General features: G+C 42.6%; 1 long non-coding RNA gene across 1 annotated transcript; it reads left to right on the top strand.

The window, feature by feature from the left end:
• Positions 1–61056: 61056 nt before the first annotated feature.
• LOC126274863 (uncharacterized) lies at positions 61057–127412 on the top strand. Its single transcript, XR_007550464.1, has 3 exons — positions 61057–61188; positions 62373–62494; positions 126868–127412. It is a non-coding gene; the product is annotated as an uncharacterized LOC126274863 (long non-coding RNA).
• The last annotated feature ends 16767 nt before the right edge of the window (positions 127413–144179 follow it).

Genomic DNA, 144179 nt, shown 5'->3' with positions numbered 1-144179 from the left:
TGTTCTTTTATTTTAAATTTTACAGAAGAAATTCCACACTATTTCATCAATTATCGTTAAAGCAAGTAGGTAAAAAGATTGAAACACAATTAAATATATTGCTTATGTGAGTATTATGAGTATTTTTATTTTTACAGACAAATAAGATAAGTGCGAAGATAATTTTTGATTCGATTTAAAGAACACATGCCAACACTATAAAAAAAGTCATACATCAGCAATAGCCACCCACCTGCATGAAACAAAACACAGATTTAACAACACATCAAACCCAAAGGCTAAAAAATAATAGACATCCTTGAAACACTCCACATATACAGACACCAAACCGAATGAGTTGAGTCCATTTAAATGACAAAAATGACCATCTTTACAATAGTATCATCTCTGTTTTCAGCAGTTGTCTACATTACTAAATCTGCAATGCACACACACACACACACACACACACACACACACACACACACACACACTTTAATACTTACCATAAATATTTACTTATGTTACCATAAATACCCTAAATGTACAAGTGTTTCATTTACAAATGTACCATCGCACCATGAGCTTGTACCCCTTGAAACTATATGTACGTCAACTAAGGGCACAAATTATATCTATTTGCATGTTTTAAACCATTAACCAATGTATTACCCAGCCTTTAGGCAGTTGTTGTTACATGCAGTAGACATAATCTTTAGAACCTCCGCTTTGGAAAGTTTGCTTTCATACAATCACTCTCTCCACCCTCTCTCTTCCTTTCTCTCTTTCTCTTCCTATCCCTCTGCCTCCAATCTTTCGTTGATATCTGTGAACCCTGCCCGAAATTTATATTTATTTGTAATTCTCCCACTGTAGGAAGTATAATTAGTATACTTAAAATTTGCAACATGTCATCTGATTACGTAAACGCTTATGAAGTTTAATCTACATAACCGTGATGAAATCGGATTTGTACACCACCTGACAAATCTATTCCAGCGCACATATTTAACACCTCAAAACAAAGATCTTCAAAATTGTTCAAAACGTATTCCGTAACAATGTTGTTATGATGTACGAGTACATTCCTTGTATTCTGTGATAGTGTTTCTCTTCTGCTATATGCACCTGATAGTGTCCGATGCCATATTTGTTCACAAAATATGACAGTGCACGTGTTATGCGTTACGACAGTGAAAGGAACCTGTGACCACAGGAGGAACTCTATTTTACTTATTTTATTTTTACCGTTACGTATACGTTTAGTTTTTTGTCAAAAACCCAAAACGGTGATCTGAAATAGTGTTTTGTTTCTGCTCCAGACAGTGCCATAAGTTCCTCCAAAAAATCTTAGCACAACACACTCACACACACATCTCAAACTAATAAATGTAAATCCATCTGATGATGGAGGTTTAAATCTTTGAAACCCGTCGTGGATGTAAATAAACAGTGACCGATCACAGTAAATTTGTTATACCAAGTGCATGCGAAAGATTCTAAAACGAAGCGGCTGATAATGAATGAACTAAAACATAGGAACAAAAAGCTTCAGCCTATAATTATAAATATTTAGAAATATTTGATAACAAAAATTGACAGCGTGGCCTAAGCTTGGATGGGCACACAGTTCACACACTTCACAAGAATTATTGCTTGGCAGCTTTTGCACACATACTCATTGCACTTGAAGCATACGTTTCATGTTTTATTTCCGTCTGTTGTTTCCAGGAAACCTGAATCTGTCAACGCCGTCTATTTCCATATCAGCCAGAGCCGGTATCGAGTGCCTGCAAGGGGAGATTGACTCCTCCCTGAAGTTTGTAGGGGCAGCAATCTCATCAGCTACCCTTCAGTCTCGATGTGAAAACTCTTTAGAGGTAAGTAACTTAAAAATTGTGTGAGTCTTGATCATGGTTAGGTCAAGAATATTGTAAAAAGACATGCACAGGCCATAGTTGGGAGCCAGCTCGGACGCTACAGTCTCAAGCCATTTGGTCAAATGTATCGACTCTGCCTTCACCTCCGTTACAAAAATTCACAGTTTTTGGTAGTTTCTTCTCAGTATTCTCATTTATCAGACATCCAGCATGCTTGTTCCTTCCAACAGCGATTTTTTGTTCTCTTAGTATGCTGTGAGAAGACTATAGCCTGAATTGTAAGAGTTTTCAAACAATGTGTAGTCTTTACTTCGCGCCGCAGGACAGACCACTTCGTGTGATCCCCGAAGAGTGCCAACTAAACTTGTTCCTTTTGGTTTCAGCACATGTGCCACTTTCATTGCGGTGAAAAAGTTGTCAGTGTTGCCACAACTTTCCCCAAGTGAAACACCTTGACATTACCCTGATTTCCAGACAAGTTTTACAACTTTTACCTGACAAATTTTGAGATTTAAGTGGTGAGTAAAGGCTTAAATTGAGAAAGAAATGTAGGGACTTCCATATTTCTATACGTGTGAGTATAAATATTAAGTACTAACATCAACATCTTTTGTAATATCCTGTATTTAGGTTGAGAAAGCAAGCCTAATTGTATACATGTTTCATTAAGACATCTGATGTTATTTTATTTCAATAAAAAGAAACACAGTTGGTTATCAAAATACCCATTTTCTTGGAGTCGAAAGACACTCTTAAAATGCCTTCATTAAATTCAGAAATAACCTAAAAGTAGGCTTCTTTAAAGAACTGTATAAGGCAGGGAAGAGTCCTATAAACCAGCACTATAGGTGACCGCCAATAAAATGCGGTTTCTAGTATGTTCGGTATTGTCACTTATTACCCACTGAGTTATGGCTATTATTTTAGTGTTATTGTGTGTCCGCCTGCTTAGCTGAGTGTTAATGCGTCTGCCTGCCATGCAGTGGGCTCGTTGTGGAAGTATTCTTCGCCCATGGTCAGTGACATGCAAGTTAGCTAGTGTGGCGTAACATGAACGAAGAATTGCAACTTGGCGGCTGAACTCCCCTGGATAGGGCCTCCGGGCCATAAATACCACACGATCATTTCATTTTCCAGATTGTGTGTGATTCCTCTTTCGAGAAGTATACGTACACAGCGTACAAACCACAGACGACTACTACAACTTTCTTCTCCCTATCTTCCATACATCCTAATATAGGAACTACTTTGAAAGTGCTAAAATTACTACAATAAGTGAAATGTCTATAAAATGCTGAACTGTACAATACACTTGCGGTTTGCGGTAAGACAGTCGCTATTTCTGAAATGCGTCGTCCGTGGCCTGCCTAGGAGCACTGCAGACCTGGGTCCATGACGAAAATCCGTCGCATTACGCCACACGGGGTTAGGGCCCTCAGAAAACACTCGTGGGTCAAAAATGACACACGTGGTACTTCTAGTGTAAAACCGGCCCCGATACAGATACTTATTTGACGGATTATCAATACACCAGTCGTTGATTAAGGATACATTTCAAGATGGAAGAACAGACATTCACTGACTTGCCAATATAGCTATACCAAATGAACTGTGGTATTCTTGGTTCTCTATAGAGCTGTTGTGTTGACGTGGGTTACGGACATCCTGTAAACCGCTGTTAAAATGTGCTTGTAGTAAAACATGATGAGATCCGGACAATGATGGATGACAGCGGGTTGCTATTGCCAAGCTCAAATTTAATTGTGATTCTCTTTAAATTTTACAAATGTTTTTCTGTTCATTAATGACGAACAGTCATAGGTTCCATGTTAGTTCATGTTGCCGACTGAATGGCATCGTTACAGGTTGCTAATCATTAAAAAAAACTAGAGGATCTTGAGGTATAAAAACCGTGATTCTACAACACCCTCCACAGATAAAAAACAAGAACTCGAGAATTGTTGCAATAATAACAATTTTCATAGGTTCTACGACGGAGAACCTGTTTTTCCCTAATTTTTATGATGTTATGTTGCCTAATAATCAACTTTATTCAGAGAGTTGGTGCTGACAGGCGTGACCGACCCGTGCACGTGAGTTTCGCTGAGATATTCACAACTCATCCAACAGTGAAAAAAAAAACCATCTGTTGTGAATATGGGCTCAACTGTGTTTAGTAAGTAAATAAGCCCAAAAATAGTGTTCCGCGCATTGCTGTAGGAATAAATCGGTGGGTTCCTGTAAGTATCGAAACTCTATTGCTTATAATTACTTTACTCGTCGTTGCTTATGCATATATATGTTCGAAGCTGTATTCAGATCTTGTGCAACCCACAAGATTTTCAGGAACATATTTTTAAATAACGCCAGCACGATCAAATTATCTGACGAACACTGCATCGGCCGTGAGATTAAGTTTAAAAAAGAAAAACCAGGTGAATTGCCCCCTCTGGATGTTGATTGTATAGCCATAAATTGCTATTTATTTATTTAATGGGATAATAATAATTATTAAAAGGGGGCAATTTTATTTAAGCATTGATTTTACTCTTTCGATTGTTGCGAGTCAGCGACAGTGCAATGCTGCTCGCTTTGGAGAACACACATTTTATAAGAATTATTTGGTCCAGGAAACACTTTTGCGATCACGGTTGCGATTTAGACGGTATTCGCGTAATTGTACTTATTAAAAGTTATCGTTTCCGAAAGATGCAGGTTCGATTAAAGCTGTGTGCACTTTTGCGCATAAAATGAAAATATTCATAACACGTCGTGTAACAAAAAGAAACATGCGAATCACAACCGTGATCAAACGAAGAAAATATATGATAACATAAATGTTCTTCACTGTTATTCAGGGCAGGCTCAGATTAGACCTTGCAATTTTTAGTTATAGGAAATCACAAAGCGTTACACCTTCGAGATATTTGTTTTGAATAAATTGTATTTACCTTCTCTCTCTCTACTTTTTCAGCCTTTCTACCTTCACATTGATTAAGGAACCTTTCCTTCTCTACCGACCAGTACAAGAACAAAATTGAGACTCAACAAAATGTCTTACATCAAATTATTACATGCCTAACCCTTAACAATCATATATAGTTTCGTAGTACAAACAATGATAATTTATTCCGTGCACTAGAATGACTTTGACATTCTGAGCACAAAAATGAAAATAATGAAATTATAATTACATTTTTAATATTATGAATACTTCTTTAAATCACGAAAATAAGGTTTGACATAGTCGTAATATTTAATTTTCATCGTTGTAGCACTACACAGGCTTTTCGCAGGCACCTGTGTGAGGAAGCTAATTTTCTGAGATATGGTTCTCATCGTCGTTGGTATGTTTCATCGTAACGTTGATGGGCATCCCTGCCATTGCATGACGTCGCCCTGTAGATGAATTGCATCTCAGAGAAATGCATGTGTAAACACGAGCGTATACTATCACTTATTTCGCACAATAAGTGCTGTCAAAAACAATTGGAGGCAGGGCTCAACAATTCACCACTACATTTGAGGGCGAAACCGCAAGAAGATATTTGATGGTGTGGTCCATTTGTCAGTATTACACCAACTAGTACATATGTGCTCAGCTACACAATCAGCAAGACAATCGGGTAACAACGTAAGCAGATTACTTCATAATCAAGAGAACTGAATCCTCGTATCACAACATATAACGATCGTCCCTGATCAGTCTCAATAAGTTCATTTGATATACAACCCATAAAACAATAAACCATCTATAACAAGCAAATAAATAACGGAAGGAAGTACAAAATCCTTGGTTTATGCTTCTCGTCAAGACCCCGACTTAAGCCGTTTACAGAATTTTAAATACAACTTTTTTTCTAGAAAACCCAGATTCGTAAACAAGTACAAGGAGTTACATGAAAACAGTGGTGTCAAGTGGTGATCATCGAGAACTACCAGCAAATTAAATGAGACGAGTGAAAGTCGGCACCAAATTCCTTCCCACTAAACAATTATTAATCTAACTAGACGAAAACACAGGGAGGGAATATATATATATATATATATATATATATATATATATATATATATATATATATATATATATACCTGGAAATGGAAAAAAGAACACTTTGACACCAGTGTGTCAGACCAACCACACTTGCTCCAGACACTGCGAGAGGGCTGTACAAGCAATGATCACACGCACGGCACAGCGGACACACCAGGAACCGCGGTGTTGGCCGTCGAATGGCGCTAGCTGCGCAGCATTTGTGCACCGCCGCCGTCAGTGTCAGCCAGTTTGCCGTGGCATACGGAGCTCCATCGCAGTCTTTAACACTGGTAGCATGCCGCGACAGCATGGACGTGAGCCGTATGTGCAGTTGACGGACTTTGAGCGAGGGCGTATAGTGGGCATGTGGGAGGCCGGGTGGACGTACCGCCGAATTGCTCAACACGTGGGGCGTGAGGTCTCCACAGTACATCGATGTTGTCGCCAGTGGTCGGCGGAAGGTGCACGTGCCCGTCGACCTGGGACCGGACCGCAGCGACGCACAGATGCACGCCAAGACCGTAGGATTCTACGCAGTGCCGTAGGGGACCGCACCGCCACTTCCCAGCAAATTAGGGACACTTTTGCTCCTGGGGTATCGGCGAGGACCATTCGCAACCGTCTTCATGAAGCTGGGCTACGGTCCCGCACACCGTTAGGCCGTCTTCCGCTCACGCCCCAACATCGTGCAGCCCGCCTCCAGTGGTGTCGCGACAGGCGTGAATGGAGGGACGAATGGAGACGTGTCGTCTTCAGCGATGAGAGTCGCTTCTGCCTTGGTGCCAATGATGGTCGTATGCGTGTTTGGCGCCGTGCAGGTGAGCGCCACAATCAGGACTGCATACGACCGAGGCACACAGGGTCAACACCCGGCATCATGGTGTGGGGAGCGATCTCCTACACTGGCCGTACACCTCTGGTGATCGTCGAGGGGACACCGAATAGTGCACGGTACATCCAAACCGTCATCGAACCCATCGTTCTACCATTCCTAGACCGGCAAGGGAACTTGCTGTTCCAACAGGACAATGCACGTCCGCATGTATCCCGTGCCACCCAACGTGCTCTAGAAGGTGTAAGTCAACTACCCTGGCCAGCAAGATCTCCGGATCTGTCCCCCATTGAGCATGTTTGGGACTGGATGAAGCGTCGTCTCATGCGGTCTGCACGTCCAGCACGAACGCTGGTCCAACTTAGGCGCCAGGTGGAAATGGCATGGCAAGCCGTTCCACAGGACTACATCCAGCATCTCTACGATCGTCTCCATGGGAGAATAGCAGCCTGCATTGCTGCGAAAGGTGGATATACACTATACTAGTGCCGACATTGTGCTTGCTCTGTTGCCTGTGTATATGTGCCTGTGGTTCTGTCAGTGTGATCATGTGATGTATCTTACCCCAGGAATGTGTCAATAAAGTTTCCCCTTCCTGTGACAATGAATTCACGATGTTCTTATTTCAATTTCCAGGAGTATATATATATATATATATATATGTGTGTGTGTGTGTGAGTGAACATGAAGGGGACAGATACACAGAGATCTGTTGCTTCAATTAAACCATTACCTAAGAAAGAATAATTGTGATGCCAGTAATTCTAATCGCCAGTTAAAAGATCTGAGCCGCAGCCTTTTAGGCGGTTTAATACAGTGTAAGTAGTGGTTTTATTTCAACAAGGGGATTGGAATTCGTACCTTACGAACTAGAAAGATATGTATTTGACTTGCATTAAATTAGCCTATCGTCTATGAAAGTCTCGAAAGTGTGCTTCAACCACTGGCCTTTCCAGTCGGCCTTTCGTTCGTAGCGCTGTGAATACATGAATTTTTCAGCGGTTCCTCGACATTTTCGACGAATGCCTAACTGTGACGTTGTGAGTAAACTGTTGAGGATTCATTTTTGATTTAAAAAGAGAACCCTTTCTTGAGAGAATTTTTTAATCATTCATAGCGCTTAAGCCAACCTGGCAAAGCAGCGATGTTTTTGGTATAAGGTCGTGTTATTACTCTTTTTAAGGAACTCACATGATGTCATTCCTGTAAAATAGTAGCCAGCAGTAATGTAAAGGTAGCTCCAGTTGATTTACTTTTCAAGAAGGGAGAACTGAATTACTTTCTTTTTTTACATATTAAAGAGAATATTGTCAAAGAAATTTAATGTTTGCAATTTACGAATTGTCACTACTCGAAGTGACAAGAATCACATTAAATACCAGCAACACTTCCTACATTAAAGGAATAGAAAGTGTAAGTAAATGTCATTGCAGTAATTCAGTTCACTTCATATATTTAGTCAAATATCAGGATATTACTTACTAGAAGACTCACACTTTCATTCGTTCAGTGGTACCTGCGTTAGTCGTGATGGGAAATTAATTTACGTGACAGTGAATCTGATATACTTCTCTGTTTCTGAAGCTAATTTTGCATGAATGAAATTCACCAAGTGTGACAGCTGCAGTCGAGAAAACTAAAACAATTTAATGCTGTAGCAAATGGAATGTTGTTGAAGTATGTGATAATGGATACTATGACTATCATATATCAGTTTTGATGGAAGTTTTCATTTAAAATGTTATGATTATAAGAATGTATTTGGCCAGAAACAATTAACGTCACCTCAACGCACAAATAAAAATATCGAAATAATATTATTCTATCATTATAACTTTAGGGTTTTCGTATGTTAGTTGTTACCTTGCATTGCAACTGTTCTAAAGTATGAGTAAACCCTCGTACTGTGAAGACGTCGCCCTGATCGGGTCCGTATGTTTCATTCGGCAGCTTAAATTAGTTTTAACAACTTTTAGTGTACTCACACACTGATTCCGAACAATTAAATATAGCACACTTTCCAAATCCCAAAGCACGCTCCCTCTATAAGCATTCCAGCAGAATTCTTACTTTGCCCGTATCTCTCGGAAAATCAATCAGTTTCACGTTGCCTTGAGTGGCACATCTTCTGAGGTCTATTCGATCTCAGAAGTGTTCCTTATTGTTTCTGATTTGTAATCCATACAATTGATAACTTTGTATTTTCTCACATTTTCTATAAGACTTCTGTTCGTCAGCCTTCGTCGTCATTGTCCTGGGGGCCTCTGTATTTCCTGTGTCTTTTGCTCTTCTCGTAAGATTACAAGCTGTATCGTCAAGCCGGTTGCGGTGGCCAAGCGGTTCTAGCCCCTTCAGTCCGGAATCGCGCGACTACTACGGTCGAAGGATCGAATCCTGCCTCGGACATGGATGTGTGTGATGTCCTTAGGTTAGTTAGGTTTCAGTAGTTCTAAGTTCGAAGGGAATGATGAAATGGCTCTGAGCACTATGGGACTTAACATCTGTGGTCATCAGTCCCCTAGAACTTAGACCTACTTCAACCTAAGTAACCTAAGGACATCACACACATCCATGCCCGAGGCAGGATTCGAACCTGCGATTGTAGCCGGTGCGCGATTCCGGGCTGTGCGTCTAGAACCGCTAGACCACCGCGGCCGGCGGGGAATGATGACCTCAGATTTTAAGTTCCATAGTGCTCAGAGCCATGTGAACCATTTTTGTATCGTCAAATGGATTTCATTGATACATTCATTACTCATCTTAAAGCTAACACTTATTTTCCGACCTATTAAATAATGTTCATCCTAAAATCAGAGAGTGTAATGAATCACATTTCAGTAACACCAAAAAACACATACTACCTACACTGAAAAGCATCATTAACTATGGAAATTATTTAGTAGAGCTGAGAAATTATGTACCTATAAATATGCAGTTCTTCACCAACTCGTTCTGTGGCCTCTTGTCTCGTTTCGCACGGCTGCCCCGTAGGAGGTTCGAGTCCTTCCTCGGGCATTGGTGTGTGTGTTGTCCTTAGCGTAAGTTACTTTAAGTTAGAATTAGTAGTGCGTAAGTCTAGGGACCGATGACTTCAGCAGTTTGGTCACACAGTCCTTACCACAAATTTCCAAATTTTTCTTCACCAACGTGTTGCCTATTCAGTTTTCTCCTTGTTCAGTGCTAGAAGAATACGTTGGTATTATCTTCGTATATACGTGTTGGAATGACTGCAGGGAATCTTCAGTTTGCCGAAAAGTTCTGCAGGTTTAAAACCACAAAACCCGTCATTCATTTAACTCAGCAATAGTTTTTCCTTTCTGTTTTTCGTGAGATGATGTTTCACATTTCAATCGCCAGCAGCTCATTGTAACAAGAAGTTAATGAGGTAGTGGTCAATGCGACAGTGCGTTTGAAAGCACGTATTGATATGTCAGAAAGTAAGAATCAGAATCTGAACCATGTTGTAAAAAAATGTATTAGAACATTCCAAATCCTCTGCTTCCACATCGATGACCACACATCTAAAGAGATGTATATGGGCTATGTAGAAGGAACGGCCTTGCTATTGTCGAGCCGTAGCAAATCAGCTGGTGCATATAATCGCATCTGATTGTTGTAGAGGAGGACGAGAGGCGGCTAAGTTGTAGAACGTACTTTAGGACAAGCGGCGAGCATGAGCGTTGCTGTCTGCAAGTTTATGTGTTCACCAACAGAGCGCGTACGAAGCCGAGCAGTGCGGTACGGCTGGGCACTGACACACGCAGCAGGGGGAGCAGTGGACTATGTAGTTTGTGGCGAGGCGGACACCGCGGGGACGGAAGTTGTATCCGTTAGTTGCTGCTCGACTACCGTATATCACGGTGAGTGGATCAGCAGGGACAGAGGAACGTGCAGCTGATGTTCGACTTCGTGTTACCAAGGACGACACACGAATTTCGGAAATCGATACATTTAACAAGTTAAGCGACGTTATTGCCATGTCACCTACGCTCATGAACATAATTAAAGTGTATTTCAGTTCTATTTAATAGAGGTACACCATCAAGGGAGCAGGGCTTTTGCCTGACTCTAGCTGGTGATTGGTAATGTCTTATTCATGTAAAGTCAGAAACCACTAGAAACATTTGAAACAGACCAGTCAAAGGAGTCGATACTGCTGGAGAAGTAAATCGCCTTTAATCATAAGATTTTAGTTAGGCGCCTAGCGTATATTTTATATATTTATAAATGGATATGTACACTTGTCAATGATAAGAAAATCGTTATAATTTTTCCCCTGTACTGCGAAACTAGTGTTCTTAGAACGTAGTTGTTCAGACTCAGTACCGTTTATAAATGACTAATAAGATAGTTAACAATGTATGAAGTTTTCATTTTATAAAATTGAAAATTTTATTAGCTGCTGTTCTACCTAAAATCAGAAAGACAATTCGCTAGTGTAGACAGTATTTCAAGATCTTTTTCTGCTAAGAAATGAGTGTTACGATAGAACACGAAGAACTGTGCAGCGGACCTGATTCGAAAGTGGTTCTTCGGTTTACTGCTCAGATACTACGTCCACTAAACTTGCTTTTTTTTATAGAGCCTTCCTGTCGCCCAAAGGAAGGTGTTGGAACAACATTGGAAGGGGTCACAATCTCAGGCCTGGCCACAGTGTCCCATTCCCTCCATGAGGAAAATGGAAAGCATAGGGAACGTGGAGTAGAGGTACAAAACATACGAGTTAGACAAGGTTTGTTTATTTATATATTTATAATGCCATGCGGATAAAGTGGTCATCGTAACTGCAAGGACTACCCTAGCAAACCTACCGTCAGACCCAAATTCTCAACTTATCCACACGCAACTAATTTTGTGCCCGATGCCAGTTATCTTCATTAGTCGCAGTATTTCGCTGAGGCGCATCCACACTGAAGAAATCACAGGGTGTTTTGGCCTTAATTTTTTATATGTGGTGTGTGTCCTTCCTGACATGACTGAAAGAACGGACACCACATATATACAGATGATTTTATTACCCCCTTGACGTATGAAACAGAAATAGGACTCCTTCGCGTTTCGAGTCTTAAAAGTACGTTCTCTGAAGAATCGGACGTGTCGGCGTACGTAAGGCGGTGCTGGTTATCTGGTGAGGCTGTCTGTACCCTTTGGTAGAAGAAACAGCACCCGGCCGGGTGCAGCGTAAAACTGAATATTGGATCGACGGCCGCACGGGTTATTTGTCAATGCGGCGAGCTGAATGGGTCCTGCGAGACGTCGCCTAACAGGTCGTACAATGGGCGCGACACACTCCGACAAATTTCCCTGAGGAGGAGACGCGAGCGTTGAAACACGCCCGCCGTCCTGTGCGCCCGCGTCGCCTTACCGTCGCGACGAGAGGCGCCCGCGACTCCATCTGGCTGCGACGGTAGAACAAGCCGATGCTTTCTTAATATGAAAGAGTGTGCCCCAGCTGCATTCGTTCTTGCTGTGCGGGCGAGCTTCAAATGACTCCCTGTAAGAACGTATCACAGATCCACGTTATGCAGAAAATACCGATAATTTAGATTCCAGTGGCTATCCAACTGTGAATGGCTTTGTTAAGATGCATAAACACCTGAGATCTCTACTACCAACGAACATTTTCACTGCTCAGAGAAATAGAGCCGATTGTCATTCCTTGGGCTCCAAACTACCAACGTGAATGTTGGGAGTGCGGTAAATATTGTCAACAGAATATACACTCCTGGAAATTGAAATAAGAACACCGTGAATTCATTGTCCCAGGAAGGGGAAACTTAATTGACACATTCCTGGGGTCAGATACATCACATGATCACACTGACAGAACCACAGGCACATAGACACAGGCAACAGAGCATGCACAATGTCGGCACTAGTACAGTGTATATCCACCTTTCGCAGAAATGCAGGCTGCTGTTCTCCCATGGAGACGATCGTAGAGATGCTGGATGTAGTCCTGTGGAACAGCTTGCCATGCCATTTCCACCTGGCGCCTCAGTTGGACCAGCGTTCGTACTGGACGTGCAGACCGTGTGAGACGACGCTTCATCCAGTCCCAAACATGCTCAATGGGGGACAGATCCGGAGATCTTGCTGGCCAGGGTAGTTGACTTACACCTTCTAGAGCACGTTGGGTGGCACGGGATACATGCGGACGTGCATTGTCCTGTTGGAACAGCAAGTTCCCTTGCCGGTCTAGGAATGGTAGAACGATGGGTTCGATGACGGTTTGGATGTACCGTGCACTATTCAGTGTCCCTTCGACGATCACCAGAGGTGTACGGCCAGTGTAGGAGATCGCTCCCCACACCATGATTCTGGGTGTTGGCCCTGTGTGCCTCGGTCGTATGCAGTCCTGATTGTGGCGGTCACCTGCACGGTGACAAACACGCATACGACCATCATTGGCACCAAGGCAGAAGCGACTCTCATCGCTGAAGACGACACGTCTCCATTCGTCCCTCCATTCACTCCTGTCGCGACAGCACTGAAGGCGGGCTGCACGATGTTGGGGCGTGAGCGGAAGACGGCTTAACGGTGTGCGGGACCGTAGCCCAGCTTCATGGAGACGGTTGCGAATGGTCCTCGCCGATACCCCAGGAGCAACAGTGTATCTAATTTGCTGGGAAGTAGCGGTGCGGTCCCCTACGGCACTGCGTAGGATCCTACGGTCTTGGCGTGCATCCGTGCGTCGCTGCGGTCCGGTCCCAGGTCGACGGGTACGTGCACCTTCCACCGACCACTGGCGACAACATCGATGTACTGTGGAGACCTCACGCCCCACGTGTTGAGCAATTCGGCGGTACGTCCACCCGGCCTCCCGCATGCCCACTATACGCCCTCGCTCAAAGTCCGTCAACTGCACATACGGTTCACGTCCACGCTGTCGTGGCATGCTACCAGTGTTAAAGACTGCGATGGAGCTCCGTTTGCCACGGCAAACTGGCTGACCTTGACGGCGGCGGTGTACAAATGCTGCGCAGCTAGCGCCATTCGACGGCCAACACCGCGGTTCCTGGTGTGTCCGCTGTGCCGTGCGTGTGATCATTGCTTGTACAGCCCTCTCGCAGTGTCCGGAGCAAGTATGGTGGGTCTGACACACCGGTGTCAATGTGTTCTTTTTTCCATTTCCAGGAGTGTATTTTTAAATACTAATTATTTCTTATTTTAGGCGTCAGTCTTTGGTAACGAACTACCATATATCTATTTTGCTAGTCCATCTCTGAGTAACATCTGGTCCTAACTTCCCCGAAAAATATGGCTCTGAGCACTGTGGAGCTTAATTTCTGAGGTCATCAGTCCCCTAGAACTTAGAACTACTTAAACCAAACTAACCTAAAGACATCACACACATCCATGCCCGAGGCAGCATTTGAACCTGCGACCGGAGTGGTCGCGCGGTTCCAGACTGTAGGCCTAGAACCGCTCGGCCACCTCGGCCGGCTAACTTACTCTATATTCTGATTTCTGCATTGTAATATGTGCCGTTGGTCCGTTATTACACGTAGTAAAAAGTAAGATGTTTTTGGATGTCATAACATACGTCACACTATTTGATCACTTCTTTCTCATCCGTTCCATTTACTACCTATTTCTTAGACTTCACCTATCCACTGAAACGATGATGTTGTATGGGTGACTCATATATCAACTGCTTATAGGTATATTTCGTGTATTACCTGTTGTTAGTGTCGAGACAATTCTATTCTCCAAACATTTTGCTTCAGAAACTCCTTACGTAATTGTACATCATTGTTTAACAAAGCTTTATTTCACCATGCAAGTCCATATCTAATATCGTCCTTTGCTTGGACATGTTTTATTAATTTTCCATTCAGACAGAATTCTTTCCTTTCTGCTTCTATGATCTTACGCAGATCAGTGCTGTCCTTTCTACTACTTGTCATCATCATAGTCTTCCTTATGTTTATTCTTCACGAACATTGTCTTTGCAAAGTATACAGTTCAATATATTAAACATATTTCCTCGCATCTGGCTATGTCAACGACGAAACACATCTATAGTATTTGTTTGTTTATATTTTTGTTTCTTTTCAGAAATTTTTTACATCTTTTTTCGTTAGATTAACGATAGCAGTTCCCGAAAAACGCTCCACCAAAAAACGTAAGGGGGCTTATGGAGTATGAATGGAGATGTAGACACATAATTTTCTTAGACATCTTTGTTACAGCAAACATGTCATTGCTAACCTTCTACCTATATTCTATGTTTACATCTTTTTTCCTCTTTTGCTACTGCCTTTGTCTCGCATTGTGTGCGAGATCGGCAGAATTAAGTACGGATTTGGCATGGTTAATTGTAAGAGGTAGACATGTGCCCTTCCTGCCGCTACCCCGTACCCCCGGAACAGAACGAGGGTACCCAGCTCTCTATGTCTAGTGTAAACCATGAAACAGTGTGAATGTTTTACAAATGTCTGTGAGGCGTGTAACTTACGCAGGACGTGGGGACCAGCGTGGTATTCACATGGTGGAATGTGGAAAACCGCCTAAAAACCACATCCAGTCTGGCCAGCACACTGGCCCTCATCCTTAATCTACTGGGTGGATTCGACACTGGGGCCGGCGCGCCTATCCGAGTCCAGGAACCAGGAAGCAGCGCATTAGCGCTCTCGGCACACCCGGCACGTCTTATATATATTATTCATCTATTCCTCTACTCCCACTCCATTTTATGTTAAGATCTTATTCCACTTGATACTGAAGCTGGATTTCACTACGTGTCAAATGCTAAAGAAGTATTCCATACTTCCTTGTTTCATTGGGGTGCACAAAGACAGATTTGCTTCTTGTTAACTTATTGCTTCCTAAAATTGATCTACTCGCGTGTTATTTTAATTACAGGATGACACCATTATTCTGTACATCTCATCGTAGGTGTTAAAAGGGATTTTGATAACGTCATATCTAATTGCCCGGCCGGTTCTGGGGCTCAGAGACCAGGTCGGTGAGATCTCATACAGAAGACGTACAAGCAGTTGTATGCATACCGATATCTACAACGTAATAATATATGTTTACTTAATAGAAGAAACATTAGTTCACTTACATCTACGCAAAATGGCGTCAGTCTCAAATACAAATTCTTTATGAAGTCCGTATCGCTTTTGATCTAGCTAACGTAGGAACCTGTTGATATTTAAAACCCAGTTATAACCATATTTATGTGATTAGAAAAGGATGTGGCATTAGTCGTACCACGCAGTACACACGTCACCGTAAATTTATTTTATAGCTATCGAATCTCAAAAGGTGACATTTCTTGATGACAGTGGACAGTAGTGTCACAGAAGGGTAACACAGAATTAATTGATAGACCACAGAGTGTACATTACTGGTGTCTTGCTATCCCTAAAGCTATATACATATGTGACATATCTATATTGAGTACTACGCACAGACAATTAGTATACAAGGACCAAATAAGATATAAGTAGTAGAAGACCAAGGACAGGTCATATGTATCAACAACGTAAAACGTTTGAGAGTACTCCCAACATGGAATGTTGGAACACGACAAGACACTATAGAAAATGACTTTAGCGATACAGATGAGGTTTTTTTTCGGTGAAGCTACTTTGAGGCGACAGAAGATGCCAAATAATAAATCAGGAAGCGAAAGAACAAATCACCCCCCTTCCTCTTCCCTCGTGCGGCCATGTCGTGAACTTAAGGGTTGAACGACGACCGAGAAAGCACTTTTTTTGGCAGCCCTCCGTACAAGAGGAAATGGGGAATTCCCTGTACTAAACGAAAAAAATAAGTGGTGGGGCATATGCAGCGAAGATATATGAAAGAAATTTTATAGGAGGATCGGGAGGTTTGGGTACGAGGTTGCGAGAAACAACCTCAGGAATCGCCGACACACACGAGTGTAGACTACATACAAAGAGGAGAAAAACTGATGTTTACTGGAAGGAAGAACATGTTGCGTTATATGGGCATAATGCAAACTCTGTGTTTTGCATATAATGAGGTTGTCACCCGGACCTGACTCCAATGGTGAACGAACATATCATGTCAAATTATTCGATGTTATGTTTGGGAAAGTGAAGGAACTACAATCTGAACCTGTTCAGTAAAAACGCTGCTAAAAGTTCTATACAAATACCTTTTTTCGTAGTTTTGTCCCTTCGTTAAGGATATTGTCAGTATGTTTGGTCATATGAATGTACATCTCAAATATATATTTCATGGAGGTACCATGATTTTTTATATCTTTATATATATACGAGTATATGCTATTCATACATACTAATTGTGTAAGCACGGTACGCAATACATATGTGTTCATAGATGTATCTAGACATGATGTCAGCGATAACAAGGTAATTATAATAGACACTCTTTGGTCTGTACATCGGTTCCCTGTTTACATCCCAAGAAATTTGTGCCCATTGTCACGCTTTGACAATTCACAGCTGTTACATGTAAGCACGACGACCCGCGTATTGCAGCGTATGAATAATGTTATACATAAGCTGTCGTAATCAAACAGACTTAATTAGATTGTAAGTATCAGCGGTATCTTTTTTTTTTCTAACGAACATCGATTTTGACTTCGTAGGAAATTTGCTATTTTATAAATAGCACATTACCCCGGATGATGATTACACGAATATTTGGTCAGAATTTGTAAGCTGGGGGTCCTTGAGGTACGGCAGTACGAGAACACGAGAAGTAAGTTTAAACGGGTTTATTAACAAAGACGGATTGCGAAACACGCACGTTATGAGGACCCACCATCACTGTGCCTGATTTTCTAACACCGTCTAATTACGGTCGTATCGAAAGGCTCCATGGTGAGCTAAGAAAAGAGACATATTCGTTCCTGAGGCCGCGCTAGTTAATACTGTGGACGGCAGCCATTCGTGTACTGTCCGTCGCAGTGCGGGCGGACGCGCGTCTACTGACCAAGCAAATTGTCAGCATTCCAGACAGGTCGGCTGGCGAGCGCGTGTTAACGCACCGTACGGCTGCGCGCAATCCGTAGACCCTTACAACATGTTATGTAAGGAAACTAGTGTTTCTTGTGTTAGGTGTACAAATGATGTGCAGTAGATATCAATATGCGTAAAGCTGTTCGTTTGGCTTGCGTATCAAATTTTACTGACGATGGGCCCTAAGCGTGAATACGGATCTCACAAATATTTTTATAATCAACTGTTGGTGTACGGCAAGACCTTTTAACAAATACTTACAAGCCTCTAAGAACCATGATCTTATGACATTTTCCTTACATCAGCTAAAAACAAATCTAGTTTTTACATCGTACATGAATAGCAGTATCTCTGCTGATGTATAATGAATTCTTGCTGACTTGTTTCAAAAAACGTCATTCATTACTCTGTCAGACTCTGGCCACAATAGTCACCTATGTGTTCCATATTTTCTTCAATGTACACTATTTATATGTGATCCCGCCATCAGCATATCATGTCATATACACTTTACAGCGATTTCCAATACCCCTTATATGTTACCATAAACATAATAACTTACTTGTGTTAATAGCGTAAACATGTCGCCAAGACAGATAACGTACTGTCGTCTTATGCTACAAGTACAAAGGTTGGTGGTACTAACGATTTTATTTGAGTGATTAACATGTGTTACAAAATTATCATATATGTTCTTCTAATAATTTCCGTGTATACAGCCGAATCCCGCCGACATTCTGCCACGGAAATTCAGCCCAGAGACGTTCGACCATCATCAGGTGAGTACACAGCTACTGAAGAGCCCAGGTGCAGTCGCGGTATTTATGCTGAATCTCGCGCATGCGAAATGTACTGGCATCCTACAGCGCATAGGCGAGTTGTACGTGCTGCCCTCGGTGGTGAAAATAAAAGATCATCCAGTCATTGAGTATCGAATGACGCTGTCGATTCCGCTGAGACTGTATACTTTTAATAACAAGATTCCAATTTCTATCCAGCTGAAAGCCGTTGTCACGATTTATAAGATTATTTGCAAGACGTATTTCCACTGATTCTATGATTACGAAATCCCCAAATTGGGAAACCAGAGCTAAAATTTTTGTTCCATTGTATTCCATTGAATGTCCCAATGAAATACAGTGCTCTGCTACTGCCGATTTTGACGATTGCCGCAGACGGGTGTATCTTTCATGTTCTATACATTGTTCATGGACAGTTCTTGTCGTTTGGCCAATATATGCAGAGCCTCATTCACAGGGAATTTTGTAGACGCCCGCTTTCTTCAGTTGTATATCGTCTTTAACGTATCCAACCAGGGCCCGGATCATTGCTGGTGGATGGAAGATAACCTTGATATTATTTTTCTTCAGTAATCGGCCTATTTTCGACGACACATTCCCGGCGGCTGGAAGAAACGCTGTAGATTTAAAGTTGTCATCAGCGTCCTCAGTGCACTGCTTCTTGTTATGACAGTTGCACATGGCCTTTCTTATTTGGCATGAAGTGTAGCCATTCTCTTTAAAAACCTTCTCCAAGTGTGCTAATTCTGCGTGGAGAATTTCACCATCCGATATTACATACGCTCGATGTATTAAGGTACTGAGAACACCGGCTGTTTGTGCTGGGTGACGGCAGCTTGACGCCTGGAGGTACAGATCTGTGTGAGTCGGTTTCCTGTACACAGAATGTCCTAATGACCCATCATTTTTACGGCGTACTAGCACGTCTAGAAATGGTAAAATGACATCTTTTTCAATCTCCATCGTAAATTTGATGTTCTCATGTAATGAGTTTACGTGATGAAGCAATTTCTCCAGTTACTGTCCGCCATGAGGCCACACAAGAAAAGTATCATCTATGTACCGCCAGAAGACCGTAGGCTTTAAAACAGCAGACTCAAGTGCTTCCTCCTCAAAGTCGTCCATAAAGAGATTAGCTACCACAGGTGACAAAGGACTCCCCATGGCGACGCCGTCTGTTTCTTCAAAGAATTTGTCATTTAATAAAAAGTATGTTGAGGAGAGTATATGTTCAAACAAGGCCAGCGTTTCTGCACTGAATAAGTTACCAATAAGATGTAACGATTCCATTAAAGGCACTTTGGTAAAAATTGAGACTACATCGAAGCTGACTAATAAATCCGAGCTGCTAAGCTTAATTTCCTTCAAGCGACTGACAAAATCCTCGGAATTACTTATATGTTGGCAACACTTAGCCACATACTGCTTTAGCAGTGAGGCCAGATAATTTGCTGTATAATAGGTCGCAGCACCAATATTACTCACTATTAATCGTAGTGGGGCACCATCCTTGTGTATCTTGGGAAGACCATAGAGTCTTGGTGGTACTGCATTGTGTGGTCTCAATCTCTTGATAACTTGTTCAGGTAGAGAACAGTCGTTCAAAAGGGTAGCAGTTTTTCTTGATATTCGGCTTGTTGGGTCCTTTCCAATTCTGCGGTACGTAGAATCATTTAGCTGACAATATATCTTCTCGTTGTAGGCTTCTCTTGTCAGAAGAACTGTGGCTTTACCCTTATCCACAGGCAGTACGACCGTGATAATATCTACTCTGAGGCTGCGGAGAGCAGCTCTTTCAGCTAGCGAGATGTTACTCCGTTATGGCGCACATTTTAAACAACGTTCGGCAAGATTCACGTCGAATTTCGTCTGCAGAATCCACAGGGAGACGTCTAATGGCCTCCTCAATGGAACTGATGAAATCCGTTAAAGGCAGTGAAGCTGGTGAAGGAGCGAAGTTTATACCTTTCGCAAGCACTGACATTGTTGCATCGTCAAAAGATATCTCCGTGAGGTTCCCACGGATCGTCCAGAGATAGCTTCTTGCGGCTTTCGTGTTACGAGTTGGCTAAACTTTGCACTTTGCCTGTTCGTACTGTTCCTGTGAGCCCAGTCTGCCTTGGCCCAGGATACACCGACAATCCAGTCCTAGCTAAGGGAACAACATCTTGCTGCAATCTTCAGATTTAAATAATATAAATTCCTGGGAACAGCGTCTAAGTCACGACGCGACGATCTGCATCACTCTGGGCCCACTGGGTGGGAGATCGCTCCCCGAAACTCAACGCGTAATAAAAGCTATGCAACGGGCCTGTCTATCGTAAACAAACCTCAATGGGTCGTGCTGTATTATTTTGTAGGACACCTGGCTTATTTAAACTACCATTGCTAACGGTCAGCATCTCGGATTAGTGGCGCGAGATGTTCCTTGCACCATTACTCCCTTTGTCGCCTGTCCTTCCCTGCCCGTTTTTTGAGGCTACTTTTCTGCCCATAATCCAGTTAATCAGTACGAGCCTTAATTGTACAGAACAGAAAATGTGGTCGCTCCAGTTCTGTTTGTTGTAGGTTGCATTCACTCTTCATTACCCTATTTATTGTGTAATATAAGTACAAGAAACTTTTTTATTATTTCTCGTGTTAGTGTGCAGAACTGTACACATTCAGAAAGTTTTTATGAGTTGAAGCCTGAATACCTTTCTAGACTTTGCAAGACTTAGAAGGAGAAGTTGGAAAAGAACCAGAGCTCCAAGTGCTAATACAAAACCCTAAATCTCAACTCTTTGTGGCTAAAGCAGTTAATAACATCAGCCGAAATTTTTACGGAGGACCTAACCGTGTTCAGAGAAGGTAAATTCAATACATCAGGTGGTGGGGTGTTTATTGCCGTCAAAAGTAGTTTACTTTGTACTGAAATTGAAGTAGATAGTTTCTGTGAGTTATTATGGACAGAGCTTATACTTGCCAGCTGGAATAAATTAAAATTGGGTCCTTAACCCCGTACCCACCCTAACCCGCCTTCTTCCCTCCCCCCACGACTCATTGATACCGTTGCTGAACTGTTCGAAAACAACTTGTGCTTCTATTCAAATAGGTGCCCTACCCACACAATTACATCTGGTGATGAATTCAGTCTACCCTCGATATGTTGGCGAAAATACATAACCGAAACCGTACTGAATGCCTCCTCAGAAAATTATTGTGGATCTAATTCAGGACCCTACTCGAAGTGAAATGATTGCGAAAACATACTTGACCTCTTAGCAACAGCCGCGCGGGATTAGCCGAACGGTCTCAGCCGCAGCAGTCATCGACTCTGCGGCTGATCCCGGCGGAGGTTCGAGTCCTCCCTCGGGCATGGGTGTGTGTGTTGGTCCTTAGGATAATTTAGATTAAGTAGTGTGTAAGCTTAGGGACTGACGACCTTAGCATTTAAGTCCCATAAGATTTCACACACATTTGAACATTTCTTTTTCTTATCAACAAATGATCCTGACCAAATAACGAGCATCATCACATTTTCAGAGATTAGTGATCTCACGGTTGTTGTAGCTACACTGAATACCGTAACATTCAAACCCATCAAAGATAAATGAAAAATACAGTTATTTAAGAAAACCATATAGAAATTTTCTTGACTTTTCCTAAGAGATAGTGTCCACTCATTCCATGCTAACTATATAAGAATAGAGAAGATGCGGTTTGAATTCAGAGACATAAATTAATGACCGTACCACCATAGAAGAGTTACTAAATACGACTCTACGAAATTCCTTCTGAAAGAAGACGAAGTCAATATAGTAGATATCCTTGGTGTAGCTAACAAGCTTAAAACACCTAATAAAGACACGGCTTTCCGTCCATAGCGTATACTACTCATGTTCCTTGCTGTATGTGCTAATGCTGTAGCTCATTACTTATCGATCAAATACAACCGCTCGATCGTAGAGACTGAAAGCTTACAGAAATCACAACAGTCCCCAAGAAGGGAAATGGAAGTAATCAGCTGAATTACAGGCACATGTCACTAAAGTCGATTTGCAGTGTAGGATTTTCGTATATATTATGTGCTCGAATATTATGAAAGACGTCGAGGATAACGATTTACTGACAAGTAAGCAACAGGGATTCAGAAAATATCGTTCTTGTGAAACACGATTAGCTCTTTATTCAGACGGAATAAATTTACCAGAAGGTTATTCAACTGCCTAACTTCATCTACTTCGTGACCATCAAACCTGATATTAATTTTCTCATTGTTCTCACTTCTGCTACATCTCATTACCTTCGTCTTTCTGCGATTTACTCTCAATCCACGTCCTGTAAACATTAGATTGTTCATTCCGTTCAGCATATCCTAACTTTTACTCACAGCAATGCCATCAGCGAATCGTATCATTGATATCCTTTCACTTTCAACTTTATTTCCAATCCTGAACCTTTCTTTTATTTCCATAATTGCCTATTCGATATATAGATTGAACAGTAGCGAGGAAAGACTACATCCCTGTTTCACAGCCTTTTTAATCTAAGGAATTCGTTGCTGGTCATCCACACTTATCATTCCCTCTTCGCTCATGTATATATTGTATATTACTCGTCTCTCCCTATCGCTTGCACCTACTTTTCTCAGAATTTCGCCGGCCGTTGTGGTCGAGCGATTCTAGGCGCTTCAGCCTGGAACTGCGCGGCCGCTACGGTCGCAGGTTCGAATCCTGCCTCGGGCATGGATGTGTGTGATGCCCTTGGGTTACTTAGGTTCAAGTAGTTCTAGGTTCTAGGGGACTGATGACCTCATATGTTAAGTCCCTTGGTGCTCAGTGCCATTTGAACCATTTGTATCAGAATTTCGAACGTCTTGCACCATTTTTCGTTTCCAATGCTTTTTCCAGGTCGACAAATTCTGTGAACGTTTCTTGATATTCCTTTAGTCTCGTTGCCATTATCAACCGTAACGTCAGACTTGCCTCTCTCATACATTTAACTTTTCTAAAGCCAAACTGATCGGCAACTAACACATCCACAATATTCCTTTCCATTCTTCTGTATATTATTCTTGACAGCAACTTTAATGCATGAGCTGTTAAGCTGATTGTGCGCTAATTCTCTCAATTGTCAGCTCTTGCAGTCTTCGGAATTGTGTGGATGATTTTATTCCGAAAGTCTGATGGTATGTCGCGAAACTCATATGTTCTACACACAAACGTGAATAGACGAGTTCTTGCCACGGTCCCGAATGATTTTAGAATTTCTGATGGAATTTTATCCGCCCCTTCTGTCTTAATTGAGCTTAAGTCATCCAAAGCACTTTGAAATTCTGATTCTAATACTGGATCCCCTATCTCCTCTAGAACGACTTCTGTTTCCGTCTCTATCACAGCATACAAATCATCCCCTTCATAGAGGTTTTCAATGTATTCTTTCCACTTGCCGCTCTCTCTTCTGCAGTTAGGAGTGGAATTCCCGTTGTGCTCTTAATGTTACAACCCTTGCTTTTATTGTCACTGATGATTGTTTTGACTTTCCTCTATGTTGAGCCTGTCCTTCAGACAATACTTTCTTTTTCGAACTGTCCACGTTTTTCATGCAGCCATTTCGTCTTACCTACCCTGCACCTACTATTTATCTCATTACTCAGTGACTTTTATATCTGTATTCCTGAGTTCCCTGTATATTTTGGTGCGTCCTCCTTTCATGGATCAAATGAAGTATTTCTTCTGTTACCCATGCTTTCTTCACCATTACCTATTTTTTGTTTCCAATTTCTGCTATGGTCCTTTCTAGAGATGTCCATTCCTCTTCAAGTCTGCTGATTATTGAGCTATTCCTTAGTGCTGTATCTGTAGCCTTAGAGAACTTCAACAGTACCTTGGCATTTTTCAGCACTTCTGTATCAGACTTCTTTGGGTATTGATTCTTTCTGACCAATGTCTTAAAATTTAACCAACCCTTCATCACTACTACACACATCAGAAAAAGTTTTGCATCATCCCGATTCCCAGAACTTCTGAAGGTAGACGTTGACTGTGGTTATTGCATGGCAGACACTGCCCATTTGACTGTTCAGAGGTGTCACTAAACCCGCCCACAGATGTAAACAACCATGCATGAGGAGCGACTATTAGACTAAGGAGTCTGGCAGCCGATCAGTTCCACTCATTCCACCTGAAAGGACGCACACGGCTTGTGTTGTTTGTAGTTCAACCACAGCCTAGACGATGAATATTGTGCATCAGTCGCGTCCGCAGTGTTACTTTGTTCCAGGAAGGGCTGTCAACCAGAGAAATGTCCAAGTGTCTCGGAGTGAACAAAAGCTTTGTTGTTCGGACATGGGGAGGCAGGAACTGTCCATGATATTCCTGGCTCAGGCCGCCCAAGGGCTCCTACTGCAGTGGATGGCTATTACCTGCAGATTTAGGCTCGGAGGAACCTTGACAGCAACGCCACCAAGTTCAATAATCTTTTTCGTGCAGCCACAGGACATCTGTTACGACTCAGACTGTGCGCAATATGCTGCATGATGCACAACAACACTCCGGACGTCCATAGTGAGGTCCACCTTTGCAACGATGGCACCATGCAAAGCGGTAGAGATGGACCCAACAACATGCCGAATGTACCGCTCAGGATTGGCATCATGTTCTCTTCACCGATGAGTGGTGCATGTGCTTCAACCACACAATCGTCAGAGAAGTGTTTGGAGGCAGCCGGGTCAGGTTGAACGCCTTAGACACACTGTCCGGCGAGTTCAGCAAGGTGGAGGTTTCCTGCTGTTTTGGGGTGGCATTATGTGTAGCCGACGTACGCCACTGGTGGCCATGGAAGGCGTCCTAACGGCTGTACGATAAGTGAATGCCATCCTCCGACCGATAGTACAACAATATTGGCAGCATATTGGTTAGGCATTCGTCTTCATGGATGACTATTCGCGCCCGTCGTACATATCTTATGAATGACTTTCTTCAGGATAACGACATCGCTCGTCTAGAGTGGCCAGCATATTCCCCAGAATATAAATGCTTGGTTCAGATTGAAAAGGGCTGTTTATGGACGACGTGACCCACCAACCACTCTGAGGGATCTACGCGAAATCGCCATTGAGAAGTGGAATAATCTGAATCAACAGTGCCTTCATGAACTTGTAGATAGTATGCGATGACGAATACAGGCATACATCAATGGAAAAGGACGTGCTCCTGGGTATTAGAGGTACCGACGTGTACAGCAATCTGGACTACCACCTTTGAAGGTCTCGCTGTATAGTAGTATAATATGCAAAATTTATTATCATGATCAATAAAAATGCGAAAATGATGTTTCTGTTGATATATATTCCAGTTTTCTGTACAGGCTTCAGAACTCTCGAAAGCAGATTGATGCAAAACTTTTTTTGATGTGTGTATATTGTGATCTGAGTCTGTATCTGCTCCTACGTAAGCCTTACAATCCAGAATATGATTTCGGGAACTATGTATGACCATGATGTAATCCAACTGAAGTTGAACTTATCACCACCCCTTTCGATGTATACCACCTCCTCTTGTGATTCTTGGACAGAGTATTCGCTATTACAAGCTGAAACTTTTTACAGAATTCAATTATTCTTTCTCCTCTCTCTTTCCTTGTCCCAATCTCATATTATCGTGCAACCTTTTCTTCTACTCCTTCCCCTACAACTGCATTACATTCTCCCATGAATATTAGATTTTTGTTTCCCTTTACGCACTGTATTTTACTTTCAATATCCTCATATACCCTCTTTACGTCTTAATATTCAGCTTGCGACGTAGGCATGTATACGTGAACTACCGTTGTCGGTGTTGGTTTACTGTCTATTCTGATATGAATAACCATATCACTGAAGTGTTCACAGTAATACACTCGGTGACCTACCTTGCTGTTGCTAACGAATCCTACTCCTGTTATACCACTTTCTGCTGCTGTTGATATTACTGCATTCACATGACCAGAATTTCTTGTCTTCTCTCCGTTACACTTCACAGACCCCTACTATATCTAAATTGATCATTTGCATTTCCCATTTGAGATTTTCTAGTTTCCGTATACGTTCAAGCTTCATTCCACGCCAAGATTCGTATAACGTTATCCTTTTGTTGATTATTCAAACTTTTTCTCATTGTCACCTCCCACTTGGCAGTCCCCTCCCGGAAACGTGAATGAGGGACTATTCCGGAATCTTTTGCCAATGGAGAAATCATCAACTCACTTTTCAATTACAGGCCACGTCCCCTATGATATACGTTCTTTTTTTTCTTTTTTGATGCGGCCCGCCACGAATTCCTTTCCTGTCCTAACCTCTTCATCTCAGAGTAGGACTTGCAACCTACGTCCTCAATTATTTGCTTGACGTATTCCAATCTATGTCTTCCTCTACTGTTTTTGCCCTTTACGGCTCCCTCTAGTACCATGGAAGTCATTCCCTCATGTCTTAGCAGATGTCCTACCATCCTGTCCCTTCTCCTTATCAGTGTTTTTCACATATTCTCTTCCTCTCCGATTCTGCGTAGGACCTCCTCATTCCTTACCTTATCAATACACCTAATTTTCATCATTCGTCTATAGCACCACATCTCAAATGCTTCGATTCTCTTCTGTTCCGGTATTCCCATAGTCCATGTTTCACTACCATACAATGCTGTACTCCAGACGTACATCCTCAGATATTTCTTCCTCAAATTAAGGCTAGTATTTGATATTAGTAGCCTTCTCTTGCCCATAAATGCCTTTTTTGCCATAGCGAGTCTGCTTTTGATGTCCCCCTTGCTCAGTCCGTCATTGGTTACTTTACTGCCTAGGTAGCAGAATTCGTTAACTTCATTGACTTCGTGACCATCAATCCTGATGTTAAGTTTCTCGCTGTTCTCATTTCTACTACTTCTCATTACCTTCGTCTTTCTCCCATTTACTCTCAAACCACACTGTGTACTCATTAGACTGTTCATTCCGTTCAGCAGATCATTTAATTCTTCTTCACTTTCACTCAGGATGGCAATGTCATCAGCGAATCGTATCACCTTGTGTTTTAATTCCACTCCTGGACCTTTCTTTTATATCCATCATTGCTTCCTTGATGTGCAGATTGAAGAGTAGGGGCGAAAGGCTGCAGCCTTGTCTTACACCCTTCTTAATACAAGCACTTCGTTCTTGATCGTCCACTCTTATTATTCCCTCCTGGTTGTTGTACATTATGTATATGACCCGTCTCTCTACATCTACATCTACATCTACATCTACATCCATACTCCGCAAGCCACCTGACGGTGTGTGGCGGAGGGTACCCTGAGTACCTCTATTGGTTCTCCCTTCTATTCCAGTCTCGTATTGTACGTGGAAAGAAGGATTGTCGGTATGCTTCTGTGTGGACTCTAATCTCTCTGATTTTATCCTCATGGTCTCTTCGCGAGATATACGTAGGAGGGAGCAATATACTGCTTGACTCTTCGGTGAAGGTATGTTCTCGAAACTTTAACAAAAGCCCGTACCGAGCTACTGAGCGTCTCTCCTGCAGAGTCTTCCACTGGAGTTTATCTATCATCTCCGTAACGCTTTCGCAATTACTAAATGATCCTGTAACGAAGCGCGCTGCTCTCCGTTGGATCTTCTCTATCTCTTCTATCAACCCTACCTGGTGCGGATCCCACACTGCTGAGCAGTATTCAAGCATTGGGCGAGCAAGCGTACTGTAACCTACTTCCTTTGTTGTCGGATTGCATTTCCTTAAGATTCTTCCAATGAATCTCAGTCTGGCATCTGCTTTACCGACGATCAACTTTATATGATCATTCCATTTTAAATCACTCCTAATGAGTACTCCCAGATAATTTATGGAATTAATTACTTCCAGTTGCCGACCTGCTATTTTGTAGCTAAATGATAAGGGACCTATCTTTCTATGTATTCGCATCACATTACACTTGTCTACATTGAGATTCAATTGCCATTCCGTGCACCATGCGTCAATTCGCTGCAGATCCTCCTGCATTTCAGTACAATTTTCCATTGTTGCAACCTCTCGATACACCACAGCATCATCTGCAAAAAGCCTCAGTGAACTTCCGATGTCATCCACCAGGTCATTTATGTATATTGTGAATAGCAACGGTCCTATGACACTCCCCTGCGGCACACCTGAAATCACTCTTACTTCGGAAGACTTCTCTCCATTGAGAATGACATGCTGCGTTCTGTTATCTAGGAACTCCTCAATCCAATCACACAATGGATCTGATAGTCCGTATGCTCTTACTTTGTTCATTAAACGACTGTGGGGAACTGTGTCAAACGCCTTGCGGAAGTCAAGAAACACGGCATCTACTTGTGAACCCGTGTCTAAGGCCCTCTGAGTCTCGTGGACGAATAGCGAGAGCTGGGTTTCACACGACCGTCTTTTTCGAAACCCATGCTGATTCCTACAGAGTAGATTTCTAGTCTCCAGAAAAGACATTATACTCGAACATAATACGTGTTCCAAAATTCTACAACTGATCTACGTTAGAGATATAGGTCTATAGTTCTGCACATCTGTTTGACGTCCCTTCTTGAAAACGGGGATGACCTGTGCCCTTTTCCAATCCTTTGGAACGCTTCGCTCTTCTAGAGACCTACGGTACACCGCTGCAAGAAGGGGGGCAAGTTCCTTCACGTACTCTGTGTAAAATCGAACTGGTATTCCATCAGGACCAGCGGCCTTTCCTCTTTTGAGCGATTTTAATTGTTTCTCTATCCCTCTGTTGTCTATTTCGATATCTACCATTTTGTCAACTGTGCGACAATCTAGAGAAGGAACTACAGTGCAGTCTTCCTCTGTGAAACAGCTTTGGAAGAAGACATTTAGTAATTCGGCCTTTAGTCTGTCATCCTCTGTTTCAGTACCATTTTGGTCACAGAGTGTCTGGACATTTTGTTTTGATCCACCTACCGCTTTGACATAGGACCAAAATTTCTTAGGATTTTCTGCCAAGTCAGTACATAGAACTTTACTTTCGAATTCATTGAAAGCCTCTCGCATAGCCCTCCTCACACTGCATTTCGCTTCGCGTAATTTTTGTTTGTCTGCAAGGCTTTGGCTATGTTTATGTTTGCTGTGAAGTTCCCTTTGCTTCCGCAGCAGTTTTCTAACTCGGTTGTTGTACCACGGTGGCTCTTTCCCATCTCTTACGATCCTGCTTGGCACATACTTATCTAACGCATATTGTACCATGGTTTTGAACTTTGTCCACTGATCCTCAACACTGTCTGTACTTGAGACAAAACTTTTGTGTTGAGCCACCAAGTACTCTGAAATCTGCTTTTTGTCACTTTTGCTAAACAGAAAAATCTTCCTACCTTTTTTAATATTTCTATTTACGGCTGAAATCATCGATGCAGTAACCGCTTTATGATCGCTGATTCCCTGTTCTGCATTAACTGATTCAAATAGTTCGGGTCTGTTTGTCACCAGAAGGTCTAATATGTTATCGCCACGAGTCGGTTTTCTGTTTAACTGCTCAAGGTAGTTTTCAGATAAAGCACCTATAGCTTCTCCCTCCTTTTTTAGTATATCGAACATCTTGAACCATTTTATATTGTCGAACGCTTTTTCTAGGTCGACAAATCCTATGAACGTGTCTTGATTTTTCTTTAGCCTTGCCTCCATTATTAGCCATAACGTCAGAATAGCCTCTCTCGTGCCTTTACTTTTCCTAAAGCCAAACTGATCGTCACCTGGCGCATTCTCAATTTTTTTTTCCACTCTTCTGTACATTATTCTCGTAAGCAGCTTCGATGAATGAGCTGTTAAGCTGATTGTGCGATAATTCTCGCACTTGTCAGCTCTTGCCGTCTTCGGAATTGTGTGGATGATACTTTTCCGAAAGTCAGATGGTATGTCGCCAGACTCATATATTCTACACACCAACGTGAATAGTCGTTTTCTTTCCACTTCCCCTAATGATTTTAGAAATTCTGATGGAATGTTATCTATCCCTTGTACCTTATTTGACCGTAAGTCCTCCAAAGCTCTTTTAAATTCCGTTTCTAATACTGGATCCACAATCTCTTCTAAATCGACTCCTGTTTCTTCTTCTATCACATCAGACAAATCTTCACCCTCATAGAGGCTTTCATTGTATTCTTTCCACCTATCTCCTCTCTCCTCTGCATTTAACAGTGGAATTCCCGTTTCTCTCTTAATGTTACCACCGTTGCTTTTAATGTCACCAAAGGTTGTTTTGACTTCCCTGTATGCCGTGTCTGTCCTTCCGACAATCATATCTTTTTCGATGTCTTCACATTTTTCCTGCAGCCATTTCGTCTGAGCTTCCCTGCACTTCCTGGCGGCCGCGGTTGTCTGGCGGTTCTAGGTTCGCAGTCCGGAACCGTGCGACTGCTACGGTCACAGGTTCGAATCCTGCCTCGGGCATGGATGTGTGTGATGTCCTTAGGTTAGTTAGGTTTAAGTAGTTCTAGGTTCTAGGGGACTAATGACCACAGCACTTGAGTCCCATAGTGAACAGAGCCATTTGAACCTGCACTTCCTATTTATTTCATTCCTCAGCGACTTGTATTTCTGTATTCCGGATTTTCCAGGGACATATTTGTACTTCTTCCTTTCATCAATCAACTGAAGTATTTCTTCTGTTATCCATGGTTTCTTCGCAGCTACCTTCTTTGTACCTATGTTTTCCTTCCCAAATTCTGTGATGGCCCTTTTTAGATATGTTCATTCCTCTTCAACTGTGCTGCCTACTGCGCTATTCCTTATTGCTGTATCTATAGCGTTAGAGAACTTCTAACGTATCTCGTCATTCCTTAGAAGTTCCGTATCCGACTTCTTTGCCTATTGATTATTCCTGACTAATGTCTTGAACTTCATCCTACTCTTCATCACTACTATATTGCGATCTGATTCTATATCTTCTCCTGGGTACGCCTTACAATACAGTATCTGATTTCGGAATCTCTGTCTGACCATGATGTAATCTAATTGAAATCTTCCCGTTATGTGTCCTTAATGCAGTGGTTTCCATTGCCTTGTGTACCCTCATGCCTTTGATCACTACTGATTCTTCCATCTTTAGGGGCCGTTCCACACCCCTAGGACACGAGAGTGTCCTAAACCTCTGTTCTCTCCTCCACTCTCTCTGACATGGCGCGAGGGTGACTTCTTATGCTGGAAGTTTTCGACCGGCGTTGCTGATTATTAATCAAAATTTAAGCAGTGGCTGGATTCGAACCAGGATCTGATGACGTTTTGATTACTGATCAACCCCGAGACCACGGGTGTTTGCTATAATAAGTGTTTTAAATGGCAGAGAGGTGATGACCAAGTAAGTCCAACAGCGCCTTCTTTTATGTAACCGGTGAGGCCAGCGTTGTGCAATGCTCAACCAGTGCAGACCCGTCATTCGTGGTTGTAACATTTCACAAATTATTTTTCTGCCTCGCCGTCATCACAGGGTGGAATATCGAGACGTGAGTGCGTTCGAACGGTATGATTGGTCTCCGAGAGACCGTTCGTTCCTTGACACCGCGCCTTGCACAGGGTACGCCTTTTTAACAGTGAGACCAATGTGGAACCAGTGGAAAGAAGAGGCCCGTACACAGCGCCAAGAGCACAGTCCGTGACACAAAGTGATCACAGCGCAAGGTGAACGCGATCTTGTCCGTTTGTTCGCAACAGAATGAACAGCTTTGTCCACAGTGTTGAAGCGACGTTTAACCTCTGAAACAGTTGTGGACACGTCTGCATCGACGGTTCGACACTTCCTTCTGCGGGCTGGAGTGGCTGGACTAATTCCATTGTGTTGGGTTCCAGTGACCAGAACGCACCATCGTCGCAGGCAGCAATGGGCATGTGAACGCCGAACCCGGCGCGCTGCATGGTAAAATTGAGTGTTTTCGTAGAAGACCCATTTCAGCTCGTACTACATTGATTACCGCATACGCGTTCGCAACCGTCGTGGTGAACGCAGTAGGACAGATTGTATTATTGAGCCGGCCGGTGTGACCGTGCGGTTCTAGGCGCTTCAATCTGGAACCACGTGACCGCTACGGTCGCAGGCTCGAATCTTCGGTCATGGTTGTGTGTGATGTCCTTAGGTTAGTTAGGTTTAAGTAGTTCTAATAAGTTCCAGGGGGCCGATGACCGCAGATGTTAAGTCCCATAGTGCTCAGAGCTAATTGAACAATTTTTTTGTGTTTTTGATCTGTACAAAAACTGTGATCGTTTGGGTGCCATTGCCAATAATGGGCCATCTCGTCTCATCCGTCTTGAGGGCAACCTGGACAGCTACCGCTGCATCAGGGAGGCTCAACAGACAGAAGCATTGGCCCCCCCCCCCATCCCCGGCAAACCACTCCACACTATATTTCAGAAGGATACTATCCGGCCGCAAGGAATGCTAGCTTTCTTCGAAGAACGATGAGCACCACTGTTTCCCTGGCCTGCCCGTTCATCAGTCATGCCGCCCATCGAACTGAATTCCCACAGCCGCAGTGCATGTACAGATGTGCAATTATTTGTGTAACTCGTGTTCCCAATCAACGGAATAAATTTCGTTGTGATCACTTCTGTCCTCTTTGGTCTTTCACTTTTTCCAAATAGTAGTGTAGAAAAAGGTACTTTGTGCTTTACATTAGATCGTAGGACACTTAAACTTTCATTACAGATTGAGTTCCTGTGATCTGGCAGCACTGAATACTGATTGAGAAGCGTATTACAGAGGATACATCTCCAGAATGTGGGGCGAGGACGAAGCGCTCCAGCGCCAAGCTCACGGAGGCGGCTTAAATATGGATCAAAGTTGGCGCGGCAGGAATTCATCGCCGGCGCGAGTGTCGCCCCAGCTCGGCTCAGGCCCAGCCAGGCTCATGCCCAATTCATGGGCGGCTGCCGCCAGCTAACGGCACGGCACAGCGCTGCGCTCCTGTTTGCCCGCCGTCTGCGCCAGCGCACAGTGTTTACTGCGCCGCCAACAGCGAAACCATTTTCCCTGTACTGAATAAAATACGGCAGCTATTGAAAATTACAGTACTTGAGGAACATTAGTTTCTTTGTATTCCATTCCGTAGCCCATTAACGTAAAACAGTCATCTGTCCGAAGGTTTTTATGAACACCACAGTGCTTTGCCTAGTCCCACTTTGTAGCTGACAAATTTCCAGAAACTTCACTCAGTGGAACGCAAGTCAAAATAAGCGTACAGGTATCCCAGCTTGTGTGTAGATACTCGAGCGTTTCCCAGATATCAACGTAACTTCTGAGTAATTAACGTAGCTTAAATTCCTTTTAGTGAAGTGGTGGTGCAATGGCTAGCGTTGCCATCTCTTACTTTTGCGCCCCATGTTCGAAATCCGATATATATATATATATATATATATATATATATATATATATATATATATATATATATATATATGTTTCTTGTCAAGTTAGTGGAAACAAGGGCGTTATATTAGTTGTAAAATTACAACTGGGTTTCATGATAAATGTCTGTCTTATGTAAAATACGTGTGTATCGTACTTTCAAGGGTTACGAATTTTTTCTCAGTTTTCTGATTTATATATTTAATTTTATATCAGTTCTTAACTTAATTCTTGCATGTTATTCTTGTATTTCTTCTTCAGGAAAATACCCTTGGGTTATGCCGATCGTACCAACATTCGAAACGTAGAAGTTCCAAACACCACGAGCATCATGAGAAGGCAGGTTTACCACAGTGACATTCTCTCTTATGAATCTAAACCGGTAAGAAACATCGTTAACAGTGCTGAAGTTTTCACGCGTTGGAAATAAATCTGTGGGAAGCCACTCATAACGGATCACTTTAGCCAAAGACTGGTGGTTGTAAATAATCATGAAGCAAGATGCCAAACAGGAATATTTATCGAAAACATTTCCAAATAATTTTCTTTCTCTTTTATTGCTCTCTCGTTTTTATTTTATGCACCAGACTTGCAATTAGCAGTCGAATGTGAACAACGTTATTTCAGTTTACACTGCAAAAGATAGATATAGTTATCTTCTACTGATGCGTGGATGAATGAAAAACTAAATGAAAACTGATATTCGGGTTCGGAACACCAGGGAATAATGTAATGTTAGCCAGTGTGCCAACAGTCAGTTTGAAGTTGTTACCCGCATAAAGGCACATAGAGTACCACGAAAATTTTGACTAAGCCTTCATGCTCTTGACGATTAGATCGAGTGTTTTACTAGACATGGTCCTGTTGGTGGTGGTCTGCCGTTCCCTTCTTCCACCCTTGGTCGCGCTGGGTAGCCGTGCGGTCTCAGGAGCCTTATCACGTTTCGCGCGGCTGCTCCAGTCGGAGGTTCGAGTCCTCCCTCGGGCATGGGTGTGTGTGTTGTCTTCAGCCTAAGTTAGTTTTAGATTAAGTAGTATGTAAGCTTAGGGACCGATGAACTCAGAAGTTTGGTCCCATAGGACTTACCACAAATTTCCATTTTCCACAACCCTTTGAAATGTTTTACCCAGCCAGACGCAGGGGGACCTTCAGTTTAGAAACGATTCAGAACCATGATTAAACCAGCATTTTTTATCTGAACTATTATTTTCAGAGGTGAAAGAAGTGAAAAGTGAGAGATCAATAGCCAAAGATTGGCCAGAAATCAAACCCAAGACTGTCGGCTTTGTAGTCTCGCACGTTACCACTTATCGTTTCCTTCTTCTTATTCATTTTGTTTATTATTGTTCTCTACATTTTTTTTTCACGGTGGACGTCACATGATACCACTGAAGTTCATAGTTGAATACTTCACTGAGTTTTCTTTTTTTTCCAGAGGGCAGTCAGAATTCTGATCGAAAACGCTGAGTTACCGTGCCGGCAAGGGCGGAATATTGATTCATTGAGTATCGTTAACGACATCTCAAATGCGACGTTTATAGCTTCATCTTCTCTACACATAAAAGGAAATTTGCCGATCAACTAACTCACTCTCTATCATAGCGCAGCCGAAACCACTACAGATAGAAACTTCAAATTTGCAGTGGGTGTTGGTTCTTCACTGTAGAAGTGGTTTACGACGGGGTTTTTCGGTATCCCACGCCTTCGTTGGTGAAATGGTCGATGAAGGTTTTTTTTTTAATGTGTCGCAATTAAGGCAGTTTTGAACGTAGACCTATGAAAATTGGTATTTGGTTTCTCGGTCAGGAATAAAGAAAGGCGGGTTTTAGAATTTTGGGAAATTTAGCACCTATGGGGTGAAACAGAGGGTGGAATGTTTTTTTTTTGTTCCGAGAACGTATCGTTGATGAGGAACTACTTACTTGTATTTGAAACCACATCTATGAAAAAAATGCATTTGACATATCGGTTACAAGTAAAGTAATATGTGTGTCAGTGGTGTTTGTAATTCTAGTTCTAATGGAGGAAATGAGGGACGAGGTGTTTTATAAAAGTATTTCATTATGAAAGCCTTTCTGAAGCCAAATCTACTAAAATTATAATTTCGATTCTCAGTTAGAAATTTAAAAAAATCGTTTTTCACTGTTTTTAGAAATTCGACACCTATTATGCTGAAATTTGGGATAAAATCTTTTATGGAAATATATCATTATGCTAGCGTTTATGGAGCTAAACCTATGAACATTTGTATGTAGCTTCTCTGTTAAAAATAATAAATGCACATGTCTCTGTTTTTGGAAATTCTACCCCCGAGGCAGTAAAATAGGGGATGAAACGTTTTATGAAAGTATTTCATTGCGGAAGAATTTTTATAGCTAACTCTTTGAGAATTGGTGTTTGGCTCTTTGGCCAGGTATGAAGAAAATAAGTGATTCATTGTTTTTGAAAATTCAACCGCCAAAGAGACTGAAATGGGGACAGACTGATTCACTGACGCATCATCGACCAGCCCAGACTGCTAACCATAGAAACTTCAAATTTGGTATGGATCTTATACTGTGGGAACCATTTCACAAGTGACTGGGTGCAATAGTGGATAAAACGGTTTCAGTTAGCATTTAGCTGTGAAGGCAATTTTGAAGTTTGAATTACGAAAACTGATATTTGGTTTCTCCGTTACAAACAAAGAAGTATGTGTTCGGCATTTTTAGAAATCCAGCCTCTAAGGGGGTGGATGAAAGTATTCTGAAAATAAATACTAAATCATTTTGAAAGCTACATCTACGAAAACTGGTATTTGGATTATCTGTTAGAAACAGAAAAATATGTGTTTCAGTGTCCTTCGAAATTCGACACCGAAAGGGATGAAATACGGAGTGAAAATTTTAGGAAATTATTTCGTTATATTAAAAAAATTAAAGTGAAAGCTATGAAAACTTGTACTCGTATTTTAATTCTCGGTTAGAATTAAAGAAATTGGTATTAGAAGATGAATGTTTCTACGGAAATATCTGCGCAAGGACAAGAAAAGCACGAGTAAAGGAAATTTAGGACCTCAGCTACCAGAATCGCTTTTTGGTCAGTAGTACATTGGGAAAAGTCCATGCTACTATGGTGTAAATTGGCATGAAAAGTAAAGAAAGTGTTGCAATTTGTGAACAACAAAAAATTCTATTTAAGGAAAACGAAAGAAAAAAAATCCATACAGGCCATAAAATCTACACGAGTGAAGCAACGTCCGCTAAGCTAGTAATACAAAAGGGAAAGAAATTACTGTTCCAAAAGTTGTCTACAACTAGTATAGAAATCAGAGTGTAGCTATAAGAGCGTATTTCCATTGTTATTTAGTCTTTACAGTGACAAAGCTACAAAGGAATCCAATGAGAAATTACGAAAAAAATTTGAAGTTCGTCGAGCAGAAATAAAATCTTCGAGATGTGACGTAAGCAGTACAATTCTTTCAGCGAGAGCGAAGGATATGGGAGAGTTGTTGAATGGACTGGATATTGTCTAAAAGACGTTATAAGGTGGACATCAAGAAGAGCAAAACGAAGGTGATTTAATGTAGCCGAATTAAACCAGGTGAGGCTTAAGAAATTGTTTTAGAACTAGTGACTGTAAAAGCAGCAAATGAAGTTTCCTATTTTTGCAGTAAAATAGCCCATGACTACCAAAGCAGATATAATGTAGTGCACAAACAGCAACAGCAAGAAGAAACGTTTCTGAAAAAAAGAGAAATTTGTTAACAGTGAACATAAATGTAAATGTTAGGAGATATTTTAATAAAGTATTTGGAGTGTAGCTTTGTAACAAAGTAAAGCTTGTACGATAAACATTTAAGACGAGTGAATCGAAATTTTGAGACGTAATGCTACAGAAGAATCTGAAGATTAGGTGTTTAAATGGAATAACAAATGAGAAGGTATGAAATCGAATCTGGTCGAAAAGAAATTTCTGGAACTATTTGTATGAAAGGTAATTCGAAACACCGTTAGGCATGAAGGAATCTAAAGTTTCGTGTCGAATGGAAATGTGGAACATAATAACTGTAGAGCGAAAAACTGTGGCTTCAGTACAGCAATCTTATAATGGATGTAAGGTGTAGTAGTTCCGTAGAGATGAAAACGCTTGCACAGGGTAGACTGGTGCGGAAAACTCCAGAAAATTAGTCTTTAGACTGAGGAAAAAGACAAAAGCATTAACTATTGTGTACAACTAATGTAATTTCAGTATCATAATCTAAATATGCTAGTGATGGCGGGTTAGATTTAATGTTGGAAGATCATGTACATTTATAAATACACTAGTATCCAAAATTAAAGCAACGAACCGCTATTTCCCCACCCTGCGTCAAATTCACGATATAATAATTTTTTTGGGCCATCTCTCTTCTGACCTGTTTGATGTGGCCCGTCTCGAATTCCTCTCCTGTGCGAATCCCTTAATTTCAGAGTAGCACCAGCAACCGACGTCGTCAATTGTTTGGTGGAAGTATTCCGATGTCTGTCTTTCTCTGCAGTATAATTCCTCTACAGTTTCCTCTAGTACCATGCCCAAGCATCCTGCCCTTTCCCTTATCAGTGTTATCTACATATTCCTTTCCTTTCCGATTCTGCACACAACCTCTCTATTCCTTACCCTATCAGTCCAACTAATTTTCTACATTCGTCTGTAGCACCACATCTCAAATGGCGTGATTCTACTTTGTTCTCGTTTTCCCACAGTCCATGTTTCACTACCACACTATGCTGTACTCCAGACGAACATTCTCAGAAAATTCTTCCTCAAATTAAGGCCGACATTTCCTATTAGCATACTTCTCTTGGCCAGGAATGCCGTTTTACCATTGCTAGTCTGCTTTTGATGTTCTCCTTACTCAGCCCATCACTCGTTATTTTTCTGCCTATATAGCAGAATTCCATCGATCCTGATATTACGTTTCTCGCTGCTCTCATTTCTAGTACTTCTCATTACCTCGTCTTTCTTCGATATACCGTCAATCCATAGTCTATATTCATTAGACTGTACGTTCCATTCAGCAGATCAAGTAATTCTTCTTCACTTTGTCTCAGGATAGCAATGTCATCAGTGACTCGTATCACTGATATCGTTTCATCTTGAATTTTAGTTCTACACCTGAAACTGACTTTTATTTGCTTCGTTGCTTCCTCGATGTACAGATTGAACAGATACTGACTACATTTTTGTTTTACACCCTCTTTAATAAGAGCACTTCGTTCTTAGTCGCCCTCTCTTATTATTCCCTCTTGGCTGTTATACATATTGTGTATGATCTGTCTCTCCCTATAGCTTACCCCTACTTTTCTCAGAATTGATAACATCTAGCACCATTTTACATTGTGGAACGCTTTTTCCAGGTCGACAAATCCTATGAAGGTGTCTTGATTTTTCTTTACTCTTGCCTCCATTATTAACCACAACATCAGAATTGCTTCTCTTGAGCCTTTACTTTTTCTAAAGCCACACTGATCGTCATCTAGCACATCCTAAATTCTCTTTCCCATTCTTCTGCATATTATTCTTGTTAGAAACTCGGATGCATGAACTGTTAAGCTGATTGTGTGATATTTCTCGCACTTGTCGGTTCTTGCCGTCTTCGGATTCTGTGGATGTTGTTTACCTGAAAGTCAGACGGTCTGTCGCCAGACTCTTACATTCTACACACCAACGTGAATAGCGGTATTGTTGCCACTTACCCCAACGATTTTAGAAATTCTGATGAATGTTATCTGTCCTTTCTGCCTTATTTGATCTAAATTCCACCAAAGTTCTTTTAAATTCTGTTTCTAATACCGGGTTTCCTATCTCTTCAAAATCGACTCCTTTTTCTTGTTCTATCACATCAGACAAATCTTCCCTTTCATAGAGGCTTTCAGTGTATTCTTGCCACCTATCCGCTCTCTCGTGTGCATTCACCAGCGGAATTTCCGTTGGACACTTAATGTTATAACCCTTGCTTATTGAACCGTGACGAAATGTCACTGTTGGTTCTCTGCGTTTCCTCCTTTTCAATTACAGGCCACATGTCCTGTGGATTCACGTTATGTGTCTTTAATGCAGTTCTTTCCATTGCCCTCTGCATCCTCATACCGCTGATCATTGCTGATTTTTCGGCGTTTGGGGACAGTTTCCCACCCCTAGGACAAGAGAGTGACCCGAACCTCTGTCTGCTCCTCTGCCCTCTTTGACGAGGCCGTTGGCAGAATGACGGTGACTCCTTATGCCGGAAGTCTTCGGTCGCCAATGCTGATTATTAATCAAAATTTAAGCAGCAGCGAGATTCGAACAAGGCACCTAAGGAGTTTTGATTATAGATCAAAGACTTCAGACGAAGTCCATGGGTCAGTTCATACAAATCGTTAACAAATGTCCGTATGATCGTTGTCTGCGCGGAAAATGCCATCCCAGTGAACTAACAATCACACCAACGATGTGGTCAGGGCACCTATCAGAAGGGGTAGTACTTGCTGGGTAGTTACACACCCGCAGTCGTTGTGTAAACAGCCACTGACTGTGCATGCAGTATGACATAGAGAAGACGACTACCAGACTGTCTGGGGTGAAGTGCAGTAGGAGGGCTGGGAACAGGACAGTCGCAAGCTGATGTGACCCGATGGCATAATTCGAATCATTCTGTTGTTTCTCTGTGGTGGCAACAGTTTATACAGACCGAAACTGTACTAAGACGAATGCAGGGCCGACTACGTGTGAGATCAAGTGAAAAGACCGTTATTTGTCTGTAAGGGTGTTACGCTGCAAAGTCAAGAGGTGGCACAGCAGTGGGGAACGAGAGGACAGAGATGACTATGAAGAAGACATCAGCCAATTGCACGCTGACAGACCCTTCGCCTGGACGACAAGGTGACAGAAGCGGCCTCTATGCGAAGAGAACACTACCGCCTTGCTCGACAGGCAGCGGCTCAGTTCCACGGAAGCTTCACCACTAGCGGCCTCAATAGAAGCGTCAACTGTATTACTCCATTTACATTAGGTATTGTGTATACTGAAGAGACTTCTTATGTCCATGTCGCTATTTGCTTGCGACACCTCTGTGTCATTGCCAAAGTTAAGTATTGTCATTGTTCATTTCGTAAGAAAACTTATTAATACGACTTGTTTGAATGATGTCTAGTGATCTAAGAAGACAGGCTTCCTAAACCTCATATATTTCCCGCATATTTGACGTCACGGCAGGATTCAACAATTGGCGACAAGTCTTAAGAAGGCGCCAGTGCCTGGCGGCCATGGAGTTTCTCTTTTTATTTTGCTGGCGCCTTAATTCTACCTTGTCTTTCCTTTGCAGGGGTGTGTTTACTTGTTTTAACAGTATCTCTTATGGTGGTTTTTCTATTCACTGTTTCCCGGTGAGCGTTGCAGGAATTTTCTTTGCTTGTGTGTATCTTTTATTGCTTGCCTTGTCTGTTGGCAACCCACCACACCATCCCCTTGCTCAGACAACTCAGCTGCAAGCGGTGGATGCAATGTAGGTAACACAGATGTTTCAGTTTCAGAAGCCACAAATCTCCACGCTGCTAAATATGGTACATCAGCTCCTGGCGAACCAATCTACCAGCCCAGTGCCACAGACAACGATTGTAGCTCCGAAAGAAAAAGACGAGGATCGGCTTGAGTGGTGGCAACAGTATAAAGCCCACGTAATTGCTCACATTGTACCAGGTATTGTGAAACTACATTACTTTTTGTCTATGGTAGGAAGTGCAGTGCTTCGCCTCATTAAGAAATTATTCCCTAACGCTACTCTGAGTGAACTTTCCTATGATCAGGTTGTAGATACGTAATACGTAACTAGCTATTACGACCAACAAGTGAATATAGTGGCAGTAGCTACCAGTTCTTTCGTTTGAAGAAACGGTCACAACAAACTTATCGCGAGTGGGTAATAGATTTGCAGGGTATGACGATAAAATGCAAATTCAAATGTGCATTTGGTGCTTTCCACTCAGTGTTATCTTGCGTGATGTGATCGTGTACAATGTCACTGATGTCAGAGCTAGAGAACAGATCTTGAGACAGTCCTATCCATCATTTCAACATGTAGTGCAAATACTAGACCAGTACGATTCAGGTGACGTTTCAGCCGATACATTTGAGCAGCCACCAATTAAGTCGTTCCTCGCTTACGAGCGGCCCAGTAGGCTGTGACAACATGCATGGACCAGGATGCATAAACAGTTCTACAAGCTGCGTAAGCAGCTCTCTAAACAGGCGAACAGAATTAAGTCACGCCCTCGGTGTTTTTCATGGGCAAACGCCAAGACCTCCCGTCCCGACAAGCACAGTGCTACGCTTGTGGCAAGAAAGGTCAAGCACAATCCCCATGGTTGCAATGGAAGAAACGTAAGAATTCTGCGCACTCACAAAAATCTAGTGACAAGGCCCATGTGATCAATGCACCGTATTGAAGCCCTGCTGCATGCATTAGCAGAACGAGCAAGCGAACCCTTTCTTCAGTGCAACGACAGTCCAACAAACATTTCGTCGATCAGTTTCTTTGCAGAAAATTTCAGTCGGCCAAACATGTCTCTGTTACACTCTTGAATCGTAACACATATGACCTGTTAGGATCCCCATGCCTGTCTAAAACTAGCACGCACCTGATGGTGTATAATGGGCAAGACAATCCTGTTGTCAGAAATCGTCCTATCCCTTCCACGTATCTCTCACATATGCGAACTGTGAGTTTGACTGTGCTACAATTACGCGTTTATAACATATTTGGCTTTCAGTCGTTTGTTTTTGTTTTGCTTTCAGATTCAGGACAATGAATTGTCAGTGACTTCATTCAATGCTAAAGACAGTGTAGCATTCCCTGAATCCTATTTCTGAATCTTTAGGCAATGTCAATGCTAACAATTTTCTGCATCTACATCCATACTCCGCAAGCCACCTGACGGTGTGTGGCGAGGGTATCTTGAGTACCTCTATGGGTTCCCTATTCTATTCCAGTCTCGTATTGTGTGGGCTCTAATCTCTCTCATTTTATCCTCGTGGTCTCTTCGTGAGATGTACGTACGAGGGAGTAATTTACTGCTTGACTCCTCAGTGAAGGTATGTTCTCGGAACTTCAAGAAAAGCCCGTACCGAGCTATTGAGCGTCTCTCCTGCAGAGTCGTCCACTGGAGTTTATCTATCATCTCCGTAACGCTTTCGCCATTAGTAATTGATTCTGTAACGAAGCGCGCTGCTCTCCGTTGCACCTTCTCTATCTCTTCTATCAACCCTATCTGGTACGGATCCCGCACCGGCGAGCAGTATTCAGGCATATATTACGACGAAGGATACTTCGTGTATCACTGTTCCAGTCCTGTATCGTACGTGGGAAGAACGATTACTGGTAAGCCTTTGAGTGAACCGAAAAATAGTGGCAAATGCGGTAACCTCAAAATGGCTCTCAGCACTATGGGACTTAACTTCTGAAGTCATCAGACCCAGAGAACTTAGAACTACTTAAACCTAAATAATCTAAGGACATCACACACATCCATGCCCGAGGCAGGATTCGAATCTGAGACCGAAGCGGTCGCGTGGTTCCAGACTGTAGCGCCTAGAACCGCTCGGCGACTCCAGCCGGCTTGAGTGAACCGAAACATTTATATCTTCATGTTGTTTGAGATACACATAGGACGAAATAATATATTCGTTGACTCTTCTACGATTGTACATTCTCGGTATTTTAAAGGTGAATCATATCGCATATGCAGAATGCCTCTCTTGAAGTGTTGCCACAGGAGCTCATTGAGCAGCTCCGTTATGCTTTCACGCTAACTAAATGAACCCACACTTATCCCAACTCATTCATTACGCTCGTCTGTACGTATAAAGTTTTATTTAATACAAGCATTTGCAACTGCATAATATATTGGACCGACCTGAACGGCAACGTTAGTGAAAGGCGTATTATGCGGTCTCAGATAATCTATGGTCTGGTGTGAATCGCAAAGAAATTGTGGTGCCACAATTGACAGCCTATACAACAATTTTATAAAAAATGGAACAATTAGCATCGTTTTTGATACAGGTCGTGGGAGCTGAGACGTCTTATTTTATGAAGTATTAATGCTTTTCGTACTCTGCATAAACATGAAGTGGTACATTATTTTCACTTAGTTTCTATCGGTATTTCTGTCATTCAGATCCGCTCTGTTGCTGTAATCGACCACTTCCGCTGCTCGTGCCAAATTGAGAATACGCCAATTTGTTCGCTATGTTGTTTCGTAAATTAGCTTCGGATTTGCCAAAACTCCGTTTAATTGGAATACTATAACAAGGTCATCTGTCAGGTCTAATTTGTATTGACACGACTGAATGTTCCCCAATTTGGCTACGTCAGTTTAATTTACTTCGTTAGTCGATAAAAATATGTTTTTACCCTTTATTGTGACCCACCACGTTATCGTTATGGGCACGTTCTACACTACAGTCCGTATTCCTGTATATAACAAATCCTTATTGTTTTTTATCTTATAGCTGTGTTCCACACCGATGCAGGTATGGCAATGTTAATTGAAGGCGTGGACGGAAGCTCTTCCACGAAATGGCAGCATGAAAAATGTGATGAAATCGAAAAGAAATGACTGTTGGGAGGACTGACTCAGCACATAGGAAAGTTAAAGAAACCTTCGATGAAATTAAAATCGAGGGTGGTAATATTAAGAATGCAACGGGAATTCCACGTGCAAGTGCAGAGTAAGTGAGGTTTTGAAATTTACCGACAAGGATGTTGAGCCATACCGATTCCAAGTCCGTGGCCAGCTACACTAGGTCTGCGGTTCGGTAGATAAAGTAATGCTGGTGGTCTTAGAGTCACGCACGTACACTGTGAGCTACGTGACACGTCGCATTGTCCTACTGATAGATGTCAACGTGTTGTGGAAAAAAAATAATAAACTGCATGTAGGGATGGACATGGAACCCAAGAATAGATACATGGTTATGATGATTCAGTGTGCCTTCCAGAACAGCAGGATCACCCAGGGAACACGAAGAATACATTCCGCAGACCCTATCACCCCCTCCTACGGCCCCAGCCCATCCGACAATTGTTGAGGTGCACACACGCCAATGGTCATCCGTCCAATGGAGCATAAACGTGATTGAACTGAGAAGGTCACCTGTCACCACTCAGTGGACAATCAGTTGAGGAGCTGTCGTGCAAATCCGACCTTCGTCAATGAAGAACCGCAGTTTGCATGGGTACATGAACCACGTGCCTGATGCGATGACCTGCATGGAGCAACGTTTGCTGGTCGGTCTTTGAGGAGACGCTGTTGGTAGACCCTTGGATTATCCGGCCGGACAGTTGCTCGACAGCTGAATGTCTATTTGCCCGTATCTCCAAAAGTCATCTTTCACGTCTGTCATCGATGGCCGTGGTGCACCACAGCTGCCTCGACGACGTTTGGATTGCGCCACTTTGTCATGCATCGTATACTTTAACCACAATGGAGGGCGGACAGTTTAAAAACTTAGCCATTTCGAAAAAGCTTCCACCCTTGGAGCGAAAGCTAATAATCATGACGTCAGATATGTCGCTCAGTTTCCGCATTACGACAACGATTGTACTGTTTTCCGCGTCCCCCCTAGAAGATGTTCTCCAGTGCCATCTGTGTGGGTGGCTACTGCACGTTGATGGCGAAGATAGGCGGTGGTGTCATTCATGTGATTGGCCCCTTACATGTCAGGAAGTTAGTTTAACAGATCGTGTAACAAATGAGGGAGTCGTGAATCGAATGGGGATAAAACAGAGAACTGTGGAACAACTTGACCAAACGAAGGGCTTGGTTGATAGGACAGTATTTGGACATGAAAGAATTGTCAGTTTGAGAATGAAAGGGCAAATAGTGAAAAGAAATCGTAGCCGGAGGCCTAGGATCGAGTTCAGCAACAGGTTCGAATGAACGTGCCATGTAGTAGTTAAACGGAGATATTGACACTGGCTAGACTCCGCCGAGATGTCATCAAACCTGGCTTTAAACAGAAAAGCACAGCAAAACAACAATTTTCATTTCAAAGTAGTGAGAGTTTGACTGTATTTTTTGGTATTCAGAAATGAAAAGCAGCGATCTATTTTACTTGGCAAGAAACATTTTAATGCCAAGATCACATAAATAAGTTTTTTTCCACAACCAGTTTCGATGGACACTGCTGTTATGTTCTTCAAATGTTAGTATTTGCAAAAGGAGTTCGATGTGAGCTGGAGCCTCATTCCAAGTTGTCATATTAGTGGATAAAATGTAGCACATTCTACAGAGGTTTGTTAGATATAAAAAATACGTTGTGCACATAGCTCTTTCCGTGTATATAACGCTAACGAAAGATTACAGTAAAATGCACATTAGCATATCTGTTTACAGCAGCTTGCCAAGTTTCATTCAATGATGATCCACCTTAGACTGCATAGACTGGTACTCACCGTATACGACATACAAGGCGGATCATCAACGAATGAAACCTGTCCAGATAACGTAAACAGGTATGCTAATGTACATTGTACCACAAATTGTATTTTTAAACTAAGGAATTATTTGCGAGAGCTACATATAAGGAAATGGCCATGTGCAGAAGGTGCTTTTTGATTTTAAATGTTTCATAGCTGACAAATCTTTGTGTAATCTGGTGTATTTTATTCACTAATATGACAACTTGTCATGAGCTTCCAATTCGCAATGAACAAATTAGGTAACGAAAATTTTTGAAGATCAGAAGATAACATGAATGTTTGTCGACAACGGTTGCCGGAAATAAAGAAGTATTTGTACAACCCTGGTCATAGAAAGTTGTTTACCTAGTGAGACTTAGCTCTTAAATGAATGGCATGACATATACACTAGCTAAATTTCTCGTCGCCAAGGACTTGATAGCGTCTCTAGAAGGCTAGTATGGGAAGCACAAGAAAAGAAGGGAGTGGAAACTGAGAGAACAAGCAGAGTGGAGGAGAAATGCTGTTAAAATCTTAGTTGTGTGGAAGTTGGGAATTAAAAAATGGATTCGTTGAAGCAAAGAAGTTGTGTGAAACAGGGTACTGCCCCATTAATCAAGAAAGGGAGCTGCAAGGATTGTAGAAACTACAAATGAGCCACACTGATAGCACACTGCGCCAATGTATACGAGAAGATCATGGAGAGCAGAAGGATCGGGAACAAAGTGAGAGAGGAACAGCATGGCTTGAGACCTGGGAGATCAACCGCTGACCTGACATTTGCAGTGAGGCAGCTCCAGAAGCACCACTATGAATCTGGTGATAGCCTTTCTCAGTACAGGAAAAGGACTTGATAGCGTCTCTAGAAGGCAAGAATGGGAAGCACAAGAAAAGAAGGGAGTGGAAACTGAGAGAACAAGCAGATTGGAGGAGAAATGCTGTTTAAATCTGAGTTGTGTGGAAGTTGGGAATTAAAAAATGGATTGGTTCAAACAATGAAGTTGTGTGAAACAGGGTACTGCATTGTCATCTCTCTTCTTGATTTCGATGTCGGATGAAATAGCGACAAATATGCCAGAAACAACTGGAGAAGTCAATTTGACAGTAATGGTGTTCGCTGATGACTTGATGATCTGCAGAAGCCGGGAGGATGAGAGTAATGTACAGCTGGATGCTTGGGAAGGAACTGTGAGAGCGTATGGAATGAAACTTCATTTAATGCGATATTCTGGCTACACACAAAACTAAACAAGTTTCAAGAATTTAATGAGTATGGTAGAGGAAACTGGAAGAAATAAGAAAGAGTTCAGTGAACGTCATAGACAGGTAGAAGTATTTCTGCGAAATGTTAGGAGCTGGGTTTGGGAGAAAGATGTCCCAAAAAAAAGGAAAGAATTTGCTACATACTGACTAATGCATCTGAAACATGGGTAATGAAGGAAACAGATGTATGTAGATTACAGGAATGTGAAATGAAGTTGCTCAGGGATTGGACACGAGTAACAAAAAGAGACAGGATGAAGAATGAAACGGTAGGAAAATACTTGAAGGTGGGACCTTGCAGAGCAGGATAGAAATATCAAGAGTAAGTTGGTCTTGCTACTTGAAGACAATGGAAAAGAAAATGGTTTCAAGAAAATATATAAAACGGAGATGTGAATAGAACAGCCAAGGGATAGATGGCTGAAAGGTGTGGACGAGTGTGTTGAAAAACGAGTTGACAATAGGACCAGATGAAACGATGGTGAGAATAGAGCGCTAGATGGCGAGGATTATGTACCAAACGGACTGAGACTGGGGCTGGAAACATTTCAGGACGATGATGACGGTGATTGGAGTGTAACTGATATTATTACAGTTATTATTATATTAAAAAATTTTACATGGCTCGTAATTAGTACTGTGATATTCTTCACTACAGTGTACTGTGATATTTGTCTTCACAATGATTACTAGTTTCTTCAGGTCCACTGTAGCTGTAGAGCAACCTGACAGTTTCATGCGCTGTGTGCAGCATTCGTAAATCATTAATTAATATCAGTTGCTAGGGCGCTTGCCCACGAAAGGCAAAGATCCCTAGTTCGAGTCTCGATCCTGCACACAGTTTTAATCTGCCAGGAAGTTTCATATCAGCGCACACTCCGCTGCAGAGTGAATATCTCAATTTGGGAACAACCCCCAGGCTGCGGCTATGCCATGTCTCCGCAATATCCTTTCTTTCAGGAGTGCTAGTTCTGCAAGGTTTGCAGGAAATCTTCTGTAAAGTTTGGAAGGTAGGAAACGAGATACTGGCGGAAGTAAAGCTTTGAGGACGGGGCGTGAGTCGTGACTGGGTAACTCACTTGGTAGATCGCTTGCTCGGGAAAGGCAAAGTTCCCGAGTTCGAGTCTCGGTCCGGCACACAGTTTTAATCTGCCAGGAAGTTTCATATCAGCGCACACTCCGCTGCAGAGTGGAAATCTCATTCTGAATATCATTATTACTGTTACAGGCTTGTGCGTCTCGTTAGAAGTGAACTTTGTTAAATCCCTGTGCCTCCCCTCCCCGAGTGTAAGAGAATTGAGCTCTGGATTTGAGGTCGGATTCTGTTTGTAAGTATGCAATCTTACTTGTTGAAGGGTGCGTGCATAGACTGTCCAAATCGTCATTTCATTTAAAATAAGTCATTTTTCAAAGTGATTTCCTTAATCACTTATCATTTAACTGATGTATCCCTGGTGGGCAGTGTACTTCAGGATGCACGTAGAACCCATTAAACAATAACCGAATCCATTACCCGGTAGAACCCGAATGTTCTAACCTGCTGCTCGTAATGAGGAGCAGTTTAATCCTCTCTTAATTCTAAAGGCGTTTTAGCTGGACGCTAGCTGCATTCTTCTTAATGCCCGGTGACCGTAGCGAACGGCAACAGGCGATCGACACCGGCTGCGAGGTTCGCGCGACCATTTCCCTCGGAAGTGGTCGGGTGCGACCCCGCCCCCCGGCTCGCAGGCGGCGGAAGGGCTGAGTAATTAAGGTGGGGTGGGCCGGCTCCTAATGAAACGAATATTATCTTGCAGCGGGGCCCTAATGATGCCCGCGGCGGGTCCCGAGTCCACACGCGGGGCGCGTAATGCCCATTAGCCGCTGCGAGGTAAACACAACGACAGCGCGGCTCGCCGCGTCAGCCATCCACCCCAGGGCTGCCAACCCCATCCAGTTCCCGGCCAGAGCAGGCGTCCCTAATTGCGGCTGGCGGTCGTCATCCCGCCCCGCCGCCCTCATCTCGCCCTCTGTCCCCAGCCGGCGCAATACGGCCCAGCGGACTTTCTCCCGCCCCACTTTCCGCCCGTCGTGATCGAACTAGTCATCACCGAGGCCCACCACTGCTGCCAGCGCTGCCAGTACAGCACCCATTAGTGGGAATAATTTTATCAGCGATCACACAGACTCAGAATTTGCTATCCCTAACCGAGGCCCACGAGAAAGACAGGCCACGGCGCGTACGTCACGAAGGTACGTCTGAACTCGCTCTCTCGCCCAAGCTCAGCAGACAAAATGTGTTTCTAAGCCTGTTAACTCGCAGCTGGGCGTGTAAGTAATAACCATAATTGCACTTCCACTGGAATCTGCTATTATGAAGTCTTACTGATGAACAGTACTACAGCAAAATTTAATTTAAGATGAATACTCGATATAAATGGTATGGCGGCTTGTTCATAGCATTTAGTCTCTTCTGCTTAACAGTACTCATTACATGCTTGAAGTGGTGCCTTATACGACTGATAATCATTTTAGCATGATTTTATTTTATTGTACGCCAGTACAGCCCTAACAATGTACTTCCCACAATTATAGGACTAATAACAGTATGATTCCATAATAGTGGATGCAGCTAGAAGATTCAGCTTCAGTTTTTAAGGACACGCCTAGTTACGAGTTGCCAGGTGTAGAACCGTATTTTGTTTGCTGATTTGAGCGAGCGAGCGAGCGCAAGACTACCTGCGTGACGTACGAACCGCAGCCTGTCTTTCTCCTAGGCCTCGTTCCTAACTGTATGGCGTCTTTTGCTTCTCCTGTTACCTTCAACAACATTCATCTTCGCTCTTTTCCTCTTGTGCATGACACGATGAATATGCAATATGTAATCAAAATTATCCGGACACCCCAAAAACATGTGGTTTTCTTATTAGATACATTGTGCTGCCACCTACTGCCTGGTACTCCATATGAGCGACCTCAGTACTCATGAGACAGTAAGAGAACAGAATGAGGCACTCCTTGGAATTCACGGACTTCGAACGAGGTCAGGTGGTTGGGTGTCACTTGTGTCATACGTCTGTAGGCGAGATTTCCACACTCTAAAACGTAAGTAGGTCTACTGTTTTCGATGTGATAGTGAAACGGAAACGTGAAGGGACATGTACAGCACAAAAGCGTACAGGCCAACCACTTCTGTTGACTTACAAACCGCCGACAATTGAACAGGGTCGTAGTGTGTAATAGGCAGACATCTATCCAGGCCATAACACAGGAAAAACACAAACTGCATCAGGATCCACTGCAAGTACTATGATAGTTAGGCAGGAAGTGAGAAAAATTGGATTTCATGGTCGAGCAGTTGCTCGTAAGCTACACGTCACGCCGGTAAATGCCAAACGGCGCTACGCTTGGTCTAAGAAGCGTAAACATTGGACGATTTAACCGGGGAAAAACGTTGTGTGGAGTGACGAATCACGTACACAATGCGGCGATCCAAAAAATTGTTCAAATGGCTCTGAGCACTATGGGACTGAACATCGAAGGTCATCAGTCCCCTAGAACTTAGAACTACTTAAACCTAACAAACCTAAGGGCATCACACAACACCCAGTCATCGCGAGGCAGAGAAAATCACTGACCCCGCCGGGAATCGAACCCGGGAATCCGGGCGTGAGGAAAGAGAACGCTACCGAACGACCACGAGCTTCGTACCGGACCTATGAGGTTTTGATTACTGATCAACCCCGAGAACACGGGTGTTTGCTATAATAAGTGATTTAAATGGCAGAGAGGTGATGTCCAAGTAAGTCCAACAGCTCCCCCTTTATGTAACCGGACAGGCCTGCGTTACGCAATGCGCAGCCAGTGCGGAGCCGTCATTCGTGGTGGTAATATTTCACAAATTAGCACTCCGCCTCGGCGAAATCACAGGGTCGAATATCGGGACGTGAGTGCGTTCGAACGGTGTGATTGGTCTCCGAGAGACCGGTCGTTCCTTGACACCGCGTCTTACACAGGGCAGGCTGTTTTAACATTGAGACCAATATGGAACCAGTGGAGAGAAGAGGGCAGAACACAGCGTCAACAGCACAGTCCATGACACAAAGTGATCACAGCGCGAGGTGAACGTGATCTTGTCCGCTTGGTCGCAACGCAATGAGCTGCTTTGTCCATGTTGAACCTCTGCAACAGTTGTGGACACGTCTGCATCATCTGTGGCGATCCGATGGCAGGGTGTGGGTATGGCGTATTCCCGGTGAACGTCATGTGCCAGCGTGTGTAGTGCCAACAGAAACATTCCGAGGCGGAGGTGTTAGGGTATGGTCGTGTTTTTAATCGATGGGGCTTCCACCCTTTGTTGTTTTGCGTGGAACTATCACAACATAAGCCTACATTGACGTTTTAAGCACCAATTCGGGGATGGCGAATACATCTTTCAATACAATGGAGCACCTGTTCAAAATGCACAGCATGTGGCGGAGTGGTTGCACAACAATAACTTCCCTGTTACTTACAATCCATCTTTATTGCAAAATGCTTATTCATATGACAGGTTTAGGTTCATCTAGAACCAACTTCAGATCTGATATTTACAGCAACTTTCACATGCTGCTTGTGAAAGTTGCTTTATTTGGACGGGTTACGCCTGTAACCGAAATATCAGATCTGAAGATGGTTCTAGGTGAACCGAAACCGGTCATATGAATAAAAATTTTGCAATCAAGACGGATTGCAAGTAACATTGTAAAATCACTGACTGCGGCTATCCTATCACACATTATGTCTGTTTTTGCAAAGGAACATCCCTGTGGTGGACTGGCCTGCGCAGAGTCCTGACCAGAATCCTATAGAACACCTTCGGGTTATTTTGGAACACCGACTTCCTGCCAGGCTTCACCGATCGACATCGATACCACTCCTCAGGGCAGCACTCCTTGAAGAATGGGCTGCCATTCCTCAATAAACCTTCCAGCATCTGACTAAAAGTATGCGTGCGAGATAGAAACTGATATCAAGGCCAAATGTGGGCCAACACCATATTGAATTCCAACATTACCGATCGAGGGCTCCACGAACTTGTAAGTCATTTTCGGCTATGTGCCCCGATACTTTTGATCACATAGTGTAACTCTGGCTGTCAGTGGAATTTGGTGACCGAGTTCCCACGCAGTGTATCAAAATCCTAATATCCGATTCCTGAACTGACATAAAGCCATTGGATTCAAAACGTTTCCATGTCGTCATAAGTTTGAAATTGAGTAGTACGTTTTGCTACATTTTGTGCTTCACATCTTTAGGCTCTCCAATTCGTACCAACATTTGTAACCGAATGCATTAATTAATTTTTTGTTAGTAGTTTCAAGGTTTCCAGGAGCGCGTCGGATTGATGCGCCGGCTGGCGGAGACAACCAGTCGCATCGTTGCCCCGTCGAAATTGGACCTGACAAGTGAGTAACACCATCTCCAGCATTCATTGGGCCGTAGTGTAACTGATACCTTTAGCGTCTTTTTTCGAAACCACCGAGCCGCCAGGCTAACAAAATATTAGAGTCGTCGCCCGAGTGGTGTATTACGCAAAGATATTTTTAAATTTGTGTAGCTGGCCGCTGTGGCCTAGCGGTTTGAAGAACTCCAGTGCAGGGCCACGCTGCTGCTACGGTCAAGGTTCGAATCATGCCTCGGGCATGGATGTGTGTGTTGTCCTTAGGTTAGTTAGGTTAAAGTAGTTCTACGTCTAGGGGACTTAGTGCCTAGAGCCAATTTTTTTATTTGTGTAGCATCAGTAAGGGGGATTAGAACAGTAAACAGCTACAGGAGCAAGACGATAAAATCCTAGAGAGAATGGTTACGTTGAACAATTGCACCGCTGAATCCGTGGTGCAGGACGCTGTTTTGTCTGCAGAACAGGTGTGTCACGAGCGAACTTGCCAAGAAATGTGTGTGGGTTAAGCTGGACTTTTCTTTTAATAATGCCTGAGGTTTGGTTTCTTATAAGTTCTGTCTTTTTTTCCCTTTCGATGGCCTTGATAGGTGGCTCGGTGAGGAGACCTGACTAGGGTAGTGTGATCGGCCAGAATCGGACACTGGTTAACGTCTGTCCGTCAAGCTGGGAAGGGTGCATAAAGCTCCTTGGGAAGTAGTGGAACCAGCTGTTCCATGAGCACACTTGTGGTTTCCATTGAGTGGCGGCATTGTCTGCGATCGTTCCACCACCGCTGCTGGTAAACTGGCTGCGGGGAGGAAGAGGAGTTTGTGGGCGCCACAGCAGCCGGCCGCGTGGCCGATCGGTTCTAGGCGCTTCAGTCTGGAACCGCGCGACCACTACGGTCGCAGGTCGCATCCTGTCTCGGATATGGATGTATGTTATGTCTTTAGGTTAGTTAGGTTTAAGTGGTTCTAAGTTCTAGGGAACTGATGACCTCAGATGTCAAGTCCCATAGTGCTCAGAGGCATTTGAACCATTTTTTGGTACCACAGTCATGACCTCGATCGCAGGTATTTGTGGATTGCGGGCCCAGATGGAAACCTTTACTGAGTGTCCTTTGTGAAAGCTCCGTCTCTATGTTGTAGCCAGAGTTGATAGAGGATTGTAGGATGTTTAACGTCCGAACATTTCGCTAGGTTCTTGTCTGTGACGGACGAGTCCATTTTGTAATCAAAACCAAATAAATGGTGAATTTGTCTCCTCTAGAAGGAATGCATTGCCTTCTTCAACCTTTATTTAAAATTTCGACACGTCTTGTCTGCTTGTAACAATGACATAAGTAATGCTGTCACTTTTGTGGCAAAAACTGCAAAGAGAGTGGAGGCGAAATGTGAGCTGTTTTCAGGCATTTTGATCCGTGGCACACCTTCTATCGCAAACAAACATGAGAGTACTTTATTCGTCACTTACATCATCATGGAATACATCCTGTTTCATACGGAAACTTTAAGAAAAAGATCAACTATTAGTGACATCGAGCTGATAAAGGGAGTCAGGGTGAAAAGACTATTGGATGCGATGCCCACTGGGGATGCTGCCAGCGAATGAGCAGGCGAGCGCCTCAATATCTTAATGAAGCCAGCTCGTAAAGCCTAGTTTACACGACGACATTGGGATGCGCCAATCGTTTCGTGGAATGAGTTGCATGAAATTGGTTCCATATTTGACTGTAGACACGGCGAAAGGAGTATAAACTTCAGTTTCGTCTTTTTGCTGGTTCCTGAGTCCTGTCTGAAGTGAAAGTTTATGCAGCTGCACGTCGCACGAATTGTGATGGAGCTAAAACTTGTTGCTTGTAATCGCTGCATAAGAAAAAAAATAAGAAACGTGTTTCGTTTCGTGATAGGATGAAGAAAAGACGTCGGCTCGGTTGCTCAACATCCTTGCTCAAATAATATATAAAAGGAGACTAAAAAAGGTCTTTTAATTATCTTAGAATGTTAACAGAAATTTTCACGTTTCTTCTAAATAGAGTTAATTATGCGATAAGCAATAAAGATACTGTAATGGAGGAAGCACCGTCACCAGAACTGAAATTGCATATCACATTGTGTGCATTACAATCGAGAACACTCGGCATGCTATAAGATGCGGTTTCAGTTGGTGATGACGCTTTTTCATTATCACCAATACTTATTAATATTAACAGTAATAATTATTAACATTAACAGCAGTAATTATTCGAATCAGGCTGCATTAAGAAGAGAAAATAGATCTGTACAGTAGCAATATTTCAAAATTCAAATATATGTGAATGAGAACCACTACTACGACGTTTTAAACTGATGAATATTGAATAAAGAATGTAGCTTCTTGATTTGCATAACCTTCCCTCCCGTCAACAATATTCCTTAAAAAGAAAGAATCAGCCAACTCGAATGATGGGATTAGTCTTGTAGATGAGAGCATTTCCACAACTAGAAGAACATTTGATTATATTTTTCAGATTCGATCATTTCTTAATTCAATTGAACATGCGCTCCTAATTGAAAAAAAAAAAATTGCCCTGCAGTTCAGATATTGTCAGACTATCTATGTTCTGATCGCACGTCTCAGGAGCATCAATATGTTGCTTATTTTTGTAATCAGCATCACTGAAATCCCACAGACACCTATGCAAAGAATAGATATCCAAAAAACGAACATTATTCTCCATTCCCCACTTCATGTTTCAGTTTGTCCACACTCAACGAACACATGTAACCTCAAAGCTCATGCATCTCGTTAAAGTGTTTAGTTCCACCGACGAGTTGCGAAAACGCGCGGCGCGCGTGGGCTGTGGCCGGTAGCGCAGTTGACTGCAGTCAAGTGTCGTCAAGTAAACTGGACTCTAGAAAGGCGTCAGCGTGACGTCTCGGTGATTCACATCTGACAGGTTGGGAGGAAGCGTCACCGCGCTGTGTATAGCAGGTAGGACGACTGTGTCCTGAGCTGACGAGCGCTGTTTCAAAGCGAAATACAGGGTTGGACAAAGATTTGGAAATACCAAAAGCACGATACATTATCATGCCTAATACTGTTTAGGAAAACCGCTGGCAGGCGAAACAGCTTCCTGTCATCCAGATATGGAAGTAAACAGGGCTTTTATGGTTTCCAATGGAATCTTACACTACTTTTCCTACGAAATAGTGGAAAGTTTAGGTAACGATGATAGAGGGGGTAGGGAAACGGTATCATCCTTGGGGACCGAACCTTGTACCTAGTAATGGGCCTACTCAGCAATCCTTGGAAGTAATGTGACCTGGCACAGAAACTATGGGACCCATGGAATACGACGATGTAGCTGCCCAACTCAGCACCGAACCCCCGCCAAATTTAACTCTCGGATCATAAACTTTTCCGGAAGTTGCAAACAATATGAAGGAAGACTCATCCGGACAAATGAGTCTCTTCCATTGCTGCACAGTCCAGATTGTATGGCTTTGGCCGCCAGTTTTCGTTATATGTGAGATTAGATTTCCGTAAAGTGGAAAGAGTGAATGTAACTTTTCGAGATGCTTATGGATGTTAGAACCCATTAAAATTATGTTATCTAGACGATTAAAACGCAACGGTATTACCATGATCAGTTCATTCAAGGGTCTTTCAGAAATAATAGGGGTGCTAGAAAGGCCGAAAGGTAGGCATTGGTATTGATAGAGACCAAAGTTTTTTTGTTCTTTTTTTTTAATGCAAAACTAGTTTGGGTTCCAGGTGCAACTGTAGCTAATAGTACGTTTTCGACATATGTTTTCGGTTCATGTTCCCTGCGTGTAATTCTAAACAGGGGGCCTTCAAGCTCGGATTCCAATAGATATTAATCATTACCTACTAATCATTTGCTTTCAATTATCCACACAGCCTAAGAGAGCCATTCGGACACTAATGAAAATTATTGTTGTTGGATAGAGCTGAACTCGATCTGAACGTCATAACGCAGAAATGTCGATGGGTAAAGGATGCGAAAATTCACAGTATAGAACTGCATAGGGTTGGAAGTTTACCTTGGCCTGCAAGTCTGTTGCACGGAATAGAAACAGGCTTAGTTGCGAAATTATTTATCATTAATGATGCGTTTCTTCACCTCGGGGCGTCATATTGATGACCCTAAAAGGTGAATCGCTTAACTAATATTAAATAATTTCATAATCAAGACTGTCTTTATTCTGAAATATTTCGAAACTGGTTTCTGTTGCAACCTGCCACAATGGAATGGATGATGAAAACTTTATAGCTGGATAAAGATTCGAAACGACACACGCGCCTTTCTTAGAGACCTAAGGAGTTTAGAATCTCAGGGGAACAATAAAACGATTTATCTTCTCAAAGGGGTCGAATCCTGTAAAATGGGATATGCGTGCTCGAATCCCAATTCAGTACGAATACATTCATCACTCATGTGCAAATACAAAAAGGAATAAGTACCCTGCGACCTTACATAACGATTCGCTCGTTAATAACATATTCCTGGTTTGATATTGCATGCTGGTGATAAAGTTTCAGCTTGCGATGACCTCAGCCTCTGTCACGGCTCATCCTACACCCACTCTCCCGCGTTGGTAGAAGAGGGATGTTCTGTTTAATATGGATTTGGAACCACGGTGCTCCCTACGCTGTCCAGCTGATGTTAACAGAGAAGAATAGGGCTCATTTCTGCTTCTTAAAATAGTTGTCTGAGGAGTGAATAGAAGTCATACGTTAAGCGTGCAACGCTGGAATCAATCTAACTCAGCGCCGAACCATACAGCTGGGCCGTGATCCTGTCATAATGAGTGATGCTGCACGCTGGATGAGAATTCCCTTACAGTTATCTCATTTAAACTTGTGCGCCATATTTCTGACTACTGTCTCATAGCCAATAGTACAGCACTACCACAAGCACAGAGTTACGTTTGCTGATAGTGTCGTCGAAATATGTGTTTTGGGAAAATAGGAGGCAGAAACACAGTTACAAAATTACCAAATTCTTTCAGTTAAGGGTAGCACTACCTTTCCTGATTTGATGTTTAGCTTGTTATGATGTTCCTGCTTGATGTTACTCATAGTGTTAATTGGCATGTGTGTGTGGTGTGTGTGTGTGTGTGTGTGTGTGTGTGTGTGTGTGTGTGTGTGTGTGTGCAATGCGAAGTGTTCCAGTTTTCGTAACAGTCATTGTATCCAGTTCTGTATGGATACCATTTTATGCTCTTGCTTTCTGGGCTTAATCTATGCGGTATAATATAAATATTAGCTCTGAAGGTAAGCCTAGGTCATTATTTCAATGTGCCCACCATTTGATTCTTCTTTAATTGAGGATTTCTAGAATGTCGGGAAAGAACTTCATATTTTATGTGAAACGTCCCCTTAGAAAAATTATACAAGGCTGTGCTTAAACTGACACACAATATTTTTAGCGCAACACAGTCTGACTTTCAATAATCCCTACAAAAGAATGGCCTGACTAACATTAACCTATACGTTTCACAAATCACTTACCTCACAAAAATCTTCGTTACTCGAACTACTGCAATACAGCGATCGCCACTACTGCCAGCCAAATAAAAGATTCGAACTACTGAAGGCACTAACTACTGATAGGCATAGTTAGCAAATGAAAGATTTTGATAGAGAACAAACAATGTATTTACCTTAATAGTCATAATATATATATATAGCAGTTCATGCAATCCAGTTTTACAAATTCCAAAACTCCGCCATCTCTCTCGCAACATCCACCACCTCCAACTGCGCAACGCTACGCACTGTTAACATCCAGCTGCACAACACTACAATGGCAGACAACAATGCAAACTAGCCACAGACTGCACACAGCACAGCCAGTGATTTTCGTACAGAGTGCTACGTGGTGTTACCATTAAAAAAACCTAAACAGCCTACTTACATAGCCCGCAAGCTCCCCAAAAAAATTTTACAAATTGTTTTGGGCAGTGGCCAATACAGATTTGAAAATTTTTTTCATAATTACAATAACAAAAAAATCTAATCACACGCTTATCGATACAATGTTGATCAAAAGCTAAAATTTTCTCACAGTCTATAAAGACAGTCCTGATGGTTCATCACAGTAAAATTGCAGTGTTTTTCTCAAAGTCTGACCAGTAAAAGAAAATGCAAACAGAAGTAGTGTATTTCCATACAGTCTTGAAGAAGTAGTGTGTCCTCCCAACGGAAAGACAGTGATGACTCTTGACATGCAGACAGGTAATGGCCCACAACAGAGCAAACCCACAGCAGAGTCATTCGAAGTTTTGAAGAATATTGGTAGGTAGGTCATCATAGAGCACACCCACTGTAGTCCTGGTAGAGAGTATGGTATTGGTGGGCCACTAGAGGTGTAGACCCACTGCAGTCCTTGTAGAGATACACATTGGAAATGTGATTTAACTGCACTTCTATTTTAACTATAGGTAATGTCATTTCATTAACAATTTTTTTGTGGTACTGTTTGCGAATGTACGGTGGTAATTTCAATCTTTCTACAATTGCTTTGTAGTGTAGGTTTAATAACTCTTAGTTTTAAGTTGTTTATTAATAAAAGGAGTTTATTAATTAATTGCATCGCTACGGATCCCTATCCTTAAATGCTGCGAAACTGTGACAAAGCCGTCATATGTTTACATCTCATTCGTTAGTGCCATGGTCTAAAAATGGGGAGGCCCGTTAGCTGTTGTACCTAGGTCGTGAGTTGCTGCTGCACGACGACCTGTTGTTGGTGTCGTTTCTCCTGTAACTGTAGCTTTTGTTGGTGCTGTTTCACGTTGTATTTTGCCATTATCAGGAACCCTTGTCAAACACAGAAGTTTGGGTCCACTGATTAAAAGAGGTTGCCTTTCCCTTTAATTGTTCACATAGAGGGAAGTCGTGTACAGTTATGAGTTCACCGCACATCGAAGTTTCTGGCTGGCTGTGATTACACAAGCATTGAACACTGTGCATTGCTGCAGTCGTTTATAATCTGTGCACGTCATAAAGGTATGAGAAGTCCAGCTAGCCACGAATACCAAACACCGAGTTCAAGGCGTAGCTCATCAGCTGAACGGTAGCTGGCCCGTATATGGTAAGCGAGCAGGGACGAATGCGAGACTGAGTTACTGTCGCTACGCAGTGCCTTCTGGAGACCACAGGATCACGCCACGTGACGTCACAACGATGACGTTGCGAAGGGGGAGCGTCTCTGGTTTGTTGTTGTTTACTTGTGGTCTACTGCGAGTATGTGGCGCCGCTGGTTATGGGAGAGGTGGTTCAAATGGCTCTGAGCACTATGGGACTTAACATCTGAGGTCATCAGTCCCCTAGAACTTAGAAATAATTTAACCTAGCTAACCTAAGGACATCACACACATCCATGCCCGAGGCAGGATTCGATCCTGCGACCGTAGCGGTCGCGCGGTTCCAGACTGAAGCGCCTAGAAACTCTCGGCCACACCGGCCGGCTTATGGGAGAGAGCACATAGTCTATTTCGATGAGTCGCTGGCTATTGCGACACCCATATGTCCAATTTGCAACTTGCGATGTGACGCCTTGTAAAGAAACTAGACTCGTGTTCAAGAGAAATATCATCGTTGGCCTAAGTCTCTTAAAGAAGCTCGGATTCAGAAGGTTCCTTTCTTATCGTTCCCTAGTATTTGAAGAACTGCGTCGGGTCTTATGACAGCTTCGTCGATAGGATCTAGAGAAGTGGGGTTTGAGTTCAGGATCTGGGCGGCAAAACAGTTTCAGCTAGTGACAAATGACAAGAAAAGCGTGTTCGCAGTGAGCGGAGGTTTCCACAGGAAAAGAAAAATCCCCGCTTCCAGACTCTTTGCGAAGTTTACGACGCACGTGCGGAGTTCCTCTGTGTGGAGAGAGGACCGTGAGGCGAGGAGCAGCGGCTGGCTTATGTTGACGCCAGCGGCCACGTACGGCACGGCAGCTGGTGTATATGGCTTTTGCAGCACGCGCCGCACGAGCCGTGACGTGACCTCACTCTGCTCCACTCCACGTCTCATTAGGCGGCACTGCAGCAGCTGCGGCGTACTTACAGGCGAGCAATGCGCACGAGAGCAGCACTTGGCTACAGCAAGACATGATACACCGTAAACTGCGGCACGGCTCACGTTAAAAGCCTGCGCAGCCGACGTTCCTCTCCGACATCAACGGCAGATGGACCTACGACTTTCACCATGGTACTTTGCGAGCGGCAAGACCTGTGTCGAAGGGCAGTATACTGCCTTTTATCTTGTGCCCGATGCCAAGTGTTGCCACTACACTGAAGAGTCAATAAACCTTGTACACCTGCCTAATATCGTAGAGGTGTTACAACCCGACGTTGCATGGACTCGACTTATGTCTGAAGTAGTGCTGGAGGGAACGGACATTATGAATCCTGCAGGGCTGTCCATAATTTCCGTAAGAGTAAAAGGGGGTGAAGATTTCTTTTGAACAGAATGTTGCAAGGCATCCCAGATGCGCTCATCACTGTTTATGCCTGGAGAGATTGGTGACCAGCGGAAGTGTTTGAACTAAGAACAGTGATCCTGGGGCCACGCTCTAACAGTTCTGGACGTGTGGTTTGTCGCCATGTGCTGCTGGAATAGCCCAAGTCCGTCGGAAAGCAAAATGGATTCGTGAGGTTGTCTCCACAGCCGTACATATCCATCCGCTCGATAGAATCGGAAACGAGACTGGTCCATCCAGGCAACATGTTTCCAGTTACCAACAGTCCAATATCGGTGTTGACGGGCCCAGGCGAGGCATGAAGCTTTGTGTCGTGCAGTAATCAAGGGTACACGAGTGTGCCTCGCCTCCGAAAGCCCATATCGATGATGTTTCGTTGAACAGTTCGCACGCTGACACTTGTTGATGACCCAACAGTCATATCTGCAGCAGTTTGCGAAAGGATTGCACTTCTGTCACGTTCGAAGATCCTGTTCAGTTGTCGTAGGTTCTCGCAGGATCTTTCTCCGGCCACAGCGATGTCGGATTCCTGATATTCACGGTGCACTCGTCAAATGGTCGCACGGGAAAACCCCCACTTCATCGCTTCCTCGGAGGTGCTGAGTTCCATCGCTCGTGCGCCAACAACCTCACGTTCAAAGTCTTTTAAATCTTGAGAACCTGGCCATGTAGCAGTAGTAACCGATCTAACAACTGCGCAAAACATATCTTGTCTTGTATAGGCGTTGTCCAGCGCAGCGCCAGGTTCTGCCTGTTTACATCTCTGTATTTGAATACGCGTGTCTGTACCGCTTTCTTTGGCGCTTCAGTGTATACGAGACTTGGTACAGAGCCTACATACCTCTGTAGAACTGAATTCCAGAGCACTATCGAATGTGGTCTTCATTCACCTCCTGTTGTTTTCGGTCCACAGGCCGCTATTGTATCAACTCGTCATCAGCCGAGGGAGTGAGAACGCAGAGAGAGTGCGTTTGAAATAACAACTAACGTACAACGCAGAATCAGCCTATTGAGTTATATTCCGGACATGAGCACGTATGTATCCAACAGGAGTTTCAAATTAATTTTCACACTGATGCAGGCATGTTTCATTATTCGTATATGACAGATTGTTGATGCAATGTCCAGCAGATACCACACAATTTCGCTAATGTGATTCAGAGCAAGTTATTACCAGAGGCACTGCCGACAGCCTTTTGTGATAGTACGGGATCTAATAATGTTCTTAATACGTCAAACACGTTTCATAGTTATCCAATGCAACACACATTGGCGAACGTCAGGTCGTTTGCTTACTTTATGGTATTACTTCGTTAATATTTCATTACCAGAATGCTGGAAACAAATGTTTAATCTATATCCTCGATGGATCCGCGTCAACACCAGTGATTGACGGTGTACGACAGGCATACCTTGACCAACAGAGTCTCACAAATTCACTTCTAAAGACGCTTCTCACTAGGATAGAAACGTCTAGATAACACCAGCAGTAATTCCTGCTAGTAACACTGAACGAAGCGCACAGAAGAACTAGACAGGTGGCAGCATCGTCGTGCTTTCGCCAGAGAAACAGGGATGGGAGGTAACACCGGTGTATACTTATCAGTGGAGTGCTAACGTACTAGAATTCGGTACGCCGATGTCCTGCACACCACGTCAAGTAAAAATACAACCGACAACATTTCTTGCATTCCTCCATTGTGACGTTTATTCGCAGTGTAAGATATATACACCCCGAAAAACATACGTCTGATTAAACCACAGGCATATACAGTCCTAGTGCTTCACTCTCTTATGAGAAATTAATGTACTGTGGATTTTTTTTTACTAAAACTTTTCGTTCGCACGTGATAACTTGTTTACTCTTGATTATTTAAATGCCGGCCATTGTGGCCGAGCGGTTATAGGCGTTTCAGTCCGGAACCGCGCTGCTGCTACGGTCACAGGTTCGAATCCGGCCTTGGGCATGGATTTGTGTAATGTCGTTAGTAAGGTTTAAGTAGTTCTAAGTCTAGGGGACTGATAACCTCAGATGTTAAGTCTCATAGTGCTCAGAGTCACTTTGTTTATTTAAATCTAAATGCCAAAGACAGAACCGATTGCCCTAGAGTTAACTCGCTGTCCTCCGAGTCAAGGTGGGTATCATGAATGTATTTCTGCTTCCTAAAAGTTGATAGTGCTTTGTATTCGCCATACGACAAGCGTTTAATAAGCAATGCAACACATTTTCTTCTTGAAAGCAGATTGGTTCCACTCAAGATTCCTATGTAGCATATTATGTCCAACTTCTTTGGATACAAAACCGTCTGTCTGAAGATAATCTCCGTTCCACGGATGGCCTTACTCCAACTTACTGAGACGGCCTGGTAACCGGCAGCGGTGGTCTCGCAGTTCTAGGCGCGCAGTCCGGAACCGTGCGACTGCTACGGTCGCAGGTTCGAATCCTGCCTCGGGCATGGATGTGTGTGATGTCCTTAGGTTAGTTAGGTTTAAGTAGTTCTAAGTTCTAGGGGACTGATAACCACAGCAGTTGAATCCCATAGTGCTCAGAGCCATTTGAACCAACGGCCTGGTACCAGTTTACTGGTCCGCTGATGGATGTCGGGGCCAACGGCTTTCCGCAGCGGAGTACTGCTGGTCGCGGAGTGCATCTTCCATTGGGCCAGAGCGATGGAAATAGGAAGATGCAAGATCCGGGCTTTGGTGTAGATGAGGAAGAGCAGTCGAGTGAAGTTTTGTAGTCTCCTATGGGGCACGCAGACTGGTGTGATGCCTTGGCTTGTCATGAAGGAGATGTTTATTTGCACTCTTGTGCAACGAACACGTTGAAGTCGTTTCTACAATTTCTTTTAGGTTGTTGTTGTTGTGGTATTCAGTCCTGAGACTAGTTTGATGCAGCTCTCCATGCTACCCTATCCTCTGCATGCTTCTTCATTCCCCAGTACTTACTGCAACCTACATCCTTCTGAATCTGCTTAGTGTATTCATCTCTTGGTCTGCCTCTACGATTTTTACGCTCCACGCTGCGCTCCAATGCTAAATTTGTGATCCCTTGATGCGTCAGAACATGCCCTACCAACCGTTCCCTCCCCTAGTCAAGTTGTGCTACAAACTCCTCTTCTCCCGAATTCTATTCAATACCTCCTCATTAGTTATGTGATCTACCCATCTAATCTTCAGCATTCTTATGTAGCACCACATTTCGAAATCTTCTATTCTCTTCTTGTCCAAACTATTTAGTGTCCATGTTTCATTTCCATACATGGTTACACTCCATACAAATACTTTCAGAAACAACTTTCTGACACTTAAATATAATAGATGTTAACAAATTTCTCTTTTTCAGAAACGCTTTCCTTGACATTGCCAGTCTATATTTTATATCTTCTCTACTTCTGTAGGTACTACTAGGTAGCCTAATACAATTCGGAGTTGATCATTACGCTATGAGGGAGTATATCAAACAGAGTAATCACTTCAGATTCCCAGAAGATCGCCACCTGCCAGGTTAGCCGAGAGCGTAAATGCACTGCTTCCTGGACACGCGTAGGCGCGCCGGCCCCAGATCGAATCCGCCTTGAGGCATAACGACGGAGGCTGGTGTGCTGCCCAGCATGGATGCGGTTTTCAGGTGGTTTTCCACATCCATCCTAGTGCATACCGGGCTGGTCCCCACGTCCCGCCTCAGTTACACGGCTCGCAGACATCTTCTAACATTCATGGTGGTGTCTGTTCTATATCGTGTCTCCCTACCACTTTCTTGCAATGACACTCTCTCTCTTTTATTTCCTCTTCTCTACTTCTTCCTTCATTTACGCTTTCTTCAACATCCTCTACTTTTTCCTCATCCTCATCTATCTTCTCCTTCTTCATCGCTACTTCCACATAATCGCATCTAAATGCTCTAATTATCGCTTCATAACTTCCTTCATTATATAGGTTGGGTTGTGTGCCCACTCATAACTTATTTTCAACTTCTGTCGACTGTGCATTATCGTCATTGAATCCGCTTTCCCTGGTTTCCATCTCAAATAGCTCTGCAATACTCACTACTTCGTCCTTTCCTCCTACATTCGTTGTGCATACCTCTGGTTAATCACCTTCCTCGTCAGTATTCTCCCAATTAATTTCGTCCCAACACGATATTCTTATTTTCTTGTCTTCGTTTTCATCTGGTCCCAGCGGATTTGTTTCTTCCTTCTTCTCTTCTCGTGATAAGATTTTTACTTCTCTGTTCAAGGTGCTGCAATTGTCATGGGTCAATGTGTCATTCTCTTTGGCATGGACACTTAGCTGTCAATTCGCACGTTTATCGGGGTTTGGTGGTCTTACCTCCACCTCTTCTATCTGTATTCGCTTTTCTTGTTCAGCTTGTTGATAGTGGTTTCTTTGTTGAAAATTTGTCAGTCTTTTCGTTCTCCAGTACCCGTTCCCGTTGTCGTTATTCCCTCTGTAATAGTTTTGCCGTTCCTGGGTGAATTACAGTTATTGCTATATTCTCTTCTAAATCCATAACCGGTTCTTTGTTGAAATCTATTGTCGTTTCTTGGTGCGAAGTTATCAAGTGGTTCGTAATTATTGTTTCTTCGCACTGTGTCTTGTGCATTCCACTGCTATTTGCTTTCGTTTTCAAGTGCGCTTCGTCTTTTTCTTGCGTCATCTTCCGAAAATATGAAATCTAGTTCCTTTAGAATACGTTTAAATGCTTCGACGTCATAGCCTCCGCGATCTACTAATGATTGCTGGTATTCCAATGGTAGCTTCATCGCACATAATTTAATCAACTCTCCGTCACTGTATGGTACACCTAAGCATTGATTCTTCTTTGCATTATTTCGAAAATTTTCACGGGACTCTTCTCTCCTGAACTTTCAAAATATGGGTTCTGCAATAATTCGTACTTATCTCTGTTCTGTGCTTCGCTGGACCAATACCGTGAGAGTAACTTCTCTGAAATCTTCGTACGATCGGCATCTCGCTGCAACATTCTGCATGGTTTCTGCGACTGTTCCTGACATGTGTGCACATATAAAGTCTAATTCGTGTGCTAGCGTCCTGTGTTCTGGTAATCCTACTCGGAATTGATCGATAAAAGTTCGTAGATGTAATGAGTTTCCTTCTCGAAAGTGTTGAAATTTTCTGACTGTGAGGAAATGTTCATTGTCGTACTTCGTCACAGTTCCATATGAAATTCGCGATTCTTCGCCACATTTGTTTCTGATCATTTCTCCCGACGTTCTTCCCGGTTGTGGTAGATCCATTGGATATTGTCAGCTGTAACTTTCGCCTACCCTTGCGTAGTATCGTTGGAGTGGTACGAAATAATTTTCTTCCATCGGTTGTGAACGCGTAGTTGAATGCATTGCGCTGTACTCATCGCGACCTAGCTTTCCATTGTCACGTATTGGTTGGGTATCTTGTCTGGCTAACCTTGCTGCTTCATTGCACGATCCAAACTGTCTTGAAACATACATTTGTGGTTCCGCATGTGTTTGTGATGACGTTTGTTCATCAAGCATTTCGAAACGTTTTTGTTGCTGTGCAGGCTGTCTGATTTTACGTATGTTATTTTCTTCCTGTGATGGGAATCGCAAATGCGTAATATCTTCGTTAATTGCTTGTTTTTCCTGTGCTGTTACAGATACGGATGTGATTGCAGACTCTGTGCTTGTTCGATCCTGTTCACTACGCTCTTCAATGGTTTGCAACAACTCTGTTCGCAATTTCTGAAATTGTCGCCTCATTTGCGCTTCTATTTTGACTATGCGGTTATCATATCTTTTCAGCGCTACTTTTGTGATACGTTTGTGTAGCACACTGTTTTCAACAATTGCACGCGCTGTACCTGCTTCTTATCTAGTAATTACCTTTATCTGTTTCTCTTGTTTCTTGACTTCTTCGTGGGTGTTGTTACGTAATGTTTTGATCTCGTTCTGAATGTCATTATGCAATGTCTGTACGTCCGCTTGTACATTGTTAATGTCTGTTCTCAATTGATTGTGACCTGTTATTAAGTTTCCTATCACTTCTCGAGATTCTTTTGCCTCATCTTCAATATGACTTAGGTGTAACTGAAGTTTTTTGTTTTGTTCTTTAATCTCACGCATTTCTCTCGTGGTTTCTGCATTCTGAATTTGATTTGGGTTCGCTAAGTTTTTATTTTGCCTTGTCATGGTTTCTGTTATTTTTGAAATAATTCTGCCACATTGGTGGGTCCTATTGCGTTTTGTTCCGACGTCCTACGCTGTGTGTTGTCGCCCAGGTGTTGGTTCGCAATCGATTGCATTGAACTGTGCTGTGACACGTTTCTGCTCGCATTCCTTGTGGCGAGGGAGCTCTGATTACTTGTACTATGGGTTCTACGTTTTGAAGTCGCAAGTTAAAATCCTCATCGACTGTCTCAGTACTTTCCTGCTCCTCTGTTGTAGTCTGACCTAGGTTTTCTGTGCGTTGGCGTACATTATCCTCGACTAGGGTGTCCAGTCCGTCCCTTATCGTAGGGCCTTCTAGCTTAACACGGTGCTGATCTCGGCTTCTGTTCTCGTTTCTCCCCTCGGAACTGCGTCTGTCTCACGGTGGGAAGGTATGACATGCATTTAGGCATTCTTGTGTTAGTCTGTGGTATTCCATTTGCTCAATCGTTACTCATATTACTTTGATTAATTTAATGTCATGATTTGTTTGGAGCTATGTGGCATACTACTGGATTTGCTTATCATGTCAGGGTTTTCATGGAAGGTGTTGGATTTGCCTGGCACCTTACAATCTGAACACATTCGCACTATTCCATGGATTACGCAAGCTACAGACAGTTCTGGTACACTCATTGTGTCCCGGGGAGTATAGGGTGGCGGCAGGAAGTGCATCCGGCCACCCCTTAAATTAACCTTGCCGCATCCGATTAACCATGCCGACCATGCGTCATTGCGGGAACACGGCACAAGCAAAAGAAAGAAAGAAAGTCCCAGAAGATCGTCTTCATGACATTACCACCTGATGGTGCGGCTTTCAACTTCTTCTTTGGAGGAGACATGCTGTTGCACTACTATATAGTTTGCCCTTTTGCTTCCGTTTCCAAGTGATGACCTTTTGTTTCATCGCCTGTGACGATTTTCGACAAAAATTTTCTGCGCTCAACCTCGTAAAGCGGGAACAATTCCAGCAGATGGTCCTTCATTGGTCTTTATGGTTTTCTATTAGGCGGCAAGGAACCCAGTAGGCACACACTTTCGTCTACCCCAACTAAGCGAGGTGTTTCACTGTGATCCGTTGATCACTCCGAATGAGAGTGTCGGCACGTTCGAAAATTGCAGGAGTCACAGCTATGTAATTTGTTGTTCACCGCCAGGTCTCCATAGACGTTCTGCAAGTGCCTTTGAGTACACGCAATGCTCTGCCTTTTTGCCAAAAGAAACTCAATGACTGTTCTCTGCTTCTAACACACTTCCGTCCTATACACCTCTTTGAAGACTATGTATAGTGCCACCACCAATCCGAACCTCATGAGACTACAGGTGTTGAAGAGGAAATATTCAACGATGTCCCACAACAAACCCCGCTTATTTCTACCAGGAATCGCCTTAGAAAAAGGTGTTGTTTTATTACTTACTGGACGCCTCTTGGAGTACTGCTAATTTTTCGCCTTGTAACTCACTTATCCGTATCATCTGCGGGATATTTATTACGTGTACTCTGTTCCTTGAGTCAAATACTAACATACTTCCAAGACTAAGTTAGAAGCAATTGACTTACAGATATTTAACGTTTGTTTTCATGTTATGTCAACTTCTCCTGAGGACTGTCGCTCTTTCTCCCTGTCATCGACAACACATTTAACAACATTAACAGCAAGCCGTCGCAGCTGCCCCTGCCATCGTTTAACGAGAACGCTTTCTGTGCTTACACTTCAAGGTAATGACAGGCGCTACCTTGAACTGAGACGTGGCTGAACACAGTCTCATGGTAAAATTAGTTCCCTCTACGGCTGGGACTACACTTCGCTTCGTCTAGTGATGTTGCAGTGGTGTTCGTGAACATTTACCAAGACGAACGAACGAAAAATTGACTTTTCACATTTGTCAGAGAGTTATGCGAAAGTTTAAAAGAATTCGCCATTCAAGAAGTAATATCCCGCTTCCTTGGTCCATCTCCCTTTTGCAGAAATAAGATGCTTATATTTCTTTGCAACTCTCATTACACCTTATTACAAACGTGAATGAAAGCATACAGACCACTTATGTTTCGAAACATGAGTAAAGCATACTATCACCAGAACTAGGTATGTAGGTGTGAAGAGGTTAGTTAAAGTTGAACATCGTGACTTTTGTAGTTGCTTATGAATATATTCATTAAGTTTCGTAAGATATAAATGCCTGGAGCAAGTCAAAGCATACCGACAATCACCTCTATACATCCACCCTGTCTCTGATACCTCTGATACTTCTGGTGGCCCATTACCACGGGTTGCATAAGACCTACTCCTGTGGACAAAATCCACCTCCTCGCTGGCACGGCTCCTCCTGAAATCAGCCGTGAGGTAGCTGCGAGATATGAGAAAAGATGGGCCACAACAAACTATATGGTCGTCAGCCCGCACATCCTAGGCTGAAATCAAGAAAGAGCTTCTTGACATCTACTGATGCTCTCATCGAGAATCCACATACGGCAAGGATCACGCGATAGCGGGAGAAAGTCGGTATTTGGGAGGATGGATGGCTCCAAAGGAAGAATTTCCTCCTGGATATTCGGAGAAGTGGTCAATATGGAGGTCTCTCAGTAGATTACGATCAAACACAACGAGATGCAAGACTAATTTGCGGACTTGGGGTTTCTCTGTGGACTCAGTTCTTTGCCAGTGTGGCGTTGAGCAGACTAACAGCCATTTCCATCAGTGCTCCTCATCACCAACCACTTGCAACATGCCAAACCTTATGAGAGCTACACCAAATGATGTGTCCAATTTTTAGTCTTCTGTTGAGTAAAATTATGTCAAAACTTCTAAAACATTAAATAAAAAATCCACTGTCACTCTATGTTGGTTAGTAAGGCACCATTGTCGTTAAATACATGTGTTGATCACCATAAACATAGTCGATAGTGGAGGTTTCACTTTTTTTTCTAGAGAAAAGTATCTGATAATGATATAAATGAATAATACGTATCCGGCAACAGTATTACCATAAAAATACTAACAAAATGACGAAATGATAACAATGGAATATATTTTTGAGAAACACGGAGAAAATTACAGAAAAGCTTTTATTTAATTCTGTATAAACTAATTGAGCGCGAACATCTTTGCATTGGCATGCCTTATATATCGATATAGTACCAATTACTTACATATGCGAATATTCTTGGTTTGTCGTTGCCACTGTAGAGTCTGGTACCATGGGAAGCTCGAAGAAGATGTTGCTTGGAGGGCGGTTTGGGTCTTTCTGCAACACAATTGCACACATTTATTAACAGAGTTCTTATCTTTAAGCAAGCTGTTGTGGTACAAGATCTTCCATAATAATCTATGTCAGCCTCACGGCTAGTTAAGTCCACGTCCTGCCGTAAACACTTCACTACTCGATAATATGAACTGAGAGACGCGAACTAGGATATTTACTGAGACTGAAGCTACTACTGACTGACTCTGAGTGGCTGAAACTGCAAATGGGCCCTCCGGTCTGCGATGGCGATCTAAATAATGGCTGTCGAGAGGGTGTAGGTGGTGGGGTGTTGCTTGCGAATCTGTCTTTGGCCTCTCTCCTGATAGGCGGCCTGGGAAGGCTTCGAACGACAACGGAGAGTGAGGCAGACGCTGGACGTAGAGGTGGACAGGACTTGTGACTGTGGAGGAAGGCGTACTCCCAACCGTTCCCCGTCATATGGCTTGCAAGGCAACAGGAACATCCTCCAAAAAAACTGCTGCCAGGGTATATGTCCAGGCCTGAGGGCGTGTCCTGGGGCGATGATGGCGAAGGCGACGACGAGTACAGGTCCATCGGGTCGGCGAGCGGAGACGCGGGGGCGAGTCGCATCATCCATCCGCTCCTTCTAGGTTGCCCTGGTGGCACCAACGGGCGGTTGATAAAGCCACGCGGTCCCGTGAGGCCTTGAATCAGGGGAAAGAAAACAAGCACAGTCTCGGGGCGTATAACACGTAAGAATTTGGTTCTCGTGGCGGCGCTGCAAATCAACGGCAACTGCAATCAAGTACATATAAGAGCCAATGGGTTCCTGGATCACACCCGCGCCCACGGTTGTGTTAAACCCTGAAAAGAGCAGGATCATGCGGCGCAATAGGATATTTGCTAACTACTGGCGGCACCAGATTCTATGGTGGGGTGTAGCAAGTGTAGCAGCGTCACATGGTGGAGGCCATACAGAAGTTCCGTGGGAGATAGTGTGTCTCATGGGAGGGAGCAGTAGGAAGCGACAAAGACTTGAAGCGCCTTTTCCTGTGAGTGGGTGGTGCGAAGCTTGCCTATCTGTTACTGAGGCACCTGATTCAACTGAAAGTTGTTGTAGGTTTGGGAAACAAAACGTTTGCTGCAAGTGCACAGGTCTATTTTGTCTGGGAGCGGTCAGAATTGGCGTTTTTGTGGTGTTGCAAGCAAACTGATTAGACATTGCCATTTTTTTACACGTGTAATACGTTGTGTTACGTGATGGGCAATTCCGTATTTTATGTCGATCAAAACATCTAGGGCAAGGCTTAACTAAATTCACAGGTCTGTGTACCTGTCTCCGTGGCTATCCATGTTGCTGTGTAGGCGCTAGTTGTTAATTACGGCCACTGTTTGATAATAGTAGACTTCACTCGGTTAGAAACGCCATTTTTGCCACTGATTGCTTTCTACGTCCTCCTTGCTCCATCCTTCGTTTGTTATTTTACTGTCTAGGTAGCTGAATTCCTTAATTTCATCTACTTCGTGACCATCATTCTTGATGTTAAATTTCTCGCTGTTCTCATGTCTGCTACTTCTCTTTACTTCCGTCTTCCTTCGATTTACTCTCAGTCCATATTCTGTACTCATTCAGCAGATCACGTAATTCTTCTTTTCTTTCACTCAGGATAGCAATGTCACCAACGACTCGTATCACTGATTTCCTTTCACCTTGAATTTTGTATCTACTTAGGAATCTTTCATTTATTTCCATCATTGCTTCTTGGATGTACAGATTTAAAAGTTGGGCCGAAAAACTACATCCCGGTCTTATACCCATTTTATTCGGAGCACTTCGTTCTTGGTCGTCCACACTTATTATTCCCTCTTGGCTCGTGACACATTGTATATTACCCGTCTCTCCCTACAGGTTACACCTATTTTCCCAGAATTTCTTTTTCCTGCACCAGTACATTGTCAGACGATTTTTCTATGCCGACAAATAATGTGAACGTATCTCCATTTATCTTTAGTCTTTCTCCCATTATCAACCGCAATGTCAGAATTTCCTCTCTCGTGCCATTACCTATCGTAATGCCGAACTGATCGTCATTTAGCACATCCTCAATTTTCTTTCCCATTGTTCTGTGTCATATCACAGTTTGGATGCATGAGGTGTTAAGCTGATTGTGCGATAATTCTCACACTTGCATCTTTTGCAGTCTTAGGACTTTTGTGCATGACGTATTTTCGAACGTCAGACATTAAGTCACCAGACTCATATATTCTACACAACAAAATAGACAGCCGTTTTGTTGCCACTTCCCCCAATGATTTTACAAATTCTGATGGAATGTTATCTATCGCTTCTGCCTTATTTGAAGTTAAGTGCTCCAAAGCTCTTTTAGATTCTGATTCTAATACTGGATGCAATATCTCTTCTAAATCGTCTCTTTTTTCTTCTTCTATCACATCAGATGAATCTTCCCCCTCATACATGCTTTCAACCTACTGTTTCCACATATCCTTTCTCTCCTCTGCATTTAACAACGGAATTCCCATTGCACTCTTATTATTACGACCTTTGCTTTTAATGCCACCGAATGTTGATTTGACTTTCCTCTACGCTGAGTCTGTCACACAATCATTGCTTTTCCAATTTCTTCACATTCTTCCTGCAGCCATTTCGTCTTAGCCTCTCAGCGCTTCCTATTTAATTTACTTCACAGAGACTTGTACTTCCGCATTTCTACGTTTCCCTGAACATTTTTGTACCTCCTTCTCTCATCGATCAACTGAAGCATTTCCTGTGTTAGCAAAGGTTACTTCGCAGTTACCTTCTGTGTACCTATGTGTTTCCTCCCAACGTTTTAGAGATGTCCATTCCTCCTCATCTATACTGCCTGCTGAGCTATTCCTTATTGCTCTATTTAGTCTTAGAGAACTTGAAGCATATCTCTACATTCCTTAGTACTTCTGTATCCCATTTCTTTGCCTATTGATTTTTCCTGAGTAATCCCTTAAACTTCAGCCTACTTTTCATCAGTACTGTATTGTGTGCCTAGTCTACAATTGCTCCTGGATACGCATAACAATCCAGTATCTTATTTCGGAATCTCTCTCAGACCATGATGTAACCCATCTGAAATGTTCCTGTATTTCCCGGTCTTTCTCGGGTGTTCCTCGTCCTCTTGTGAATCTTGACCAGAGTATTCGCTATTACTATGAAATTTATTACTGAAATCCATTAGTCTTTCTCCTCTTCCATTCCTTGTCGCAAGCCCTTATTCTCCTGTAATCTTTCCGTCTACTTCTTCCCCTACAACTGCATTCCGGTCCCATATGACTATTGAATTTTCATCGTCCTTTACGTATTGGGTTACCCTTACAATATCTTCATGTACTTGCTCTTCATCTTAAGCTTGCGACGTCGACATGTACACATGTATACCTGAACAATCGTTGTCGGCGTCTTTGCTGTCGATTCTGATAAGAACAACCCTGTCACTGAAATGTCCAGAATTACACACTCTCTGCCCTACCATCCTATTCATAACGAATCCTACTATCGTTATGCCATTTTCTGCTCTCATTTATATTACCTTACACTCATCTGTCCACAAATCCTTTCCATTTTGCTTCACTGATCCCTATTATGTCTAGCTTGAGCCTCTGCATTTCCCTTTTCAGATTTTCTAGTTTCCCTATCACATTCAGGCTTCTGACATTCCACGCCCCAAATCGTAGAACAATATCGTTGCGTTGATTATTCAGTCTTATCCTCATGGTTACCTCCCCCTTTGCAATACCCTCCCAGAGATTCCGAAATCTTTTGCCAATGGAGAGACCGCCATGACACTTTTTCAATTGCAATCCACGTGTCCTATGGATACACGTTACGTGTCTTATGAAGAGGTTTCCATTGCCTACTGCATCATAATCACTGCTGTGCTTTCCGCCTTCAGTGGCAGTTTCCTGCCCCTAGAACAAGAGAGTGCCTTGAGCCTTGTCCGCTCCTCCAACCTCTTTGACAAGGCCGTTGGCAGAATGAGAGTGACTTCTCATGCCGGAAGTCTTCGGCTGCCAGTGCCAATTACTAACCGAAATCTGAGCAGTTACGGGATTCAAACTCGGGATTGAAAACGGTTTGATTACTAATGAAAGACGCTACGCCTGGACCACAGATTACGCCGGCAAAAATCTGATTTGGATTTCCCGCTTATCACCTTTAACACTACGGCTATCCTTCACTCCTCCCAGACCTACCCAAACTTCCGTTTGTCACACGGTTTACATCTTTGTACCATAGTCCGCTACATTCATGACTTGATGCTCGCAGCATTACTCTGATGCTCGGCAGGAGGGAGATTGGAATTACGAGCAGCTGAGCCCAATTGATGTTACCGCGCATTTACCCTGCTTTCACGGCTATATTATGTATAGATATACCCCCTGTTAGTGAAACATGAAAATCAAAGGTATACCTACATCTAATACAACCGTTGCCAAGGTACTCTGTGAAATTACGCTAACGGAAGAAGTATCGCAACAGCGAAAAAGCAGTTAATACAGAACTATGACATTTCGGGAATACATTTGGCTGGGTAACATATTTAAGTGATTAAGAATGAAGATCACACTTTAATGTAAGCTCGAGATGAGTCATAGCAAATGGGAATGATCAATGCAAACGTCCATGTATTGTGTAATAGAGATGCCTTGTATCAGCTTGTCGGATGGATTTCCATGTCTGTAGCTCTTGGTCGGTAAGTATAAGAACAGTTTAATATGTTTATGGTTAGAGAATGAGATTTTCACTCTGCAGCGGAGTGTGCGCTGATATGAAACTTCCTGGCAGATTAAAACTGTGTGCCCGACTGAGACTCGAACTCAGGACCTTTGCCTTTCGCGGGCAAGTGTTCCACCATCTGAGCCACCGATGAACGACTCACGCCCGGTACTCACAGTTTTATTTCTGCCAGTATCCGTCTCCTACCTTCCAAACTTTACAGAAGCTCTCCTGCGAACCTTGCAGAACTAGCACTCCTGAAAGAATGGATATTGCGGAGACATGGCTTCCCCACAGCCTGGGGGATGTTTCCAGAATGAGATTTTCACATTTAGTACTAAGCGCCAAAGCCATACACCAAATACGACAGTCTTCCCTCTTGGTCGTGCCCCTTGGCCCTTCGGAGCCAGGTCTTCTTGCAGACGTTCATTTTCGTGATCACCGTTGTCAGCAATCATGTAGAGTGGCCACATTCCTTCCATGTCTTTCTGAAATATAACAGAAAGATTTTTCAGCTTCTGGTGGCACTATTGCACGTCCTCGCACAAAATGAAGTGTCGTTGATGGGGTCTGTGTGTTCTTCAGGACGTTCATGACTAACATCAACTTACCACGCTCAATCTCAAAGGTGACTAAGGCTCACGACCTTTACAGAGGTATTTAAAACAAACCTGATTTCCATCGCCGCAGTGGCGCTAGACTCTTGTGCGACTGGCTTGAAATTTAAATAGCATCATCTTTCAGATGGAGGAACATTGTACCAAATTTTGCTTGTCGCCAAACTTCTTCTTGGCGTTGTGAATTTTTTTGCCGTCAGTCTGTTTCGATCTAATTTCGTCCGGCTATCGATAGCCAGTAATGTCTTTTTTATGACATATAAATACGTAAACATTAATTTAAATTACAGACGACAAATAGGCTTTTATTATATTGATTCGCCCGAGGTCTATGGGTAGCGTCTTTGATTAGAAATCAAAACGTCCTCGGTCCCGACTTCGAATTCCACCCGTGCTGAAATTTTGATTAATTATCAGCATTGGCCGCCGAAGACTTCCGGCATAAGAAGAAGCTCACGCTTTGCCAACTGCCTTGTTAAAGAGAGCGGAGAAGCGGACAGAGGTTCAGGGTACGCTCTTGTCCTAGAGGTGGGAAAATGCCACTGAAGGCGGAAGAATCATCAGTGATAAACTGGCATGAGGATGTAGAAGTCATTTGAAAATAATGCCTTAAAGACACGTAGCGTTTATCCACAGGACATGTGGCATGTAACAGAAAAGTGTCATAATGGCATCTCCATTGGCAAAAGATTCCGGAATAGACGCCCATTCGGATCTCAGGGAGGAGACTGCCATGGGAGAGGTCAGCATGAGAAAAAAATTGAATAATCAGAGGAAGGATAACTTTCCACGAATAGGGGCGTGGCATGTCAGAAGCTTGAACGTGGTAGGGAAACTATAAAATTTGAAAACGGAAATACAGAGGCTCAATCTAGATATAGTATGGGTCGGTGAAGTGAAATGGAAAGGAGACAAAGATTTCTGGTCAGATGAGTACAGGGTAATTTCAACAGCATCAGAAAATGGTCTAACGGGAGTAGGAGTCGTTATGAATAGGGAGGTAAAGAGGACAGTTTTACTGTGAACAATTCAGTGATAGGGTTGTGCTTATCAGAATCGACAGCAAGCCAACACCGACAACGATAGTTCAGTATATATGCCGACATCGCCAGCTGAAGATGAAGAAATAGAGAAAGTATATGAGGATACTGAAAGCGTAATACAGTACGTAGTCATGAGAGACTGAAATGCAGCTGTAGAGGAAGGAGAAGAATGAAAGGTTACAGGAGAATATGGGCTCGGGAAAAGGAATGAAAGACTGAGTTATGTGAAGTTTCAGTTAATGTAAGCAAGAACCACAAGAGGAGGAGATACTGTGTATTGCGAATTGAAACCTGGGACCTAGAAACGACGGAGAGGCTTCGTCTTGCGTAGCCCTCAGTAGTTCACAACCCCACAACAGGCCACAGCAGCCCCCCCACCACACCGCCGCCCACCACCCAACCCAGTGTCATTGTGCGGTTTGGCCCTCCCTGGACCCCAAACCCCGCGAACGTCTCATACCAGACGAATGTAACCCCAATGTTTGCATGTCAGAGTAATTATGTTCCACGTGTACGTGAAGACTGCTTGCGCAGCAATCGTCGACATAGTGTAAATGAGACGGAATAAGGAGAACCAGGCCGCATCCGCCTTGGCATGTGGGTAACCGCCTTAAAAACCATCCACAGCCTTGCCGGCACACGGGACCTCGACACTAATCCGCCTGGCGGATTCGTGACGGGGACAGGCGAGCCTTCCCGCTCGGAAAGCAGCGCGTTAGACCGCGTTGTTAGCCAGAGGTGCATAGAATAGGTATACTTGCAGAAGGCCGGCTGATACGGGAAGATTTCACTTAGATTACGCCATGGTCAGACAAAGATCCCGAAATCAGGTACTAGATTGCAAGACGTAACGAGGATCAGATCACAATGTCGTACTGATGAAGATTAGGCTAAGTTTAAGACATTACTCACAAAGAATCAATACGCAAAGAAGTGGGATACAGAAGTACTGAGGAAAGACGAAATACGCTTGAACATCTGTAAGGGTATAGATACACAGTACATGGTAAGCTCCTATAAGACCAAACGGCTGAGGTCATCGGCAATCCAGCAATAAGGAATAACTCAGTAGGCAATACAGTTGAAAAGGAATGGACACCTCTAAAAGGGGTCTTCACAGAAGCTGGAGAGAAAAACATAGGTACCAAGAAGGTAACTGCGAAGAAACCATGGGTAACAGAAAAGAGGCTTTATATAATCGATGAAAGGAGGAAGTAAAAAATTTTCCGGGAAATCAGGAATACAGAAATTCAAGTCACTGATGAATGAAATAAATTGGATGTGTAGGAAAGTTAAGGCGAAATGGGTGCATGAAAAATGTTAAGCAAACGAAAAAGAAATAATTGTCAGAAGGACAGACTCAGCATTCAGTGAAGTCCAAAAAACCTCTGGTAACATTAAAAGCAAGGGTGGTAACATTACGAGGGCAACAGGAATTCCACTGCTAAATGCAGAGGAGAAAGCGGATAGATGGAAAGAATATATTGAAAGCCTATATGAAGGGGATGATTCGCATGACGTGATAGAAGAGGAAACAGGAGTCGATTTAGAAAAGATAAGGGATCCAGTATTCGATTCAGAATTTAAAAAAACTTTGGAGTACTTACTATTAAATAAGGCAGAAGGGATAGCTAACATTCCCTCAGAATTTCTAAAATCAGTGGGGCAGTGAAAACAAAACGACTATTCATGTTGGTTTGTAGAATGTATGATTATGCCGACATGCCATCTCACTTTCGGAAAAGCATCATCCATACAATTTCGAAGACTGCAAGAGGTGACAAGTGCCAAAATTATCGCACAATCAGTTTAACAGCTCATGCACACAACTTGTGGACAAGAATAATATACAGAAGAATGGAAAAAAATTGAAAATGTGCTACATGACGATCTGTTTGCCTTTAGAAAAGGTGAAGGCACGAGAGAGGAAATTATGGTGTTGCGATTGATAATGGAAGCAAGTCTAAAGAATAATCAAGACACGTCCAAAGGGTTTGTCAATCTGGAAAAAGCCTTTGACAATTTAAAATTGGGCTAGATGTTCGAATATTTAAGAAAAATGCAGGGGTAAGTTATAGGGAGAGACGGGTAATATACAACATGTACAGAGAAAACAGGGAATAATAAGAGTGGACTACCAAGAACGAAGTGCTCGGATTAAAAAGGGTGTAAGGCAAGGATGTAGTATTTCGCCACTGCCGTTGAATATGTACTTCGAAAACACAATGTTGGAGATTAAAGTAAGGTACAGGGGTGGAATTAAAAAGGTGAAAGGGTATCTATGAGATAACTTGCTGATGACATTGCTACTCTGAGTGAGGGTGAAGAAGTATCATATGATTTGCTGAGCGGTTTGAACAATCTAATGAGTACAGAATATGTATTGAGAGTAAATCGTTCAATGACGAGTGTAAAGGGAAGTAGCAGAAATAAGAAACGCGAGGAACATAAGATCAGGATTGATAGTCACGAAGTAGATGAAGTTCTGCTACCTAGTCAGTAAAGTAACCAATGATGGACGTGGAAAGAGGACATCAAATGCAGACTAACAATTTCAGAAAGGGCATTCATGGCTAAGAGAAGCCTACTAGTATCAACCATAGGTCTTTATTTTGTGGAGACATTTCTGAGAATGTACGTCTGGACTACAGCATTGTATGGTAGTGAAACATGGACAGTTGTAAAACGGGAACAGCGCATAATCGAAGCATTTGAGATGTGGTGCTACACATGAATTTTGAAAATTAGGTGGACTGATAAGGTAAGGAATGAGGAGCTTGTGCGCGGAATCGGAGAGGAAAGGAATACGTGAAAAAAAATTTGATAAGGGAAAGAGACAGGATGGTAGAGCATCTGTTAAGACATGAATGACTTTCATCGTACTAGAGGAAACGGTAGAGGGTAAGAACAGTATAGCAAGACTAAGGTTTAAATACATCCAGCAAATAATTTAATCGTAGGTTGAAAGTGCTACTTTGAAACGAGGAGGTTGACAGAGGAGAGGAATTCGTGGCGGGCCGCGTCAAATCAGTCATGACACTGAAAGTGAAAAGCTTTAAATATGGAGTACACAGCACAGCACTGTATTCTGGTATGCGACCAGCTTGGTGTTCGCTCGGCCGCTGTTTACGAGAGAGAAGGCGAATAAACATCGCAAAACTCAGAGCAAGATACCGAATACAAACGACACAACCTAGCCTAAAGACAGTACTGCTTGCGCGCCTTGCATTGCGCCTTCAATACCTTCATACACTTTCACTATCTCTTCATCTTCAGCTTACGACGTCGGCTTGTATGCCTGAACTGTCGTTGTCGTTGTTGGTGTGCTGTTGATTCTGATAAGAAGGACCCTGTCACTGAACAGTTCACAGAAATACACTCTCTGTCCTACCTTTCTATTGATAATGAATACTACTCCAGTTTGACCATTTTCTGCTAGTGTTGAAATTACCCTATACTCATCTGACCAGAAATCCTGGTCTTCTTTGCACTTCACCTCACTGACCTATATATAAATTTGGAATTAGAATAAATTGGGGCTTAGAATTTCCCTTTCCAGATGTTCTAGTTTCCCTACCATGTTCAAGCTTCTGACATTCCACTCCCCAACTCGTCGAACGTTATCCTTCCATTGATTATTCAATCTTTTTCTCACGGTAACCTCTCCCATGGCAGTGCCTTGACGGAGATACGAATGGGTGTCTATTCCGGAATCTTATGCCAGTGGGGAGATTATCATGACAGTATTCAATTACAGGCCACAACTCCTGTGGATGCACCTTATGTGTTTCTAAGCAGCGGTTTTATTGCCTTCTGCAGCCTCAAGCCGTTCTTCTTTGCTGATTTTTCCGCATTGGCTGCCTTCAGAATAATGGTGACTTCTTATGCCGGAAGTCTTGGGCCGCCAATGCTGATAATTAATCAAAATTTAAGCAGCGGCGGGAGTCGAATCCGGGACCGAATACGTTTTGATTATGAATCAAAGATGCTACCTCTTTTTTCTATCTCACTTTGTTCGACATTGTTCGTTGCATTACATCGGTGCGGATGTCCCACGACAACTGTGTAAGCTCAGTGTTGAGCCGTTGACTCAGTCTTCTATTTCAGAGGGTAGCCAACCCTCTGACCGAACACGCTGAGCTACCGGGCCGGCTCCCTAGACCACGGATGCCACCGATAAGGAGAATCTCCTGCCAACTAACGTTGGTAAGAATTACTATGAGCCAGGGAACATTCGTATACAGAATGAGACTTTTAGTCTGCAGCGAGTGCATGCTGATATTAACCTTCCTGACAGAATCTGAGTGGGGACGGAGACTCGAACTGGAGACCTTTGTCTTCCGCTAGTAAGTGCTGTAACGACTGAGCTACCCAACACGACTCTCAACCTGTCCGCACAGCGTTTCAACTAGCACTTGATTTGTAAAATAGATGTTCCGGTTTTGTGACCATCAGGGTGCGACTTTTAAAAATTTACCTGTGTTAAAACGTTATTTTAACGCTCTTATTTTTTCTATTGTTACCGTCACAAATTAAGCACTGATTTCGCCAGTACCTCATCTCCAATTTTCCAGACCTCACTGAAGTTCTCATGTGAAACCTGCAAGACTATCACCCCTGGAAGAATGGGTAGTGTGGAGGCATGCACGTCTTAACCAGGCTCAGAACGTGATTTTCACTCTGCAGTGGAACCGTTCTGGCAGATTGAAATTTTTAAGGCGCGAAGTGAAGCGCTGACACTCCAGTCGGGGACGAAAGATAAGAGACGGCTGTGAGAAGAGATCAGCCAATCATACGCTGACCGAACCTCCCTCCAGGACTACAACATGACAGCAGCGGCCCCTATGTGAAGACGACATAAGCGCCACGACCGACTGGCGACGCCCCAGCTGAATAGCAGCCTCAAGATTAGCGACTCGGATAGTAGCATCATGTCTAGTCACTTTTCTTCCACTCTCTACGTACCACAGACTTGGGATTGTCTGTACTGAAGAAGAGTGATTATTATGTATGTCGCGCTTTGCTTGCGACACATCTATGTAATTGCAAAAGTTCAGTATCGTAATTTTCAGTTTGCAAAAAACTCACTAATACGACTTGGTTGATTATTTGTCTAGCGAACTGAGTATGCAGGCTTACTAGACACTACAAAAGCTGTGTGATGGACCGAGACTTGCCTTTTGGGGGCAAGAAAGTTTCTCTTACCAGTATCTTCTAAATATTTACAATGAAATAATTTTACGAGAATATGAAAAGAAAGATATATTGTAAAAGAAAAGTGGACAATGTCCAACTCACCAACTCACTTCGATGCACAAGTGGATGCAGCTTTGATCCTTGAGAAAGCCTGAGCGATGTATCGACATGTCACAGAGGCTAATAAACACACTCGTAATCGGGAGGACTGTGGGTTTCAGACACCTGCACGGATATCTAGATTTAGATTTTCGAAAATTTCATTAAGGAAAGTGCCTGGATGATTCTTCAGAGAGAGTATACGGTCATTTTTCTGTTCGCCAATGGGCTGCAAATACAGCGACTAAGTTGTCGATGCGATGTTAAACTGCAAATCCCAATTCTTGATATAATATGACAATTAAATCGGTCATCAGCTACATATTTACAGCTCGAAAATGTACGTGAAGAATACTTGAATATTCCCTCCAAAAAAGGAAAAGTAAGTTCATTTACAGCACCAAAGCTAATAAGATAGTAGACTGCAATTAACGATGAGGCACGAAAACTTAAAGCTACAGTCAAGTCGGATGTAAAGTCACATAGCGAAATAGTGTCAATAGTAGTAGCGGTAGTTGACCCGTGCGTGATGAGTGGGGTCGATAATGTGCGTGTAGGGCATCTTTGTTAGATTGCCAAATACCTGCTTGCCTTCCTTGCCCTGACGCCTTGGAGGGGCAGCGTTCGTTCTGCTCGCCGGGGCGGTCATGTGCTGCAGAAAGCGCAAAACATGTCTCCGTTCATGAGTTAGACGTGCTACCTGTTCATATCGCTCCCTGTTGTGCGGCCGAGTCGGTGGCTACTCCTTAAGGTCTTTGTTTCTGACGCGTTTTCTGTAGTCCAGACCTGCCTGCTACCTCCGAGAAGCACCTTAAGAAGGAGGTAAGTCCAAGGGCACTAACATTGGCGCATGAATCCAACGGCTACGAAATCGTTATTGCAGGACTGTCACAGTGGAAATTTGATTCGGAGACAATCTTATATCAAACGTTGTCCTTTCTGATCCCAACGCAGACTCGCATTGAATCTTCACTTGCTGTTTGCCTTGGTGGGCATTTTGCGTTTGTACTGACGAGTGCTGTGCATTCTGAGTGACAACACTTACTGGTACTGTCATGAGTCACATGACGATTACATATTGTGATCCTCCCTGTTATTACCTCAGCTCTAGTATTCTATGTTAATATGATTCCAGTTTCTAGTTTTTAAGCGATGTTGTTTTCTGGAAGCTAGAGCAGACGGCAGTTTACAGCCGTTAACTATAATTATCTTTTTTCATATTCTGCTGTAATTTTAAATGTTTCGAATTCTTAGCCAGCTATGTTTGTGCCTCTCCCATGCTTTTAGTGGCCAGATCTCAAATCGTGTTTAAGTAACGCTTTAATGGTCTAAATCGTGTTTTTAATTATGTAGATTTCGGTCTGTTGCCGTAATCTGTTATTTGTTGTCCTGTACATTAACGTTACCCTTCCAAAACGTCTGTCGGCTGGTTATTCCGACGTCCTTGAATCAGAAGTTCACATTACTGTTTTTGGATGAATGATTAATTAACACACCTATTTAAAGTATTTCTATTGTTTTAATTGTTTAATAATCTCTCTGATATTTGAGGTATAGGTTATTAATTCAGCTAACTACAACATCTACAAGTTATTAATTCCTAGATACTTCGTTTCACTGAGTGTTCTTTATGATAAACGTAAAAATTTGATTAAAATTATATTGTAAGTCAACAATAACTTCGTGCTAGTACCTTGGCTAACATTATCCTCGGCACATCACCTCTTCTCAATCCCTCCTCCCCACCTCTGACATCAGCACTACTAGATGCAGTACTAGTATTTTTATTCATCCGTGAATCAGTTTTACATAGGCATTGGACAAGTAGTGACATTTGAGTTGAAGAACAACATAGGTTACATAATTCATGGATACAACAATTTGTACACTTAAAACTCTAATTTAGCATGGATAAGACACGTCGTCGTTTGCGGCCCCACAATAGGAAGCATCAAGCCATTTCCTTATATAATTTAGGAAAACGACGGAAAATCTAAATTAGCGTGGCAGAATGAAGACTGGAACCTTTTTACATAGCCGAACGTTTTTCTTGCTCGACGAATCCTATGAACGTGTCTTGATTTTTGTTTAGTCTGCTTCCATAATCAACCGCAATGTCAGAATTACCTCTCTGGTACCTTTACATTTCTAAAGCCAAACTGATCATGATCTAACAAACCCTCAGTTTTCTCTTCCATCCTTCTGTGTATTATTCTTGTCAGAAATTTGTATACACGAGCTGCTAAGTTAAATTGTGCGATAATTCTATTACGGTCTTCGGAATTGTGTGGAAGATATTTTTCCGATGCCGCCAGACTCATACATTCTAAATACCAATGTGAATAGCGTTATGTTGCAGCTTCCCCAAAGATTTTGGGAATTCTGATGGAATTATTTGATCTTAAGTCCTCCAACGCTCTCTTAAAGTCTCACTGTGACACGGGATCCCCTGTCTCCTCTAAATGGACTCCTGTTTCTTCTGCAATCACATCAGACAAATCTTCCCCTCGAAGAGATCTTCAGTGTACTGTTTCCATATATCTCCTCTCAACTCTGCCCTTAACAATGGAATTCATGTTGCACACCTCATGTTACACCCTTGCTTTTAATGTCACCGAAGGTTGTTTTGACTTTGCTGCATTGTGAGTCAGTCGTTCCGACAGTCATTTCTTTGTCGATGTATTCATTTTTGCACTCAGCAACTTCGTTTTAGCTTCCTGGCACCTCCTATTTATTTCATTTCTCAGCGACTTGTGGTTCTGTGTTCCTGAATTTCCGGCCACATTTCTGTACTTTGTCCCTCATCGATCAAGAAATTTATCGCTTCTGTTTCCCATGATTTCTTCCCAGTTACCTTCTTAATGCCTACGATTTTGTTACCAACTTCTGTGATTGCCCTTTTTTGAGATGTCCATTCCTCTTCAAATGCACGGCCTTCTGAGCTATTCCTTACTGCTGTATCTATAACCTTACAGAACTTCTAGCGTGTATCGCTAGTACTTCTGTATCGCACTTCTTTTAGTATTGATGCCTCCTGACTAATATCTTGAACTTCTGCCTCCTCTTCATCACAACGAATTTGTGATCAGAGTTTATACCTGCTCATGCATGCGCTTGTATTGATTTCGGAATCTTCATATGACCACGATGTAAACTAACTGAAATCTTCGTGTATGTCCTAGTCGTCTCCAAGTACTTGTCACAAGACCATACTCCATGGGAAATTTTCTTTTCAACTGTTTTCCCGTCCCACATGACTATTAGATTTTCATCTTCTTTTAGGTACTGCGTTAACCTTTTAGTATTCTCAAATACTTTCTCTTCATCTCTCCATCCTCCGTTTGGGACCTCGTGATGTATACCCAAACTATCGTTGTTGCTGTTGGTTTCCTGTCGAGTCTGACAAGAACAACACTATCACTGACTTATTCATTGTAACACACTCTTTGCCCTACTGTACCATTCATAACGAATGTAAGTAGGCTGTTTAGGTTTTTATATCGGTAACGCCACGTAGCGCTCTGTATGAAAATCACTGACTGTGCTGTGTACAGTCTGAGGCTGGTCGGCATTGTTGCAATATTCGCCATTGTAGTGTTGGGCAGGTGGCTGTTAACAGCGCGTAGCGTTGCGCAGTTGGAGGTAAGCCGCCAGCAGTGGTGGATGTGGGGAGTAAGATTGCGGAGTTTTGAGAGCGGATGATCTGGACAGAGACAATAAATTTGTAACATTGGATATCATGGACTGATATAGATATTGTGACTCTTTAACACTATTAAGGTAAATACATTGTTTGTTCTGTATCAAAATCTTTCATTTGCTAACTATGCCTATCAGTAATTAGTGCCTTCAATAGTTTGAATCTTTTACTTAGCTGGTAGTATTGGCGCTAGCTGTATTGCAGTAATTCGAGTAACGAAGATTTTTGTGAGGTAAGTGATTTGTGAAACGTATAGGTTAATTTAGTCAGGGCCATTCTCTTGTGGGGATTATTGAAAGTCAGATCGCGTTGCGCAAAAAAATATTGTGTGTCAGATTAAGCACAGTCATGTATAATTTTTTTAAGGGGACGTTTCATGAATAGTACTCCTCTTGTGCCATTTTCTGCTGCTGTTGGTATTACTCTATACTCGTCTGACCAGAAATTCTTGTCTTCTTTCCATTTCACTTCACTGACCCCTTCTGTATCTAAATTGCACCTTTGCGTTTTTCTTTTCTGATTTTTAGCTCTCATGCCACTTGCAAGCTCTTGACATTTCACGCCCTGTCTCATAGAACGTTATCCTTTCTTTGGGTATTTAGTCATTTTCTCACGGGTGTCTCCCCCTTGGTAGTCCGCTACCGGAAAACCGAATTGGGGATTGTTCCGGAATCTTTTGTTAGTGGAGAGGCTGACTTCTTATACCGAATGTGTGGGATGTTCCAGCCAAAAATATGATGAACAAAGTAAAACATTGTGAAAGTCTCATGTAAAATAATTAATATTTTACTATTTATAATAATAATAATAATTTTATTTACTCTGGAACTCTTTTTACTAATCCCCTATTCCGCTGTTAAGGTTTTTTACGCTATAATGTATGTTGCTTAGTAGGTACGTTTTGCCTGCGCATTTAAATAAGTTTCTTCCAGTGAAACACACACATCAAAAAAAGTTTGGCATCGGTTCCCAGAACTCCTGAAGATAGACGTTGACTCTGGATGTTGTATAACAGGCACAGTCCCTTTGACTGCCCAGAGATGTCACTAAACCCGCCCAAAGATGTAAGCAACCATTCATGAGCAGCGCCTATTAGACGAAGGTGGTCCGACAGATGATCAGTGCCAGTCATTCCACCAGGAAGCAGGTACAGGGCTCATGTTATCTGTAGTTCAACCATGCCTAGACTGTCAATACTGCAGTTCGAAGTGTCCAGGCGTCTCAGAGTGAACCAAAGTGATGTTCGTAGGGCATGGAGGAGATACAGAGAGACAGGATGTGTCGGTAATTTGTCTCGCTCAGGCTACCCAAGGGCTACTACTGCACTGGATGACTGCTACCTATGGACAGGACTCGAAGGAACCCTGATAGCCACGCCAGCATGTTGAATAATGCATTTCGTGCAATCACAGGACGTCGTGTGACGACTCAAACTGTGCGCAACAGGCTGCATGATGCGCAATGTCACTCCCCACGTCCATGGCGAGGTCTAACTTTGCAACCTCGACATCTTGTAGCGCGGTACACATGGGCCCCACAACATGCCGAATGAACAGCTCAGTTCTCTTCGCCGCATCACGTTTTCACCGATGAGTGTCGCACAACCCTTCAACCAGACTTGTTTGCAGGCAACCCGGTCAGGCTGATCGCCTAAGACACACTGTCCACTGACTGCAGCAATATGGAGGCACCTTGATGTTTTGGGGTGGCGCTACGTGGGGCCGACATACGCGGCTAGTGGTCACGGAAGGCACCGTAACGGCTGTAAGATACACGAATTCCATCCTCCGACCGATAGTGCAACCATATCGGTAGCATATTGGCGAGGCATTCGTCTTCATGGACGACAATTCGTGTCCCCATCGTGTACATCATGTGAATGGCATCCTTCAGGATAACGACACCACTCGACTGGTGGCTAGCATCTTCTCCAGACATGAACCCTACCGGACATACCTGAAATAGATTGAAAACTGCTGTTTATGGACGACATTACCCACCAACCATTCTGAGGGGTGTACGCCGAATCGCCGTAGAGGAGTGGGACAATCTGGACCAACAGTACCTTGATGAACTTGTTGATAATATGGCACTACGAATGCTGGCATGCATCAATGAAAGAGGACGTGTTACTGAGTATTAGAGGTACCGGTGTGTACAGAAATCCGTACTACCACCTCTGACGGTCTCACTGTATGGTTGTACAGCATGCAATGTGCGATTTTCATGAGCAATAAATAAGGCGGAAATGATGTTTATGTTGATCCCTATTCCACTTTTTTGTACAGGTTCCGGAACTCTCGGAACCGAGATCATTCAAAATTTCTTTTGATGAGTGATTTTCGTCTCATGAAACTTACTGTACCAGTCTATTCCTTGATAGAAATGCTGTTTAGAGCGTGTGCTTATTCTTTCTTGGTAAATAACACTCTCACAAAGCTTAGTTGCAAAGTAAAGGTAATTACCTTCACGTACGTGAGTTAAAGACCACAGCCTCCATAGGTATGACTTTCTATAGCAAAATCTTTAACATTTTGCACGTCAAGTCCTAGCGAAGCCTAGAACCCAATATTGTGCCTAAGCTGACATTTTAGCGCCCATATAGTGTAGTCAATAGGAAAAATTAAAAGAGAACAGATTAGTTTGGCGTCTGCTTCTTAACGAACTCGTCAATAAAGTACTCCCATAAATTCGCCTCGAAGCACACCTCCCTAAAAGCGGAAGGAGTCTCTATTTCGTTGTTAAGAGAGGACTGCATAAATGCGTTAAATGAAAAGACAGAGGTGTCCAAGGCGCATTTCTATCCACAAATTCACTATGTCCTCGTTGAGATGTTGCCACGGCTTGGTGGTCACTAGCGTTGGTTTTCCATTATCGATGGTAACGTTGCAACACTGTTACGTAATTGGTTTCTAGGATTTGCTTCGACTTGACGAACAATCGTTTATGTATTTTACTGTAGATAGCAACTTCGTTGGGGACTTGGATATTTCTGTTAGTAGTTGCTTCAGTAAATGAAGCATTTTGTAACTCTGTTGGTGAGAATGTTGTGGACCAACATGAGAAGTTGGAGGAGGAGTTCTATATGTTTCACAAGACAAGTTTACCGCAGGCTTCTTACAGTTGAAAGCCACAAATGACATAGTAACTTCAAGGTACGTGGAATATGGGTTTACAGGGTTGTCAATATGTCCAGTAAAGTACTGTGACGTACTTACTTGGGATTCCTTGTTTTATGGCACTTAGTAAGAGAAAAATACAGTCTCGATGTATGTTGTGGTAAAAATATCAATCATTTTCGAAAACTGGAGCGTAACATCCACAGTTTTATTCATGAGGCAGTTGTATGGTGTCTTCACAACACATGAAATATAAGTTTGTTCTACATCTTCTTCTCTGGTCACGGACAGAGCTGTTCGTGCAGTCATCATCCTTACTAAATATGATATGCTTAAATTCTTGTTAAAGTTACTCACGTGATGTGCTTAAAATATTCAGTGGTTTGGGCAAATCTTTACAATAAGTTCGAATACTGTTTTTCGTTATTATTTCTAAGGGTCCTTTCCGGAATTTCGAAACTGTGTTCATATTTTTTGTGCAATTGTTCTCCAGAAAGGAATTCCATACTAGGACTTGAGTGTACATGTGGATTATATGGAATACAAGCCCATCAGCTCTTACACACTGATGACATGATTCTAAGGGCATTCTGACTGCAGGTGTTTTTATGTGTCACTTCAACTGAATATCCGTATTCATTCCTAAAAATTTTGATTGGTTACACAGGCATTAAGTTAGCATCTGCATTTAGTTTACTAGCGTAATTTTCCCTCTTCAGTCAATGACTCGTGACATCTATTTTCTCTGTCAGTATCACTTTATTCAAAATGACCAATTAAAGTCATCCTTGAGAGTTTTATTTCGTTTCTCTGCTAGATGTTCTCTTGTCATCTTAGTGAGTACAGTATTCTGTCGGAAAGATAAGGAATTTTAACCGCGTTTCTTACACTTTTGGGAAAGTTCTTTTATATATATCTGAGATATTTGTAGTCAGTACGCTAATCTGAGGAACTTCTATTGTAATGTATTTTGATTCTGAAGTGTGTTTCTACAAAAGTTCTGCCATGTTTGAGGTTTTCATTATCTGGATTTTTGTGCTCTGTCTGCTAACTACATTCCTGGAAATTGAAATAAGAACACCGTGAATTCATTGTCTCAGGAAGGGGAAACTTTATTGACACATTCCTGGGGTCAGATACATCACATGATCACACTGACAGAACCACAGGCACATAGACACAGGCAACAGAGCATGCACAATGTCGGCACTAGTACAGTGTATATACACCTTTCGCAGCAATGCAGGCTGCTATTCTTCCATGGAGACGATCGTAGAGATGCTGGATGTAGTCCTGTGGAACGGCTTGCCACGCCATTTCCACCTGGCGCCTCAGTTGGACCAGCGTTCGTGCTGGACGTGCAGACCGCGTGAGACGACGCTTCATCCAGTCCCAAACATGCTCAATGGAGGACAGATCCGGGATCTCGCTGGCCAGGGTAGTTGACTTACACCTTCTAGAGCGCGCTGGGTGGCACGGGATACATGCGGACGTGCATTGTCCTGTTGGAACAGCAAGTTCCCTTGCCGGTCTAGGAATGGTAGAACGATGGGTTCGATGACGGTTTGGATGTACCGTGCACTATTCAGTGTCCCCTCGACGATCACCAGAGGTGTACGGCCAGTGTAGGAGATCGCTCCCCACACCATGATGCCGGGTGTTGGCCCTGTGTGCCTCGGTCGTATGCAGTCCTGACTGTGGCGCTCACCTGCACGGCGCCAAACGCGCATACTACCATCATTGGCACCAAGGCAGAAGCGACTCTCATCGCTGAAGACGACACGTCTCCATTCGTCCCTCCATTCACGCCTGTCGCGACGCCACTGGAGGCGGGCTGCACGATGTTGGGGCGTGAGCGGAAGACGGCCTAACGGTGTGCGGGACCGTAGCCCAGCTTCATGGAGACGGTTGCGAATGGTCCTCGCCGATACCCCAGGAGCAACAGTGTCCCTAATTTGCTGGGAAGTGGCGGTGCGGTCCCCTACGGCACTGCGTAGGATCCTACGGTCTTGGCGTGCATCCGTGCGTCGCTGCAGTCCGGTCCCAGGTCGACGGGCACGTGCACCTTCCGCCGACCACTGGCGACAACATCGATGTACTGTGGAGACCTCACGCCCCACGTGTTGAGCAAATTGGCGGTATGTCCACCCGGCCTCCCGCATGCCCACTATACGCCCTCTCTCAAAGTCCGTCAACTGCACATACGGTTCACGTCCACGCTGTTGCGGCATGCTACCAGTGTTAAAGACTGCGATGGAGCTCCGTATGCCACGGCAAACTGGCTGACACTGACGGCGGCGGTACACAAATGCTGCGCAGCTAGCGCCATTCGACGGCCAACACCGCGGTTCCTGGTGTGTCCGCTGTGCCGTGCGTGTGATCATTGCTTGTACAGCCCTCTCGCAGTGTCCGGAGCAAGTATGGTGGGTCTGACACACCGGTGTCAATGTGTTCTTTTTTCCATTTCCAGGAGTGTATGATCAGAACCAATGTCTCTTATTCCTAATTATTCTTGATTATTTAGTAGAATCTAAGGTAAGTAATTTTAAAAGCCTTGGTTTCTATCTAAGAATATGCATGTGACATACTCATACCTTTCCATATCATGAAGTACCACTTTTGAGAATCCCATGATGACTGTTTCTCTACTTTGACCACTGCAGAACCGAATCTGTGATTCACTTAGAAGGTTGTATTTATTTAAGCAATCCATTAATTTGTCTTATATTTGTCAATGATGACAGCAAGGTATTGAGCAGGTAAATTTCTGGTTCTAATCCTGCCTCGGGCATGGATGTGTGTGATGTCTTTAGGTTAGTTAGGTTTAAGTAGTTCTTCGTCCTAGAGGACTGATGACCTCAGAAGTTAAGTCCCATAGTGCTCAGACCTATTTGAACCATTTTATAACTGCGTAGGCTTCCGTGGCCGGAGTCAGTCGACATAATAGTTTTTCTGGGTGTGGTACCGCGTCATGTATAAAACTACTGCTGCTGGAAAAAAAACAACGTTTCGGCCACGGTTGCAGCGGCCTTCTTCAGGGTCTTTGTATTACCTTTTGGCAGGCCTTAGCAGTGGCATACCTGGGTGTTGATATATGTGTTGTGGGATGACTCATTCTTTATGTTTGTTAAGGAAACTTGCAACCTCTGAACGCACTACTTTAGCATACACATTGGTACTTCATCTATACGTACAAATATTTTATTTTTTGGTATTTGAACAATTTTTCTTTCTTCATGCTCTGTGGTTGACAGTAGCATCATTGTACGTAATTTACGAAAATTAACAGGTGCTACGCTTGTTTGTGGTGATTTTTGCTCCAATTTTTCAGCATTCCTCGAAAACTATTCAGTCGCTTAGTTTGCCAGGTAACGTTCATTATTTACAACTGAGTCCCTCGTCCCTTAACAGAGTGACATTAGGCCTTTGTTTGGGTTTGCAAGTTCCTGTTTCACATCTCAACTTTCATTCTCAAAATTTTGTACCTATTTTTCATAGAATAACTTTGTTCGCAGCTGTCAGTCTTGAAATAAATCGCTTTGAATCTATGACAGATATTTGCGAAGTATGTCTTTTATGACAGTTCCGTGGAAATGAAATACTGTAGATTTTTCGGATACATTACAACACCTGCTGTTTTCATTCATTTTTGTGAGACAGTGATAATGATTAAAATACTATTGGAAATTTCATTTCATGTGCAGTTCAAATAATGTTGAGAACTTTACATTCGTTTTCCTATACACTTCATATAAAGTTAGATTTCCTAATTCTGCTGAGAACTCTTGGAAGTGCGAGCATTTTCTACTAGACTTTGCCCGAACTGTTACAGATATCGTATGAAACAGCAACTTTACTGTTGAAAGCAACATGTTATTTACTTTCGTTTCTTCTACGATGTGTTTCGGAGATTTAAAGCTACATCATTCGGTGGAATCATTTGGATTAATACGTCCGTGTGTGTTGTCCTACAATTTTGGGGTAGACTGTGACACAGTCTCCAATGGTCACGGGCTGCTATTACTATCGTGCCGTCTCACATACAGCGTCACACAGCGGTGACGAGAAGAGATAGTGCCAGAGGTAATCCCAAAGGTGTAAAACAACACATAAATGTCGGCTTTGTCTAGATAAATGCAACTGATAATAGAGGTTTGAACCTCCGAAAAGCATCGTGGTAACTGGTGACAATAAGAGGTGTCGTTTCATTCAAAAAATATTATATTTTGATTTGTGATAAACGACCTTGTTAGGTACGCAATGTAAGTATCTTTCCAGTACCTGATTTTACCGTTATTGTATTTTATAAACGCTCTGAGAGCTCTACGTCTTGCAGAAGCATCACACTTTTTCGCTGACCATATTTCTGGCCCCAGATCGACGACCGATGAAGTCATTGTGGTTAAGCTTATCGTCATTAACCAACGGCGACATCCGAAACTCTGAAGGATATGTATGAGGGTACTAATAGTTTAGTTTGTGATATTTGTGTACAAATTCATGTTTCTACACAGCAATTTGTAGACTTTTGTTAATGAGGCTTTAAATAGAACATCTGTTAACCTATTGGAACACGTACGACACTACCGCTGGGTCATCGACGCACAAACAAAATGCTTAATTACAAGTATGGCCAAGTTCTGGAAAAATAGTCTAGTTTTCATGTGTAACAATTTGTTGAAAAGTATGAAACAGAGCACAGACTCAGACATTAGCGAAATACTATGGCAATCCACACGGAAAAACAATGTTTATACTAAGAAACAATAGTTGAAAAGCTTTATGAGAAGAGGCAGTATAAGAAATGAAGTAGTAAGGTAAGAACAAGAAATATACCAGAAACGTTTAAAGGATGATGGGCATCAGAAATGAATAGACCATGAAAATTCACCTGTGCAGCGAAGCAGGTGAGTGCCAAAATAAACTAAATTCTCTTGTAGTTGTCGACAAGAAGAAGAATCGTGAAAATTAATAATGAAAATATGACTGCGGGAAACAGAAAACTATAGTTAAGCACTCTAGGTAACAATGTCGCTCAAATTAACAGATGTATTTAATCTCTTGCCATTATCTGTGATTGTGTAATATAAGCTACCTAGTTTCAGTACATACCACTATTGCCCATTTCATTACGAAACTGTACATACCATATATTCTGTTTTCTTAGAACAGGTCAAGCTTCAATTGCCAGACCTCTGTGAAAATTTCCAAATCATGATTATGACAGCTGGAAGCTGCGTGGCCTACCGTCGCAAATCATCTAGCTTATGCTCAAAATTGCGGTGATGTCGGGACGCCAGTGGCAAGACCTGCGACGCCTTTGGTGCCACTGCAGTCCCCTGATGAGCCGGATGTGGGTGCGACTTCTGATACGCAACATCTGACCGGTCCTTCCTCACTCCAGAGTGGGTGGCAGACGCTGGTGGGTTGGCATGTCACTGGGCGGAAGATGAAGAGGGAGCAGGCCGTGCGCCTGGCTCCCTCTGTCTTAGCAATGGAGGTGCTACCCACTGTTGATGATGACCCCAAGTCAGTACCGAATGCCTCTTCTGTTGGGCCAGCAGTCGGTTTCCTGCCCAGTGCGGATAAGTGTATGCTTGTCTTAGGGAGCGGGTGATGGAGCCCGTCAGGTAGATAGCGGACAAGGGGGGAAAGTATTCCAGTGTGCATCCAGTTTCTTTACCCGGAGATCACATCCTTGACTTGGAGGAGGCCTTACCGGCGGCTATCGAGCGCACTGGGTGAAACCGGATGCATGCAGTGGCACATGTCGGCACGAATGACGCCTGCCGCTTGGGTTCTGAGGCCACCCACCTCTACTTCGTCTGATGGCTGATTTGATGAACACAACCAGCAATGAACGCGGGGTGCAGGCTAAACTGTCTATTTGTAACATCGTACCCATTGTAGATGGCAGTCCTCTGGATTGGACCTGAGTGGAAAGTTTAAAACAGAAGGTCAGTCGACTCTGCAACGGTGTCGGACGCGAATTTCCCGATCTCCGCTATCGGGTGCAGAATTACAGGGTTCCACGTAAACGTAGCCGGAAACGGCTACAGGGACAGCGTAATATTTGTGGCGTGCACATGGGGCATTTTAAGGTTAGAGCCCCCCCCCCCCCCCCCTCCTCGTTGGAATCACAGACGATATGATTGTTAAATCAGCCACAGTGACCGCAGGGAATCTTGATCCTTGCAGATCAGAGATAGAAAGGAATATTATGACTTTGGTAAACTGTAAGAGCATTCAAGGAAAGGTCCCACATTTAGTATCGCTTACTGAAGCACAGACAGTATTGGGAACAGAAAGCTGGTTGAAACCAGACATCAGTTACAATGAAATACTAAGTTCAGATTGAAATTTCTATCGTAAGGGTAGGTTTTCGACAATGGTGGCGGTGTGTTCTATAAACTCTAGTGAATGTGAATTAATCTGGCTGAAATTGGGTATCAAAGAACGGTCAAAAATATGAACGGATGCTTTTATAGAGCACCTAGGTTAGGATCTGTAGTTGTAGAGCACTTCAGACAGAACTTGCAGAATTTCATTAATAATTTTCCTGATCATGCCGTTGTAATAAGGGGTGACTTCAACTTGCCAGTGATTGGGAATGTTATGCCATCAAAACTGCTGACAGAGACAGGAACTCACCAACTCGTGAGGGTAACGTCTTAGACCTGGCAATAAACACACCTGAACTTACCGAATCAGTTAACGTAAAGGAAGGCATCAGTGATCGTAAGAGTGTGACAACATCTACGGAGACGGGTCGTATAAGGAATGTTAAGAAAAGCAAGAAGATATACTTGGTCGGCAGCATACAAATTTCTGAATCTCACCAGTCATCATCAGGTATTCGGTGATGAGGATGAAGATGTGGAAAACAAATGGAAAAAATTCCAGGCATCGTTCAGTATGCCCTAGGCAAGTATGTTCCTAGCAAGGTTCTAAGGGACGGGAAAGATCCACCACAGTTTAACAACCGCGTTAGAAAAGCTCTACGTAAACAAAGAGCTCTTCATCTCTGATTCAAAAGAAGTCAAAAATCTAGCCGACAAACAAAAGCTGAACGAAGTGAAATTAAGCGTAAAGAGATCAATGAGAGAAGCGTTCAATGATTTTGAAAGTAAACCGTTCTCAATCGATCTGAGTAAAATCACTAAGTGGGTCAAAATCACGTATTCGCTGTCTCAGCTACCACACCAGTACCGAAACGGAAGATAACAGGGAGAAGGGCGAAATACTGAATTTGGTCTAACGAAGTTGTTTCGCCGCGAAAGATCGTAACACTGTCCCTCCTTTCAATCGTCGTACGAACGTCGAAAAAGCAGATACTGAGATTACCGATCGCGAAACTGAAAAGCGGCTATAATTGCTTAGTAGTGGAAAGGCGTCAGGACCAGGTGAGATACTTGTAAGATTCTAATTATGCGAAATAACTTGCTCCGCTACTAGCCGTAATTTATTGTAGATCGATTGCGCAACGAAAGGTGCCTAACGACTGGAAAAAAGCGCAGGTCATTCCCGTTTTTAAGGAAGGCCGCAAGGCAGATCCACACAATTGTAGACCCATATCGTTGACGTCACTCTATTTCAGAATTATGGACCACGTTTTTTACTAAGGAATTATGACATTTTTGGAAAATGAACATCTCCTCTATAAAAAATCAACGTTGGTTTCGTAAACAGAGGTCCTGAGAACCTCATCTCGCTCAGATCCACAGCACCGTGAGAAACGGCGCTCAGGTTGATGCCATGATCCTTGATTTCTGTAATGCATTTGACACCGTCCCTTATTTTCCGGTTAATGAGAAAAGTAAGAGCTTATGTCATATAGATGCGGACTTAATATTGGATTCAAGACTTTCTTGCAGATAGAACTCAACACGTCGCTCTTAACGGAACAAAATCGACACATTTTAAGGAAATATCCGGAGTACCATAGGGAAGTGTGACAGGACCGATGGTACTTACAACGTACATATGAATGATCTAGTGAAAGCATCTAATGGTCTTTAAGGCTATTCGCAGATGGTACAGTAGTCTATACCAAAGTAGCAACGCCAGAAGACTGTAATAATTTGCATGACGACTTGCTCAGGAAGTTGACCCTAAATGTAAATAAATGCAACATATTCCTCATATCCAGCAAAAGAAACCACTACTATGCAGGTACACCATTGATGACAAACAGCTGGAGATATCGTCGGGCGGTTAATATCTAAACGTAACTATCCAGAGAGATCTTAAGTGGAATGACGACATAAAACAGTGGCAAAAGCATTCATCTGAAGAATCTTTTTTTTTTTTTTTTTTGGTCATCAGTCTACTGACTGGTTTGATGCGGCCCACCACGAATTCCTTTCCTGTGCTAACCTCTTCATCTCAGAGTAGCACTTGCAACCTACGTCCTCAATTATTTGCTTGACGTATTCCAATCTCTGTCTTCCTCTACAGTTTATGCCCTCTACAGCTCCCTCTAGTACCATGGAAGTCATTCCCTCATGTCTTAGCAGATGTCCTATCATCCTCCCCTTGTCCTTATCAGTGTTTTCCACTTATTCTTTTCTGCGTAGAATCTCCTCATTCCTTACCTTATCAGTCCACCAAATTTTCGACATTCGTCTATAGCACCACATCTCAAATGCTTCGATTCTCTTCTGTTCCGGTTTTCCCACAGTCCATGTTTCACTACCATACAATGCTGTACTCCAGACGTACATCCTCAGAAATTTCTTCCTCAAATTAAGGCCGGTATTTGATATTAGTAGACTTCTCTTGGCCAGAAATGCCTTTTTTGCCATAGCGAGTCTGCTTTTGATGTCTTCCTTTCTCCGTCCGTCATTGGTTATTTTATTGCCTAGGTAGCAGAATTCCTTAACTTCATTGACTTCGTGACCATCATTCCTGATGTTAAGTTTCTCGCTGTTCTCATTTCTACTACTTCTCATTACCTTGGTCTTTCTCCGATTTACTCTCAAACCATACTGTGTACTCATTAGACTGTTCATTCCGTTCAGCAGATCATTTAATTCTTCTTCACTTTCACTCAGGATAGCAATGTCATCAGCGAATCGTATCATTGATATCCTTTTACCTTGTATTTTAAATCCACTTCTGAACCTTTCTTTTATTTCCACCATTGCTTCCTCGATGTACAGATTGTAGGGGCGAAAGGCTTTACACCCTTCTTAATACGAGCACTTCGTTCTTGATCGTCCACTCTTAATGTTCCCTCTTGGTTGTTGTACATATTGTATATGACCCGTCTCTCCATATAGTTTATCCCTACTTTTATCAGAATCTCGAGCAGCTTGCACCATTTTATATTGTCGAACGCTTCTTCCAGGTCGACAAATCCTATGAACGTGTCATGATTTTTCTTTAGCCTTGCTTCCATTATTAGCCGTAACGTCAGAATTGCCTCTCTCGTGCCTTTACTTTTCCTAAAGCCAAACTGATCGTCACCTAGCGCATTCTCAATTTTCTTTTCCATTCTTCTGTATATTATTCTTGTAAGTAGCTTCGATGCATGAGCTGTTAAGCTGATTGTGCGATAATTCTCACACTTGTCAGCTCTTGCCGTCTTGGGAATTGTGTGGATGATACTTTTCCGAAAGTCAGATGGTATGTCCCAGAATCAAATATTCTACACACCAACGTGAAAAATCGTTTTGTCGCCACTTCCCCTAATATTTTAGAAACTCTGAAGGAATGTTATCTATACCTTCTGCCTTATTTGACCGTAAGTCCTCCAAAGCTCTTTTAAATTCCGATTCTAATACTGGATCCCCTATCTCTTCTAAATCGACTCCTGTTTCTTCTTCTATCACATCAGACAAATCTTCACACCCATAGAGGCTTTCAATGTATTCTTTCTACCTCTCTGCTCTCTCCTCTGCATTTAACAGTAGAATTCCCGTTGCACTCTTAGTGTTACCACCGTTGCTTTTAATGTCACCAAAGGTTGTTTTGACTTTCCTGTATGCTGAGTCTGTGCTTCCGACATTCATATCTTTTTCAATGTCTTGACATTTTTCCTGCAGCCATTTCGTCTTAGCTTCCCTGCACTTTCTATTTATTTCATTCCTCAGCGACTTGTATTTCTGTATTCCTGATTTTCCCGGAACTTGTTTATACTTCCTCCTTTCATCAATCAACTGAAGTATTTCTTCTGTTACCTATGGTTTCTTTGCAGCTACCTTCTTTGTACCTACGTTTTCCGTCCCAACTTCTGTGATGGCCTTTTTTTAGAGATGTCCATTCCTCTTCAACTGTGTTGCCTACTGCGCTATTCCTTATTGCTGTATCTATAGCGCTAGAGAACTTCAAACGTATCTCGTCATTCCTTAGAAATTCCCTATCCCACTTCTTTGCGTATTGATTCTTCCTGATTAATGTCTTGAACTACTACTCTTCATCACTACTATATTGTGATCTGAGTCTATATCTGCTTCTGGGTACGCCTTACAATCCAGTATCTGATTTCGGAATCTCTGTCTGACCATGGTGTAATCTAATTGAAATCTTCCCGTATCTCCCGGTCTTTTCCAAGTATACCTCCTCCTGTTGTGATTCTTGAACAGGGTATTCGCTATTACTAGCTGAAACTTGTTACAGAACTGAATTAGTCTTTCTCCTCTTTCATTCCTTGTCCCAAGCCCATATTCTCCTGTAACCTTTTCCTCTACTCCTTCCCCTACAACTGCATTCCAGTCGCCCATGACTATTAGACTTTCGTCCCCCTTTACATACTGAATTACACTTTCAATATCCTCATAGACTTGCTCTATCTGTTAATCTTCAGCTTGCGACTTCGGCATGTATACCTGTCGATTCTGATTAGAATAACCCGGTCACTGAACTATTCACAGTAACACACCCTCTGCGCTACCTTCCTATTCATAACGAATCCTACACCTGTTATACCATTATCTGCTGCTGTTGATATTACCCGATACTCATCTGACCAGAAATCTTTGTCTTCCTTGCAACTCACTTCACTGACCCCTACTATATCTAGATTGAGCCTTTGCATTTCCCTTTTCAGATTTTCTAGTTTCCCTACCACGTTCAAGCTTCTGACATTCCACGCCCCGACTCGTAGAACATTATCCTTTCGTTGTTTATTCAATCTTTTTCTCATGGTAACCTCCCCCTTGGCAGTCCCCTCCCGGAGATCCGAATAGGGGACTACTCCGGAATCGTAAGGAAATGTAACTCATCAAAGAAAGAAGAGACTTATAAGGCGATTGTTCGCCCGTTTCTTGAGTATTGTTCATCTATCTAACCATATGAGATAGGCCTGTAGGCGTGGTAGAGAATATCCTATGGAGAGCGGCTCGTTTTGTCACGGGATCGTTTAGCTGGCGAGAGAGCGTTACGGATATGTTAAACAGACTCCACTGGAAGACTTTACAAGAGAGGCGCTGCTCATCACGCAGAGGTTTACTATTGAAATTTCGGGACAGCACTTTTCAGGAGGAGACGGACAACATATTACTGCCCCCCCCCCCCCCCCCCAAAAATACATCTCACGTATTGACCACGAGTAGAAAATTCGAGAAATTAGAACCAATACAGAAGGCTACCGACAGTCATTCTTCCAACGCTCTATTCGCGAGACTAACATTGTTGGAGGTATCAAATAGTGGTACAGAAAGTACCCTCCGCCTTGTGGACTTAGATGTAGATGTAGACGACGAGAATGATCGTGCATGAGTTGAATTCTTTTCTTACACTGTCAGGTATTCATCGTTTACATTAAGGTGATGCGTAAGTAGGCAGTGTCATTTCCCGCCATCAGGACACTGCGTAGGGCATTCTTTACCGTTGGTAATATGTGATTTGAAATCTTTTATCTAGTAAAAGTGATTGCAACATACATGGGTTTAAAGAATGACCCTGTAAGTGGAGTTCATATCTGGAAGAAAGACAGATGTGACGCTACAGAATATTTGTGTCTTCTCTGTAACTAATAACATTTGAAACTATGTAGTAGCCCAATGGATGTTCAGTGTCCCACGTTCGCCGAGTGTGATTATTCACTAACCATGGAGAATCTAAAATTTAATAGAAAACATTGAAAATTAATGGGCAATGACTGTTGATTTAATTTCTTCGTCGAATGCAATCCCTACCTGCATATACGAGATGACTCTGGGATACAGTGATGTGTTTATAATGTATTTATAAATTCGAGGTCTTACGAGAAATGTCGCTCCATTACCAAACATTTTGTTCTTTCACAGAAAAGCACGTTAAGCCTAGTTTCGAATGAAAAAATTATTTTCAGAGGGATCTAATTAACAGAAATGTAGCTGTACGTATCCAGTCATTGGGAAACATCATCTTACTACAGGGATCCAAATATACGCTTATATCCTCTTTGCTCGTCCAGTGGGATACGATCTGTGTAAGAGATGAAGTCGTGCGAAAGTGAGGCGCAAGTGCAACACGGCAGTACACATCCGCACGCTATATTCCTGATATAAGCAGCTATCCGTTACGTGTTTATTATTGCTGAAAATACGACGAGCTTCCCAATTTCACCCGCCAAACAATCGGCGAGATATCGTAACTGAAATCAGATTAAATTCGCATGTTGATCGAATGGGTTTATAATCCTCAGCATTATTTTTCTGTCATTTCCTTTCGGGTTGAAGCCGGATACCGAGCAAGATCCGCTGAAAAGTTCAGGGCGACTCACTAATGAGCACGCTGAAGACCAAATATAAGTTGTGATATCCCTCCCCAGTTTCATAATCCGGCTTATTTACGGCATCGTGAGGTAGGTTTCCAATCCTCTTTCTCCGTTACTTCAGAGATTCTTCTTTATCCCAGCCACCTTCGCCAGGGCCAGGAAGAGTATCTTTCCATACTCCGTGTGTTTTATTCCTTACCCATCAATCACTCTTCCGTTAATATTCGTGTGTTATTTCGGATTCTGCGCACGTTCGTTGATTTTCCAGTCAACATGCTGCATTCTTCATTCATCTCTGTTTTCATTATTTTTCTTTCAGTATTCCGTGATGTTCTACATCTTGAAGCCATGGACCCAAGTTGTCTGTTGTTTGTGTTATTCATCTACACCGTTCTACACTGAAGCAACAGAAGTCATGAAATAGCTATATGCAAATATTGGTAGCATTGCGTACACCGGGTGTACTGTGGCAGTGCATTGGCAGACTTGTCATTTATACTCAAGTGACTCATGTGAAAATATTTCCTACGTAATTATGGCCACACATTCGGAATAAACTTTGAACGAGGAATTTTATTTGGAACTAGAGGCAATGGGACATTCCATTTCGGAAATCGTTAGAAAATTTAATATTCCTTGATGCAAAGTGCCACGGGTGTACTGGAAATACCACATTCATGGCATTATCTCTCACCACCGATAAGGCAGCAGCCGAAGGCCTTCACTTAGCAACAGAGCGCAGCGGTGTTTACGTAGAGTTTCCAGTGCTAACAGACAACTGCCGAGAATGCTTCCGGGTTGTATGGCCGTAGTCCATGGAGCTCTTCCATCCTTGACGATTTGTTTTTATCTTTGACGTACTACGGTCGATAGTTATGTTTTATCCTTGACAAGGTTTACCTCTCCTGTCACGTGAAATGCAGACCACGCTCACTTTCCACGGTATTTAGGCCGCTCTTGGATGTCCGACTCGTCAGTCGGCAAAACTCAGCACAATCTGGAGCACCTTCAAAGATGTCCAACGTAACTTCGGACGAAACGCCAGAGATAGAAAGTTCCATGAACTACGGCTGTACAAACCGGAAGAATTGTCAGCAGCTTAAACATCCGGTTTTTGAAGCTTCATTGTATGCTAACAGACACGCAAAAGTGCGTGAAATAACCGTGTGAGTCATTGCCGTCTATACGACAAACGTCACTGTTAGGACAGTGCAGCGAAATTTGGCGTAAATGGACTATGCCAGCAGACGACCGACAAGAGTGGCTTCGATAACAAAACGATACGGCCTACAACGCCAATCCTGCCCTCTTGGCCATATCTTTTAGAGGACTGGAAAACAGTGGCCCAGTCATATGAGTCCCGATTTCAGTTACTAAGAGCTGATGGTAGGATTACAGTTTGGTCCAGACCCAATGAATCAACAGACCCAAGATGTCAACAGGGCATTGTGCGTGATGGTCAAGGCACTATAATGATTTGGGTTGCCTTTACATGAAATGGGCTGGCTCATCTGCCCCAATTGAACCGCTCTTTGAGTGTATTTGGTTACGTTTGGCCCTGCTTTCAGACCATTTGCAGCCTTTCATGGACTTCTTGTTCCCACACAACGATGTCATGTCACAAGGACATAATCGTGTGCGGCTGTTTTGGAGCACATTCTGGACATTTCGAGTGAATTATTTGGCCACACAGTTCGCCTCCCATGAATCCCAACCAATATCTATGAGACACAATCGAGACATAAGTTAACGCACACATTCGCAATTGTGGACGGCTATAGAGACAGCACGGCACAGTATTTCTGCAGGGGACTTCTGATAACGTGCCGAGTCCTTACCATGTCTAGTTGCTGCACTACGCCGGCTAGAATGGCCGAGCTGTTCTAGGCGCTACAGTCTGGAATCGCGCGACCGCTAACTTATTAGCGAATCGCACCAGCGGTATCATCTGCCTTTTGCTGCCTTTTGGTCGTTAACTTTCCGGTTACCTTCCCTGGTCATTAGCGTAGTTTGTCTTCCTCGCCGTGTTGATACTGTCCGGCATGACGTGTAGTTTGACAGCGTTGGTGCTGGTAATAAATATATATATATATATATATATATATATATATATATATATATATATATATATATTGTTTCGTGTTTGTCCCTTGTCTGTATTTAGACGCCAGTTGTGAGGCTGTAGTGCTGCTGTTATCTTCGTCCTCGCTGATATTTTCCGTTGTCGTGCAGTTGGTCACGTGGAAAGGAATTGATTAGGTTGTTGGTTCGTTCTTTAGCCGCCCCTAGGTCGTGTTGCTTCCGATTACTTAGTACTACGCTTGGCTGCCTGTTTCACCTAAACTTATGTAAGAGTTTTCTACCCAGATCGACCTTTGGAACACTTCTGAGCACCACTGTTCTGTTGTTTTGGATTGTGGTTTTCTTTTAGTCTCAAGTATTTGGCGAGGCGTTTAGCCGTGTATTAATTTAGTTTGTATTAATGTGCAGTATGCAGCCTTCACCTGATCTTCTACATGAAACGTTTTAAGATAAGGCCTTCAAATCATTAGAAAATTTTCCTCTCTCTCTTAACTTTGTTATCCAGGCTTTAAACCTTGAGTTGTTCTATGTTCAGTATATGGCCTTCATCCCAACCTTATGTGAAATACTTTTAAGCTAAGGCCTTCAGCCATTTTAAATTAAAATTTGAAACGTCATTTGTATAAAACCTTTTAAAATTGTCTTCCTGAAATTCTTGTTATCTAGGCTTTAAGCACTCAGTTCTATTTTGTAACACACATAATGTGTATTACTTAAGGCAATTTTAATAACTTGTGTTCTGGCCTTCAGCCGTAATGTCTCTGAAATTTTTTAAGGGCATGTGTGATTCAGAGTTTTAGCAAAGTTAAGTTTGTATGCTTGTGCAACTAACAGAAACTGATTTGGACTCCTTTCTACAACTTGATCTGTTCTCTCCTGTGAGACCAGATATCATATAGAAAATGATAGCTACTTCGTCGCTTGAATCTAAGTACTTATCCGTATTTTTTCAAGAGGATGAGGAGTTGTGATGCATCAAAAGTGTAACGTCGTGTGTCGTGGTCCTCACTTGAAAGTAAGGAAATATATGCACCAACATACTTAAATATTTGTCAGTTTTGCCTTAGCGTGTAATTAAATTTCGGAAGCTGTAATGTCCGTGGATTTAATAGGAGATGGGAGACTTCTTTTAACGCTTTTTATGACGCCACCACAGTCTGGAATAAAGGAATTTCTTTCAGCCCAGAGTATACAGTTTGGGCTTTTTATACTGAGAGCTGTATCTTTATTGCGTTTCTCGGGAGAAACTTTTAGCGGGGAATGAAGTTGGCTTCCGGCGGTAAGTGACATCTACGGCCCATAAAAGGCCGGCCTTATTACGCAGGTGATGAGGCAAAGCCTTATGAGATGGCAGCGCCAGGCGCCGACAACAAGACGCCAGGGGCGGATGAGTGACCCCCCCGGGGGGGGGGGGGGCACCCCGCATTACGGAAAGAAAGGGGGGGGGGGGCGGAGGGTTGGAGACGTCGAGGGGGCCGCCAAGCGTCAATACAGGAGTGACAATCTCAAGGAGAGTGCAGCAAGGAAATCTACGACCACACATAAAATTTATCGGGAACCAGAGTTACAACATCAGGTCATGAAAAGAAAATAGTGTTAATGGGTATGTCTTTCCGGTAGTTTGTGTTGCGGAGAAATATCCAACCAGGTAAAACAGTTCTGAGTGATCTTGCAGGAAAGATTGAAAACGATTACGAAAATGCAAATGTACGTTTATAACATTTATAAATTTAGACTAAGATATTGACACTGTTTACCGAAAAACACTGGCTGAAACTCTGAAGGTGGCAGACATAAAATGCGGGAGAAAAAAAGTATCTACGGTTTGTACTTTACATTGAGTAATAAGCAAAGGAAATAGATAGGAGATTAGTAAATGTTATTAGACGGTTTGAGGTAGAAATAAAAACTTTAATATTTGCCGGTGGTTATTGGAACTCTGTCAAAGACGGCAAAGGACTTTCAAAATGATGAACTGAGTGGTTAGTGTCTTGAAAGATATTGTAAGATAAACACCAATAAAAGTAAAGTTAGAATCCCGGTGATGCTGAGCGAATTGTTATAAAACTGAGAAACTGAGTGTTTAGACGAGATTTTTGCTTTCAATCTAGAAAAAGCTGCAGACAGCTAAATTATAGATGCTGCATCGAGCATATTAGACCATGTATATAGGTTTGTGGCGTTATTAGAGGAGATAAGTGTCATGAGGCGCACCGTTTCCTCACTAAGAGCCCCTGAAGAGTATTACGCTGGGATTTCCTTAGGCCAATGTTCACACTTACTTTGGCTGCTTCGTACAACACCCTGACACTGCAGTCAAAAATGCAACACAGTACTGGGTGCAAGAGTAAGTTTTCATCGCTGCTAATAGTGTCCATGTTCATGATGAATAATTATATTATTGTTTGTAATGGTATGTTGTGTTTACGGCTTGTAAAACTCTAAACGAGTTAGCTGGAATGCTTCTCATTTACGAGAAGGCATGATGCGACAGTCGACCACCATGAGGTCTATATGCATAACGACTTCTAGGATGGAGACCACCAAATAATGTAGCACTTCAAAGGCGAGATGGCTTTCTTAGTGAAACGGGAAGCCTTAAACCAGATCAGCGATAAACTGCTACACCTCTCAGATTGCGAACTCATTGAGGAAGCACGAGCACACGATTCATAACCAATCAACTACGTATCTTCGAAATGAATGAGTGGAACGTCTTGCGAGAGACAGTCATATATAGCAGTCAAGTACCAGAACGTACACGAGCTTTCAGCTGATTTCTACAGCACATCTAACTATAAAAATGGCATCCATAACAAATTTTAAAAGTATCTGACTTGCAAATAAGCCACTACTAATATGTATGATGTCTGCGTTTTCTAAAACGTTTGAAGGAACTGGCACCGCACATTCATTATTCGGCAGCCGCATATATACATGACAAAAGAGAAATACTGACGTCAGCAGAAAGAGGGCATTGAATAGTTCAATGGTGCCACGGCAAAACTTGTGTCTCCCTCCAAGAATAAACTCGCCATCATCCAACTACTGCTTCACGCGAAGTTCAGCCTTCATTGAGCAAAACTGATGAAAGCCGTAAGGTGTGAGATCCAGGCTGTAGGGTAAACGCAGAAGAACACACCTATGAAGTTTGCGATGATGACAGACGCCATCCTCGATAACTGCACGTGTTTTAGTTCATTTGCGGGTCTCCGTAGACATTCTACAAGGTCCTACGTATGTCTGCTGTGGTCTGGTTTTTCGCAGAAAGGAACTCAGTGACAGCTCTCTGCCTGGAACACACATACATTACAGACGACATTTTGAATGCTACATATAGCGCCACCACCTACCAGAGCTTCATGAAATGGGAGCTGAATCGCTACTCTTCCACGATGTCACATAAGTAATTCCGCATTTTTTCAGCCAAAATTGGCTGCGGGAAAAATATATGTAGATTTACTTATTGCAAGTCCCTCATAAGTCAGCAGCTCATCGGATCCTGTCACCAGCAACACCGTACTGTTCGATGACGGCGCTGTTCTCTGCAAAAGCTATCGTCTACAAAAAAGTGGCAATGAATTAAAGCTGCCTTAGGAGTCGATGCCTCACAAAATGAACCCAGAAGTGTGTGACTGCTAGATTATGGTGTATTCTGATACCCAAAACATTATTAAAATGTTTAAGCTCATACAACAAAAAATTGAATGAAACTGGTTAACTCATAATTTCGTTGCAGAAAATGTGAATGGAACACGTAGGTTACTGGGGAGAATCTCTCCACCATTAAAGAGCATCACATATCATGGTTAAGCATCTGGAGTGTTTATGAAATAGGCTTGACTGTAGAGATCGTGCGAAGATAAAGACGTGCGGAAAGGATATCATGTCGATAGTTCCTAGAAGGAAATGTTCACTGTACGGCGGAGTGTGCGTTGATATGAAACTTCCTGGCAGATTAAAACTGTGTGGCGGCCCGAGACTCGAACTCGGGACCTTTGCCTTTCGCGGGGAAGTGCTCTTCCGACTGAGCTACCCAAGCACGACTCACGCCCCATTCTCACAGCTCTAATTCTGCCAGTACCTCGTCTCGTAACTTCCAAACTTCACAGAAGCTCTCCTGCGAACCTTGCAGAACTAGCACTCCTGAAAGAAAGGATATTGCGGAGACATGACTTAGCCACAGCCTGGGGGATGTTTCTAGAATGAAATTTTCACCAACCAATCCGCCTAACGTCCGATCACCGGTACAACGATGGAGTATTTTTAGGTAAGGGCGAAGAGACATACAGCTCTATGTCATCAGTAAACACCAAAGGACGAAGGAAACACTAGAACTAAAGTATACTTCCCAAAAAAATATGCACATTACAATACATGAGGCTGTCGAACTACACGCCGTGTCGGACAGCGACTACACGACGAGAAAAGGTACACTGCCGAAAAGTACGCTAAACTCCAGGGCAGGAAACTGGGGTGTTAGCGGCCACAAGCAGAAAATACCGCTGGTTGCACTTCACTAATAAGAGTAATACTAAATTCAAAGATGTAAACAAATAGAAAAAGACGGCTGCAATATTTCACCTCTTCGAAACACTTCACTCGTTGCCACCAGGCTCAGTTGCTATGGGAGCAACAACCCGCCGACCAAAGCCGAGAGCTCGGAATAGTCGAGGTTGTACTAGCAGTTAACTCTTCACTCAACGTAAACGTCGAGCGTTCGGTGTGCAACGAAGTCGTCACCCTCGCAGCTGCCCCTCCTCGATCCGGCAGTGGCAGCACGCCGCCAGTGGCTGCCCTTGCGCTGCACGGACCTCCTACCTACTGTGCCCCCAACTGAACTGATCTCCTTTCGCAGCTCTCCTCCACATCCAGTACGCAGACAGCATTAAAATAACTGCTCATTCAAAACACACGTATCCGGGAAAACAATTCCAAGAAGCCAGAAGTAATCGGAAGATCAAATGCACGTCGTCAGCTGCGACGACCAACCGAATGACCAACCAACGGTCGACCCCACTCAAGTCAGTCACGGGAAAAATCCCAGTATAATCGTCGAATGATAACTTATTGCCATGAGGTCACTTCGACGTATGGACATACACAAAGAGGTGAAAGTTGTACTATTTGAACATGACCGTCCATTCAACTAAAACTCGCCGAACCCAGTCCTTGATGTGGTCGTACGCTCTCGCGACCACTTCCTTCCGTCGGACAGTGCATGTGTGTCGCCAGCAGTTGGGCGAGTACTGGCTGTCCGGACCTCACTGCTGCAGCGTCCCAACTCTCTCGCTCCACACACGACGACCCATAGGTGGTACCACAGTACGCGCTATCCATAAGCGCTGCTGCTGCCACTCACGGATAGACAAGGTGACCAAACGTAGAGGCGGCAGTGAACACACTAACAAAACAAGACGCCACTATCGCTGTTACAAGATGCGAGGATATAAACGCCATCAACACAAGCCGCACACGGCTCACCAAGCGTAATGAAGATGTTTGGCAAGCTTAAATGGAAATTATATGAGTGCGTTTTGTCTGTTCTTTCGGGTATGTCGGAAGAACAGACACTACGCATTCACGTCATTGATTCACGTCGGTGGCCAACGAATTCACCTTCTTCTGTGCGGATACACAATTAGGTCCGGCCTGATGCAGGAATCTCCCAATATCGAGCATGGACGATTGTGTGTTGGTTTGAGGGACGCTCTACATCGTGGTCATCAGCTCCTGTAAAAGTTCCCAGTATGTCCCTTTCCAATCTCACTAAGTCTGATGATGATGGTGAGATGAGGACAACACCCAGTCCCTGGAGGAGAAAATCCCCGAGCAGAAATCGAACCCGGGATCCCTCTATCCATAGGCAGCAAAGCCAGCCAGTGGACCACAAGCTGCGGACTAGTATGGAGGGCATGGACAGGGATTGCATGTAGGTGGTGGTCGGTAGGAGTTTGGGTCTACCGGGGGCGTGCCTAGGTAGTCCGTACAGTTACGATAAACTCTGTGTATGTGTGGCGCAGTGCTTAACTCAACTGCCTTGTCAGCAGGAGATCTTGGGTTCGAACTTCACTCCAACACACATTTTCACACGTCGCCGCTGATCCGCGTCAGAATCACTCATCCCTTCCCTTCCTTTAATTGCTCCCTCCTCCACCTTCAATTTACGTTAAATGGATATCGTCGGAACGAATGCGAGGTTAACCTGGTGAAACTCTGTTCGTCAAATCTAGGGAACCAACATCCGCGGATAACTACTTGGAAAGCCAGCCAGCTGATCAGCCCTCTGAAGCCGCCACCATTGCAAGACGCTGTGTTGCAATCTCACCGGTACCACCGGTTCCACGCATGTGCAAAACCCAACCGGTCCACGCTACGTTGTCAGTTAAGGTAGACCACGATTTGTTATATCTCTAACAACTATTAGTACCCTTTATCCCCCCCCCGAGAATCAAATATTGTGTAATGAATCGGAGTTTCGTGTATGAAACATATGCTAAGTGTGATTGCTTTGCAAATGAATAATTGTACTAAATATCTTTGGTAAAGCTTGCAGTCCTTGTAACTGAAGAAGCGAAACTTAAATATATGGTTTACCATTTAATTTACTTCATTGATTAGACAACTTTAGTACGGTATTCGAAATCTTTTGAAAAAATGAGTGCAATGGTTTGACGCTAGATAAGTTGAAAAGTTTCACAACAGTATATGTGGAAGGGGTTGAGACTGAGCGGCAAGAGGGCTGGAATGCACTTTTCCTGTGTCAATATAAAGTCTTCGGATGTGTGCTTTTGGTACATTTATGTGTGATGGAAGACGGGATGCTGTGAGAACCTCGTAGCAGGTATTGCCACTCCGATCGCTCCCAGAACGAGAACATCCAACGCATAAAACAAACGTTTATTGAGACGCTTATTAACCAAACATTTGTACGGTGCACAAATAATCATCTCACGGCATCGAAAACACTCCTAAACAGAAAGCACGAACTTCTAAACATCCTGAATGTTACGTAATTCATTCTTTCAAGGTCATTGCCTCTAAAGTTTAATCTTCTAGGTTGTCAGGCTGTTTCCTGTTATATATCAGTTTCTTCTTGCTCCATCAACGTTTCGATTATTCTGCTGGGATCTTCCTCAAGGCCGACCGATGTGGCAGAGCGGGTCTAGGAGCTTCAGTTTAGAAGTGCGTGGTCGCTACAGTCGAATCCTGTCTCGGGCATGGATGTGTGTGATGTGCTTAGGTTAGTTAGGTTTAAGTAGTTCTGAGTTCTAAGGGACTGAAGACCTCAGATTTTAAGTCCTATAGTGCTCAGAGCCATCTTTCTCAGGATTTTCTGGTGTTCATGGTTAGCTGAACGATATCAAAGACAAATGTCGCGTTCGCTTGTGAAAGAGAATTTTTCCGTGATTATTCTGAAGAACTGAGGTTAGGATACGATGCGAAACAGACAGAGCGCAAAAGAGGAAATTTTTATCAAAATATCGTAGTCCTGCTCAGATGGCTCTCTCATTTGTATTCTTCGCACATGGTTACTAGTTGTTTACTTAATTATTATAACTAAGGAGAACGAGCCACCGCTTTCTTATTGTGTTAGGTTAGCAATTTATCCCTTTCTGTTTTAATCTGCTTGTTTTTAAATTGCCAACTGACTAATTTCTCCACGCATATTACATATACTCTGCTCCAATATGTGTTTTGTGCGGTAATTCTGACGAAAAGACTATGTTTCGCCATCGTTAGTTCCTTCAGTTACTGACCATAAAAGTAGATTCCTGGAACGAAATAAAATCCGTATTTTCCAGTTATTTAAAATGCTAATTAAAATAATTCTTTGTTAACTTGGTGTATTGTAAGGCCACGTTAAAATAAACTATTTTCTTGTTCCAAAAACGGAATATTCATTTCATTCGGCATGTGTAACAGAAACTCTTTCTGAAACTGGATGTATTTTCGCAGCCATTGCTTCTACTTATAGCCGCATTTTCGAAACAACTTCCCCCCTTAGCTGCTGCACTTGTTTTGGAAAACGTGTCCCACTAGAGGGCCGCAATTCCATTACTGTGCGGGCACTAACGTCATTATTCGAGTGTAAACGATATCGAACGCGTGGCACGAGCCGAACGCTGCGCTACCCTCACCCCCTACCCTTCAGAACCCCCCCCCCCCCTCCCACTCCACCGCTAACGTAAAGGAAAAATCACGAGGTTCGGTTATTGTTACCGTCTGCGATCAATGAGATAAACAATTTCCACTGGTGCTTCCCACTGATTCTGCCAACCCCCTGAATCAATTTCCTTCATCTGTATCGACGTCGAGTTTAACAAAATAAAAATTTCGGTGACACAGGCACGTCATTCCAATAATCCCTCTCTGTTTTCAAGAACGTGTGACTAAATCAGAGGTCTCCCCAAAACGTTTAGCTATACGGCGATTTCGGGTGTGTTGATACCCCACATGATATTTTAAACGCTCACTACTTTGTGCAGAACGCTGGACACAGAAATCAGGCGCTGATGGCTTCGTACTTTTGGTGCCTGAGATTAATAACAAACGTGAAGTGTGTAAATAACGGCAAAAAGTTAACAATTTTTCTTACATCGTTCACAGATCTAATGATAAAACATTATCTATTATTTCACACTATTATCTCACTGACGAGCAAATATTGCACTATTAGTGTAGTCTATTTTACAGCTCATGGATGGGGATAGCTTGTGAATTGTAAATTCTACGTTATTTTTGAGATACATCAATTGATAACTAACTCATAGCTCCAATAATAGTGCTTATGGCGAGATCAACGTTAAAACAAAATGTTTGTAAAGGATTCTCCTACTCTTAACAGTGTTTCAGGACGTTGCCAAGAGTTAGAACGCAGAGACGATTATATAGAGAAGAGGACACACCTTCTAGTTTAGGAGTCATTTATGATTCCTTAGACTTTAAATAAAAGATCTCAAGAGATCTAAGATCTGATACTCGCTTGACGAAGTACATCTTTAACTTTTTCCAGCACTGTTTATCAAGAAACGGCTGACATCCTCAAAACAATATTTAGAGTAACTATGTTCATTTTCTAAGCGACATCAAAAGAAGAAACGGAAGTTAGAGTAAATTCCTTATCCTCTTTTTCTTTGAGGTATTTCTGATTGTATGATACCACCTTCATAAAGTGATTCACACTACAGTATGAACATTTCAACCATAACAGCAACGATCCCTCAAATTTGTGTGACATCGTTTGTGTGCGAGCTGCTTGCTGCACGAGTAAGAACCGGAAAAATTTAAATATCGTAACATAGTATTTATCACGATTAATTATCACATGGTGGATTTCTTGGTGGATTTCTTTATGTGTTCATGCTAGTTTCGTCTTCCTGCGAAGTTAACAAATACACGCAATCTACAATATTGTCCAGAAAACAGAGAAAACATGTTTCTGACTTGAATACTATACTGAGATTTGGAATGGTTTCTGCACGTCTTGTTGAATTAATTAATGCGATCTCTTTGGAATGATCAATCTTTAGTATAATGACTGTTTGTTGCCGTTCTGATCCTGAAAATGTTATTTTTACTTTTTTTTCTTAAGTAAAAGGGTCTGGAACGTGTCATATCTATTCTTGAGCACGAAATCCCAAAGTCTTCATGTGAAATTCGTTGCTAATCTACGCGCTATGTTGTATCTGCATTAATCATGATGAAGTACGTCATTCCTGCCATAGTAACATTCCTTACATTTTTGTTGCAACAAGTTTTGTGGTAACAGGATTTAGTTAAAGACGAAATCATAATTCGTTGTTTTTTCGTTTGAAATTATTATTGTTCATTATGCTTTTCGGTGTGAGCTGATAACGTACAAAACTAGTACCAATTGCACAGCTTCCCTCAATCATGTTACACACTTCCGCAAATATTGACATAATTATTGTATTAGATTCATTATTTTACTTTTAATACTCGTATTTTCCTTGCACACTCGATGTCTTATCCCAAATGTAAATTTCATAAGCCTTTCGCAACACCCAACCACATCCATACCCAACTCTCTCTAATGGTTCAAATGGCTCTGAGCACTATGAACTTAAATTCTGAGGTCATCAGTCCCCTAGAACGTAGTACTTAAACCCAACTAACCTAAGGAACATCACACACATCTATGCCCGAGGCAGGATTCCAACCTGAGACCGTAGCGGTCGCTCGGTTCCAAATTCTAGCGCCTAGAACCGCTGGGCCACCCCGGCCGGCCCCAACTCTCTCCTCTCGCTGCTATCTTCCGATTCACACTCAAGTGACATCTCTTTATCCAGGCGCCTCTGCCTACATGGCACACTGTGTTCTTATGAAGATTACATAGGGATTGGCAGCAACAAGACATGCGCCTTTCACGTGGTCAATAGGGGATTAAAATACTCTTCTGAACAATCTCCTTCCTTTCATCATATTACAACAACGAGACACTTAACTCACAGTTGAATTCAGGTATTGAAGATTCTTATTGTTTAGTTATTTATTACCAAAATGTAAAACCTTATAGTGCTAGTATATTAACTGATATTTCTAATCGGATTGCTGATGCTGCTATTTTAATTTCTATTACTTGAATATTAAATTTTGTTGGTTGAAATTATATTTATTATTATGATTTTATTTCTAGTCCTTTTGAAATAAAGCTTATTGCTATATTAATTGTTTTAGCAGCTATATCCAAAAGAACTCAGATTCCTTTTTCTTCTTGACTTCACACAGAGTGTTACAAAATGATGCCGACAAACTTCGAAGGTTGCAGTGGGAGTCTTGAGAAACAAATTGAACATAGGAACTCGTTACCGGAAACTTCATCCAAAGGCAGTACAAAGCGTCGAAATTATAGGCAGCGGTGCCGGCCACGAGGCCAATCCTTAGGCACTAAACGTGACATTGTACGCTGACGGACCGATGTATAACGTCTCTCAAAGCTATTTGTTACTTAGTGATCGCCAATGATTGCCACGATAGCCGGCGGAGAAGATGGAGGTTGCTAGTTTGTAGAAATGATTTCTCTGCTATGAATTCGGTGCTCTGTTGCCTTGGTGTCTAATGGTTTCGGACTAGCTTTTAGCAGTAGTCTCTTTTTCTCCTGGATCCCCCTAAAGCCTCGATTGCTTTACGGTTACAGGAGAAAAATTAACTGCAGATGAAAAGCCCCGTACTAAACAGCCATTCACTGAGGCCACACAGCACCACATTCATAACACACAAGGCCCGTCTTCTAAATTGACGAACGTGGCAGTGACTCGTGATCACTGATTAACAAACAACATTGGAAGACGTTCCACTCGCTGCCCGAGTTGGCCAGCAGTAGTACTGATGCCAACCTTACCAATATGACCTAGTTTGTCCATCAACGTGGATCTATTCACAACGCAAAGAAGGAATATAACGTCTGCCGTGTATGTGTAGTGAAACATAATTTGACATTTACGATATGTAACGCATAAGATATCACAAGTGCTTGAAAATAAGTTGTCCAAATTAGGTAAGCGCACTATTTAAAAAATGGTCGTTTACATTACAGCCTATTACAAACCATTTATTCTCTTATTAAGAAATTAGAGGCTGTGGATTCCCAAGGAACGAAATTTTAATATCCTCATCCCCCTACAATTCCTCTAAGTTCTCGGTATAGTACACCACTGGCCATTAAAATTGTTACACCAAGAAGAAATGCAGATGATAAACGGGTATACACTCGACAAATATATTATACTACAACTGACATTTTCACGCAGTTTGGATGCATAGATCCTGAGAAATCAGTACCGACAACAACCACTTCTGGTTGTAATAACGGCCTTGATACGCCTGGGCATTTAGTCACATAAGGTTTAATGGCATGGGCAGGTATAGCTGCCCATTCAGCTTCAACACTATACCAGAGTTCATCGAGAGTACTGACTGGCGTATTGTGACGAGCCAGTTGCTAGGCCACCATTGATCAGACGTTTCCATTTGGTGAGAGATCTGGAGAATTTTCTGTATCCAGAAAGGCCCGTACACGACCAGCAACACGCAGTCATGCATTATCCTCCTGAATTGTAATGTTTCTCAGGGATCGAATGAAGGGTAGAGCCACGGGTAGTAACACATCTGAAATGTAACGTCCACTGTTGAAAGTGCCGTCAATGCGAACAAGAGGTGACTGAGAAGTGTAACCAATGGCACCCCATACCATCACGCCGGGTGATACGCCAGTATGGCGATGACGAATACACGCTTCCAATGTGCGTGCACCGCGATGTCTCCAAACACGGATACGACCATCATTATGCTGTAAACAGAACCTGGAGTCATCCGGAAACATGAGGTTTTGTCATTCGTGCACACAGATTCGTCGTTGAGTACACCATTACAGGCGCTCCTGTCTGTGCTACTGCGCCAAGGGTAACCGCAGCCATGGTCTCCGAGCTGATAGTCCATGCTGCTGCAAAGTCGTCGTACTGTTCATGCAAATGGTTGTTGCCTTGAAAACATCCCCATCTGTTGACTCAGGGATCGAGACGTGCCTGCACGATCTGTTACAGCCCTGCGGATGAGGTGCCTATTATCTCGACTGCTAGTGATACGAGGCCGTTAGGATCCACCAAGGCGTTCCGTATTAGTCTCCTGAAACCACCGATTCGATATTCTGCCAACAGTCATTGGATATCGACCAACGCGAGCAGCAATGTCGACATACGGTAAACCACAATCGCGATAGGCTACAATCCTACCTTCATCAAAGTCTCTTCCTTACACGAGGCATCACAATAACGTTTCACCAGGTGACGTAGGTCAACTGCTGTTTGTATATCAGGTATCGGTAGGAAACTTTCCTCATATGAGCACATTGTAGGTGTTGCCACCGGCGCCAACGTTGTGTGAATGCTCTGAAAAGCTAATCATTTTTGTATCACAGCATCTGCTTCCTGTCGGTTAAGTTTCGCGTCTGTAGCACGTCATCTTCGTGGTGTAGCCATTTTAATGGCGAATAGTGTACTATAACACCTTGTACATAGAATATCATAATCTGTGTGTTAATAAAGATGCGAAGTGACATCTGATTTGTCAAATAATGTCACTTTACAAGAAGAACGGAAGCATTTTTAACTCTGTGGGTCTTGTGAGGGTACATTGGAAATCCAGGAAATTTCTATAATCAAGTAGTAGCTAGGATGGTGTATTGCGAAAACTCTATTTCACCACGTTGTTCATTTCTCCATCCCATGACTTTGCTATTAAGTATTAGACGCTGCTGTTTCAGGGTAAGGAAGAACAAAGAACAGTTTGATTTCATACTCTTCCTGGTGTAACCAGCTTTTAGTCAATTTTTGAGACGTCCTGACGCACGAGATGCTAACTGGATACATTTTATTTTCTTCCGAAGAGTCATTCAAAAAATGGTTCAAATGGCTCTGAGCACTATAGGACTTAACTTCTGAGGTCATGAGTCCCCTAGAACTTAGAACTACTTAAACATAACTAACCTAAGGACATCACACATATCCATGCCCGAGGCAAGATTTGAACCTGCGAACTTAGCGGTTGCGAGGTTCCAGACTGTAGCGCCTAGAACAGCTCGCCCACTCCGGCCGGCGAAGTGTCATTCAGTTGACGCTAGAAGCTTCAGTCATCTCAGCTAAAAGTCGACAAACAGACCCGTTTTATGAACAGATCAAACACTCGTTTCATCATAGGTTGACCAGGGTAGGAAAGCTGCATGGAGCGGCGCTGTAGTCCCAACCACTTCGGAATTCAAGTGCATGTACCGGAATCACGTTCATCCAGGAGAAAGTCGCTGAAGTGCGAAGATATGTCGAAATTATAATGCATTCAGACAAAAAAGAACCACTTAAATAAAATTATTTCATAGAAAGTTGTCAACTTCCAGCTAAAATGTAAATCAAATATTAGGCAGAAAAACTTATACATCTGTCCGTTACCTCGCTGTTCCGGGGGTAAACCGGTAATTTCTGAGTTTCTCAAACAGTAACTGAGGAAAACAAAAACTTTTCAACTTATAATGATTAACCTTATGACTGTGTTATATATTAGTTCGTGTATTGAGAAATTTTCAAAGCTTGCCTTTAAAACTGTATTGCACCCATATACTCTGTTCCTGTGGCGTTGTGGTCTTCGATCCATAGACTGGTAACGGTTGTCCGCTTGCTTTCAACCGTTCGCACTACGAGCCCCGCAGGGCCATGTTGGCTGATGTTACAAGATCAGTTCAGTCACATCCAGAATGGTGCCTCTGCAGTTACTGAGCAGTCAACTCTTTTTAGGAAGCATTTGTTTGTCGGGCCTCTTCCCGGATACCACTCTGATGAAGTTGCAAGTACGGTACGGCTATCTGTATCGTAGATGCCGCCTCACCTCGGGAAGTTTCATGCGACGATTTTTCTTTTTTTCTTACTATATTTTCTTTATGTTACAAAAACAGTTGAAAAAGCTCTCGATTATATAGTCGAAATCTTCATTCTATGTGATTATGGGTTTTATTTTTTACGCATATTTTTTAGTTGCAACTTAAAGTTAGTTTATATTTTTTATTAATTAAATGAGAATATTCGCAATTTTCATTTTTGTTAATGTATTCCAGAAATCGCCAAGAAGTCAGTGGCTTAGTGTCCTAATGTAACCGACTTTAAAAATATTTATTAGCTCGTGGTTCGCCATTTGTAAATAAACCGGGAATGGCGAGGTTTCGAGCACAGCATTTCACGAAGGCTGAAGATATACTTATCGTGTATATTGTTGACGTGTTTTTAGCATACGTTCATAATCTCTGAAACAGTGAGTATGCCAGGTATTTGATATTTTTGTATTGCTTTAAAATTTTCAATCATATGCAACCCAAAAAGAAAACTTCATACACTCCTGGAAATTGAAATAAGAACACCGTGAATTCATTGTCCCAGGAAAGGGAAACTTTATTGACACATTCCTGGGGTCAGATACATCACATGATCACACTGACAGAACCACAGGCACATAGACACAGGCAACAGAGCATGCACAATGTCGGCACTAGTACAGTGTATATCCACCTTTCGCAGCAATGCAGGCTGCTATTCTCTCATGGAGACGATCGTAGACATGCTGGATGTAGTCCTGTGGAACGGCTTGCCATGCCATATCCACCTGGCGCCTCAGTTGGACCAGCGTTCGTGCTGGACGTGCATACCGCGTGAGACGACGCTTCATCCAGTCGCAAACATGCTCAATGGGGGACAGATCCGGAGATCTTGCTGGCCAGGGTAGTTGACGTACACCTTCTAGAGCACGTTGGGTGGCACGGGATACATACGGACGTGCATTGTCCTGTTGGAACAGCAAGTTCCCTTGTCGGTCTAGGAATGGTAGAACGATGGGTTCGATGACGGTTTGGATGTACCATGCACTATTCAGTGTCCCCTCGACGATCACCAGAGGTGTACGGCCAGTGTAGGAGATCGATTCCCACACCATGATGCCGGGTGTTGGCCCTGTGTCCCTCGGTCGTATGCAGTCCTGATTGTGGCGCTCACCTGCACGGCGCCAAACACGCATACGACCGTCATTGGCACCAAGACAGAATCGACTCTCATCGCTGATGACGACACGTCTCCATTCGTCCCTCCATTCACGCCTGTCGCGACACCACTGGAGGCGGGCTGCACGATGTTGGGGCGTGAGCGGAAGACGGCCTAACGGTGTTCGGGACCGTAGCCCAGCTTCACGGAGACGGTTGCGAATGGTCCTCGCCGATACCCCACGAGCAACAGTGTCCCTAATTTGCTGGGAAGTGGCGGTGCGGTCCCTTACGGCACTGCGTAGGATCCCACGGTCTTGGCGTGCATCCGTGCGTCGCTGCGGTCCGGTCCCAGGTCGACGGGCACGTGCACCTTCCGCCGACCACTGGCGACAACATCGATGTACTGTGGAGACCTCACGCCCAACGTGTTGAGCAATTCGGCGGTACGTCCACCCGGCCTCCCGCAAGCCCACTATACACCCTCGCTCAAAGTCCCTCAACTGCACATACGGTTCACGTCCACGCTGTCGCGGCATGCTACCAGTGTTAAAGACTGCGATGGAGCTCCGTATGCCACGGCAAACTGGCTGACACTGGCGGCGGCGGTGCACAAATATTGCGCAGCTAGCGCCATTCGACGGCTAACACCGCGGTTCCTGGTGTGTCCGCTGTGCCGTGCGTGTGATCATTGCTTGTACAGCCCTCTCGCAGTGTCCGGAGCAAGTATGGTTGGTCTGACACACCGGTATCAATGTGTTCTTTTTTCCATTTCCAGGAGTGTAATTAAGAGAAATGTAGCTGTACTTATCCAGTCATTGAGAAAGATCATCTTACTACAGGGATCCAAATATACGCTCATATCCTTTTTGCTCGTACAGTGGGATACGATCTGTGTAAGACATGAAGTCGTGCGAAAGTCAGGCGCAAGTGCACCACGGCAGTACACATCCGCACGCTATATTCTTGACATAAGCAGCTATCCGTTCTTTTTTCCATTTCCAGGAGTGTATATCACGTGAATTGCGAAAGTGCGTGCATAAATAATACTGGAAATGGATAATAACGACTGGTGAAGTCCCTTAGTTTCTCTTGCGATATCTCATTCATATGGAACTATCTCTTCTCTATTCAGTAAGAATGCAGATAATGATGGCCGGAGTGGCCGTGCGGTTCTAGACGCTACAGCCTGGAACCGCGAGGCCGCTATGGCCACAGGTTCGAATCCTGCCTCGGGCATGGATGTGTGTGTTGTCCTTAGGTTAGTTAGGTTTAAGTAGTTCTAAGTTCTAGGGGACTAATGACCTCAGAAGTTGAGTCCCATAGTGCTCAGAGCCATTTTTTGAACGCAGGTAATAAGGTTTTTAACCATGGGTAGAAAAAAACAACCCAACATATTCAGGTTGCTCACTTCACAGCAAGAGTTGATTGCCATCACAGTATTTCATGATATCCTACACATCTATTGCTTCTAATTTTGTGCACAGCTTTTTGGAATTCAGCCCTTCATCCACTTTTTCCAGTGACCTAATTGTTTCAGGCCTGCTACGAAGTTTCTGTAACTACTGGTTCCATGTCCTCCATGTATTTTGTTCTTAGATTACCAAATTTCCTTTTTTATATGTAATCACTATGATCCTTTTTCTTTGCTCTATAAAATTAGTGTTTATCAGTGTGGATGTAGATGTAAGTTACCTCGTTCCACATTTGTATTTGTGTGTTGATATACTAAAGAAACACTTCGTCTTTGCGCTGTTGATTCGCATTGGCAAACAACTAGCAATAGCCTTGCTCCTTTAGTTACTCCGCGACATATTAACGCATACCACAGCATCCGCAGTATTTCCTGATCAGTTAAATGTATTAACGCGTACCAAAATACCCACAGCGTGTCTTAACCAGTTATTGAATTCAGAGTACAAAAAGAAGGAGAAAAGTGTTAAGGAATAGCATAAATGAGACTCAAGATAAACTTAACGTAAAACATGGCGAATACGTAATAAATAAAGTGTTACAATTTTTCTGTCTTGCGAAAAAGAAAAAAATGTGAACGAAGCATGGATGGCATAAGCAGCAAAATGGCACATGCAACGAGAGTATTTCTCGTCAAAGAAGTGTACTACACTCCTGGAAATGGAAAAAAGAACACATTGACACCGGTGTGTCAGACCCACCATACTTGCTCCAGACACTGCGAGAGTTCTGTACAAGCAATGATCACACGCACAGCACAGCGGACACACCAGGAACCGCGGTGATGGCCGTCGAATGGCGCTAGCTGCGCAGCATTTGTGCACCGCCGCCGCCAGTGTCAGCCAGTTTGCCGTAGCATACGGAGCTCCATCGCAGTCTTTAATACTGGTAGCATGCCGCGACAGCGTGGACGTGAACCGTATGTGCAGTTGACGGACTTTGAACGAGGGCATATAGTGGGCATGCGGGAGGCCGGGCGGACATACCGCCGAATTGCTCAACACGTGGGGCGTGAGGTCTCCACAGTACATCGATGTTGTCGCCAGTGGTCGGCGGAAGGTGCACGTGCCCGTCGACCTGGGACCGGACCGCAGCGACGCACGGATGCACACCAAGACCGTGGGATCCTACGCAGTGCCGTAGGGGACAGCACCGCCACTTCCCAGCAAATTAGGGACACTGTTGCTCCTGGGGTATCGGCGAGGACCATTCGCAACCGTCTCCATGAAGCTGGGCTACGGTCCCGCACACCGTTAGGCTGTCTTCCGCTCACGCCCCAACATCGTGCAGCCCGCCTCCAGTGGTGTCGCGACAGGCGTGAATGAAGCGACGAATGGAGACGTGTCGTCTTCAGCGATGAGAGTCGATTCTGCCTTGGTGCCAATGATGGTCGTATGCGTGTTTGGCGCCGTGCAGGTGAGCGCCACCATCAGGACTGCATACGACCGAAGCACAGAGGGCCAACACCCGGCATCATGGTGTGGGGAGCGATCTCCTACACTGGCCGTACACCTCTGGTGATCGTCGAGGGGACACTGAATAGTGCACGGTACATCCAAACCGTCATCGAACCCATCGTTCTACCATTCCTAGACCGGCAAGGGAACCTGCTTTTCCAACAGGACAATGCACGTCCGCATGTATCCCGTGCCACCCAACGTGCTCTAGAAGGTGTAAGTCAACTACCCTGGCCAGCAAGATCTCCGGATCTGTCCCCCATTGAGCATGTTTGGGACTGGATGAAGCGTCGTCTCACTCGGTCTGCACGTCCAGCACGAACGCTGGTCCAACTGAGGCGCAAGGTGGAAATGGCATGGCAAGCCGTTCCACAGGACTACATCCAACATCTCTACGATCGTCTCCATGGGAGAATAGCAGCCTGCATTGCTGCGAAAGGTGGATATACACTGTACTAGTGCCGACATTGTGCAGGCTCTGTTGCCTGTGTCTATGTGCCTGTGGTTCTGTCAGTGTGATCATGTGATGTATCTGACCCCAGGAATGTGTCAATAAAGTTTCCCCTTCCTGGGACAATGAATTCACGGTGTTCTTATTTCAATTTGCAGGAGTGTATTATCAAACATAAGCCACAGCTCTAGAACATGTACGCCTGAACGTAGTACTGTTGGCTGTGGGAAAATCATAAAAGAAGTGTATCGAGGCGTTTCAGATGTTGGTTAGAGATTAGATCTCAGTGTTAAAGCAAATGACGAGACAAAAAAGATAACATTCCCTGTAAAATCAACGACTAAAAGATTATACAGGAAATTGTAATCGGAGAGTAGGGAGAAACTGATAGGACATAGACATCGGGGAATACCCCTTCCTTGCGGGTGAAGAAAGAGATTGGAATATGTCTAACCGACATGGAGTGGAACCTGTGGAAGTGCCGTACCAACACAGTCTGATACTGCTGACAAAAAGAAAAGCACGTTAAAGGGGGATATCAGGCATAAAAACAACAATGAAAACATCTTTATATACCGAGAAAGGAAAACAAGTGTCTTAACTTATATTGAAATATTTTACATTTATAGCACCTGAAGCAGATTAAAAAAGGCAACTCAAGGTTCAATTAGACCTGAGGTGGAGAGGTCTGCTCGAATTATGCAACTTTTCCTCGGACAGTCTGTTTACTACGATAAGGAGCTGAAAATGAACTTGTAAGTAGAGTCATATAGCACAGTTTCTGAAAATATTTTATTCTTGCCGAAATGTTTCACTGCCGTCATTAACGTATGCCATTACCGTATTCCAGTCTTGCAATCTGATATACCGTTAAAAAGAATATATAGCTTCTAAGTGAATAGGATCCTTCCGAATTTATATATCAGGACCTAAAACATTTCTGAGTGTACATCATATTGCAAAATTGACTGCCATAAATATGATTTGTTTTGGTAGGTAGTTAAGGTAATCATTGTATGCCTGAAAACCAGTTTTATTGTATCATACTTCCGTCAGAGGTGTAATTTCAATAAGCAGCTATCTGTAACAGTGTAAAAATGATAAATATTTCTATTTCTTGTGGGATATTTTATGTACTGTGGAAGGTTGTCTTACGTTAGTGCTTCTTTGTGGTTGAAAGTAATATATGAATAACAAATCCATCTGGGCACTGTATATTACATATTAAATTGTAGTTTCAAATATTTATTTAAGCACAACATCCTGTGTATCTATGAATTTCTGTCCAGAGCAATTAAAGATGGAACGACCACATAAATCCAAGTGTGTTGCAAGCAAGTGCTGCACGCTGGTTATCAGTAACTATCCTAAGGAACGGTAAATAAGTTACGAAGGACCTCGCTTACGAAAGGTTGAGTCGATCTGTGCCAGAATATGGTTCATTGGTTTGGGGCAGTTACCAAACTGTATTAACGGAAGAGACGGAAAGTATGCAAGCAATAGCAGTATGACGCGTCACGTCAGCCAGCGTTTGAGTACCAAAACTCATCAACTTGCGGTATGAAACGAGAATGATGTCTCACAAAATTTCCGACAGTCACCGTGCCGAAGCCAATCGAGCAACATAGTACTTCAAAATATTTTTTTTTATAAAAACGCAGTGAAATCACAAAAAATTTATTCAATTCCATTAAAATTCGGCGACACGGCTATTTTCTTCCATTACCTGCACCTACCCGTAAACTGGGTGCTGCAGATCGCTGGTTGGAAAGCCGAGCAGAAACCTATCGTACTGCGAGTCGCACCAGGCAGCATACAACGTAACTATTGCTAGAATCGGGAAAAGGTCTTACCTTTAACTGAAGGGTAGAAATACTGGAAACATTTCAGTATATTCTGAACCTTGAGATGTACACATTCACTGCCCAGCCCGTGCTAATCTTAACACAGTCACGCAAAAACCCATTCATTCACGTTAGCAAGTTTATGGTAACGTATTTCAAGAAATCTGAACAGCTACTAAGTACGGATTGTTTTTAAGTGAAAATACTATAAGTTTATCCATGTCTAATGCACTTAAATAATTAGTCACCAATCTGCTCAATATTGCATGTGGAATTACTGTATTTTCTCATACACAAAATTACTTTAAAAATCTATATCTCCTAAAAAAACACAAATGAATAAATATCCATTCACTTTAAAACACTTTTTAAACATGTATCACAACTAAAACCGTCAAATTGTAACTTCCTTCGGAGGTCGTACTAAACACCATACCATTGATAGGCTGGGCTGCGATCGCCTTAGACTGCTGTAAGCATTGTGTATATCCAAGAGAAAAGATACGCGAAGAATACTCCGTTATGATTGGTCAGTTTTCTGTAAGGACGAACAAAAAACATCATTCTCCGGCGTTAGTCCACGCAACAAATAACACACTTTCTAACTGTACTTTTTATCGAAATAAATATTTAACCTCATGATATTTTGTTTATACTTTATTTTATGAACAATTTTTATTCGCACTCGATTTAGCTTTCCTTACTTAACCTATTATGATACAAAATTCCCCATCGTCTGCATTCACATTGTCTTAAAACGTTCTCACACTAGTTCATACAGCGTCCATCAGTAGAACAATGATCTACTTCTTTAGTTTAGACACTCATCATTCACACTACTAAAAGCCTAAACAAAACTATAGAAACATTTATAAACTAAAAAGCCTTCAAGAAATAAACAGAAGCATTCACAAAACATTCTCTTAACCTCGAATCTGCCAGGATGTTTCAAGTTTCATTCTCTTAACCAGTTCCTTGACTCTCTCTGTGCGCTACTGGACCCTGGTGATAAAAATTCATGACTGCATTATAGTTCTTTCTGTTTATTCCTATCCACTACTGTCCTCTAGCAGGTGAATATTAGAACTACGTACTTCACTGAACCCGCTTCAGACCGTCTGTCACTGTCCACGCTTGAGTCATTCTCCAGATAAACAATCTCTAGACAGGAGCGATATAAGGCACCACGCCTAAAACCGGTTTTGGCCTATTCGACCAGCTTCATGCGTGAGGCTCCAGATGACCTGAGGATCAGGTTAACGGCGCTGCTGTGAGTCCCTACCGATACCTATCACCATCTATAAAAAATATAAAAAAATGTGAAAACAGTGAAGCATTTAAAAACTACAACAATTCGGCGAATAAGTCATAGAAATGCTTTTCTTTGAAGTCAATTAGTTCATTTAACGAATGTTGAATGATTTAATGTGATGTCTATCAAATTCTGATTCTCCTAATTCACCAAATATAAATTTTTCAAAGCATTATGGAATAATTTATAGTGCCTTGTAAGGATGCCTACTATTTAATAGTTCTGACCAAATGTATATTTGCTACACGTCACTCCTGTGGTGTGTTCTTTGAATCGTATAATGGAATTGCCGCATGTCTGTTCTAGGCATTGTTTATTGCAGTCAGTGCAAATAACGTTGTAAATAATTATCTGGTAAAATTCCAGTGGTAATCTACACTATCTTTGTCTCCTTTTCTGAAAAAGTTTCTGGTGACGTAACTTACGTAACTATTTTTATTTCGGCATAACCGACCCACCTTGCCCTAAATAATGCCCATGTAGGTCATACTGATGAGACTGGATATTTATATAGTTGACATATTTACCAGGTCCAGTTTACCTTATTAAGAATCGCTGTCACTATTCTACTGCTCTCGCGCTTTGTTACAAAAATAAAATTTCTTTTTCAGTTTCAGGAGGACCCTGCACTCCTTACTACATAGAGCGTGGACTCAAGAAATGATTATTGGCAAAGACATTATTTTTAAGAGTAGTTAAGGCTGAATTTCCCCAATGGCAAGAACTGAAGGCATATATGCATATTTAGGGAAATTTTACGATCACTGTTACTTCTAGTAAGTTCGTAATCTTATTCGTAGAACGTGCAGATGAAAAATGTGTAAGGTGCATACGCTTTTCCGTGTCATAACCTAACCCCTTTTGCCAAAAAAACCTGAAATCTAAAGATGTAAGGCAATTACGTGGAACATGATATAACTAACACCCAGCAGTCACGGAATCTCCACGATGTCCCTTATTTTTTGCTAACATGTAAAGCACGTGAAGAGCGGCGAAATCTACATTCTGATTGCGGCATTAAGAAGTGACTCGGATTCACTGCCATTCTTCCTGAATGCAGACAACTTATAACAGATCACACTGTAAATCAAACGCAGAATGTAAAGTGCGTGAAATAAAGGTAAGTTCTAAAATGTTCAAAATTGAAATCATCAATGGCCTGGTAATGTGAATAAATCATAGTAGCTTCAGTACAATTGGCAATTAGTTACATTCATACAGTAATAATAGATACAAAAAGCAATACAGTGGCCCCTAAATGGAACACGTGGCGCGCTTCCATCACATAACAGAAAACTGAACAACGAAAATTCTACGGACGTCAGATAATTCTGAAACATGTTAATAAAGAAGAGCGTGTTCTATTCAATAAGCCTCCTAGTCCTATAATTAATGGAAATATGATTATGCACTATTTGCACCGATGGCTAACCATGTCAACGAAAAATGAAGGTATAAGTTTGAAAACTTAAAATCCTGCAGGCAATATTGCGCCGAATTCTAGGATGCGAGCAGCAGTCTCTACATACACTATGTGATCAAAAGTACCCGGCCACCCCCAGAAACATACGTTTCTCATATTGGGTGGATTTTGCTGCCACCTACTGTCACGTACTCCATATCAGTGACTTAAGTAATCATTAGACATCGTGAGAGAGTAGAATTGTGTGCACCGTGGAACTCACGGATTTCGAACGTGGTCCGGTGATTGAGTGTCCCTTGTGTCATACGTCTGTACGCGAGATTTTCACACTAATGAACATACCTAGGTCCGCTGTGTCCTATGTGATAATAAAGCGGAAACGTGAAGCGACAGCACAAAGGGAAACAGGCCGACCCCGTCTGTTGAATGACAGACACCGCCGACAATTGAAATGGGTTGTAATGTGTAATAGGCAGACATCTACCCCATGCATCATGCAGGAATTCCAAACAGCGTCACGAACCACTGTAAGTACTATGACAGTTAGATGGGAGGCTCAGAAAACTAGGATTTCATGGTCGAGAGGCTGCTCATACGCCACACATCACACCGGTAAATGCCACACGACGCCTCGCTTGGTGTAAGGAGCGTAAACACTGGACGAGGGAAAACTGGAACAATGTTTAGTGGAGTGACGAATTACGGTACACAACGTGGCGACCAGATGGCAGGGTGTGCGAATGCCCGGTGAACGTCATCTGCCAGGGTGTGTAGTGTCAACAGTAAAATTCGGAGACGGTGGTGTTATAGTGTGTTTGTGTTTTCCTTGGAAGGTCTTGCACCCGTTGTCTTGAGTGTCACAATCACAGCACAGGCCTAAATTGCTGTTGTAAGCATCTTCTCGCTTTCCCACTGTTTGAAGAGCCATTCGGGAATGGGGATTGCATCTTTCAACACGATCGAGTTCGTGTTCGTAATTCTCGGCCTGTGGCTACTCGACAATAACATCCCTGGACTGGCCTGCACAAGTCCCGATCTGAATCCTATAGAACACCTTTGGGATGGTTCTTAATGCCGACTTCATTGCAGACCCCACGATCGACACCGATACCTGTCCTCAGTGCAGCATTCCGTGAAGCATGGGCTGCCATTCCACAAGAAACATTCCAGCACCTGACTGAATGTACGTCTGCGAGAGTGGAAGCTGTCATCAAGGCTAAGGGTGGGCCAACTCCATACAGAATTCCATCATTATCGGAGGATTGCGCCATGAACTCGTAAGTCGTTTTCAGCTAGGTGTCCGGATAGTTTTGATCACAGTGTATATTGATAACTCAGGGTCCACAAGAGAGAGGGTCGCTAGAAACATGGCTGTATGCACGACGGTTAGCAATTGCAGGGTGAATGAGCTGGAAGAGGCACTTGCCTTTCTTCTGAGATATCGGATGCAGCCTTTTAAGTCGTTAGTGAATTCTGACGCATTTTTAGAAGTCACTGTTACCGTTTCTACAAAATTGCAGGCTCAGCATTGCAGAGTGGAAAAAGAGATACTGTAGCCTAGCAATCAGTATATAACTTTGCTTTGCTTGTCCATCAGACAGTTCTGGAGAAATTGGGAGCATTCAGTTGTTGCGGTGAAAGTTCCGATGCTGAAATACAAACGTAGCCCATGCAAACAGTGCCGCAGTCGCTTCCTTGTACAGTCGTTATTGAGCTGCTGAAAACGCCAAAACTCTATCGTGTAAAGACTATAGCAGATTTGCAGGACTCTGTTGTCCTCCCTCAGCAGTGCAACAAGAACGTGGTTGTGGAGTATCTCTACCCACAATGTCCCCAAACTCAACGAAGCCATTAATCCTAACTATGATACACAACTTAACCACAAAAGTAGTTTACTTTTCTCTGCACGTGGTTTGATGGGACACATTCAGCTTTACAGGGCAGAGAGATTTTAGAAGGCCTTGAAGAATACTACTGCTATGTAGGTTAGGTGTCCTTGTCTGTGCCTTCTGTATGACTCCAAGCATCCGAAGGAGAACTTTTCACCGTTATAAAGTAGAAGTAGTTTCTAGATAGAGAACGATGCCCACCCCTTAGGTTGGCACCTTCTCCAATACTGTGGGATGCTAAACAACGACACATGCAGTCAAACAGTACGAATTTAGCAACTTGGCATGGCTGCACAATATTGTCTCAAACTGGGGAAACAAGCACTATATTAGTTCAGTCCTACTCTATTTAGTCAGTTCTGTAGACCTGTCTGAGGTTGGTGGGCTTGGAAGGTTCCCGACATTCTTCGAGTAGAATGCTGAGTTTCCGTTTACAAAACAACTAAAGAATGTAGCTTCCGTGACACATTTTACTCAACTTTATGCTAGTCTGCATTGACAGTTAGAAGTCATTAAATGAATGCAATGAATTCGGAACTGCGGTCTGATGTCAAGTTTTATAAGCAAACAAAATACACTGAGGGGTAAAAACACCAGAACACTAAAAGAAGTTCTGCGTCATCAACGAAACTTTATGGGCGCGTTTCTACATCTGAAAGATGATATACAGGGTGATTATAATTAAAGTCAAACTTTCAAAACGCTTTAGAAATAACACCACTAGACATAATGACGTCAAATTGGAACGGAATATTATCGGAGAAGGAGGAAAACGTATCGCAGAAGAAAAAATAGTGCGAAAATTGATCAATAGATGGCCTTGTGTGTATCAGAATACATAGTGAAAACATAGTGAAAACACCTGTCATGCTCACGACCCATTAAATTTGGTATGAACGTGCCGGATACAAGGCTTTTCGTCCTTCCGCGTCTGCTACGATGACTGTCTCAATGCAGGATCGCGCTTGTAAAGCTTGTAAAGCTGTATTACAAAAATGATGACTCTGAAGACATCGCTCTGCAGAAGTTCCGGACACTGAAGGGTTTGAAAAAAGGCGTTGGTCCTATGACTGCCGTGGTTCTGGGGAAAATGATCCGGAAATTATAAAAAAAGGGTTCTTTTGGTGTGCAACCTGGTAGAGGCAGGAAACTAATTTATTTGACGTCAGTGGAAGCAGTGGCCACAGCAGTGCAGAAGGAGAGGAGTGGTGGTGAGCACGGCGTGTAAAATCCTATGAAGCATCCGTCTTTGCCATCCATTCAAAATTACTCATGTGCACGAGTTGCTTCTCGTTGACCTACCAGTTAGAAATACCTTTGCTTTAGAATTTCTTGCTCGCATCGAAGTGGACAATGATTGGAAGCCCACTTCCATCTGACAGGATATGTCAGTACACACCATTGTCAAAAATGGGCAACGGAAAATTCACAAGTAAACCAATTTACGACCACTTCACCACAAAAAGGTCACTGTGTGGTGCGAGTTTACGGCATCATTTATCGAAGGGCCATATTTTTTCGAAGGGACAGGTGCTATCGGTCCTGTTACCTGTACCGTCACTGGTAACCTCTCCGAGTGTCTTTTGCGCGACCATGTCTTTCCAGCTCTACAACAGCGTCGATGTGTGGATGGGATCATTTTTAGGCACGATGGAGCACCTCTGCACATTGAAAATCCCGTTAGGCAGCTGCTGAAGCACCATTTCCGAAGTTATAGAACTATCAGCTGCCATTTCTCTACAGCCTGGGCGTCCCGATCAGCTGATCTTAGTCCTTCTGGCTGTTGCGATGTCTTAAAGATTTCGTGTTCAGTGATCCGATTGCAAACTTATCTGCATTGTAGGCACGCATTGCGCAACACATTCTGAACGCGATCCAGGAGAAACTTCGATCACCTGTGGAACACGCTATATCTCGATTTCAACTTGTTGTAGAAAACGCTAGACAGCATATTGAACATATTTTGCGCCAGTCACAAGGAAATTAATAAGAAGATTTCATTTTAACTGATGGTTTTTATGCGGTGTTTGACCACAGGAAAGTTAAAAACCGATGCTATTGATGCTCTTTATGCGGGTTTTGGCCTCATGACAAATAAAAACCGATGTGATTGATGTTTGTATGCGATTTTTGGCAGAAGGACAATTAAAAACCGATATTTCTCATCTGATGTCATATGACCTTGCCGTGGTGGATGGGCTTACGTAACTAATAGTATATCACCTCTAAATCCATGCACACTGAGTAGTACAGTTTGTTTAACATCTAACGTACACCTTAAGCATTTTTGTATGATTCATTTGTCATTAGTAGTTGACCACTATTAAATTATGATCATTACAGCCCCATCTGTTCTTACATTTTGTAACTGTTTAGATTTCTTCTACCATGCGTTTTCTCCCTTCCCCGACAGTATTCCGTTGCAATTTGACGTCAATCTGACCATTGGTATTATTTCTTCAGTGGCTTGAAAGATTAATTATTACCACCCTGTATATTCAAATTTCATAACAGACGCGTAATAGTTACGCTAATAGAGCCACTAGAATGAAAGTCAGGGTTGCCTTAAATATACGCTCTAACGGTCTTCAGCGTTAGTTACATTTCAGCTCAGACGTTTTGAGTCGATGTTGGTCAGGAATGCCTTTACGGCCACAAAGGCGCCATCATAAGCGTCTCACTAAGTATTAACGAGCTAACGTAATAGGCCTAAGATAATCTGGATGTTCCTTATCCTTTAGTGCAAAAAGATTTGACACGTCACAGTACATGATTGCTGGCACTGGCCGTCACGAGAATGTACTATCGCAAGAAGACGGGACTCTCGACGGTCACGTGGAACTAGTAGAAAGGTAAGAGCATCGTATTCGGTGTATGGCTATGCCGCATCGTACTGCATCTGCAGCAACAATCTGAACAGCAGTTGCACCACAGTGACACAAGGAACTGTTACAAATCGGTTACATCAAGGACAGCTCCCAGACAGACACCCTGTACCGTGCCTTCTGCCGATTCCAAACCACCGCTATTTGCGACTTTAGTGGTGTCAAGCGAGAACTTGTTGGAGGACAGGGCGGAGGTCTGTTGTGTTTCTACTAGGAGCTGGTTCTGTCTCGGTGCGGGAGATGGCCACGTGTTGGTCAGAAGGAGGCCAGCTGAGGGCCGGCAATTACGTGTCTGCGTAGAAGATACAATGGACTAGCAACTGGAGTTATGATTTGGGGCGCGATTTCGTATGACAGCAGGGGTACACTCGTGATTGTCCCATGTATCCTCACTGCAAAACTTTGTATTAGTCTGGTGATTTGACCTGTTGTGCTGCCATTAATGAGCAGCATTTCAGGGGATTATTTCCAACAGGGTAGCGCACGTCTGCAAACCGCTTTTGTAACCCAGCACGCTTTACAAATGGTTCAAATGGCTCTGAGCACTATGGGACTCAACTGCTGTGGTCATCAGTCCCCTAGAACTTAGAACTTCTTAAACCTAACTAACCTAAGGACATCACACACATCCATGCCCGAGGCAGGATTCGAACCTGCGACCGTAGCAGTTGCACGGTTCCGGACTGCGCGCCTAGAACCGCGAGACCACCGCGGCCGGCCACGCTTTACAGAATGTCGACATGTAGCCTTGGTATTCTCGGAGTCCAGGTCAGTTCAGTACATCACGTGTGGGATAGCATCGGAAAGAATATTCAGCTTCATCTTCAAAAGCATTAATCGTCCCCGTATTGATCGATCAAGTGAAATAAACATGGAACTCCATCCCACTTGTATAAACGCCACGCATGCAGAACTGCACACTTGCACTGAACATTATGGTCGTCACACCAGTTATTAATGTGCCAGTATTTCCCATTTACAATGGCTTATCTCGTGCTTACATTAATTTGCGATGTTGCAATGTTAATCACTTGAACACGTTATTTTTGGAATAAGTATATTCCCAGAAATTTCATTGCCCTACGTTAAGGATTTATTGTTGTTGCGATTTTATCCCCTCAGTGTGTTAAATGGGTTGAAATGTTTATAAGTGACCCCCTAGAGTTAATTACCTATTCCTCGACCTTGACTGGTATTGTTATAACAGTATTTTTTGCTGGTTAGTTATGGTGATGTCAGCAATATTTACTCTGTTGTTTTGACTCGTTTTACTTTCAGTGTAATGATCACATTACTGGTGTACGAAGAAAGAACTTTTCTACCACTGTTTTCGGAATCTTTCGATGCACTTGATTTAATCAGAGGAGATTGTAATTTTGGATTAATAACTCAAGCTATATATTGACTCAAGGTGTATGTTGAAAGACGTTCTGGTGTTGCAGTCTGTCGTCACGTGCTACGCTCGCCGATATTTCGACTAAACATCTGCCAGTTATCCTAAGGTGAGCCATCGAAGGCTGACGAGGGTATCCCCCGTCCTGCAATTCAACAGGCACTGTGTCTGTTTCGCGCGTACGTTATAATCGTGGTGACACACTGACCACACGACACGGGAGGCAGCGCCCTCGCTGGTGGAACTGAAGAATTCAATCTGGTGTGTTTATTTGGAGCAAATCATGCAAACGGAGGTGGCGGCGTTCCACGTATTGTAGAGGACAGCTAGAAGTTCCGAAATCCCACCGGCGTCGGCGCTGCCGTCCGGGTAGTCTGGTCAGTGTGCCAACACTATCCTAAAATATGAGCGAAATACGCACAGGGCTCTGATTAATTGTGGTGTGCGGAAATCTCCATGCCACATCCTATTAATTGTTGATTTAGTATTTTTGATCGCAAACATTTTTAGGAGGATTATTGTTTTAGTTTGTGTAATCCATTGCCAGAATATCTATATCTATATCTATACTGACTGACTGATTACTGACTCATTATCGCCCAGTCCAACACGCTAAGGATAGAAACTTGAAATTTGGGTGGATATTATACTGGAGGCGTCGTATAAGGAGAACGTTTTCGAAATTCCAACTCTAGGAGGGCGAAATAATCGATGACGGTTATTAAAAATGACGAGACCTAAGAAAAGTTGTATTTCGTTTCTCAGTCAGAGGTAAAGAAATACGTGTCTCAGCATTTTTTGAAATCTTACCCTACAGGGGTGAAACAGTGGCTGAAAGCTCTTTTTTAAACGTATTGTTAATGAACTACCAGAGTACTTTTAAAGTTACATTTTTCGGTTACAAGGAAAAAAATATACGTGTATCAGTATTCTTGGAAACTTAAACCGTAAGGGCGTCAAATATGGTCAGACTGATTCACTGACTCATCATCGCCCAGCCCACACCGCTAAGGATAGAAACTTGAAGTTTGGAAAGGGTGTGGATCTTATACTGTAGGTATCGCTTAAAAAGGTATTTTTAGATATTTCACTCCTATTGAAATAGGGCATGAAACCCTCTTTCAAAGTATGATGGTATTAAGGGAATTTGAAGCTATAAATACGAGAACCCATTCAAAAATTAAGAAAAAAAAAGTATTAACAGCAATCTCGGAATTTAAATCAATGGATGAAAGTTGTTTTTGAAAATAAACGTTTACTAAAGATCTACTGAAGGATTTTCAAGGCTAAATGGTATTTGACTTGACGGTTAGAAATAAAAATAATACGTATTTCAGTGTTTCTGTAAATACAGGCCTTAACGAAGTGCAATAGAGGATGAACATTTTTAAGAAAATACTTCCTTACATTACAAAAAATCTTAAGAGTACATTTATGAAAACTTATATTTCATATCTTAGTTAGATATAAAGAAATATTTGTTAGGAGATGATATTTACTATGGAAATATGTCAACAAGAAGACAAAAGGGATGATTAACAAAAACTTTGTACTCCAGCTACCAGAATCGCTTTTTGGTCAGAAGTATAATTGGAAAAGACCATGTTCATATGGCTTTAATTAGAGTGAAAAGTCTAGAAAGTTTCGCAGTTAGTGAAAAACATAAAAATTCTGTTGAATAAAAACACAAAAAACCTGAAAAACTTTCAGCCTACGCGAGAGAAGCAGCGGGAGCTTATATAGTCTCCATTAAAAATAAAGAAAAACACTACTATCTATTACTTAAAACATAAAACAGACACGATCTCTTCTGTTTAAACGAGTGTGTTTTTTCATCGTAGCATTTAATCTCTTGTTGTAGCGGATAGTAACGTTCTTCTCATGGTTTTATTGTTGATTCTGGAGATGTCTGTTGTAAACAGGAGACGTAACCGTTATCTTTGTTCAAAAAAGTATGTGACCAAGACAGTTATAAAAACGGTGTACAGAATACAATCGCTTTCCGTACTGTCATTTTCTGTCAAATTCCTCATCTTCCTCTCTTCTTGGACCAAATACATTTGCTGTAAAACTCAATACCGGCACCCCATATTCTACCCACTAATAACCAATCCAGTTATCCTGCTGTGACCTTACATGCACAACCCATCTTCTATGCACCGTAATGCTTATCCATAGGTTACTGACGCAGTTTCAGCAAAATCCCTCTAATCAATACTGGATTCTGTCTCGACATACACATTTCTCTCTAGTTCCAATCACTTATGACCACCTCACATAATCCTTCCATTTTTCCTCGCTCCTCCTTCCCCTAACTCAATGACTTTCAGTCGCTCTCAAAGCTTCCACAGGACCCCATAGTCACACTCATCATTCCATCTTCATTGATACCAATTTCACACAACACGACCACAATTATGCAATAGAGTCATTAAAGTTACATTATTTATATTTTACCACCAGTACAAAATCATTTAAGTAATTTTTAAAACATCATACAACTTGCGATGGGCGTAGTTTTCAAACACATTACTTACTGTTATTACATTTTATTTATTTAAACGTACTTTTAATATCTATAACTTTTCCTTAAACAGCGGTTTTTCCCGCTGCCAGCCCCCCGCTTGTTGGGATGTTGAAATAAAATGCACAAAAAAAAAGCTTTGTCAGTGTTCAGACGAAATACTGTGTAGTGTAATAAAGAACAACCAGCTGCAAGCCCAAAACAAATGTTTGAATGTTCAGTTCATCAGAAAAAAATTTAAATTAGTAAAGAAATGTTCTGGGCATTTTTGTAGTGGTCTTTAATCAGAAAACTCGTTAGATGTAGCACTTCATGCTACTCTGTCCTGCGCGAGCCTCTTCATCTCCGAAGAATTACTACACCTACATCTTTCTTAATCTGCTTACTGTGTTCATATCTTGGTCACCCTCTACGATTTATACCTCCCATACTTCCCTCTATTACCAAGTTTACGATCACTTGATGTCTCACGATGTGCCTAATCAGCTAATCGCGTCTTTTGTTCGAGTTGTGTCTCAAAGTTCTTGTCTCCCCATTTCTAGTCAGTACTCTCTCATGAGTTACGTGATTAGCCCTTCCAACCTTCTTCATTCTTCTGTAGCATCATATTTCGAAACCTTCTATTCTCTTTTAATCTAAACTTCTTATCTTGTATACATGGCTACACTCCAGACAAATGCTTTCCCGAAAGTCTTTCTAATACTTAAATCTATAATCGATGTCGACAAATTTTTCTTCTTCAGAAATGTTTTTTTTTTTCTTTTGCCCTTGCCTGTCTACATTTTATATCCTCTCTACTTAGACCATCATCAGTTATTTTTCTGCCCAAATAGAAAAACTCATCCACTACTTTACGTGTCTCTTTTCATAATATGATTCCGTTAGCATCAACTGACTTAATTCGACTACATTCCAGTATCCTTGTTTTGATTTTTTTGCTGTCCATTCCGTTCAACTGCTCTTCCATCCTTTGCTGTTTCTGACAGAATTACACTTTCGTATTTCTTCACTGATCTTCTACTCCAAATTTTTCTTTGATTTCCCTTACTGCTTGTTCGATGTACATATTGATCAACATCGGAGATAGCCTACAACCCTGCCTCACTCCCCTTTTAAGCGCTGCCTCCCTTTCATGTCCCTCGACTCTTGTAACTGCCGTATGATATCCGTACAGGTTGTATATAGCATTTCTCCTCCTGTATTTTACCTCTACTTCAGAGTTTTTAAGAGAGTATTCCAGTCAACATTGTCCAAGCTTTCTGTAAGTTCTGGGCATATGATAATGAAATATGATAACCTTTTTGGTATCAAGGCAATTGACCTTCAGCACCACATGGTGTTTCTGATTCCATATTACTCACTTCTAGCAGTTGTAGAAGGGACATAGTACATCAAGTTTTACGTGGGAACTCACGTCCAGAAACGTCATCCAACGTCATAGTTACAGGTGCCGTGACCTATAAATGTGTGAATGTATGCACAGAGAGATTCCGTGACGATGTTACAAACTTTCAAGGATTATGCAAAATGATAAATGTAACAGTCTGAGGTAACGGGCATTGCAAAGTAAACGATCGAGTCGAAAGCTATAAGCGAAAACCATTCTGATACCTCTGACTGTGGAATACATGCACTGGTACTGGTGTCGCTAAGGTTGTAGGGTAGGTAACTTGCAGACGTGAAAGTATAAATGAAAACAAGTAAAGAAGTCTAGTAAACATTGGCGCTAAAATACATACTTCATGAGCCATAAATACTTGTTCAGTAGACGAGATATGTTTCACAGTTTTTTAGAGGTTAAGTTAATTGCGTATATTTTCTTGTATTGATCAGTATTACCACCTCTGAAAGGTAAGTACGCTACATTTTTAGCAACAACAGTATCGGTACAAGTATCAGAAAGAATTTCGCTTGTAACTTTCAGCTTGTTCGTTACCGGAAGAGGGACCCTTACCTCAAATTGATACATTTATCCTTCTCTATCATCTTACAAAATTTGTAACATCATCACGGAATCACCCCGTATACACATTAATAGGCGCCGGCGCCTGTAAATTTGACGCATGTAGCATCGTTGGATGAAGTTTCCCGATTTGGGTTAATATGTAAATCTTGATCTACAAACTCCCCTTTACGACTTCTAGCAGCGTGTAATATGAATTGTGAAACATCCTTTTAATGACTTGATAGTTAACGATTGGTTGAGGTATTGCATTTCTTGTCAAATGTCGTTCTTGCCGCGTAATACGTCTTCAGATTAAACGAATCAGTTATATCAAAAATTGAAATTTTAGAAACTTGGCCCCTCTTTGATTAATTGGCGCAGTCACGCATGATTATATGGTTGTTATGGCATCTTACAAAATGTTGTTTAGAAATGAAGGGCACTTGCTGTCTGTGACTGAATGTAGCGCCTTCCGACGCTTATTGTCCTCGCTGGAGACCCACGTAATGTCTTACCGACAAACTGTTGTTCGAAAACAAGAGCGGAGCGTGCAGAATAACGGGAGGCTCGGCGCCCATGCGCCATAACGGTGATTTCCCACGACGTTATCACCCGGCAGCTCGTTCGAAAGGTCGCGCCGGGGGAAATCTGTGTTTCCGTGTGGAGTGGACGCAGCCATTGTTTGCGTAGCCCTCCATTGCATGGCGTCTCTCACGGGGTTAAACGAGAAGGTTCAGAGCTGCCATCACGTGACCAGATGCGCCAGCAGCAGATGGTTCGTGCACGAATTATGAGTCGCTGTGACGGGCAAGGCGTGCAGCATGTCCGAGGTGCGAAGCGAGTTCAGCGGCTAAAAAGCCGGCGCGCCGGCTGTTGTGAATTAATTACCATCCAAATTAAGCAACTGCTATTGTGGCAGCGGCTCCCACACAAAACGGTTTTTTGTCCTTATTCGCCACCAGCTAACTGCAACGGAGAGACCATGTGGTTCGCAAATGGTATTACCATTTTCTAATACTTTGTTCATGCCTTATTCATTCCTGTAAGTTGTGCGAACATCACGTTCCTGCACGGGTATTCGATTCCTCCATTCACTGGAAATCACAATTCCTTAGAAGTGACCATATTTCTCCCCGATACAACCTCTGTTCCTACACTTTTACGGTGTTCCTTACACTCATTCTCTCTACCGGTATTTTATTTCTTACTTTTTCTACCCGAGATCATACACTTTGATAAATTCTTAACATTCAAGGGTTTCACAATACTAATCGTGATCGACAACTAAAGCTTTCTCTAAGCATACTTTCGCTTCTAGTTTTTCAAAATTGTTATACGAAATCCTAGATTTGACATTGTTTGGATTTGAAGCTTTATCAGCACCGGTGTTGCAGACTCAATTCTGGGAATTCATATACATCTTTTGGTGATCATCTGTTGTCCATAGCTGCCCAAACTTGTTTCATCAACTTTGTGCAATCAGCAGTGGGTACTTCTGTTAGGTTTTTTAAGGTAACATGGACATCATGTTTTCTGCTTTTTACTAGTTCTTTGAAATTTAGTAGCTCGAAAACCTTAATTACTTTTGGAATGAAACTTCAACCGAGGAATTAGTATATTGTGTGACCTCTAAGTGAAACAACTTTAAAAACTGTGGAACACACAGTGGAGAGAATATTTATTTTTATCATGTGTGCTGAATTATATGCATAATTTATTTTAACTACACGGAATTTTCGCACTATTCAAAATTAAAGGTAAAACTTAAATTTATTCTGTTAAATGTTTACTTTTTGAAACAGTAAACCTGGATATTTTCAAATTTATTGTTTTGTGTACTAAAAATTTTTAAGACTTTTTTCTCCTAATGTATAAGAGCATATAACATGCTCCAGTTTCAAATATTTAAGACATTTTTGAATAATGTGGTTCACTGTGTAGGAAAACGCTCTATTCGTGCAAAATTTTGTTTTTGTACCTTTGATACAGGATCACGTTATGATATCGAAGGACGGCAAAATGTTGATTGACGAAACTGAACCTAAATATTTGCGTGTCATTTTCTTCGCAGTGATAAGATGTCCAAACATTCAAGCTCAATAATCTAATTGCATCTGAGTGTCCTTTTCATCTTTAGTTGTCTTCGTTTTCTTTCTTTTTATGGTCTCCTTTGTCGTGCTTCCAGCAACTTTTTCAGCTTTAGCGACACGTGGCCTGCCAACTCGTAGCAGCCACTTCTCCACGTTGTCTCCAGTTTTAATGCCTAGTCTGCTCATGGTTTTTATTCTAGTTACTCCACCATTAAAACATATTACGCCATCCATCGCACAGATCTGTTATGTCTACATCAACTGGATGTGCATGTGTACGTTTTGGTCCATTTGCTTCACACCTATTATATTTGCACCGTAAAGTGTTACCTTTGAGCAGAAGCCATGCTGTAGATACTTATCAGTGGATATTCTGTGAAACATAGTTGCCCAAATTGCTTTGCTGATCTCACTGACATTTTCGGTGTTCGTCTAAATGTCTAGGCTATAATATTCTGTGAAGGTTCTTGTTTCTGATTTGGTGAGTCTGACTTTTCCACCAATTGCTTTCCATCAGAGAGTGTTTTTTCCTGTCATGTCCTTGTTAAGATTCCTAAGTCTTTCCCTCATTCTCTTCTGCATATATCCAACATGTTGCACTTTTTTTTTAAATTTCTATTTCACCACATGGTTTAGCAGCCGCAAAACTATTAAAGCTTTAAAGTCACCATCATCCAGGTAGTGAGTATATAGCACACCACGTCTAGCAACTTACCTACTAAAAAAGAGAATGTCCCCTTGATTTCCATGCGGCCAATGAAACCTTCAAGGTTTTTGCCACACTTGTATTCAATTACGTTATTGGCCCAAACTTGGCGGAGTTGTGTCAGATATTCATAGTCCAGCTTTTTGCCCGTATCTACAGAGGTAACTTTGCCAACTCCAAGCATCGATGTAAGGTCTCTCTTGTTTCAAGAACTCCAATGGAGCAACAACATCAGCAAATTGACAAATATCTACAGTTTCTTTCACTGCCCTCTGCATAGACGCTTTACTGACTTCTGTTAGGACATATGCAGACATTTATAATACCTCTCAAAATTGACAAGCGGCAACAGGAGATGCATCACTGTTGAGAAGGTCTGCGTTGTTTCTCATCCTTAGCCAGTACACCTGATGTCTGAAGGAAGGCGAATATTCACTTAACTACAGTCTTTGCATGTTACAGGAGATGTCATTGTACATTTCATTAATTTACATACTTGACGGTCTGCTACAATTTTGCTGGACCGGCTTCTTCTCTTACCTGTGTCCACGCTGGCCACCGGCTATGGCCGAGCGGTGCTAAGCGCTTCAGTCCGGAACCACGCAGTTGCTACGGACGCAGGTTCGAATCCTGCCTCTGGCATAGATGTGTGTGTTGTCCTTAGGTTAGTTAGGTTAATGTTGTCCTAAGTCTAGGGGACTGATGACCTCAGATGGTAAGTCCCATAGTACTTAGAGCCATTTGAACCATTTTATTATGTCCACGCTGAACGCAAGGGATTTTTTACTACTGCAGTGTTTACATCTGGCAACAGATGAAAGCAATTCTGGAAGCTTGCACTTACTAATTAAAACGTAACGGTTATTTTCACTATCTACAACACGAACATCTTGTTCAGTTTCAGTAAGATGTTTCAAATTAAGTTTTGAAGCACTGCCTGGCCAACTTATAGGCATGAACTCATTTCACAGCAATGTAAAAGTTTCTTCATTTTTACGATATCCAACAACATGCTTGTGTTGATTACCGTAATATTTATGACTGCAATCAAACTTTTCGTACTTTACGATGGAAAACATGCAGTCATAACAATAAGTTTACACGGACAGATGCAAAAAACATAAGTAAACACAAGTAATCTGTTTGTGTCCACGGATGGATAGAATGCAACAAATCCCCGCACACAGGACGGTCGATAGGTTCTTCATAAATATTAGACAAGCCAGTTGGTATCGAAAAAGCAGTGCCAGAATTAAACAAAGAGACGCTGTAGATATGGTTTTGTATTTAACAGTCCTGTGACAGCTAGGCATTCAGGCACCGCACCTGCTTTAGAAATGCATTCAAGCGCAAAAATGATGAGATACTGACATAAAGTAAATAAGTTTTTAGACTAAGAAAGAATAACAGAATTTTATTAAATAAAAAATCAATTTTGTTTGCTCTCAAGACCACGAGTACCCCTTAATTTGTAAATACGTTTTATGTAATACGACAGACACACACACACACACACACACACACACACAGAGAGAGAGAGAGAGAGAGAGAGAGAGAGAGAGAGAGAGAGAGAGAGAGTGAAAGAGAGTGAGCTATTGTGTTTCGTGAAATATGAATTGTAATTTGGTAGTGGAATTTCTCAATAAAATGCAGGATGCTCCACTGTGCATTTACACAAGAGAGGGGCGTGCAGATGAGGACGGATACTTCGCAAAAAACAGTACGTGATGGCAAACACTATCTCGAAATATTTTCGAACTACAAAATTAAATTTAGACTTAAAATGATTTGTTAACTTGCTGAGCACATCAAAGTAAAAACATTTAGTTGTAGATGACAGAGGACGGGTATACAGTAATATAAGGAGGGCCCTACAGAACGCAGCAATGTAGGAAATAAGGTAATAACCGCAAAAGTTTTGAGACTTAAATTCATTGAGTAATCATTGTTTAAACATTTTACATTTTACGCAATTAAATAAAAGTATCTACTAGTAATGGTATAAATCTGCTGAAATATGTTTGGGACATTTACACTGCTTAATAAGAAACTCCCGTAAGAAATGGTCGGAGGTCAATTTAACTTCATACATATAGGTACCGTCGGCGGGTTTGTAAATGATTCGAGTTGCAGTACCATGTGACAGGTAGAACAACCACCAGACTGCAGTAGTGTTTCTAGCGTTTAGTGTTGTTATCATGCCTGACAGTATGTACAAGGAGCCGGAACAGCTTCAGATGTTCACTGATCAGTGTGAAGGATGAGGAGATATGGCGCACTTATCCAAGACAGAGTTATGGATGTTCCTGCAGTTCGTACTTAACATCCCTCAGTCAGAGAGTTACGTTTGTGGGCACACACATTGTGTTGATAGATATTTTTTTAAAATATTCTATACCTATCATTATGTATTTCGCAGCTCATCTGTTTCTAAGCACCAGTACCAGTCCAATTTGTCCCTCAATAAGTAATTAACAAGAAAAAATTGCTAATACCTGTCAGGCAACAGCAGCCATAATCATGGTGAAGAGATCTTCCCCATAAGCTGAAAATTTAGGAGTGAACTGTTTTCAAACTGACACCACATTTCGTGGAATTTCGTTTGTGAATAACCCACATAAAATAAAGATCTGTGCAGGGCAACTATTTTCTAGTTTATCCATCCGAGTAAAGTAGAAATCGCGACTGTTTTATGATACTGTCTACACGAAAGTGTTCCACAGACTAAACAGACATTTGAAACATGCTAAAAGAATCATACATCAACAAAAGCCGGCATCACTGAAAAATGTCGGGAAATTGTATCCTTGTATCTGATACGCAGGAGGTGGAGACAAATGGAACAGATATTGCTATATTTGTTGAAGGTCAGAACAAGATACAGGTCATAGCGAGAAATGTCACATTCCGAGTATATTCCCTAAGACATTTGTATTAAACGTGGTGAAGGTGAGAGTGGTTCAAGGACAAACGTACTAATTTAGGCGTATCGATTGTTTCGATATGAAGCGAGGTTACGCTCATTTACTGTTACTACGCAATGGATTTGCGCGTGACTGCGCAAAAGG

Source organism: Schistocerca gregaria, chromosome 1 (assembly GCF_023897955.1).
Source record: "Schistocerca gregaria isolate iqSchGreg1 chromosome 1, iqSchGreg1.2, whole genome shotgun sequence".
NCBI classification, from domain to species: domain Eukaryota; kingdom Metazoa; phylum Arthropoda; class Insecta; order Orthoptera; family Acrididae; genus Schistocerca; species Schistocerca gregaria.
This window is presented reverse-complemented; position numbering and strand designations above follow the sequence as displayed.